This window comes from Anopheles gambiae, chromosome 2, assembly GCF_943734735.2.
Source record: "Anopheles gambiae chromosome 2, idAnoGambNW_F1_1, whole genome shotgun sequence".
Taxonomy (NCBI): Eukaryota; Metazoa; Arthropoda; class Insecta; order Diptera; family Culicidae; genus Anopheles; species Anopheles gambiae.
Window position 1 is genome coordinate 91,257,384 of NC_064601.1, and position 128,905 is coordinate 91,386,288.

Here is a 128,905-nt window from a genome sequence, read left to right on the forward strand (position 1 = left end):
AAAGCGAATAAAAATATCCCGCCACTGTCGATGGCTTACCACACCACACCGGGAGCTACAGTGCTGCGTGTGCTCCTGCTGGCCTGGCCGCTGGTGTCGAGCGGTTGGTAAAAATTTTCCCACACAAATCGAACAACATAACCGACTGGCTGGCTCGAGGGGAGACTGTTCCCTGACGCCGAAGATGGTTGGCACTTTTTGCAGCGACGTCGACGCAGGGGATGCTAACAGGCGGGGTTGTTTGTTTGGGCCAGAGGGGAAGAAGCCTACCTAAAGGACTACCTAGCCCAAGGACTATGATAATTTATTTTTATTTCCAAGGACATAATATCCTGCTGGGTGGCTCGCCTGGTGGGGAGCCATTGCTTCGTGTACGGTTCGAACCAGCAAGGGGTTGCTTACGTCATGAAATCGGCAAACTTCTTAATGAGTTTCGCGTGATTTCGGCACCGGGAGTGTGGGAATTTGGCAGAGCGGTGGAATTGTTTGTTCGCAGTCAGATGTGTTGCTCCTTTCAATTAAATTATTCTTTTCTATGCTTTCTTACATATTCCTGGAAAAATATTTAAATCGGTTTGATTGAATAAGGTTTTAGTTGATTCTATTTTTTGTAAAGATTTGTTAGTAACTTGATTTTAATTCTGAAGTTAATAATATTTTATATATCTGTAGGGAACTCTTTATCATAAAATATCTTGTTTAAACTATACTACAAGGTCCAGCGGTTTCATGCTCATCACACTCCCAAAGCTTGTGTTCAAATCCCCTAACTCTGTAGCTTCTAAATGAATGCTCTACAACACAATTAGTACCAACCACTTGACTTCGACAAACACAACAAACCAATCGCTTTATTTTATTACCCTTCGCTTCCATATGGCGCCAACTTCGGTGCGTTACACACATTCCGCCAAAGCCCCCGGACAAATATCTACCAGGCCCCTTAACGATATAACCCATTATGCTACGAAAATACAACCTCTCGCGAGCAAAGCAAATCATAAAACAACATGCCAGTACGTACGAATTGGAACGTGCGCGCGAAAAACAACCGCCTCGAGTTGCAGCGCCAATGTTAAAGTCTACGGTACCCATATCCATGCCATGGCTTAAGCTGTTGAACATCCTCGTCTATTTATGAGTCTCATAAATCTCGTCATCGGATGGTTACATCCCCTTTTGCCATCGGTTGGGAAATGAACGTTTTGCTCGTCTTTGGAGCTTTCCTTTCTTTTTTTTGCCCGGTTTAGGTCGCATTTCAGGGTTACAAGTGACATGTTTTTGCTCATTTTTTTTTTTGGGTGGGCAAAACAAATCCGTGCGATTTGAAATTCAATCAAAAATATCTCCCGTTGGCGGTGTACGTGTTTGCGTACCGGTGGGTAGATTGAAAACTTTAGAGCTTTGAAGACGATCAATACTGTTCCGTTGAGTTCCGTTCACAAAATTCCTCAAAAGTCTGGCGAGATGTGTATTTGTATTACATTAAACGTAACATTACCCCACTGAAGCTTTTAAGTTTTCAATCTACTATCAGCAAAACAACAAACAGCTCGATCCTTTTTTTCTATTTTTAGATCAACGTACTCAACACCCGTTCGGAGCCCTTGACTCCCTTCTCGCCCTTTTTGTTATTACACGTTTCTCAGTTTGTGTTAAATTTGTAGCCCGTTGTCAGCCTCCCTCATCATCCGCTACAAGCGAAAGCTTTGTTCTCTCCCCCATATGAAACTGTTTACACACGTGCATGAGGCAGACCCCCAACAAATACACACGCACACACTCGGAGCTGCTAATCAAGGTCTTACAGCGCTATATAGTGTATTTTCTCTCGTTCAACATCGCTACCAGGAGCGCATAGTGCGCGTAATCACAACGCCGGCGTGCGATAAGCGCAGAGCTACGCCACAAAACAACCACGTGACCACTGCCAATTACGCGCGCCTGAACGGACTTCGGAGCGGAGCGCAGTGAGATGAGATGAGCTGAGCCTGACGCTCCGTACTCACTCGTGCCAATCGGAACGGCAGCGGAGCAGCAAAAGAGAGTGAAACTTTGCGCCACGGTTACCATGGTGATGGCGGCGCTATCCATGCGGGGCTTGTGTTTGACACACAGCTGAATGATGGGCGAATTACAAGACGTAAACATTACTTCACACCTTCTGCTTAATTTATACGAAAATGAAAAAGGTAGGTGGGTATGTTTTATACCGAGTTTTAAAGAAGCGATCGGTTACTGTTTGGCGCCTAGTTTTAGGCAATATTTATGACCCTTTTTGGTATTTTAAAAGTCTAAAGCGATCGAAATAAATTATAAATTTTAAATCATACGGCACTCATACAATAAATTCCTCGTGTGTCTTACGTGAGATTGAATTCCGTGTTCGGGGAAGTCCATCACGGTCGGTTGAGTGTGAATGTATGTGCCAGCTTTGCGTAAGCGTGATGTGTCCCATCACTGTTTAAAATCACCTTCGCCCAGTAAGTGACGTTGAGTGGAATTTGTGAAAACGCGCCAAAAACAAAGCTATGCTTTTTTCCTTCTCTCGCTCTATTAGCTTGAAAGAAAAGCGACCCCAGCAAAAAGGGGTGGTAAGATGAAAGAAAAATCGCCACTACACCGCTACTTCGCCACACACACATAGCCAATTAGGGTACGTTTCATTGCACGATGCCATAACCCTGCCACCCACTTTAGGTGCTTCAGTTTCAGCGGGCATTGCACATCGATTGTGGACTTCAAATTGGATGCTAAGCTCAGCTAAGGGAGAGCTTTTTATGCCCAACAACCCGCCTCACGGTGGACGAGAGCGAAAACGGATACGAAAAACTAACGCTCCATTTTGCCTCATAATCAACGGCACCGATTGATTAGTAGCGCGAGATTAAACCCTACGTACAGGACGCACAACCTTTTGCTAAGTAAAGGGCTACAACGCACACAAAAACTCGCCGACAACTCACAGGCTGTTGCTATCGTGTGCTCTTATCAGAATCTTTGCGCTTCTCCCTGCTGCGTCAACTCAGTCAGCACACGCATCGCGTAAGGCTAATTTGCGTTCGACCGTCGTTCCGTTCGTGCTTTTTTTTGTTGTGTTTGTTCCACCCATTGTAATTGATTCTCCCACCTTCGGGGGTGCCTTGGGCAATTTACTTTCCCACGTCTCATCTACGGACGTTCTCCGGGGGAGACACAATACACAATCTGTCGCCCGGTGTGCTGGAGCAGTCGTTAAGCTTACAAGCCAGCTTGCATCCGTCCTCGCCCGACAGTAACCCTGAAAAGCTGCGCGCAAAGGGAAAGGGTCGCCGTCATGCTGATAATGATGATGTATCCCGCTTTTGATTTAATTTTCCGCGCCGGCCTTTAATGTGCCGGCTGTAAACTTAATAGTTTATGATGTAGGAATTCATCATTGCGTGCTTTTGTGTGGGTGTGTGAGTGTGTTTGTGGCGATTTTCTTGTTGTTGCTCGTTGTACCCAGTTATGGGTTATGTTTAATTGTTTTGGAATTTTTAATTGAAGCTCAAGAATCGACCTTTCGCCCGACGGGGAGGTTTCAAAGAATTGTGTAAGCTATTCTTCTTAATCGCTGTTACGGCACAGTTATTGAGGAAACATTTAGGCCGAGTGTTACTGCTCAATTCTGTTTAAGTGACATAGTTTTCAGGGTAGTTTATTGCGTACTTTATTTTTATCATTTAACAGATGTTGAGTGGTTTGATGTTTCAATAAAATGTCAATACATAATGAACTATTGCTTAATTTATCAAAAGTTACTTTCATTATAAAAGGCTTCTTATTTAGCACGTTTCTATCCCATAGTTCAATGCTCACTGGAATTATTCAAGATTTTTGTAATTTTCCCAAGGCTCTCAACTATGTTCCAAATATATTTGAACCGGTTGAATAGATTCAACCCAGGCAAGTAATTAATTTTCCTAATGTATTGTTGCAGATAGTTGCATTTTGATAAATTTGAGCTACTTTGAACTCAAATAATTCCATTTTACCCTTTATTCATTTATCAAAGGTAATAAATAACATCAATCATCCTACGATACACTAAAAGAGAGTATCGAGTTACCAAAAACTTGGAAACATTTGATTAAATCGCGTCTAGTTGTACCTACTGTTTGTGATCTTTAGTTTCCCTCGTAAAACCTCTGACAAAAATCATTATCAAACCCCGAAAAGTAAGTGTTATCGGCATTCCTTTACACCCAATATTGTCATCCATCCAAAGGGTACAGCTTCAAACCATCGAAATCCACCTGATGTAACGTAAAAATTAAACCAACCAACCAACCCTCCTCCCCATCCACCCCAAAAAAGTGATTTACAATTCACTTTCACGGATCGTTTCGTGCTGCGTTTTGCACGCTTCTCTTCCCCAAAACAACAACAACCATACGATCACGTCATCGTTAGAGCTTGGAAAAGTCGGTTAAGTGTCAGTGGTGCACGTGAGCGAAGGATAGGGGTGCAAAGGGATAGAGAGTGTGGAAGTGCTGTGTACAGCTAATCCAATAACACGCAGATACTATTAACCTAATACTACCTGACACACACGCACACACACCCGCTCACAGGCATTTAACTACATCTTCACGCTGAGAAGATGTAAAGCATCATCTTATTTGCACAGCACGCGGAGAGAGAGAGAGAGAATGTGCGCGTGTGTGGAAGGGCTGCGATACACAGCGGTACATGATTAACTACATGCTGTACACAGGCCGTCGAGTGGCCGTGACCATGTTGAAACAATGCGGTTGACGGGGGAAAGGGAGCGAAGCAAGCAAGAGAGAGAGAGAGAGAGAGGAGACCTAGCAATCGGGCCAAATGCCTTTACCTTTGCCTAATTGCTCGGGAATGTACTAATGGTTGTTGCTGGCCTGACCGTGTCTGTGGTGGATTTCTCATTTCTCCCATTCTATCAGGTGCCGCTTAACGGACTAGCTTTGCTTACCAACGGCGTCACCTCCAGGCAAAGCGGAACGGTTCATTTCTCTTGTTTGCATTCGCACTCTTAGAGCGAGGCACATGTAGAACAAAACGCTTCGTCGCCCGCTACTAGTAAGGTTGTGCTGCTGTGTTATCTTCCCCCAAAAAACTTGGTACCCTTCACCAATACAGCGCTATCTGCTCTACATACGGCAAACACACGGCAGTACTAACAGTGCCATATCATCTTTTTCGCATCCAGGCTCGGTAATAAACCGTCTTGCCCTGCCCAAAACACTGACACCAGACCAGCAGCCGCAAGCTCACATCCCTACCCTATCGCCAATCGTACCGCGCGATCGTACCGCGGCGCGAGCGAGCGAGGGAAAAACGGCAACCCGGTCCCCGGGTTGGAAGGTTTTTGGAAAAGTGCGCGCGCCCCAGAAGCTGCTCGGTTGTTCGCCGGCACTGACGCGTGTTTCGAGTGTGCGGGCGGTGTTAGTTTATTTTACCTATTTTTTTTTACTTCTCTTTTCGTCACAAGTGTTTCGGCAACACGTGAAACACGAACTAAGGTACGAAAAGCTCGAGCCTTTTTTTTGTTGATAACAGTTCGCCCGAGCGTGAAAGTGTTGAAGGAAAAGGTAAACAAAACCAAGCAGGGAAGGTTTAGTGTGGCGTTGTGAGTGCGGTACTGGTGGCTCTGCCGAAAGGGATCAAGTGGATCAAGTGAGGATCGCAAATGCGAAAGTGTGCGTCAAGTGACGTCAAGCTTAACGAATGAGTGTCAAGTGTGTGCAAAACCAAACGTCACTTGGACGTAATTTCTAATGTTTTTAGTGTGAATTTGGCCAAACCAGTGTAGACATATTTCAGCTCACTTGTACATAAAAACAGCTTATCTTAACGTCAGCATTGAGCGATCGCTGCATTATCGATCAATTAGCAATGCTCCGTGTTGATCAGTGTTGATGTGTGATCAATCTCTCTCGCACACCGTAACCTTCAACTTGGATCGAGTGACAGGGAGACTTCCGCAACACACCGTTGTGTATGTGAGCATTCTTCTACATGATAAGGTTCGAGAACATGACAACCCCGTTGCATTCCCGGGGACTTGCGAGTGTATGCGATCGCGACAACCGCAAGATAAAGACGGACGTGCAGACAGCCTGTCAAAGATAAACGTGTCACGCAAAAGCGAAGCTTCGCACGGGGCGGTTGTTGTTGCGTGAAGCATCTTCCGTGTACTGAATTCTGTGCGTTTGTGTTCGCTTGTTAACCTTTCTGTCTTGGAAACATCTGACAGCGGTAGTGATCAAACACATGCGCACGTGAACCGGTGAAATAGTGCGGAAGTTAATCTCTCGTTAAGAAATAGCTTTTTGGGGTTGATGAAGCTCTTCGTCTTGCTGTGATGTGATGATGCGACGCTGACAGTGCAATTGGCTGATACGATCGTACCTCGGCGTTACTCCAGTTCCCAAGTGAGTTCTCCCGGCCTTACCGGCCTTAACGGTAACGTTCGATGTCAGCGGGGAGGCACCGTGGCCCGAAATGCTGGACACCGGGCGCGTCTCGAAAACGAAACGAAGCTGTGAAGGTTGTGACCCTCCGCGAGTGATCTCAATCATTTACCACCGCACCGTTCTGGTTTTTGGAGTGATGAATGAAGGCACCAAAAGGCCCCTTGCGGGCTTGGAAAATTCATCTCCCAGGCCTCTCTCTTTTTTGCCGCCCATTCTTCTGCTTCCTTCGCTCAAAAGGCCACCGCCTTGGGTGCAATTTGTTCGCCGCGTCGCGGTGGCGGTCACCTCTTTTACTACGGCTCATTATTGCAATTTAGAGGTGGTTTCTTTGCCCGGCCGCTTTGGCCCCGTCGTTGCACCACTCAGTGTCGTGTGCGAGTGAGCCAAATGAGAGAAGAAAAAAAAACGAGTGAAATAAAATCAGATAGATTTTTCATTGCGATTTCTTTTATAGTTTTGTTAGAGCTCGGGTTTTTACTTCGCAACTACTGCTGCATGATAGCGTCTGCATTTAGTCTCTTCTTGTCTCAAAGTGGCTTAAGCCCCTCGTTGAATGAAGGCGGCAATGTGGTTGTGTGTGTGTGTATGTTGGATGGTTAGCAGCTCCCATTTTTTTTTATTCACTTGCTCGTGACGAAAACGTGAGAAAACTGCTAATCGTCGTCCCTGGGTGCGCGATTTGTGCGATTCGCAAATGAAAGGCGACGCTCGAGAATAATAAGGGTTGAAAAATCGTATCGCTCACAAAGTGGCACACAAGGCTGCCCCCACTCAAAGGGGTGAGTGACGGTGATGGACAGTGAAATGTACGTGAAATTGAGGATGAGAGCTGCCATGTACCAGCGCGTCTACGTGCGCTACCTCCCACGCACAGTAATTCGGTGTTAATAGCCAACGGGTGCCCGGGTGGGTATGATCGGCGCGGTTCTTTAATTTCGGCACAGTAAGGTTCATGTACACCCGCGTTTTCGAAGTGTACGTTCCACCCCGGGCGGGTGGTTGCTGGTGGTTATTGCACCTACATTATGCGGTCATTTACATGCCCCGGGTGCCCTGCGTGGAGGAATGTACAATGCAGTGATGACAGCAGGGGGAGTCGCTTCCTTGGTAGATAGTGGTGTTAGCAGTGGTTAAATAGAACGTATCGTATTGTGTGGGCTACTTCCAGAGCATGTGTTACGTTTCGATAGCAATAGGTGAAACAATGTATTGAAGGTGTGCGAGTGGTTAACAGCACGTGCCGTGCGATTGTGTGGAAAATGTAATATGCAGTGCAGTGATGACAAAAAGTGAAGAGTGCATAAGAAGGGAATGGTATTGAAAGGGATTTAATACAAGTAAAATAAAAAAATCTATATTAAAAAGTGATACACAAATGGCGACAAATAATTTTATCTCTGTGGCTCTACGTGGTTTGTGTCCCGGGAGAATAGCGCCTAAAGTTATGCAGTGTTATGTATCCAGGGATTCTTACATGGGATTGTGGGAAATCAAACTAACCAGTAAAACACATGAATTGCTTAACGCAAATATAACTTATTCCTTACATTTTGATAGGATACAGTACAAAATTGTATATCTATGGGTGATTTTGAAAGTTTAATTATGATCAGGTTGTTCTTAGAATCCTTTTTTAACAAGGTTTTCAACAAAGGTTACTTGAGTAAAAAAAATAAAACAACAATTATTTATAGAGAAGAATATACTACAATTATTTAAAACATTTATCCATGCCACCTTTCTACACCAAAAACAATGTGCACGTTCAACATGGAAAAAACTAAATCTGTAACATGCACATAGCATAACTTTAGGCGCTGTGCCATGAAACTGCATTCTAGAAGAAGTTGCGCGCGCGAAATTAAAACGATTCTGTTTTTCTTCACCTAATAAGTCGTGTGAATCTGTCTCACTCACACAAACATGCATGTTCCCCTCCTTTCAGTTAGCAAACGAAAAATGAGTTTCCCGTGCAAGCGCGTAGTGAAAAGTGAAGTCGCACGTTCGCAATCCACAGTTCACAGTTCTGACAGCGGTTTTTGTGCTTTAAGCAACGCAACGGACCGCATCATCTCGTAGGCCCGTTGGGGTTTGACCCGTATCATTCGCACCCAAAACCACCGAAAGCAAAGCAGCAACGACAAAAAAATGCTAATCGAACTGTCCAACTTTAGTGATAAACTGCGCCAGTACCGGCTGATACTGGAGAAGCTGACCGCCAACCAGCCGGACTATGAGCGGCGCCGGGAAAAGCTAAGGTAGGTAGCAGCAAGCAAAACATTTATTTCCCCTTTTATGAAGCTGGAGGTTAGAGATGCACACACACACACACACAAAAGATCCATCGTTTCCAAACTTTGCACACCACCGGGGTCGTTTGAACATTCACACGGTCGTCTCCTCGGGCTGGCTCGGTTTTCGATCACCATCATCATCCAAGGCTTTTTTTATACAGCTTGTACGCCAGTGCCACCATTCTTCGTTAAACCCGTGAACATTCAGAGCCCACCCAGCCTCTCGTTTGCATATCGCCAGTTGCACTTATCGATTTATGCGATGCGAAGTCAAGTGACAGCGCAGTCGGTAGAGGAAGATTTATGAGCTTCTGGTCAAATCGTGACTTCCGTCGCAACGGTTGATGGAGTTCCGGTGTTGAAGATGATGCCAAAGCACTCGGGACCGCTTAATGCATCACCACGGTTGCGAGTGCGTTGCAATATCTCGATGGAAGTGGCTAGTTTGGTGGTTGGCTTTTTTTTAGCGAAAATGGCGGTGGCGATGAGATTGGCTTATTTAATAGCGCTATTAAATCGATTGCGAAAAGATAGAAGGATTTGTGTGCAGAGCACTTGCTTTAACAGGCTGGCTATTAAGCTTGGCTTGCACAAAAACAGCTATTATTAAAGTGATTTGTTGAGTGATCTTGAATGCATTTCTATTTAATTTCAATATTTGTTCATTTTAATGGCACCGTTTTGGAGTCACAAGAGTCCACAACATAATGAGCTCGAGATTTAAGTTCTAATTCCAATGGCAAACGAAGCTAGCACCATTAATTCAATATTTAACCTAAAAACAATTAGAGTTAAACTCAAGTGGATTAAAACCCTAAATCATAAAGATAAAGCAATTTAACTTACAAGATGTCTCATTAAAAAACCCAACTATTGAAGAAAGTCATTGATTGTCCATTAAAGTGGTTCGAAATATACAATATCCTCATGAAGCTCATGAATTGAAAACTAAACCTGTACAAACATTGTTGTAACATTTCCAAACATAACTTCATTATCACGTCTCACCCTAAAACCTTCATCACTTTATCGTCCATCCACATGATGTTTTCTCCACCAAATCAATCAACACCCCAAGGTAGGGCTTTTAATTACACCCTGGCACGTTGTATCAACTCCAATATCTCAATGATACAAACTAAACGTATCGTGGGCCAAGCCTAAAACCTCCCCCCTCCCCGACAATCGTAGCATAACGCTTACAAGCAAAAACAATCGAATCGTTTCCCTCTGCCTCTGGACACACACACACACTCGATGCCCAGCGTTTGTGCCAAACCAAATGGAACCCATTTCTCTGCCCGTGGTGCGTTATGTAGTGAACGAGATCAAAAGTTATGTTTGCTGTTACCTTTTACACCGCTCATCCTCCTTTCTCTCGCACGTGCTCTTGCACCCTTTCTTCTGCTTCTCCACGGGACCAGTTATCAATTGTTCGGACAAGCTCCATTTACTCTTTGGTTGGTATGTTTGATCCTTTTTTTTTCGTTTCGGAATGGCCCAACTGCACGCAAAACTGTTGCCTTCCACCGTCCATGCCGGGACATGCTACACACTTTCGCTCATTTCCAAACCCAATTAAAAGCGAAAATTGGAACTGCTGCGTGTATGTCCGTATGTCTCTGTGTGTGTGTCCATGTTTCTTTTCGGAAGCATTCACTTGTCGCAGTTAGATGCGATTTTTGGTGCTTTAAAAAAAAGGAAAAGGGGTACCTTGAGATCAACTGAATGGGGGTCCATTTATGTGCCGGCAGTGGACACTTATGACAGCACATAAACAGTTCAATCAACAACGCCCAAAAACCAGTCCCCACCAAGTGGGCCAAGCAGGCTGTGAGTTAGGAGGAAGCATTAATGCAAAAGAAATGGTCAAAGCCACAATCGAAAACGGACACCTTTGTTCGAGAGGGTTGCGTTGTGTTTGTTTTTCCTTTTGTTTTAGGGAGAGCGCGATTACGTCTGGTTCGATCCGAATGCATATAAATCGTAGCACGTGAGAAAGAGCCAGATGTCGGAGCCGGTGTCAACTGAGGGAAGAAAAAGCCACCCCGAAGCCACATATCATGCTCGATCTGCTCTGCGATCCGGCTTGACCATCGGCCTTTCTCCCTGGCCAGCCCCAAACGCGCTCCCGCCCCGGGTGACTTAAATCATGCCACTCGCTCGGTATTCGGCAGCCCCGGTCAACCTCAGTCTGTGTGGTTCGATCGACGGGGCAAGGTTGTGGTTGTTACGCCCGTCTGTACAAACAAAACGTTGCAAAAATAAATCTTTAAAATCGGGAAGATACGGCTTCTATCCACTCTGGACAACCTACATCTGCTGCTGCTGCTGCTGCAGTGACGTACCGTGCTCGAAGTGATAATTTGTATGCGAAGCCAATTAGTAACGGTGCGCTTCAATGACAACGTACCCTGCGTTGGGCTGTGCGTTTGTGTTGGAGGTTGCGACGGTTGAGAGCATGTGTGTGTGTTTGGTTGGAGGGAAAGGTTGTTGGTGATAATGTGCAATCACGTACGGGGAGGAAATAGATAAGCGCAGGTACGAGTGCGAGATACTTTGGGCCGTTTGGGCCGGAGACTAGTGGCGACCGTTCCACACGAGGACACTGAACGACTTCCGATGCACGGTGCTGGGGCGGCTGCCTTAGGAAACAGTCCCCAATCCGGTGTGTACCGTAAGCAACAGCGCTTGCATTGTTGGTAGTGAAACGTACTGAAATGTGTTAAAGGTGATCTGTGAGAAAAGTGTGAGAGTGACATGAAGTCTTAAGAATGCATCTCTAAATGTGTCTTAATCTTTCGGTGATAATAACAAGAAATTGCTGAACTTCTTACACTGCTTAACTTCGTCAAGTGATCTACATATTAGCAAGACGTCATCAACCATGTGATCTTCCGATTGTGTGAAGTAACATCAGGTGTAGTTTGGGGGAACAGAGCCCAAGTTATCGCCCAAGGTTTGCGTTGGCGTTTGCGACTGCCATAGTAGGCTGCGCTAAAATGGACAAATATCACGTGTTGTGCTGTCTGAGTATGTGGCTGGATTGGTGTTATCAGCACAATATGAGAGCACAAGATGAAACTGAAGCGCGGATGCGTGAAGAGGGTTGATAAAGTCTAGTGTCATACATGAGCGACCTGACACATGCTGGAAGAATTTATTAGCTGAAGGAGTTTAGTGTGCAAGTGACATTGAAATCACGTTGTTTAAACAATGTACCTTGAGAATTATTCAACCCAAAACTGAAAAAACAATAAGAGAAAAGGCTTTGTTTTTATTTAAATCTATGACTTAAGTTCGTTAAAAATTTCACTGGAATATTCTACACTCAGCAAGATAAACAAACCCGACCTTTTTTTTGTTCGCCTTGCATTGATACAACATGAAATCATTCAAAAGATAACAATTCTTTTTTTGTTTGTCGAATGCATTATTTATGGAGTGAGCGCAATTATGACATCACGAGGGCGCGATTGGCTTCTAAGCCTTATCGGCTTGATAAGAGGATTTGTATATTTCTAATCGAGTATAATCGTTTGGCTAATCAGTTTTCTTTCTTTTACTAGCACTTGAGTTGCACTTAAATTGAGCTGCAATTTGAAATGGGACTGGAAAATCCACCCTAATGCTCATATAAAACAAAACGTTAAAATTTTGATGAAAAATATATCCAATTAACTGTATTAATGTGGTAAACTGACCTGGCATATATCTTTTTCCCTGATTTATGATGGGAATGCTTCGCAACAGATATCTTGATCAGCAAGCTAAAAACTTAATAGAATAAAGCAAGTAAACTGAAACAAACACACCCAAAAACAACACCCTTTAACGAAATCCATTGTAGTTTGTCGAGGGACGAAATCGTTTTTTAATTAAAGCGTGTGAGCGTTAACTTTTTCATTTATGAAACCCCAAGTTCGATGGCAATCATTCGCCTTCCCCCGAAAAAAAAGATGCAAGTCAGTGTGAAATGTAATTTATCCAAGCTCCCGCGCACAGTGACAACTTCTATTTGGCAACTCACTTTTCACTTTCAACAGCTTCCCCTGCTCGGTTGTGTAGTTCTTGTAGTGTGGTGAAACAGTGCCCCAACGTAAATCAAACCGATTAAACGCGATCGCACAATCCGATCTGATGGTGCGGAAAATGGACAATTAATGTGAAAGTGATGATACGTCCTGTGCTGGTTGGGAATCTTCCCATACCCCATACTGAAGGAACGCCTGAGGAGAAGGTGGTGTAGTTGCTCGTTGTGCGATACAGCATAACAGCATAGGCGGGTAGCGTTCCGGTGAGATTGTCTCCTGCAAATACAAAAAAAACCAAGACGACAAAGTGTAGACGAAACTAAGCCCAACCTGTCGCAGTCATCGAAAGAGCGCACGAGGGAGAGGCGAACGCTTCAACGAACGCTTCACACACAACACCGGTTGGAATGTTGCCGGCGGATCGGTTTCTCAGCAGTCCGTGGCTGCCAGGGTCAACGATGAAGTTGACACCGGGCGCGGGCATCACGTTGCTGATCGGCATCGCCGGTAGCATCTTTCTCGTCGCCCAAAGCCATCGACTGTTGCGCAGGTGAGAGACGGAGGGGGAGGGGGGGGGAGATCATCGCATTGCATGGGATCGGTGCACTCTGTGCAATGTTATGAATGGGCGTTCGGGTGCAGTAGTTATGAAATGGTCCGCTGCAAATTGTAATGGCTTGAACGGGGCTGGGCCGCGAGTGACTATTTTTCTTTCATCATTATTATTATTATTATTGCGCCATTGCAATTGTGCAGCTTTTGAGGCTGTGATGATTATTGGTATTATTACTTTTTGTTTTTCATTGTTTGGGATATGAAATATAGGTTAGTGGTTGAGAATGGCTCAAGACATAATGTACAAATATAAAGATAATGAAATAATTTTTAAATAATAGTTGTTTTTATTGTCGATCGTTTCTTATTGACTCATCTTTGGTTTGTCTTTGGGATTGATTGCTAATTACAGTTACGAGCAAAGGGTTGTCTAAAGAGTAACATGCATAAACATTTATAGATGACTTAATCAGTCTAGTACAAAACAAGCTTAGTAAAAGTAACGTATCGTAACGCGTAACGTTTTGGTTTCGAACACAAGTCTCGAACACTATGTAAAGAAAAATACATTATTTTATATTGATCATGTATCTTTTTACATTCAAATGCAACATTTCAGCCTTAAAAGGCATAACATTTCACAGCTTCTTTCATATTACCTTTCCCCGTAAACAATTCTACATCACGTGCCATCACGCTGTTTGCTTATGGCACAGCTTCCTACCAAACATTACACAAAGGGGTTCTCTGTTCCGCAATGTAGCAGCATATAGCCAGCACTCACCAAAATAAAAACACTACCAACCATGACCTTCACCGACTGCCAGCGCAATGCCTTCTTTCTATCGCTGTTTGCATGATTGTTTCTGTTCTGTTCAGCTTTTGGATGGTAAAAAAACTACGCATAAAAAATCAAACAAAAAAGCAATAAAGCACACTTGACCCTCTCGACATCGCCATGTAGTGGTGAGCACCATAATTTGAGCAAAACAATCACCAACACCAAATGTTCCCAAAAAAAAAAACGGAAGTAAATGTAACGGCCGTACACAGTTTGCAGTCATAGCGTTGGGTGTGTATGTCGCTGTATGGGTCCCTGTAAAAAAACACAGCGTATTAAGGTGTATAAGTGTGTGCGTATTCGTCACACTTGAAAGAAGCTGACCGTTTTGTGTGAAGTGGAGGGTTGTGAACCGTATTTTCACCCCCTTTCTCTTTGTTTTCTGGCTTCAGCCATCGTTCAGCTCTCTTCCTGCGGCCTCAAATGATCAAACGTTTATTAACGATCACTCGATCGCTCGCTCGCTCGCTCAAGGGAAAGGGTGTACGTGGAAAGTATTGTAACACGATACGCTTCGCATTCTTCGCCCGCGAAAGGGGTGTTCACGTGCACTTTTTTGTGCAATTATGACCTATTTTTCCATTTTTGTATGTTTCATATTTGCATCCACATTAGTCAAATTTTATTCCAAAATAATATTGTGACAAACGGTTTAAGGTGATCGCAAAACCAATAACAAACAGCAAACTAGAGCAAATGATCGTTGCGACTACGCTTTCCGCTTTGTGACCGTTCTGTTCCGGCTGCGCAAGATAGACGACCACATGTGAAACCGGCACACAGGAAGCACAGGCACCGATCGCACGCGTCCGAACGTGGATCGAGCTGCGCACCGCCCCAGACGAACGATGCATGTTAACAAAAGCAAGAAGCAACCCTCGCACCCTCACCAACCCTCCCGACCATTTGTTCTAACAGCACAAAAAGGGATGGAATCAACACGCATGACGCCGCGTTGTGCATGTGCGTCGTGTTGGTGGTTCCCTGCTTCCGATCCACCGGAACCACAACCTACACAACCATAGCGTACAATGTGCGGGTGACGAAAAGAGAAAATGTGGAGGAAAAGCCGAACGAACGAATTGAGGGAACGAGAAGCACCACCTGGCGTGGCAGGGGAAAAGCCCGGCCGAACAAGCGGGAAAGGTAGCATACAGGATGGACGAGATGCAGGTTCGTCGCTTATACTTCCGAGCACCGGCGGCAGTCTCTGGTTAGTGGTCGTTAAGCGACGTAACTATCGCCGTTGCGTGTGGTGTAGGGAGCAGTTACCAAACTTGCATCGGCGCGATCCCTTCCGGTATGGGTCGAGTTGTGTGAGAGAATATGTGTGTGTGAGTGTATTCTGTCACAAGGTTCAATGTTATGTTCGTGTAATTAAAGTCCAATCTATCGAATGAGGAGAAATATAAGCGTGCGAATTGTTCTGTTAAATTTGTGCTAATTGTGATTGTGGAAGATTTTAGTTTCTATAATATACAAGAGCTCCAGTGAATGCAATAATGCATTAAGCAATGTGCTCCAAAGGTGTTCTCAACTTTGGCCTGCTGATGTAAGAGCAGTCTGATGAAAAGCTTGTTGTTTGATAGTCTATAGTAGCCAGTGGAACGAAATGTATATTTAATCAAGTGTTACGGTTACTGATGGTTGATAAAGTGTTTATTTTTAGTTTAATGCCGGTGAAGTAGTATTGCTTTTGTGTTGTTGACGTTAACCTGAAATTATTCGCTTGTAGCGTGTGTTAGTTGGCGTATCGATTTGTAGGCTTTACCGCTGTAGATCATTGATCGCCTTTATTTGTGGTAGCGTACAAATACAATGTAGGTAGTGTTTGAAATAGTAATGAAATAAGTAATTCAAGTAACCATACCCACACTAACTCTTGTTAGATCCTATGAACCTAACTCAGGTGTATCTCAGGTATAACAAATTACAATTAAATACATTTCAAGTTACAGAGTTTTTTTTAGTGATTCTGATACTTTTAGCACACTTTCTGGACAGTTTGAATTGTTGTAACTATGGCATTCATGTATAACTTAATGTCATATCGAATCCAGGAAATATGTTACCGTAATCAGATCACATGGAAAACTCTGTAATGTATTAATCAATAGCTAAGTCATTATTACTTTTAGTTTAAGTTTATTATCTCTCTAATATTCACCGAAGTTTGAACGTGTTTTTTTAATGTACTTTTACTGTTTACTACGTTAAAAAAATACAGAACTTTAAAGCTCTGATAGTTTCTCAAACATGCTATAAAAACGAAACTTTACTCACAACAATAAACCGTTACAGAACTTTCCTTCACACCCAATACCCCGGCTAATGTACGATCTTATTCCTCCCTCACCGCCTAGCCTAGTGAAACGGAAGCATCTATCAATTACTCCACTTCATTAGCATTTTCAAGCCGAGACGGCTACATCCGTCCCGAACGGTGTACGCCACAGTACAGTCAATGCCATCGGTGTATCTATTTAACGCGTACCATAAGGCACCAGCTTTGAACCAGGCTGTGTTTGACGGGCAGACCACCCCCCCTTGCACGGTTGCTTCGGAAAGGGGTTTGGAGGGTTTGAAGATGGAATATTGCAGCAGGAAATGGACTTTTACCAATTTCGATTTGTCCAGTTGGTTGACCCGAGTTCGTGTGTTCATGGTTCCCGTTTGGGTGAGTGGGGATCATTTGTGCAATGACGAAGGGGAAAGCGAAGAAAACGGTCAGAATATGGTGATGGTTCTTTACCAAACAACCATTTCGGGTAGAAAGCGTTACAAATTAAGAACTATTATCCACCGAGCCGAGGGGAAATAGAGAGCCGATGTGATCAAGCGATTCCACATAGAACTATACATAACGGACTATTCTTCACTGTACATGGAAATGGGCAATTTGTCACCAGTTTATTTTTTGCAATACCAGCGATCCATATCAATTCATTCGTACTTCAGCCTATGATGTATTGGATGGACTAACATTACTTACCTTCCCGGGCAATCATTCTTCTCTTTACACCAATAACCAACTACAGAAATGACTGTTTTATTAACCTTTATTTGCAATTAAACAACACGTACTTAATAGCAAAACTCTCGCTAACCACGTATCACCATTGCACAAAAGCTTCAATGTTTCGTGACCGTGAGCCCGACAACTGTTGAAATCGATTTTTTCCCTCTGTCAGTTGCTCGTTTGCCCTGTTCAACTTTTCAACAGCCTGAAAGCCTTAACACTACTGGTACGATTCAGTTTCCATGGTATTCCAATACACTGCCAATTTCGTATACGCTCACAGCACATTTTGCTTCAGCAATCAAAACCCCACCATTCTTATCACGCCACATTTGCAAACGTCCAATTAATGTATGATTTATATCACTACAACATTGTAACGTCCATCCATCCAGTTTTACTACTGCTTCTCTCTTCGCAACAAGTAGAAACTCCATGCGAGAATATTTGCATAATGTTTTAATGCGAATTTACGTATCCGTTTCATTGCATAACTTGCTTTGTACATGGCATTACGCTGGCAAAGGACGCGCTGCATCAAGCCGATCCATTGTATCGAAGATGATGATGATAATGATGATGACGATGATGATGATGATGGTGGTGGTAGTGGTGTGGAGGGCAGACAATATTCTTAAACGGGACTACTACAACAGTGACGCTGCCAATTGCTGCTTTCTCCAACGCAGCTTGGACGTGCAATAGCAGTCGCTTGATGTCTGGTATGATAACATACTCACAGTGTGTGCAATATGAATAGGATTTTTTTATTTGTTTTTCACGTCTTTTTTAAATGCTTTTTTTTGTATTTCACATTGTTTTAAGCCACACCCAGACACTTCTGAGACAAGCTTTGAATTGCCGAATTTTATAAATTATCACGAGTGTTTACTTTATTGAAGAATTGGCAAATAAATATCCTAAATAATCATCACACAATTTTCGTTTTTTCGAAACAACTTTTCTCCTCTGAATAATTGTTTCATAACACGTCCTTCGCTTCATCACATTTCGCTATGCTTCGTCACACTCACAGCACCGCCGTCAGCATAACGGCGAACAGCGTAAAAGTTGAAACCGCTGCATCCAATTTCACCCCCCAATACACGCTCACACGTGTCAAGGATGGCTACACCTCAAGGTGATCACTGCACTTTTGGCAAGTGCTTGGGCTTTTGGAGGACTCTTCACTCTTCAGCGGCCTCATCTGATTGATCGGTTGAGGATGAAGATCTCGCCATGTCCGTTGGTTGCTCACCGGCACTACTACTACTACTGCTACTGCTACTGCTACTACTACTCGTCTGAGTGGCGGCAGTGCTGGTGCTGCCGGTGGCAGTGCCGAATATATCACCACTTCCGAGCGACGTCAGCGCGAGCAGCTTGATAAACACAACCTCCGCCGCGCACAGCATGAACAGAAACATAAACACCGCTATGTTGGCCTGCGGCTGATGCGGCTGCCCGGGCGACGATAGGCCCTTGGTGCCGCCGATCGCAGGTGGCGGCTCTAGCAGCGTTGTCAGCGTCTGTACCATCAGCATCGAGAGTACCATGTTGCTTCGCTGTGAGCTTTCACCTAGCTCCTACAGTACGCTTGCTGGATAGAACCGGGTGTGTTGATCGTGGCCGGGGTTTTGATCGTTGCCGACGGTTGCCGGGGCCTTCTTCTTGATTGGGGAACGTCAATTGCACGCTTCCGCTAGACGTCACTGTATGCCCGCTGCTCCACTTCGAATTCACTGCGCTGGTCTGGGGATGTGCGCTCGACAACGACTTATCACTCGCACGTACCGAACCGAATGAACGAAATCACAAACGTCCCCGGGGGAAAATAAGACAGTCCGAACGGCATTTGCATACGAAATTATACGAACACGCGCGCGAACGGTTGTCTTTGAAGAAGGTTTTAAAGTAGGTGTCCCCTTAACACAGACACTATGGTTGACTTTCTTTTATTCTTCACAACGGTGGGATCCACGACATTTTGTTTAAAAATAATCTTGTCCAGTTTATGTTTTCTTCTTCGCTCTTTTCGGTTGTGCTCGCACGATCGATGAGGTAAGGTTGAAGACTTGTTGCTCCTGCTGCTACTCCTCCTATGGCTATGATCACCGCCAGGAACGGTAACGTCAACGTCAGCGATGTTTCGTGGCGCTGAAGCAACTGAAACTGGTCAACGCGATCGTCGCGATCGCCGCGATCGGTCGCTCCGTCTGTCTGTCTGTCTGTATGTCTGGCTGCCCACCCGCCCCACGGCGTCGGGTCTCTGAACCACCTAGCACGGTGTGGCGATACCGTTGGAGCGGTGACTTTTGGAGTCTGTGACTGTAACTGTAACCTAAAGGCGTTCAGACAGCCTCCCCTTCTTTCTCCGAATCTCTTTCTCTTCGCAGCTTCGCTGCTTCGGGGTTGCGCGAGACGAGCAGCGATCGAAAGTAAAAGCAACTTATCAGCTGGGCCAAAATGGCAACCCGGTGCCGGTACCAGTGCATGAGGAAGGCATTGGGGATAGGGTCTTTTAAATTGTCCCTGCCTCTTTTTTGCGCGCTCGCTCTTGCTCTCTCTCTCCCTCCTATCTCTGTGCAATGCGGCTACGTAATCGTGACGGTGTGTAGCATAAGAGTTGGAAGAATTATGCTGCAGATTGCACCATTATCCTGCCGTGCCGTAGTTTTGCCCGGTTGCTGCACTTTTCTGCACTAATGGAAGGAATTACCTGATGCGGCTTGCATTACTTGTCAGGTTCATATAAAGACTGAGACGATTGTGCAGGGTTGCATGGCGTGGCGCAACGTCAATACGAATTAAATTTATATGAAGTTAAGCATATTGTATCACAACAGATGCAATAGGTTTGATTTACCCTAATTAATGGTTAGTCTTATTTTAATTTTTAATTTCCCATTCTCCAGTGTACAGTCAATCATCGCTCATTTGAAAATGCGAAAATTAATTGCATTTTAACACGACGCACTCGGCTGTGATGCGTTCAGTGCAAATGGGTCGTCACTTATCATGGGATGCGGGCTGTAGCTGATAATCCATGCTCATCAACCATCCAGTCATGGGAGGGGAGAGCCACTTGTTGCGGCGAACAATTAATCTTTCACGCTACGCAAGAAACCGGTCAGGAAGAGCGCATCTACTGACCACTGGGAGAGAGTGTTTCTTTGCATCGTTTCGGTAGTATTTCCAATTACATGCTGGATTTGATTGCAGAAGATTTTAGGCGTACGCAGCCAGTTTAGTCATTCTACTGTAAAATATGAATATTAAAAGTAGCTTTTGAAGCAGTTTGCAATATCTTTCAAGCGACATTGGTTGGAAGAATGTTAACCTGCTGATTTATTGTATTCAGTGACTGAACTATCATATTTATTCTTTTTTGTGAAATGTAAACCACGATTCCTTACATTATCTTCTAGTTCTATTAATGATTTTATGATTTTTAATGATTCCTTAAATTTAAAATAACATTTATAGCTTAAGATTTAATAAAACATTGCCAACATTGTTCAAAAAATGAAACGATATATATATTAAATGAAATACTCAGCTCTCACCGAATCACAAACCCTGCATTCCACTTTGGCAAACTAATTTTCGACACCTTCGATCGGGTTTATCGGAGTGAAAATTGGAAACCTTTTTGGTTTGTTTGTGTCCCTCTCCATACACTAGTCCACACGCCTTCAAGCGCGACTTGCGCCAATTCGTCGGCTCTCTAATGCACTGCCGCAACCCGTGCCATACGCCGATTGCCACATCGGTTCCGACCGCGTTAACCATAACGCGGTGGACACTTACCAACTCGATGATATAACCCCCCAACCCGCCCCACCTGTGCGCTCGTCTTAATGGCATTCGTGATTCTTACAGCCACGTTACATGCCGTTTGTTGCCATTTTGCCACCACGCTCGACAGTGGAAAGGTTTTCCAATGCCTGCCCACGCATGCACGAACGCGAGGAGGCAGTGTGACGCACTTTCCGATTGCCCATCGAACGCTTGCGCTGGCGGTGAATTAATGCATCCAGGAATTAATGAACCGGTCGGTGGCGCGCTGTAAACACTGCCCCAGCGATGCATGGCTAATTAATTGACCCGGGTGCTGGCGTGTCCGCGTGGTTGATAAAAGTGAAATATCACCACTTTCTTGGAAGGCAGTGGGGAGGGTATTGGTGACGTTGATGGGGAGCGAAATGCAACAGCGGGAACGGATTCGTTGTATCTAAGGCAGAAATGTTGTTCTATAATTTAAAGTGGATTGAAGGGGAATGGAATCATGACATTGAATTTAAATATTTCATATCGCATTCATTTCCTAGTCCTTACTTATTGCGTTTTCTATTACACTTGATCAAATACTGATAGGCTGTTTTTGCTTTATCTTCTCAATCTCCTAGTAAACTCAGCCAACGACGGCGCTCTTCCCGGAAGCCCGATGCGGCAGAGTGTTACATGTGTAACGCAAACGTCGAGCTCGAAAATCCAGACAGGTATGTTCCCTCTTCCTTTTCCTGTTCCCTTTCCACAAAAAATCAAATACCATTCTAACAACTTGCCCCGATTTTTTGCCCTCCATCCTTCAACCTGCTAGCTTCGCAACATGCCGCGGTTGCGAAAAACTGGTCTGCCGGGGCGAAAACTGCTGCCAGTGGGTGGAATCGATCGGCATCTGGGAATGTACCGGCTGCCAGTCGAATCGCGTAATCCAGCAGAAGGCGGGCGAATGGCTGCTGAACCAGTTGACCGTCCGGCTGAAGCACCCGGGCCCGGTAGAGCTGAAGGACGGCAATCTGCTCGGTCTCGGTTTGGGTAAGCCTGCCATAGTCCCTTTTGTTTTTTTTTGTGGTGTAACTCATTCTTCTTCCCCATTCCGTCCCAGACACGGACGATACTCGCAGCACCACTTCCAGCACAACGACGACCGTTTCGGCCAACCAGCGTGTGAAGGTGCGAGAATTTATCGAGGAGCTGCTGTCCGCTATGCTGCACGGTCCGCTGGACGATGTATCCGTTGGGCAGCTAATGAAACATGAAAGCTGTAAGTAGACACCCGTTCGCACACTCACACACACGCACAAATGTCTCCCCCACCCCGTCAGCTGTTTGTTCACTTCACCATTCACACACACATCGCACTACTCGGGCTGCTCGAATCAAACGCGCGCGCGAGAGAGCTGCTCGAGCAGTGTGATGCCGATTGCATACCCACCAGGCGCATACATTCAAAAAATCCACAGCAGCAACGGAAAAAAACGTCGGCGACACGACAGTGAGCGTGACTGTTCCCGCGCACACTTGGCAAGGACACTCATGATTTTCTTACCCTCACCCTTCTACAGATTTAAGACTTTTTCGCAAGTTCCACACACGTTTGAGCAGGTGTCTGTACAATCTAGAACGCTCGATCCATCACTCACTAATGTCGGGTAAGAAAGAAGAACCGAACTGGCGTCAAGTTCGAGCGCCGCTCGGGACACCACATTTCTGCACCGTGTGAACACTCTTCCCTCTTTAGTGCACCAGTATCTGTGTGTTTGTGTTAAACACAATATAGCAATCTCTCCTTTGATTAAATTGCATGTAGCGTTGGATGCAATTGCAGTAGCTTCACCTTTGTGTTTCCTCGTTTCCCTTCAATTCGCACACAAGCTCGTCGTTCTAGGCTGTTCTGTTTCATCTTTAATCTTTTACCACAGCACGTACAATTTAAATGCATACTCTTCTCCCTCTCTATCTCTCCATCTCTCCGTATCTTCCAATACTTACTTCCGTTTGCCTGCTTATTGAACCGCCAAGCCTTGAGCTTTTTTTATTCGATCCTTATCGCGGTGCTATTATATCTCCCAGCCGGGGCCCACTCGTGATACTCATCAGTTCGCCCCACGCGCAAACGGTGCGTACGTCTCGGCAACAATGTGCATGTGGCCTGAACTTGAGTGCAACGAGTTTACGACGGTCCGGAAGCACGGCCGGTCTGTTATAATTGATTACTTTACTGCGCCCTACAACTAGCGCCTGTCGGCTAGTACTACTACTTCCACCACTACTATTTCTGCTCTCCTTGGCCGAAAGTGAGGCCAGCCATTCAACGTAACCCTGCTAGAGGGGAGGAACTTTTCCCATCACCCAGTGACCTTCGACATCGCCTCAGTGGTGTGTGCACGCGACCGGCTCGCGGTGGAAAGCGAAACCAAGCAAGCGGGCGGCTTTTTTTCTCTCACTCTAATTCTTTTTTTTCTGTACTACACCGTTCACTTCCGCCCGTCGAACCGGGTGATCATAAATTACGGTTTTGCAAAAATGTGTCACACCTTCTCTGACATGCGAAAAAAAACAACAAGTGGAAGCAAGCACCGAAAAAGCTCGAACGGAGTCGCAAGGACGGTCAGTAAGCTTGCGGTGGACGGTCGACAGTGCGTGACAAAAATGTGCTATCATTTTTGTATCATATTTTTTGTATTTACTTTTCCATCTAATGATTGTTTTTTCGAATGTCGATGAGTTTGTACTTTCATAGGTAACAACACACGCTAGACATTAAATATTAAAAAAAAATATTTTTTTCAATTAACGTGAATCACAGATTTTATAGTTTTATTGTTGTAAGCGGAATATTACACGGAACTCGTAAGAATGATATTGCACTTGTTTGGAAATAGCTCATAGGTAATCAATAACTGCCATTTCAATTATCTGGAATTACTTCCCCTGTTAATCTCCCTGACCTACCGACCTGCTTGATTGTGGCTAGCCAAGTCTCAACTAGCTCATTATCTGTGAGTCATTGATTGATCTCTGTTCTTCTACTCATCTGAATCTCTGTTCGTAGAATAAATATATTTATAGATGGAAATTTAAAACATTTCGCAGTTTTAAACATTAATTTTAAGCTACTTTGTCAAATAGACATGAGTTAAACCATATTGTAGCATGAACATCAAAATTATACACTTAAATTGTCGCCACACACTGTACTGCTGTCAGAAGGTCCAGCGCTTCGAAAAAGGTCCATCTAAAAAATATCACTGTTAGAAAACAAAACCTCCCCATCGCCATTCCATGCAGCAACAAAGTGGAACACACGGCCTGTACAGACCACAGCGTCGTCTTTGGGCATAGCGCTGGTCACGACCTACGCTACAACTGCAATGTTTTGACGCCCGGGTGAGCGCGAAAGATGAAAACAATCCATCATTACGGTCCAAGCATGTGTCACATCGTGTCACGTTAGCACGTACCGAGGCACTGGCGTACGATTCGGGCCAGCATCCGCCATAAAACAGCAGTCTCATTTTATCAACGTCGACTGCTGACTTCACAGCGTTGAACACTCTAACCAAAAAAAACTGTTATACACTACGTCTAGTGGTAGATGAACTGCTGGAGAACGTTAAGCTTTCGCCGAACGTAAACCTGAATCATCCATGCTTACCGGTTTTTCAGATTGGTTCAAATTTAAACCATCCCGGACCAACAAAAATTGGAACCAGGATTCGCATTAAATTCGTGCTCACATCTCATGACGAGAATGACTCATGTCGGCATTATTTACACGACTTCAGCAAACACACCGTGGCGATGTCGGTGACTTGGATCGTCTTCCCAATGCCAATCAAGTTCTACATTGTTTGTTTGAACGAAGACGTTTAGCATCGAAACCTGTTTCTTTAAGCAAATGTACTGGCAACTCCCGTCGTGGTCGTGGTTCCAATTTCTGTTGATGTTTTTTCCGACCTGCCAATTGTTAGCCACAAACAAAGAAAAGGAAATCGATTCCACTATCTTCCCCGCTCAGTAAAAAAGGGGGGAACTTTACCGATGGGATTTGTCATCGAAATTCCAATCTCACCCTGCCGGAATAACTCTACTAGCGCACCGCAGGCCAACCCTTTGCGCCAGCCAACCCAATGTTGACAGAAGCATGCAAGCATCGGCCCCCACGGCACGAAAGCCAGTTTATCAATCGATTGATAAACGCAAACGGGACGGCTTGATAGGGAGCCTCTTCCCAGCGGAATGCCATGAAATAGTATTACGCGCTGTCATTACCCTCCCAAACACGCGCGTTTAGGCGCACTTTGTTTGTGGTGGGTGAGCGCTCAAAGGGGCTGTGATTGATAAATGTCACACACTGGACCCACTGGTGGCGCTGATAGAAACAAATAATGATGATAACGATGATAGGCACAATTTCGCAGCGGCTGGATGGCAAAATTATGGGCCTATAGGTGCATCTCTGTTGTTCAAGCGACTTATTGTCATCACGTGGAAGTTTAAAGTACCAAAAGACCAGTGTTTGGAAAGCTAATTATGAGCTTTGAGGGACTGCTTTGTCCGAAAAAACAAACAAACCAACCAAATCGATAAGATAAAAACAATTCATTGACATTTAACAAGTCTGTTTACGTTGTTCAGCATCCCAAAATCCTCTAAACAATCAGTAACTTTAATACCCTCCCCATTAGCAAACACCTTAGGGCATAACTCAGCCCCAGGCCCCAGTGTCAACCAATCTCCTTTAATTGCATAATTCCCGTTCACTCGTTCCCGCTTCCGTTCGCGCACCGCGTCGTGTCGATCAAACCGACTCTCCGATAAGTGTCAAACGATCTCCGGGAGAGCTTCTTTCACCTTGCTTTGCGGAGATTGTTTACTTACCTATGCCCGCGCGCGCACGCTTTGCATAATCAAAAACCCCTCGCACGACCGCGAAGACCGGCCATCTAGTTGGACAGCCGGTTGAAATGTGTTAACACAATCGGGCCCCTTCGCAGGCTCTTCCCTTGGCTCTTCCCTTTGAGAAATCGCACCGAACATCAGTTGGCCTTCTTAAGGTCGTGGAAGTTTGGAAGCAAAAAAGCAAAGCCTCACCGAAGAGAAATGACAACGTGTTGGCTATAAATGGACATGCATGTTTGCAAGTAAATAAATGTGTGGCACGTGAGGCTGCAGCCTAGCTCTCCCGTCTCTCTCACACTCACTCACACACAATCACTCAAAGTCGAGAGGGTCGTCCTATAGCTGTACCTTTAATAAAACCGCGCAAAGTAAGCGCTTAAAGTTGCGCCTGCTTCCACCACCAAGGACTAATCCATTTGAGCTTCTACACACTCACACATACAAACAAATGCTATCTCTCTCTCTCTGTCTCCCTTTCACTCACTGTGTCTGTGTTTTGGTGGGAAACAAACCCTTCCGATGAACACGCAATGACAGGTGCTTGCGGTGCTGCGGTGCGGTTCCGATACAGCAACCCTCTTCTGCGAATGGGGTGAGAAGCGAACGTTACGCAGCATTTAGGACCCACTGACAAAGCGGGAGTGAATGAGAAAGAGATGTTCCATTTGCACTGTGGAGCTTCGAGTGGACAAATGATGCAAGATTTTTTTTTTGCTTTTTTTAAAAAGACGTCCTAAAAAGCGATATTACTTTTACCTTCAAGCTCATTGTATTTCATATTTAGAGTTTTTTTTAAATTATTTTAAACAAAAATTTCAATATTTGAATTTTTAATTACATGCAATTACAATTACATTTTAATGCTTCGGCGTCTGACAGAAGCATTTTGCCAAGCAATGTGGAGCCGCTTGAGAAAATATGTTATTTTTCTATATTTTCTAATTAAACTGAACTGGCTTTGTAGTTTTGTAATTGATAGATAAAATGTTGTGGAAGTATTTCAGCCATTTTCGCATTAAAAAAAGGTGGAAAAACTACTTAAATTTGAGCTCCAGCACAACCATTCCCTCTATGACCAAAAAAAGCTTCCACCAGCCGCCGCCAGCTACGCTAGTAAAAATCGAAATTACACTAGCGAGTACGGATAATGTACCGCTGCCTTAACAAGCATTTTTAAAAAGCGTTTAATCATTGCTTAAATGGCTTAAAATTTGATGTTAATACTAAATTATTAAAACAAAAATATAAAATATTTATCAAGCATAATCTTTAATATTATGAAGATGCGATAAGACTAATTAAAAAGGCTTAAATATTGTAAAATATTGTATCGGATTGTTATATACCTTTATTCAATTATTACAAAATCAACTTGATGTTACTGATTTTTAAAAATATTAACTGTTAACTGTGGGCAATTTCATAAGAAGCTCCCCACTCGCGGAACCATTTTCATTCCACCACTTGCACCACAGTGCAGTCGGGTGCGGTACCTGTTGCTGCGGGTTCACCGCTGGTCGGCTACCGTGGGTCGGTTCAGTTTTTGAACGGGGCGCGCACGATAACGAGTGTGTGGCGGTGCCGACGCGGACTCGCGACTCGCAACGAAACGGCCGTAACGAAAGGCAAACAGTGCAAGGTAGTGGCCACGCGGGGTTTTTGGAGCGATAATAAACCGCGAGAACGAGTGTGTGTGTGTGTTTTGTATTATTTTTTTGTCATCTCCCAGTGCTAGAATTACATCCCGCGAAATAGTGCCCATTAATCGCCTGGCCAGAGTAGTGGAGCGGGCCAAAGTGTTTAGCAATCTGTGACGCAGGGGGGCAAATGCTTCTGATAAGCAAGTGGAGCACCAGTGACCGGCTAAAGCCAGTGAGTGGGTGCCAGGAAATGCCGTGCCGGAACATAGACGAAGCACCTCGAAGTCGCGAACGCGCTTCACAGTGATTGGTTGCGAGTGATAAGAGACCAGTGTATGCCGAGTGAGCAGCACCTGTAACGATCTCGTTCAAAGCGTTGGTTCCGATTGCTACGCCACTGCCTTCCCAGCGCGTGTACTATTACGGAAATGTCCTACCCAGCGTTCAGCGAATCCCTTCACTTCCCAAATTCATTTCCCAAAGTGCAAGCGTTCTAATCAGCTGTCGCTGGCATTGCTTGCTCACGTACGTGCTTCATTCTTCATTGCGAAGGATTTATGTCCACCCGTATGAGCGACAAGCTGCGAAATCGAATTTGCCACCGAATATGCACCTCCTAGACGAGCCGCTCCGCTTCACACCGCTTGTGATGGATCTGTACTCGCCATTGCACAGCAGTTGCGTACTGCGCGGCGAGATTGCACCCGGGCGACCATAAATCCTTCCCCATTTCGCGATTCGCTTTGCCACCTGTTTTCGCCCCATTCGATATCGATAGCGACGAAACGCGTCGGTGGCAAATCGCAAAATTGCATCCAAATAGACGGGGCTTGGTGAGGGTGGAAATTGTGGTGGCCGTAAATTGAAATGATTGCCGTGTTTTGATTGATTGTGCGGTGCGGCGGTATCGCGTTGATATAACGCCAAGTATCAGGGGGGGGCGCCTTACCCACTAGACGTGGGTTTTAGTTTTGGGAAGTGTGTAGCGGTCGGAATATTGCAATGATTTTGCTGATTTTGTGAGGCGCAATTGCAACTTTTGGATAACTGTTTCCTTGGTGTGATGCACTTTTGATGTTGAAGTGTGCCTTGAACAGTGACGCAAGACAACGGTAACTCAGTATTTGGGATTGATTTGAAGGATAATAGGAGTTGTTTTTAGGTAATTTACACGATTCTTTTGACATGACATGTTAAAGGCGAAGAAGTCGGTGGAACAGATGACAGTATTCTCATTTTGTTCGTGCCACTGGATGGTTTAATGAAGAAATTATTCGATCTTGTGAGCACATTGATTTGACAAGAACGCTTTTATAAGGGATTTGGTTTGTATTCTGATCATTTCCCTTCAAGCTGATTCATTAAGAATGATGCATTTTATCAAACATATTTATACTTGGGGCGATTTAGAGGATATTATTTCTAATTCATTCTTTTATTTAATTTTATACGATTCTACAATATTTACCATTAAAAGTACAAAAAAAAACAAATTCTCTCTAAAAGGCTCAATGTCTCTATAATTTAAAAATAAACAACAAAATATTGAAAATGCGTTTTAGAAGCTTTTTCTTTATAATGTTTGTTACTGAAATTATAAAAATGATCATTTTTTTATACTTTTTGAACATTGTTTACACAAAAGACTACCAATCTTCTTTATTTGTAAAAGTGCTCGTTCATTGCACAAAAAAAGCCTATATGTCTCCATCCATCGTCTGTGTCAATCGTAACACATTATCAATCGACTGTTGAATCATTGCAACCCTCCGAAAAGCTCCGGCAACGACGAAAGCCCAGCCTCCACCATCACCGCCTACTACTACTACTACTACTACAACTAGCCCAGCTAGACGTGGTGTCTTTTATTATTCCCCCCCCCCGGCAATTAGTGACCGGTCAGTGGGCTTTCCAACCATGTGGAAAGTCTGTGCGGTGAAAAGTTACAACCGACTGCAACCGAAATCGAAGACCCGTCCCGGAAAAATCGAAGAACCGCAGACACCCACAATGAATAAGTCATAACACGGATCATGCGTTGGAAGTGTGTAGTAAGCAAGAGAGAATCGTCAGCGGGTATTCCGCCTTGCGCTACACGCTTATCAGTCAGTCAGTTCACATTTCGAGGCATTTATTTACCTTTTTTTTTGGTTGCTTGAGTGAAACACTACCATTAAACTTATCAAGCTTAAACAACTTATCACACACACCCACACACGGCATTGTGGTGGGGAGATTCTCGGGCACATGTGCTCCATTAATATTGGTATTAGCGTTCACCTTTCCCTTTTTGGGAGGGAGGCAGAGTGTTGTGCGTGCTTTTCCCAACCTTGTTGTTGCAGTGTTTTTCTCCGCCCCCCCCCCCCCCCCCTGTGATGGAAAACTGACCCATTCACTTCCATGAATTTTCCGCTTATCCGCGTTTTGGGCAGGTGTTTCAGGTGCGCGATGTTTGAGTTTTCGCACAAAGCCATCGCGCTTTTCGTGCCACCGTTGGAAGGTTGCCCAGGAAGGAAGTGCACTGTGTGCCAGTGTGTTTGCAGGCGATTCGTACGAAACCGTACGTTACGTTATGCGTTCGGGAGTTGTTGTGGTTGGTGTATGTGTTCTTCCTCTTTGTGCAAAATTAAGGCACTTTAAGCGCAAGAACAGAAAATCATGAAATATGCACACAAACAGGAATGTATGAGGAGGAATAAGGAAGAGTCAGCTCAATTCATACAGTTTGTCTGCTGTCAGACGTGAGAGAGTTGATGGGAAAGTTTGATTCATTGCAGGCTGCAAATTAAGCGGCCGGTTTTATGAACGGATTAACTGGAACCATTTTTCCAACTGTAGGTTTTGAAATTCTGATCTTTGGATTAATATTTATTGCGGCGAGTATTGCGTCTAAAAGATTTGATAATTTTGAATTCATTTATTTTAATAATTTTCTTTAATTCATCTGCTGCTTTGAACCAACATTAAAGACAAGCAGCAACTAAACCCCTGGCAACCCAGCCTTGCAGTTGGGCCGATGTAAAGCAGCAACAATCTTTTAATCCATTTCTAATACTTGTGAAGCGGCTTAATCTGGTTGCGGCTTTTTTTATCGTTCTTTCTCGACTTTGCAAGACCCAACGAGACGTCATAGAAACGAGTGTAAATAAGCGAAATTTTATCTTATCAGCCCTCCGGTGCGTGTCGTACCGTGTGGGACGAAAATCGGCGCTTATCTTGCTTCGCACGGGCGGCCGATCAAGGGCAACCTTTGGAAGGGAGAAACGGTGTGTACGTAATCGCTTCCACCAAAGCTTACAGTGTGAGCGCTTTTTTGTCACCCACAAACAGGGAAATGGATTTCTTAGCCTGCTTTGATTCGATTGCAATCGAAGTCGCACGCCCCAGGCCTTCATTGCCGTGCTGATGAGAGCATTCCCAAGCAATGTTAAATGACAATGAAACTTTTCCAATAATCTCGCGCTCACCGCACTGCTTCGCTCACCGCTACACTCACCTCCTCCAAGGGCAAACCCAAAAATACAAAAGCCGAACTAAAAAAAAGGCCGGAGAAAACTATTCTAAATCGCGGGCATGAAGGGCTTGGTACGGGCATTGCGCCACCGAGACCAGAAAGGTGACAACAGTGGGTAGAAAATTTAATTAAGTTGTGCTCCGTCTTCGAACCTACTCCCCCCCGAGGGAAAACAATTTTCACGCCAAACGCACCAATCACAGCAGCAAAACAGCGGCAAAAATCGAGCGGACAAAAGTTTTGCATCAGCCTCAACACAGTGATAGTAGTATGGGGGGGAAGCATGCTTCAAGCTGGCGAAAGAAAATTGGAACCGACACGTTTTTGGATGGAGATTGATACAGATACAGCTTGATTTACGCGAACGCACCCCGTGAATGTGTGGGAAAAGTTGTGGATGGAATATGAATAATGTTCGGTGACGGTAGTGCACGTGTTTAATAAGTTTTGGAATGGTTCTTTTGAATTTTCCACCCATTACCAGAAGCGTCAGCAACGGGTCAAAGCTTGGCGTCTTGTGATACAGTGTACAAGTGTTGGTGTATTTTATTTTTGATTAAGTGAAACACATTGAAAGTGAAATCGCTTCAAAATGGTGTTCTGCAGCTGTTCGTTCCTTGCCTATTATCTGCTGACCGCCGTCGTGTCGTACGTGGCCGTTTACGTCCTCCAAGTTGTGCTAGGTAAGCTTCAACGAGTAGGAGAAGAAATGCTTAATTTCCAAATCCAATTTGCAGAAAAGATGTCTCAATGCTAAACATTTTAAATCAATCCGCATGAAGAAATGGCCCCATGAATGTCATCACGGCATGCTTCACTGCTCCGTTGCGACATGGAACTCTTCATGTTTCACCGCGTCAATAAGCGTCCTCTGCGTTTGAAATGAATGCAATAATGCAAATAATACACACCCAACAAAGCGAAACTGGAACCACCTAATTGGAAGCCGTGAAAGGTGTGATTTCATTTGCTATCTTTGTGACATTGGAAGCAACCTAAAACGGGGAATTGGTTTGGTTTGTTGCACATACTAATTTTGGTGGAAAGTGACATTGATACATCTTACTTTAATAAGTTATTTTAATTAATTAATCTTTAATTTGTTAAACTGCGCCACAAGTGCCGATAAATGTTGAATAACGAAGCTTCCGCCACTTTGCGTTGGCATCGGTTTGGCGAGCCATCCTTTCGCTGAAATTAGCAATGAATGTATTGCATTCGTCGCAGACCTTTCTCCGTGTGAGCACACGTAGGAAACACACGAAAAAGGAAAGTAACACACTCTGCCAAAGTGTTTTGCTTAAGAAACCGTATCAAACTGTATTGGACGCATCTTTGCGCCGCTTCGCTTCCCGATATCCTTATCGAATTGTGGATTGCACAGCGTTTGAGCGCTCATGGTGAGGCGTACGTTCAATTGATTCCTTTTGCTGTTTGCTATTGTAAAATGGCAAAACTATTTAATTAAAATAAATCATTAAAATAAATTATGTGCAGTTATTAGACACACCTACATGTGTCATGATCAGTGTCATAATCATTCGGTTTCCGGGTGAACGATGCTTTAACCGCGTGACACATTATGTAAGAAATGTGAAAGCTATTCTTCTTCTTCTTCTTCTTCTTCTTCTTCTTCTTCTTGTTCTTGTTCTTGTTCTTCTTCTTCTTCTTCTTCTTCTTCTTCTTCTTCTTCTTCTTCTTCTTCTTCTTCTTCTTCTTCTTCTTCTTCTTCTTCTTCTTCTTGTTCTTCTTCTTCTTCTTCTTCTTTTTCTTCTTCTTCTTCTTCTTCTTCTTCTTCTTCTTATTCTTCTTCTTCTTCTTCTTCTTCTTATTCGCCTTCTTTTTCTTCTTATTATTCTTTTTCTTCTTATTATTATTTTTTATCTCCTTCTTATTCCCTTTTTTCTCCTCTCTTCTTCTTCTTCTCCGTATCTACTTCTTTTGCTACTTCTTTCTATCATTCTTCTTCTTCTTTCATGGATTCATTCTCTTATCCTTCTTTTACTTCTACACCCACTTTTTCCCCCTTCTTCTATTTTCTTCTCATTGTTTATATTGATTTGTTTCCTCTTTTTACTCTTCGTCTTCGTATGCCTTTTCTTTTTCTTATTAATTTAACGATCGATCTAGTTATTTAAAAACTCCTACGTACTTACAAAGTTTCTTTTATCTCTCAATTCTTGTGACATGTAGATTAACAATGTGACATGTCTAGTTTAACAATTACAGTACAGGTGTTACAGTACAACATTAATGTCAATTTAAATGAAATATGTTACTTAACTTAGAAAACCCTTCTTATGTATTGTACAATAAGAGATACAGCAAAGCCGTGGTAAAGATAAACAATGCTAAGGAAAAACATGATATAATAAGAAAAGCATAAGCTTCAAGCCAAACCCCGCCATAAACATTCCTATCTTTTGTCAAGGAAATTACGATAAAACCTTGATCTTTCCACAAAACTTTGCCGCATCGAAAAACTTTTCCATTGGATGTACAGATAAAACAATTATGACGCTGCTTTGAAGACACTTAGTCCATAAAACTATCGTAAACTTACAACACTTGATAAGGAAGTCGCAAGGAATGCAGTGTTCTTAACATTAACACCACACAGCAAACTTACTCCGTGTACTTTGTTATCAATATTTATCCACCCTCCTGATAACTTTTCGCTAATCGCACCACATCGAGCATCCCGGTCAAAATACAGCCCTGCCCAAGATTAACCCTGCCAAGCGCCGGTCTTACTAGCGAAAATTAAATCCCAATCGTCCCAAACAAAACCGCCCAGAGACTGCGCTATGCTTTATCGCCTTGCGAACCATCGGCACCATATGGTATGTAAGCCACACCAGAGATTACACACACGTTGCGCCAGATTTTGCGTTGCAGCCTGAACTTGACACCGCGATTACGCGCACCTTCGCCGCGACCTTCGCGCCCTTCACGCGCCACCTGCCACCTACCGGGCGGAGAGAAGGGGATTTGCATCTCGATGTCAGGCTGCAGTTTTGCGCTCGGCGATGAAAAACAGTCGCCCCTTGAAGGCATTTGCTCTTTCGGAGTGAAATAATAATTTTTCAACACATCATTCACAGAAACCGGTTCCGAAGGACGAATACCGCCGAAGGCCGTCGTGCCCTGGCTGGCTGCATTGCATAAAAGCTAGCATAATCGATTCTCTCATTACGTGCCAGTAATGGAGTAATGGAGGAGACAAAAATATGAGATTATTTACCTGTTTCCCTCTATCCACACTGGGGAGGAAATAGAAGGGGCAAACCAAACCGCAAGTTCAATTGGAAAAGATTAAAACGCGATCAGTTAAGGGAGGATCTCACCTTTCGTTCGGAGCTTGCTCGATCGACCGACAGTGCGTAAATCATGCATGAAACTGACTGTGTGGTATGCGATTGATTTCCTCTATGCAAATAGAGCTCCTCTGTAGTAGCAACGGATCGGGACAAAAAAGATCACCGCCGATTCGTCAGTCAGGTGGAAAACACGCGAATGGAACTTGCCGGCAAATTGCCACCGAAACGGTAATTTGCGTGATCAATCGAAGCTCGACGATCGATAGCCCCTTGCGCTCTGTGTACGTTGAGTGCACCAAGTGACCATCATGACGATGGCAAAACAAAAATAGAAGACGGTATGTGTGTGTATGTGTGTGTTTTGGTACAAAGTTTCACGACCCACGGCCCGAGTCGCTGGCTTGTGCCGGAACGTGCCCCTTAAGGTTGTTGTTTTCTTATTGCGTGTTGCTTCTGTTTTCATTTTTTGTTCTGCTGTTTTTGTGCATTTGCTCAATTAAATTCAGCATTTGTTTTTTGTGGCATTTGTTTGCGATGAGCGTTTTTTTGTGGGTCCGGGCCTTAAAGATGGGTTTCGCTCCTACAATTTTGCGCGTTTCAAAACATAAGCTTAGAGACAAGTTAGACGTTGCCATTTGCTATCAAACACGACAAAAAAGTCAATGTCAGCCCCGAAAACAAAGCAAATGAAAACAAACTCATCGCAACGAGCACTCCCGAAAAAGCTTCCACACAAACAGTACGTGACAGAATGGATGCTTTCTTCAGCAAGGAAAGGCGTTTTTAATGAAAGTAGGCGCGTGGTTAAACAATAATATACTGTCTTTCTTTTCCAAAATTTGAAACTTAAACAGAGCTCAAATAAACCGTTTTTTGTGGGCGAGTTTTTTGTATGTGGACTCCCTTTGCCCTAATGATGCGTCACGTTGCGCTGTTGATTTTGGCATTGACGTAATTGGATGGCAATAGGTAATGATCGCAATGTGTTGCATCGCAAAAGATGTACCTTGTCCGGTGAACAATAATACTTGTCTGTTACTACACACTGCTCACAAGAAGAAGTAAAAGAAGAAGAAGAGAAAAATCTCGACTCAAACACATCCAGACTAAAGAACTTAATCGAATCGTGCAGTGTAGAATGTTAATTAAAAAGGAATGGGGGTGAACCCTCATTACGCGGCATCATACGCGAGATGAGTGCCTGCGTAGACTTCAGACTTTTTGTAAGGGAGGCGAGTAGGACATAAGGATTGCCCGCAATGATAATTACCTCACTCGCGGGCTCGCTCGCTCGCTCGCAACTAAACGAGCTTAAAATAACCTTTAAGCCATTTGTGCCCTGCATGTCACTTGGGCTGACCTCTCCGGCGTTAGCCGCAAACTAGCATTAACATTACATTAGTGTTAGGGAGGTGAAGAGTGCAAAAAAGAGAAAAAGTCGAGCTTACGAGCTGAGTGGATCAGTGATCTTGAATGTGGCGGTCTGTTGGCCGCGCGGGTTAAGTGTGAAATTATTAATAGCATTCTTCATGTTTTTTTTTTATGATTGCAAACGGCAGGTGTTCTTTTGACAACTACTCGTACACGAAAACACACACACATACTTTATCACAACACTTTGACGCACTTGTTTCATTTTTTTTCTTATCGAACTTTTTTGTGTTTCTTTTTGCATCTCTTTTTTGCATGATATTTGAGTGTCTTTTTTCCTTTCAAGTATTTTCTTTTTTATAAAGTTTATTCCTTGTCTTATAATTTCTTCGCTATTTCTATGTTTTTACTAAAACTCTTTTCTTTATTTCCTTATTTATTTTCCTCTCTTTTTCCCAATCATCTACCCAAAAAAAAACAGATCTACCACTATGGGAAGGTCAACAGCAGCATCACAGCCCGAGCGATCAGCACTTCGAGCTGAAGCGACTGATACAGAAGATACTGGAAGAGATCGCCAAGCTGCCGGAGCTGCTGAACCACAGTGGCCTTCCGCTACGGCCGGAAGAGCATCTGCCGTACTTCGATCCGAAGAAGTACGAGCAGCTGTTGGCCACTGCGGTGCTGAACAAGGTAAGTGCGGTTGCTGGTTCCGTTCTCCGTTCGCACCTTCAAGCGCCAGCTATTCCCAACCCGCGCGTGTTACGCGGTCAAGTGTTACCTCCGATAGATTATCCCCTGCGTATGTGTACCGATTAAGGACAGGGACAGGCGGCGATGGGCTTTAATTCTGCTCGATCGATCAATCCATCGAGGAGTAGCAACTACTTAAGAAAGTTCCTGCCTTTTTTTTTTGCTCTAGAAAGAGGTTATTTTTCTCCATGTTCTATCGAATTGCTGCCTAGCGTTTGAGACATAACACACACAGCAGGTACTCGATTTAGCATGTGTCATGGTTGCAAGAGACAGGGAAAGGAGGCACCGAATGACGGCTACACTTGTAAGGATTCCAACGCAACCCAACCCGCCTATTGTGCTCTCTCTCTCTCTTTCTCCCAGTACGAGGGCGAAAGTAAACGTACATGGCAGTTGACTTTCTTGGCCAATTTTCCGTACAATCAGTACGTGTCTGACCAGAAGAAACAACGCATCCGTCGCGTGGTGTATCGGTCTTGTCAAGAAAGAGTGTATCTTTAGTGTCTTTTTATATAAACGTGCGGGGCATGGAAAGGTTGATTGGTTGTACAAAAGTGACCTCAACCAGTTGTGTTTCGGGCGGGAGATATTATCATCTTCATTAGTTCCAGAAAGTGTGTGTCTTTGATTGGACGAAATCATACCGATCGATTGTGCGTTATCTTTTGCGAGTCGGAACTTGGAAGTGTATTCCCATTCCGACGTGGTTACGTTGTCAGGTTTCTTAGAACATTTCACCGTGACAGTGAAGTGATTCGGCCGTCTTATTATTGCCCTTTTTTGTGTGACTTAGAATAGTGCTAGAATAGTGATAGAACGTAGTGTATCAGAGTGGCGCGTAAATAAAAAACAAAAAGAACACACGGTGTGGGAAAAAGCGTGATGCTGAGCGTGTTGACGATCATCCTCGGTGCCATTTATCTGTACTTTGTGATCGAATACTTTCTTCTCGCCCCAGGTGGTGGACGACTATCGGAATCCGAAAAACTTCACCGACGGCGGTGACGTGGCAGGCAAGGGGCAGACCGGCGCTGGTGCCACCCCGTACACCGGTACCACGGTGGACATTAACCACAATCAGCTGTCCGAGACGGGTAAGTGCATTGGACTTATTGGTGATTTGGAGATATTTAGAGCAGCAAACATGTGTCACTTTCTGGTGAAATGTGATGTCGTGTGTCCGTATTGTATTTCCAAAAAGATTTTCGCAAGTAGATTTAAGACTTCTATCTCTTTCCGGGCATATGAGCAAGCCTACGTTATCGTGATGATAATTATTTCCTTATCTTAGACACTCAGAAATTGATAACTATTCAAATGGGAAAAAAGTTGAAACACAAGGCTATGTCCAGAGTTAAACTTCCAAGGCCTCAATGTAAAGTACAGTGAACCGTATCTAAATCTGAAATATCTTCAATATTTTGGAACATGATTATTATACCCATCCCGTCATATTTGGTCTTCTAAAAACTCCAAACTTTTTGAAACCAATTTTTGAAGATCAGTTCACACATTTTTGTTATTCTTCTCAAAGATAGCCTTATACTAATACTGAAATTCTTAGACACTCCCTAACATCAATGACTTTCTAGTGCTGTAGGTCCCCCTGTCTTTGTAGGTTAGCTTCTTCAACTTCATTGTAATATGATTTTAAATGCAACCTTTTGAGGTCGAGCCAAGAACGCGTGGAGTGTTTTCAAAATATGATCCAATTATGCAACATTCCTTTTCACTTTCAACAAACCTCCACTGCGGCACTCCTTACCCCCCCTGATGTCTTCAACAGAGCAATCGATTGGAGTTTAAACTTTACAAAGATGGCCCTAGAGCCATCCTTCCGTAACGCGCTTCAGCAAAGATTATCATAGCACGAGGTAGATACTGTCATAACATCAACCCAGAATTGGTCCCGGATGGCGCCAATCGCACAATCCATACAAACATTCGTTTTAAAATGTGTTGCGTTTTAAAACAAAACCTTGCCCACTCACACTGAGCCGGTGCCGTCCCTCGAAGAAGCGCAAAAATAATTGCATTAATGTGACTTCTCCGTTTTCTTCGCATCGATATTTTGTGTTGCGAAATGTTGTCGCCCGCATCCTGTAAGAAAGTGTCGTTTGGCTTTTGAGAGGGTAATACAATTAGGTCCATTGTAGTGTCTGTGCGTAGTGCAGTCGGGCAAGTCCGTAAGTGTTCTGTGGTTTTGTTGTGATTTACGCCGTCTCGAGAAACTGAGAAGGCAGGCTTGTGTGTCTGCACGTGAGTGGCAGAGCTACCCCTATCTATCCGAATATAGAAACCGAGTCCGTTCTGGCCTTGAATTTTGATTGACCAGGAAGTAGGAACTTCCTAGGAAGGACGACCTGAAAGGTCATACTTGTTGTAAAATTCCAGGAAAAGTATTTGATATTCTGCCTCCCAACCTTGGTCGTAAAACCCTTTTACTGCTTTATGTCTGTTCCTGTAGCCTTTGCAAGCCCGCTTTCTGCCATTGTTTGTCCGTTTGGTTAGTGCTTTAGTGGGTCCCTGACTGAAAGCTCCCGTGTTATATTACCTGTTTTGTTTCTATTCTTCCAATTCTTTTCACCTACATCCCCACCATTAGGTAGCAGCCGAAGTTTGCTGAGTAAAGAAAGCCTCAGACAGATGTCCGTAACGGTAAGTAGCGTGCGTCGTTCTACGCGTTCGCGTCGGAGTTTCACACTTTCCCGTTCAACTCATCCTTTAACCCTAGGCTGACGATCAAGCACCACAACCACACGAAGGCGTCAGCTACAGTGCGATCGGCACGGAAAGGCGACTCTCCGACACGGACGAATCCTACCTGAGCGACTACATCCAGCGGCATAAAGTCCCGCTGCCCGATCTGTCCGACACGACCGGATCCGGGTCCGGTGCCGAGGACGACGATCTGCAATCGCTCAAGTCGAACGCGACCGATGGTACGTGGGAGGAAAATTGGCTGTTCCGCAAGCGGCAACTGAAGACGACCGAATCCTCGATCGCCATGCTCGTACCGTCGCCCACCGAAGAGGTGAAAGCACTGATCGGGGACAAGAATGCGGATGAGATCAGTGATCTGTCTGAGGCAGGATCGGACTGTGAAGGGTACGAGTCGGATGGGAATGTGAACGGTGGCACTGTACCAGCGGTAGCGCCTGTGGTTGTGGCATCAAGCAGCAAAGACACAACGAGTGAGGGAATTTCGTCCTCCTCCAAGACACAATCACTGGACGAGATCCTGCCGCCCGACAGTCTCGTGTCGATCAACTCGTTGCCGGTCAATGAGGAGGCACTGTCGGAAGCTACCAACAGTCAGCTGCTGGCCGATCAGGTCGCACAGAACGGAGCCAGTGAACGTCTGCAGGTGGACGATCTGATCAGTATCGAACCGGTGGCGGACAGGGTGGAAACGACCAATCCAACCCTGACCAACCCATTCCTGGACGATGTGTTTGAGGCAAACAACAATGTTATAACGGACGACGTGAAGATGCTGCAGCGTACCGAGACAGGGGACAATCGGTAAGTGGGAACAGGGCAATGGGGAAACCACTACACCTGCTGGGTTGTTGTGATCGACGATCTGATGATCTTTGCTTTCGTTTGCTGATTGCTTCTACTGCATTGTTGTGTTGTCTTTTTAGAATGTATTTCCCTACTTGTGTTAGGTCTCTTCACTCTTCTTTTTTCTTGTAATTGTGGAGTAACTACAAGTCTTTGCTATTTTCTTTGCTTTCCTTTCCAGCAGTTCCGCCACCGAATCCAACGGTTACGGTGACCGAAAAGAAATCCCAATAGATCGAGGTAAGTCAGTCCGACCGTCCCAGGTCCTACAGTTTACCATAACCCTGCGCTCAAATAACAACCCCAGTGCCCGTAACAGACCAACCTCCGTGTAGTAGAGAAGCCGCAACCAAATCTCCCCTTCCTTCTAATAAGCGGTGCTTCTCAATCCCCAATTATGTGTACAGTAACTCTTGCACGTCTGTCCAAAAAGTAGCACCAAAAACAAAACCTTCCCAAATTCGGCACACAAACGGTACGGACATGCACACGCACACTAACAATGCTCTCACCAAACCAATTCACCTTAACCATCTCTCTCGTGCAGCACACCCTTCTCCATCAAATCCCGTAGCAGTAGACAGTGTAGTAGTGGTAGCGGTTGCGCCTCTAGCGGACAGTAGCCCAACTAATGGTAATGGTAGTAGCGTGGATAGTAGTGTAGAAACAGATAGTATCATCGATAGTAGTAGCGTGAAGACTAACAAACTGGAGTTCTTAAAACAACCGGAAGTGCTGCTCGATTCCCGTTCACCACCGGACTCGCCAGTGCAGCAGGTACTGTCACCGCATCCGATCATGATGACGATCACGGACGTTTTCGATCGGTTGGCGAACAGTTCCCCACTGACAGCCATCTCGGAGGAGCAACCGCCGGCAGTGCTGGATGAAATGGTTGACAGCGAACCGCCAACGCTGGAAGCGATCACGGAAGAATGTTCCGGGCTGGTGGAAGAAAAACATCCCGTCCTATCCCCATCAGACAGCGTACAGGTCGAGCAGGATGAGAGCGAGTATCGAACAATTTCCGAAGCAACTAACAACAGTCTCCTGCTGGCGGATTCGTTCGAAGGACTTGAATCGTTCGATACGTACGAGCCAGGGAACGATGAGTTTTGCTCGCTTATGGAACCGAATGACTCCGATCGAACGCCGGAACCCGGGCCATCGCCTGATCTGCTACAAATACGGGAAACACCACCAGCTGCATTGTATGTGTGCAATCAAGATCAGCTTGAGTTTGCAGAGCAGTTGAGATCACTGGAAGAGGATGCTACCAAGCAGCAAGACCCTTTCGAACGTACACCAGACGATCAACCGACTCGGGTATCGCTTCAGCCCGATCTGGTAACGTTCGACAACAATGCCCCGAGTCCGGATTCGGGTCCACCAGGGATAGTGGCCGTCACGGAGCAGATGCGTGCGTACTGTGAAGAATTAAAAGCCATACTAAATCTTCCTGAAGATGAAGAACCCTCTCAGGAACTGTCCGTCCCCTTAGAGCCGGAACCGGAACAGTGGGAAATTGTGGACACACCGGAAGCACTGGAAGCGCTAGAACAGTTCCAAAATGAGCTGCTGATTGCTGTTAGCGATCCAACGCAAACCGATGTTCGACCGTGCAGTAATCATGCGATTCGGGAAGAACCACTGCTGGAGCTTGAGGACAGATTCCCCGGCCCAATTGAGGTGGCCGGGCTGCAGATGGCACAGTACAGTGACAGTTTGAAAAGCCTGGAGTACGTCGAGGAAGGAACTGTGATGGATGAGGAAACGTTACCCCTTCCAGACGCTTACATCGAACGCGGGGAGTCACCGCAAGCGTTGCTTGTATCTTCAGAAGATTCTTCACAGCCCATAGTAACGATCAGCCATACACCTTCTACCGAGCCGGAACCATCCATCACGACAGTGAGCCTGCCAGGGGAGGAACACCCACCGACCAGCACGGAAGAAACGATGCTCACGTCGATGGAGTCCCGGGACGAGTCGAAGATCGAGGACACGAGCATGCCCGCGTTCAGTGATACCGAGCTTCCCTCCCTCTCATCGCCATTCACTTCCTTCTCACTTACCAATTCTACCATTAACAACAACAACAACAACAATTGCATGCCAACTAACATCAGCCTCACGGAACAGGGTCCTAACCATCTTGTCACTAACCACACCTCGAATAACACGAATCCAAGTATTGAAGTAGGCGAGTCTGCGCTGGAAGTTGATCCAGAGCAACCGCAAGCAGTGGAATCGGTCGCTGACGTATGTTCGCTCGTTCCAGCACAAATAGCAACCAATGGAGGCGATGTACCGGAGGTACAGGGTGATTCTGGAGAGCAGGACGCGTCCGTGGATGCACCGGACACGCTCATACCAGGTAAGTGCTCTTATAGATCTACTCCCCCTTAAGATCTTGCGGTAGTAATGTGTCTATGTGTCCCTTCCAAAGGATCCATTGCCGAACGGGAGCATCTGAAGTGGCGCAATGCCAAACCGATCGCCAATAACCCGTACTCGCCCGATGTGCTCCAGCGTCGGCTGTCGGAAAAGACACGCCCGTCCAGCATGATCGAGATCGATCGGTTGGTGCGGAAGGAGGCGGCCCCAGCCACCGGAAGAGCTGCCGGCGGTGTGCTGATCGACGATGAGGAAACTCCAAAGGAACCGACGGATTCGGGGACAGAAAACGATCGCTCGTTACAGTCGGTGACGGGTGGCGTACTGACAGAAACGAAGAAGTAAGTTGGCAGTTATGAGCTAAATCACGATCTTTTCGGAATTTATGTTTCTTTTGATTCATTTCTGTAGGATCGGTCGCGAGTACTACATCAACGATCCAGAGCGTCTGCGTGCGGGCGGTGCCCCCTTAAAGTCCACCCTAGGTCCCCAGACGCAAACCCAGCAGCCATCGCACAGTACCGACGACGAGAAAGTGAGTCACCAAACCTATTACACGCTACCGGCCGATTCCTACCTAATGGATCGGTTCCTGAACAATGCGACCGCACCGGCTACGGTCGGTCGGTCCGCCTCGATACGTTCGATACGCAGCCTGCCCCAGCACGAGCTGGCCAACGGGTCCGGGTCCGTGCATCGGGCGGCGTCGGTCGATTTGGGCTACCAAACGAAAACACCGTCGGCGGCCGGTAGTGATACCGCGCCGGCCGTTGACATTCCCGCCCACATACTGGCCCAGTTTGAGCAGGAAACGCTGCACAGTGACTACAAGCGGGACAGCTTTCGGGCCCGGCACGCCACCACGCGCCAGTTCGTGCTGAATCCGATCTTCGACGAGCAGTCTTCGCCCGGTCCGGATCAGACGGACGGGGTCGAAAGGGCTGCGCATACGTTGCCACGGAAGGCGCGGGTGGCGGCAGCGGCGGGAGGTCGTGGAATTGTGCCCGAACCGGTTAAGCCTGGTCGCGGACAGGTGGTGGAGACGGTTTTTACCGATTTGGGCACGTTGCGCCGTAGCGCGAGTGTGAAAAGCCGGATAGAACAGTTTTCCAACTTTCCGGTCGTCCGGCGGACGGATAGTTATCGATCGACGTTAAGCAAATGATCGAGTGGAATTTGGAAAAAAAACAGGAAATCTGGGGGATGTGCCAACGCAATCATTATTTTTATAAAAAAAAACCAACACAGTCAATTGGTTGGTTCATGCTATCGTGATACGGGATGGCATTTATGTATTTAATGAACGTTACTATGTTACTATTTTAAAAGATAGATAAAAGTATGATAATTTAAGTAAAGAACAGGGTGTCAACAGAGAATATCCCCATTTTAAGCAAAATGTTACGTAGAGTAATGAAGACACTATTTGATTTTAGAGATTACAAAACCACCAAAAACGAACGTAGATCGTTAGCTAAGCTCACATCGATACAAGCAATCACATACAAATACACGAAAACCATTGATCGATCGTTACGAGAAAGCTGAATATCCCTGAGGTCCCAACCATCCGGGTTTTGTATGTGTGTATGTGTGTGTGTGTGTCTGTATGTATGTCATGTCCTTTGTCGCTGTACCTGTTCCATTTTGACCTTCCATTGTCCTGTGTGTTTTCGTGTCGCTCTTGTCGGTTGGATTGTTGAAGCTGGAATGACAGGACTGTCTCGCCTTCCGAGGACATCGTCTCTGTCTTGTCGTGTGTGTTTTGTGTTGTGTTGAAGTATTTTCTAATTTCAGTACCCAGTCAAAAAAAACGAAGTACAGAAACCCTCTCCCCCATGTAGCAGAAGCAAGACACTTACAGGCAAACACTTACACACCCATATCAAGAGAGATCAGGAAGCGTGAAGGGAGATCAGGAGCTGATCGATCAGAAGTTTTCAGACCCCTCCCCTTACCACACGCTCCCATATTTAGTTGAATGTCCCACGTGGGGTAAGTGAAGTCCTCAAGACACTTCCTTGACGTTGCCAAGTAAGCTCAATGTTGGGTTGAAGGGTTTGGTGTAAGATCGAACGAGCGCTTGTACGCTTAACCATTATAAAACCATCATTATCAATAGTAGAGCAGGTTGGGTTTAGATAAAGCAATGGGATCTTAACATCCGGATCGTAGCAACAGTAGCAACTTCATCCACAAAAACCTTCATTCTCATCGGTACAAAGTACATGTACAGACACTAATGTTTCTTTTTGGGGCGGACAGACAGACAGTTCATTCCTGCATCCTTCATCCAGCAACCTCATTAAAATGGGGCAAATCCATCGGTATCCATCCTTGGGACAGGGAAACAGTGACATTGGCGATAATTGGTCTCTCATACAAACACACACACACATACCCCGATTCATCCTCAGTAAGGTTTTAGAAAAGCGCTTCTATCGGATGGCGCATTGTGGCTTACTACAGTGACTAACGAAATGTTGTACCCAGGAGAAGTCAGATCGAGGAATCAATGTGGATTGAAATTTTGTAGAAACTGGTTTTCTGAAGATGGTGATTCCTCGATACTACCTCTAACGATCGTATCTGGATGCTTCGTCCTAAACAGCGCCGTAACAAATCCTAACCAGCTAACCCCAACGATCATTGGAACTCTTTTAAGACTTTGAGGTGGAACTCGTGCCAAAACAGACAACAACAAAACTAATCAATTCTAATCGAAAACATATTTAGAGCCTAAAACAATTCTTTCCGTTTTGTGCTACAATAAACTAATCCCTTCTTTTTCTCCACTCCCCCTTAAAAACTCAGTCCCTTCTGCTTGGCCGTGCTGTGGATGAGAGTGAAGCTGCAGCCCCTCAAAAACTCACCCCCGAACCGGTCAGCTCCCTGTACCGCTCGAGCAGCGTCGGTAAGCAGCGAGACCCCAGGGCGGAAGACATCTTCGCTGCCCGCCCGGTACAGGTGACGGCAGACGATCCGATCCTGCAGCAGGGCACGAAGGTGAGCTACCTCAGTACGGCGGCGGGCGAGATCTATCTCGTACCTGTGGAGTCAGAACCGAACGGAGGCTCACTGATGAGCTCTTCCTCTGAGCTAAGCTCCGTTCACTCACCGACGAACGCTCATCAGCGCCCGGAGCTGGATAGCCTTACGTACAGCGAAGACTCGGATGTGACGCGTATCTACGACCTAACGACCGGGGAGGCAAAGGTCGTCCGTACGTGTCACTCGGAAACGGAGCCACCGCACGATACGATCCTGCAAATACTACCTCAACCCTCACCGACCAAACAGCAGCCAGCGATAATGGCGACTGCCCCTAGTCATGAACAGTCGTCGTCGTCGTCCAACGTATCGGCCCTTAAAAGTCAACTTTCTACCGGCGAACGGGCGGATGCTGGAAGCTATCATCGCCGTTCGCCATTTCCCGTGAAACCACTCTCGCCCGAAACGATCAAATTCTTTGCGCCGAAGCGAAAGCTTAGCTTTACCGGCAGCACGAACAGTTTGGTGGGGGAGTCGGGGAGCAAGGGAGCTGGTAGTGAGCAGGGTACTACACACGTGCTGCCCTCGATGCACTCGTCGCTGCACATTGACTATCCCGCGAGCCGGAGCGCGACGGGCAGCGAGTTTGCGATCATCGAGAAGGATGTGATCGATGTGCTGCCGTCGGTGAAGGAGCTGGCCAAGTGTTACAGTGGTAGCACGAGCGATGTGTCCACGTTGCCACCGAAACCACTGTACAAACCGAGGGTAAGTAGTTGTGTTGGAGGAAGAAGGGAAGCTTAAAGGAGAGAAAAAGGGATTATTATGGGTCCTTTTTATAAGGGGATGAAATGGTGCTTTAGTGTGTGATGGTTACTTCGGCAAAGAAAGCACATGCCTTCAGTATATGATTTGAGGCCTCTATTCCTTCTTCTTTTGGGATCGTTTTGTGTTTTCTTATGCTTTACCTTATTTATGGTTTTTATTTTATTTATGGTGATGATGACCATGATGATGATGATGATGATGATGGTGGAATAAAAGGTCAAGCTTAGAAAGGTAATGTACAGTACAGTGTGTGACGATCACTAGTTTGATCCTTCACCATGTTCCTTTTGTGCATGTTTGTATGTGTTTGAGTGTGTGTGCGATCGTATAACACAAAACCGGATCATTTGATACACAAAAACAAGATCATTTGTATCTCACGCATGTATACCCAATACTGATCCTTACCCTTCAACGAGCATTATTCACAGGATCACACAATACACACACGCAACAATTACTTGATCGTATAAACGTACAGGACACGGAACCAAACACACACACACCACATTGTAGAGATCACGTTACCGTAGATCACTTTCTAATTCACAGAGATTCATTTAGTCCGTTTTCCATCCTTTTTACCAACTTACTGAATTCCAACAAAGCAAAAACACATCGGTGTGCTGTTAAATGTTTTTGTTCACTTAATCGAAAGCTCATTTGTACTTCTAACCTCACAAAAAACTCTCTAAGTAGATCAAACCAATTAATATGCCTTTGCTCCTTGCAGGACTTTATCCGCCAGTCGTCCGATGTGCTGAACGAGGAAGGCATGCCCAACACGAAGGGCCAGCGGCAGTACAGCAGCACGAGCAGCATAGCGGTGCGGGACGAGATACGGGAGATCCGAAAGCTCAACCTGGAAGCGTACCGACAGTCGACGTACTACCCGATGGCTCCCGGGCACAGCATAACGGCGCGCAGCCTGTCGAAGCAGATCCGTGAGCATAAGTACGTGGTCGATCGGATGGGCTGCTCCGGTGGGGCATACTTTCGGCAGTAGTGGGTAGACTTAGTTATTAGTAGTAGCTGTAGTGCTGTAGACTCAGTAGTCAGTATGTGTCAGTGATAGTATGTCGTTGTGGTACTTTAGTGCTTATAGTGGTAGTTTAGTAGTCCAATACGTTACGAGCGATCGATCGATGTACTGATCTGGAGACGAATTATTCTTTTCTTACACGCACACATGAACACACACTCAAACACACACGCAAACTACAGGAGCAACGTTACAGACGACCATAAGGTGGGCCACCACCAGCAGGAGGAGCAAACGGCACCAGCACCGTTGGTGCCGGGTGGTGCCGACGGTGAGCTCAACGGAACCGATGCAGACGACGAACCCGGCCATGCATCTCCGGAGCGTCCCGCCAGCCCCGTACTACTGCCCGGCCATCTGAAGAGTAGCATACAGTTTTTCGAAAGCCTCAAGAACAAACCGTAATAGCCAACCGGACACGAGAGCAGCAAAACACTCGTCTGGATGGGGATCACACTGCAAACTCACGTTGAAAGTGTACGACCTTTTTTTGTGCCATTTGTGTAGTCGCCCCAGCTGGAAGCGTCATTTAGTCATCCTTCACATACTTCACACACACACACACACATACACACTTACATACTCACCTGTCGCATCGTTGTCCTTCGTCATCGCTCACTCATACGTGGTAGGATTTCCGTTACACCCCTTCGTGTTAAGGCTGTGTTTTAGGTTCGCGCGCGCGTGTGTGTTTTTGTTTCTGTGTGGTAGGCCATCTTGTTTCCTCTCGCACCAGTGGCGACATTTTTCAAGAGTCCCAGTCATTCTTCTCTCCATCGTACATTGTGCAAGCATGGATAGCCCCGTTTTTTTGTTTTTAAATGATAACAGAACTGGCAATACACCCGAAAGGGAAAACGGATTAATTTATTATATTGGCAATCGCTTTCAAATGCTCTCCCAGTACAGGTTCGCCCAGTTCGCCCAGTATCATTGTTTTTTTTTTTTTGTTATTACGATGCATATTTTAATCAATTTTGTTTTAATTTTCACCTTTTTCCTAAATTCTTGTTGAGTTTTGAAACATTTTTCTTTTTATGCATTCATTCTTGTTTTTTTTTTGTCTTTCCCTCATTTTTCTCACCTGCATTTACCTATGAGCTTTCTGTTTCACAAGTAGTAGTTCATTCTCATCTTACCCGAATAAAGATGAACTTATGGATTTGATGGAAAAATAAAGCATTGAAAAATACAGCTTTTGCAGGTTTATATAAAGAACAAAAAAGTCCGAAAAGCATGTTTAATTATACTATTTATTACCAAAAATTGATTGATTCATGTTGGGTCCGCTTTTGACGGAAGGAATTGGTAAGTAAAGACGCTGAAAAGTGTCCTACTACTACATTGGCTACTACTACAACTACTAACAAATACTGAACAGTGATCAGGCCAAGAGTGTCGATCGAATACTGTGCTTTCCAAATGAGCACAAATGCGATTTGCTTGATTTCTAGCCACGGTTGCGATTGAGTCGTTGCATAAAACAGGCACGGAATGAGTTCAGTCGTACATCGATTTCGCCTTCCTCGAGCTAAAAATACGCTCCCAAAGAATAACAAATTAATATCCTTTTTCGTTCAGCTTAGAAAATGCTGCTTACGTACCTCATCGAACTTGTATATTTCCTGGTAGCAGGATGGCGAAATGCATTCCCGCACGCACCGTGTCCTTTCGATGCCATCAAACTCCGCACATCGATTGCTTTGGTCGCAGGCTGATTCGTACTCGCGGAATGTGAGCTCCTGTAAGAAGCAAAAGAAGAAGAAAAAGCTATAATTACTCCTGCCGGCCTTTTCTCGCACAATCGATCGGATACTTACATTTTTGCTCGTCTCCTTAAAATCATACTCGGGAAACTGAAACACTACTTTGTCGGCATCGGCTGCCCATACTGTGGTGGCGATTGTGACGGTTAGCAGGAGGCAAATTTCCACCCAGGCAGAGCGTGGCATTTTGATTGAGATGCTTTCGTTTGCGTGAGGTGCAGTGCCTACAAAAAAACTGACAATCTCTGCGGGTCAATAACTTCTGCTCGGGGTGGAAATTTGTTTACCAATGTGCCGTCTGCAACCAGCAACAAATAACACGATTTGCTGCACATGCGCACGACAGCCCGTGGATTGCTTCAATGTGTCACTTAATAGAACCGTTATTTATTCTATTGGTTTAATTAGCAATCATTTAAAACAGGAAATTATTGAAGAAACATGAAAAATGGTGGAGGCGCCAAGCATTTCGTTCTGGGGGAATGAACAATTTAGATATTAAGCTTTAGAAGCAGCCCTGACCAACTCCCCTCAACCTGGAAAAGTGTTGAATGTTGTTTTAGGATGTGCTTTTGTATATTCTTCAATTGTAGACTAATGAAAAAATAAAGCACATGAAAGAAGAGCATTTTTCATAAACAAAATTATTGTGTTTTTGAATTTTTCTATAAAATAATACGATTACGTTCAAATTTCCTCTGCTCAGCACACATTCAGCAGTTCAGCAAACGTGCGTCTGTGCTGACAGTTTGACAGCTGCCGGTGTAAAATCAAAACATTGTATAATCGTGTGTGCTTTTCGCAGCGGAGGGATTTGTTGATGGTCGCTAAAAAATGTTCCATCACAGGCATTTAAATGGTAAATAGGACTTTCTTTGAGTATTTTCTTGTTAATTGTTTACATTTCCTCCGTACTTTGTATCTTCCCGTAGGAGTTGCGTCACTGGCGCGCAGTTTCAGCCGCATCGCACTCAGAGAACCAACATCAGCTGCGGTGTTTCCGGTGCTCGCAGTGAAAACCCCAACCCTAAGCAGGCCACAAATACCCCTCAAAGCACATGAATCCTCAATACTGCTTCCGGTACGTCCACTAGAGCTTCGTTCCTCGGTTGGAAATGTGGAGATTGGCAATAGCATCCGGCGGAATCCACTGATCCCGCTGAAAGAAATCATCGACATTCCGGCCGTATCACGCATTATCGAAAATCCGGTACAACCGCCCACCGGGCCGATCGGTGATAACCTCACACTGATACCGTCGCTCGACCTTCCGACCGATACCGGGTCGAAGGATGAGCACGGTAAACAGGCGGCCCGGCTCATCGTCATCCGGAGGCGCAAAATGCGCAAGCACAAGCTGAAGAAGCTTCGCAAGCGCATGAAGTTTGAGTGGTTAAAGGTAGGATGGTAATGGGAAAATTTGAATGTAACAAAAAGTAAACCTTTTCCCCCGTTCTTTCACCCATTGTAGGTCCGACAAAGGCGCGAGCTAAAGAAGGAAAAGCTCTTCCAGGCGGAACTGTTGGGACAGATCAAGGAGGCGGAAAAGTTTTCCGCGGAAGCGTACGTGGCGAGCAAGCTGCGACAGGCCACCGACGTGCCGCTGCCACGCTTCTGGAAGGGCAAACGGTTGCCCGAGTTTATTATTAAGCAAAAGTTAGGCATGGAGTAGTAATTCGCTGGTGTGTGTGTGTGCCCGCCGTTCAGTGAATAAAGTATTTGATTTGTGGCTAAATCGTGCGTGAAGATTTAAAATTAATGAGAGAAATATTTCGAAAAAGAAGCAATTTTCTTAAGCACATTTTATCTATACTATATCCCATTTTATCTACACAACATATCCAAATCCGATCTAATATCTCCAAAAACGAAAATCTAATAAACCGAAACGATCTAATATCTAATGTCAAACATATCGATTTTCGGGGTTTGGAAAACATAAACAATCTCTGGATGCTGCGCAGCGCGCGCTTTTTACTCTCAGTCACCCGGCAACTTGTACCTCGTGCGGTAGTACACCAGCCCCTCGCACGTGCACACTACTGTGGCGTAAAACTACCCGCTTCAAACAACCATTCGAAATCCAGCATGGCTCCTCAACTCCTGCCGGCCGCATCCGGCGAGCTGATCGTGAAAAATGCTCGCCATCTCACCGTCCACGAGGAGGCGATCGAAAAGCTAGCGGACCGTGTCATCCGCGGCATCAAGGAGAAGGAAATTAACATTGAAAACTTCTCCCAGCACGAGCACCACCCGACGGCGAAGGATGCACACGCGCCCAACTGGATCTTTCTGATCGATACGCTTAACTTTTGCTTCTGGACGCCGGGAAGCGACGCCACCAAGTGGAAGGTGGACGGCCAAACCGGATACTTTGCGCTGTGTGCCGCTATCAATCGGGCCATGCGCGAAGGCATCGACATCACCAACCCGGCGTACTATGCAAAGATAACGCTCGAGCAGCTCGAATCGATTCTACGATCGGACACGGAAGGCACGAAGGCACCGCTGCTGGAAGAGCGGGTGCAATGTCTGCACGAAGTAGGCCGCGTACTGCTCGACCGGTACGAGGGACGGTTCGAAAACTGTGTCCGCGCGTGTGAAGGTTCCGCGGTGAAGCTACTCCAGCGCGTCGTGGAAGATTTCCCCTGCTTCCGGGACGAGGCCATCCTCGAGCATGAAGCCGATGGTGCAACGATCGAGACACGTGTTTCGTTCTACAAGCGTGCGCAGATCTTGGTGGGAGATCTGTGGTCCTGCTACCGGGGGGAGGGATTGGGCCGGTTCGAGGACATCGATGCGATTACAATGTTTGCCGACTACCGGGTGCCGCAGGTGTTGGTCCACTTCGGCACGCTCGCGTACGGGGACGAGCTGATGGCAGTGCTGAAGGAGGATAAACTGCTCGCGAATGGATGCCGCGAGGAGTTGGAAATTCGTGGCGCATCCATCTACGTGGTGGAGCGGTTGAAGGTGCTGGTGCGGGCGAAGCTGCTCACCGACCATCCGGACATTAAGCCGAGCTGCGTCAATGCGATCCTGCTCGACCATTTCCTGTGGGACTATCGGCGGAAGCACGCGGCCGAGCTGGAGTACATTCCGTTCCACAAGACGATCAGCGTTTACTATTGAGCGAGCCACGATCAAGTGATCGAGTGTGGAATTTGGTAAAGATCTGCATCTTCATTTGTGTGTGTAAGGGAGTTATGAAGATCAATAAAATTGGCAGCATGCTCATATCTTAACAAAGCAAATATTTTTAATTATTTTTGATTAATAAGTAAATGAATAATATTCGCTTACCTGTTCAATCCAGTCCATTTCCAATTTGCAAGTTTTCAAGAATCAATTTTCTCATTTTCTTCAATGCTTTTCTGGGTGTTTTTGATACACTTTAATAAACTATAATCCGTTTCGCTTCGCTTGGAATGTTCCTATTATCATCATCATCATCATCATCGTTATTATTGGTTTGTAACTGTTCCATTACTATGCGCGATTTTTGTTATCTTTTACCATCGGACTGTTTGTGTGTTTATGTTGTGTTCCGGGGTTCGGTTTTCACAGTCTACACATTTGCCAAACCCGGGAACTACGGTTTATTTACACGAAATATATAATATACGATAACAAAGGACTACTACCTTCGGGCGGCGGCGCTGTACCTTCTTTCAGCAATGCTTTTTTGCCTTTACTGCATGCCAGAGAAAGCCGCTCTGGCTGTGGTTTAATTTCCTCCGCACAGATAAAAACAGGTAGATTAACGTATCAACTACTTATGCCAGCATGCACACTCGGCCTGTTTTTCAATAATGGATACTACGCTCTTGTATGGAATAAGGGGGATGTTCGGGTGCCGAGCTGCTTCACCTTATGGAATACAGTATTAGAATTTTGCACATACAAGTATAACAGAGACGGGATACTTCTTTTTTGATTTTGATTTTTCATTTTACGCCTTCCGATAACTTCTATTCGATCAGCATCGAACGACAGGAGGGGCGGCTTTTAGGGATGTTTCTTTTGTTTTCTGCCGAAAGTTCTTACACTATACGATCGACTGTAATTATTGTTTTACCACCACGGCAACACAAGTAAGAGGGTGGGTGTTTCTACGCAAGCATCATGAGGGTGTTCAATATGTGTTCTTTCGATGCACAAACCACAAGCGCTCGCTTCTGTACACATTCACAGCAGGGGCCATTAACAACAGCAATATACGTTCAAAAAAGAGAAACGATTTGATAGAGTTTGCATGTAACAACAACGGTACGATCATATTGTTCGGTTTTGCTTTGCTCGATGACGGTTTTGCCAAAACCCGACAGTGACACGAGATAATACTTTGATCCTAACACACGTATGCAAAAGGGATGATGTTTGCCGAGTCGCTCGAGGAAGCTTGCGCTCGATTTTATCCTCGTATCTTGGGCATCAGGGGACTTGGAAACTCGGAGGGAAGGGAATACGGAGGGATGGAAAGTTGTTGATTTTCCTTTTTCCCCTCCGTTGCAACGCCAAACCAGCCAACGTTTGGGATTATGTTTTTGTGTGTGTTTTTTCTCCTTTTCTCTCTGTTTCATATGTCGCCTATTAGTTGTTAAGCCCAAGCACGCGCGATTTGCTTCAACTTCAAGTCGAAGCACCTAAATACGAAATGTGCTTTCGTAAAGGGATCTTATTAAAAGTCTAGACGTGTGACATCCTACGAAAACTGTACTAAATACGGATACCGAAAAACGAGTGAAAAAGAAAGATAAGTATCGGATCGAAACAAAACAGGATTCATTAACCTTAACACGTTCGCTCTCTGCCCACACATTACGCAATAATCAATAAAACTCATCAATAAAATAATCAACATAATAACATCGGGATCGATTTTGAATTACACAATTAGCCGGTGAGTGAGGAGGCGGAGATGTTATTGGATAGGGGAAGAGGGAAACATTGTTTTTTGCTTGTGTTGCATCTCCTCGGGGAAGCGAAATTGCAGCAGGAAATTGATTTGTGCGAGAGAAAAATAGGAAATAGAAAGGGATGCCTATTAACGATTGCTTAACGCTTGCATAACCATCGTACAAATCAACGAAACCAACGAGCCCGTCGGTGAAAATGGAAAAGGAAAACAGAACGAAATACAATGGAACGACGATTAAAGACGCACTGGTTCCGTTCGGCATTGAACCACGAAAAAAGGGCAAAAATAAGTGACGGAAAAAGGGTAAGAAAATGAATGAAAGCCCTTTCCACCATGTTTGGGGCACGTTTGACGCGGCGTCGCCTGGATGCGTTCTGAATGCTGCTCTGTCCCGCGTGTCTATTTAAACCTTCGTTTCGACCATGTCGATGTTTAGCTTATAGTACACGTACGGGAAGTATTCCGACTGTCCGAAGCCGAGCCCAGGAATATCGACGTTCTGTAAAAAAAAAAAGAAAAAAAGGATTGTAGAAAGCTGTTTTGGACCACTTTGCACCGCATTGCAAGACACTCACATCCGCATTACCACCGGACGAGGCTGCCGAGCCGTCCAGATGGCCGTACAGCTGCTGCAGCACGTCACGCAGACGCTTTGTGCTCTTCTTGTTCGGGTGGATGAGGATGGCTTGGAAATTGACTGGCAGTCCGTATCTGCAATTAAACCACACATTGTAATACAATGCCCGAGGAGGATCAGAAGGTACGAAAATGAAGGCGCCATACCTCAGTACCGATTCGACAAACACGCGCAGTGCCTTCACGTGCACCCAGGCGCAGAAGCACTCGCTAAAGTTGACCTTCAACCATCTGACCAGCGGTCCCTAATGTACACAGAGAAATTGCCATCGGTTAGCGACACTTCTCTTTAATGCTATCGTCACTACTTACAAACTGCTTCTTCTTGTCCGTCACCAGCTTCGTGATTTCGTTCTTGCCCGCGGCCAGCTCCTCCTCATTGTACACGAACTCGCGCACGACAAACTTGCGCTCGCGGGCGTGCAGCTTGAACTCGTCCACCACCTTCTTGAACAGCGTCACCGTGCACAGCACGTAGTCCTGGTCCTGTGTGATCGTCTGCGACGAGCGGGGCACGATCATGTCCGTGATCTTTTCGTAGTGTGCATTCCAGTCGCCCATGTTGGCCCTACGGGTACGGAGATTTAGGATAAGTGCTTGTGTTTAAGGTATTGCTCTATACTACTATACTGTACGTACTTCGGCACAATCACAAGCAGCGTGGTCAAGTACTCCGAGTCGAGAATGAAATGTTCCTTCTTGACAAGATCGGCCAAATTACGGGTCAGCAAACTGCCACTGTAAATTTACAAACAAACCGTTTAAACCATAATGTCGTAAAACCAAACACATCGCATTTGGGTCACACTTACGATTGCTTCTTCTCCAGGTTCTGCAGGTTGCCCTTCAGATTGTTGTACGCGGCCGATTTCGTCTTCAGATCCGCGTCGATCTGTCCGACTTGCTTGGAAATGATGTCGGCAATGTTGCGCAGCGACTGCTTCGTCGGATACTTGGCCAAATCCCACTGGAAGCGGGTGATGTACGAGGTCAGGTCATCTAGAGTTTTCAAGTTGCAAAAAAAGACAAAATATTAACAATATTGTGCTTAAAAAGCTTCTAAACTGAACAAAAATATTCCAAAATAAAAAAAAATAAACAGAAAAACAAAACGGTGTTCAAGTGCGTCGGAAAAATCGATCGATGATAAACAAAACAGTCCTGCAAAAATAATAATAAAAAAACGGAAAATACACAAGGACTAAACTCGTCACATGTACACAAAGTTGTAAGCAAACAATGGGTAGGGTACAGTACATGAGATACATATGACACGCGTGTCCATTAAAAATACTATATGCACCATACAGATTCTTTATTTATAGATTTTTTCATTCTTGTTTTAATACTCTACGAAACTGTGTACACAGTAATAAACAAAGCGGCAAATGTTGAAACGGGAATAAAACACATTATCAAAGCAAGGGACAACAGAGTAGCTCATACACGGTCGAGTTTCTGGTTGCGTTGTTTTGTAAATTATAATACTTTTATGTTTGTTAATTGTACACATTGCTAGTTCTGCATTTCTAATACAACAGACTACACTGTACCGTGCTGGCGCAAACGGGAAAGATGGAGCTTACGGCACAGTTCAAATTTAATCCAAAAAACCTTCAATTGTGTTCAATTCGCTACGCTAGAAAATTAAAAACGGGACGCTTGTTTTGGCATTTCCAATAAAAAAAAACAATCACTAACTAAAGGCGGAGCGGAAAAAGTATACACGGAACGGTAAAACGAAGATCATAATGATCGTTACTTCCACAAAGGGGGAAAAATGTGGCTCAACGTTACACGAGGGAGAGGAGAAAGCAAATGCAAAAGAGCAAGAGAGAGAGAGAGAGAGAGAGAGAGAAAGAGCGTGCTGAAATTAAATGCAACAAAAGTTGACAATTGTAGCTAAAAGGAAGGCACAGAAACGTACGCCAAGGTGTGCAAATTCAAACAATACACGGGTGATTTTTAGCTCTGTAAAAATTTGTTTAAAACATTCCAGAACAATGGTATAAAACCAGACAACAGCTCAAGGAATTAGGTTTGAAAGGGATGATAAGGACGAAAGGGAAGATAAGGATCGTGTAAGGGACGGGAAGTAGTGTATGTGTGTGTGTGTTTGGACCCGCAATATAGACACATACAAAGAGGCAATAATAACACAGCTTGCAGCAAACATGTGGCGACGATATCCTGAAACGAGCAATTGGACTGGAGAGAAAGATAGATTAAATAACAAAGCAATAGAAAGTGAATACAGATACAGCAAGAAGGTAGAAGGCAACAAACGAGTAAAACATTGCTACATTTCAAGAAACAGACATAGAGAAGGAATAAAACACAAGGAGGACACATATCACCAAGAAGAGACAGTAATATAGCAGCATTCGGAATCGCGAAGGGGGCACACGAGCACGCAGGCACGAAGAGCAGGTGCTGAAGAAGAGTGCAGGTGAGTGTGGAAATTACACAGTTCAGCTCCGTTGGAGGCGTGCCAGCAATGTGGGCAGCAACGCCCAACAAACAAACTAAACACACTAACGACTATTTGAAAACAACCCTCACGGGTGGACACATTAACAAAACTTCCTCAATTATGCAGGTCTGCAACAGAAAGTCAATGCGCGCGTGTGTGTGTATGAATGCGTGAAACGGAAGAGCAGCTAGTAGTAGAAAGATAGAAGTAGAAAGAGATCATAGAGTGAATTGTTTGTGTGTTTTAGAGCTTCGAAAATAAAACATAAAAAAAGAAAAACAATACCAAATGATTGCAACAATATGAAAAAAAGAAAAGGAGGACCAGGTGAGCCTGACCTGGATTGATGACCGCCGACACCGTCGTTGGTAGCGGTGGTGGGCGCTTTCTAGCGGCCGGTTGCTTCCTCCCCACGCGCAACCCATTCCGTGCCAACGGGCGCCAGGTTGTCCCGGACGGTGCGTCACCCGATGGTGGTGAGTAGTCCAGCGCCTCACCGTACACGGCCGACTCAGCTTCCTGCTGGTCGGGCGGACTGGTGACGGACCCATGGCTGCCGGTGGTCGCCACCCTTCTACTACCACCGCAGCAACTGCTGACCGGCGAGAGGCGCAAACCCGCAATCCCAACCGGTCGGCCGGGGCTGTGGCCACCAAACAGATGACTAGACGAGCGACTCCTGCGGTGGTCCCGGTGGGAGAGCCGAGAGAACGGAATTGTTTTGGAAGAGGAAATTGTACACACACAGACCAACGACTCACACGTAAACTTTATACAGAGCATGTGCTTAATCCCGATAATACAATCATCATCAGCATCAAAAACCATCCTTCTCACGTCAAACAGGACACCGAACAGTTACTACTATGTGTGTGTGTTCCATATGGATGACGTGTATGAGACGACCTTACGATGGAAGAATGGTGGTGATGGAGCGCAACATCAAACGACGGAAACATTCAATGGTAGAAGGTAGTATATGCTCAATGTAACATTTACATAGGAAAAAAAAATCCAAACATACACAAAACACAGCACACATTCATCAAGGGGTATCGGCCAATTCGATTGATGATCATCAACTTTTGACTTGGTTCGGGACAACATACAACAAATGAGTGACGCGACAAGACATTAATTATGAAACATTGCTCGAACACTGCCGAGAGCGAGACAAAACGATTCACCTTGGACTAATGATGATACATCAAGATGATCGAGTGATAGCAGCGTGAAAGATGAAATTGCCTTTTGAGAACAGTTGCCGAATATTGCCAATCAAATGTGATCAAATGTCCAGGACAGAGAGCATTCGAATGATGGCCAACACGTGTGACACCAATGGACAGAACACAACACACGTGGTTGCATGATATGCGTGATAAATGTTTCAAATGCACAACGACCCTTCTTCTTCTTCCCCCCCATGATCAACAACATCCAAACACATACACACACACACACCCACACGGGCAGCAGTGTGGCGAATGAATGTGGCGAATCAAGCGCGCCAGCTGTACCTGGACTTGGCCTCGGAGTGCTTGCGGCGCCTATGAAACCAGCGCCACTCGAACCCGTGCTCCTCCTCCGCCTGCTCCTCTTCCCGTTCCGTTTCCGGCGCGCTGTGGCCCCCTTCGTCCGGCGGACGGCCCCCGGCATCTGCCACCGTTAGATGACCGTAGCTGCCGGCGCAGCTACCGCAACTACCCTTACGGCTTTTGCCGCTCGCTTTCTTCGGGCTCTTCGGTGAGCGCGGTGGCTTCCGGTGCCCTACTCGGTGGCCAAGCTTGTCCCGCCAGCTGCTGCTACCGCCACTGTCGCAGGCCGGCACCGCACAGTTGGCCACGCGATCCGCACCGTAATCGTACACCTGACAGACAACAGTTGGCGGTGTGGTCGGTGTGGTCGGTGTGGACGGTAGCGGACAGGTACAGACGAGCCGGCCGTCGCCGCCACCACCACCGGAGCCCGGTGCCGTCCGTCGCTCCATCGACGAGCAGACCGATGAGGAAGAATTCGTTACGCTGCCATGGCGCGAGGAACTGGTCGTCGTCGTTTTGCCACCCTCGCTGTGGCTGTGGCTGTAGGAACGGTTTCGTTGCCGATCATCAGCAACCTCCTCATCGCGATCGTCACCATTATTTTCATGATCGCCCGGTTGCTCATGCGCTATTACTTCGCCCGACAGGGACAGAGCTTTGTCCGGCTCCAGTGTGGGTGTGGCCGGACCGGATTCATCATCCGATGAGTCGGGGCCTTGGTTTAGGAGGTTTCCAGCATAATTGGAATACAAGTGTTTAATTATGTGTGCGGGAGGGGAGAGTGTTGATCATTTGTTTAGATAAAGGTTTGTATAAGGAAAGGGGCTTAGAGGCGAGGTCGATAGGAGCTAGAGGGATATGGGTGCAACGGGGGCAAAACAATCGATGAAAAAGGTAAACCAAAAAGAAACCAAAAGTACGCGAACGATCGATCGATCGAATCATTTTCCCAGATGGATCTTAATGAACGCAAAGATAGGCTCTAGACTTCATCAACTATTGGGACCGGAAAAGATGTCCCGGAAAATGAATTAAAAAGGACAGTTAGCTCACACAAAACAAACCGAAAAAATGCACGCAAAACTAAACACTTCCGGAATACAGAGAGAGAGAGCGAGAAAAAACTAGCATCTAGCAGCGCCTTTACTGCGCCACGGTAGCTTCGAACGACAATTGATTGTGTTTTTGGTTAAGTTTTGTTGGCTGCCGTTCGCATTCGCCCCTTAAAACGCGCTTTAATCTTAACTTCCTACAATCGTCACCGTTTTGATAGGGCGGGAAAATGGTAAACCATGGGCATACCGAACCCGTTCCCAGCAAAAGATGTAAAAAATTTACACAACAAATCATAAACACGCACGCACACAGCCTTCGCAGGCTGCTCGCTACTCACTGTTGTTGGCCTGCAAGTTCTCGTACAGCTTGTCGCGCTGGTCCTCCAGCACGTCGCCCAGGTAGGCGGCGATCTTGCGCGTCGTCTGCTCGACGTACCCGTCCAGCTTGCCCAAATCATCGGACAGTCCGACCAGCTGATCGAGCGTACCGACCTAAAACGGTGGTAGAAAAAGTGACGGGGAAATGTTATGCTCTCGTTAGACATGGTGGATGGCTACTAGCAGGCTATTCAACCCGTCTCACTGAACGCCTACCTTCAGGTCCGGGATGTGAAACTTGAAGTTTTCACACAGATTGTTCTGCTTGCTGGTAACGTTGTTCATCGTTTCCCAGGTCTGCTGGCATGTCTTATCGCCCGGTGCGGATATTAACCAGTATTCGGTCATTGTGGACGCTTATCGGTGGATGGGGATCCTAAAATGAGGCAATCGAAAACGGTGGAAGATCGATTAGTGGAGCTGGAGTGACCTTCTATGGTCATTCTGTTTTTTTTTAAACGGCCAGTTAATATTTAATGTTCGTAGAACCAGCCGTAGATGCCTTGAATCCCTTGACATTCGCATGTCTTTGCCCAGCCAGGATTGATTTGTTTTGAAGCGACGGCACTAAAATCGATAGCTGGGCGAGCAGCAATGATGATCAACGTTTCAAATGGCTCTTCCTACGACTCCCAAGGAATTTTGCCGCCACTTATGCAACGATGGTCGGTGGAAGTTGTTCGGCGCCTTCCTTTTCAATTCAGCAGCCACTAGATCACTAGAACTAGTAGAACGGGGTGGGAGACCTATGCAGCCCCACCAGAGAGCGAGACCGCACCATACCGCCCCACCGGGTGGGGAAGCGAGAGCGCGCGAGTACGGAGCGAAAAAATGGTCAGCTGTTTTGAACTGATAAGTCACATGACATCTACCTTTTCCTCTGTCCGCTCAATGGATACGGAATTTTCAACAAACGCTCTGGTGGTGCTTCCTTCCGGGATCAACTGTTCCTGTTGTTTGTTTAGTCCTGCCACTGCCTCTCACCTCCAGCTCCATTTTCCACCACAAGGACAACCCCCGTGCTTGACACGGGGAAGCAAGCATTATCGATTTTCATTGCACCCCCTTTCGGGGTTCGCTCTTCCTTTCGCCCGTCGTCGGGAATCGTCGTCCTAAAACACTTTTGCAATTGTTTCGTTACACACTGCCCCATGGGGACATTCGGGGGGGAAACGGATCGTTCCACTCGTGCGGTCACCCTCCAACCAGACCCACCACCAGCCGCGGATTCGCAGTAGACTCACCCTCTTTTCCAATGGCCAACCAAGAAAAGCGACGACGGATGTGTACGCGCTCGCGAGAGACGGTCCCGGAGATTGCAGCCGAACCAAAATCCGTCTGGTCGAACGTGTAGCGTTGCAGCAAATCCGCGAAACACACACGGCACAGCGGGGAAAATCCTAGATCGAACGGGCACAAGGCACGGGAGCTCTCAGGCAAGAACACCAACAACGGCAGCGGATCTTCTCTTCTCCACCATTACAACGTATTCACGTGATTGCTTTCGGTGCGGTGCGGCTGTGTGGGAGAGTTTTTGCGACGTTTCGCTACACGGTGCCAGGGGTGCGCTTGGTGGTGTGCGTGCTGGCGTGAATCGTTTGCGAGCTGTCAGCAGTGCTTTGTCTCGCTCGTGCACGCGGTACCAAAGCGATGTTTGCCATTTCATTCGGTTGTGTTTTGAAATGAGGAGTTGTCAAACGGATTTGCTTGAGAATGTCTTGAACTGTCAAATTTTCTTGATCAGTTGTTTACATTTCAATTTAACCGCTTCACAGGGTGATTGGGAGCATTTTGGATAAACTATTTTGTGATACGTTTTGCTTGCATAAATTTTGTGCTTTTTGCACAAATGAGAAAATACTTAAAATTTCAATGCTGTTTTCGTTATTAAGGTAAGGACATAAAGGCATAATTTGAGTCAAACATTCACTTACAAGAACAGGAAATGTTTTCCGCAACTGTTTTTTTTTTCAATAAAACATAATGATGGAGCACTTTGTCTCGATTTGTGATGCCATTTTGGCCTGAAATGATAAATGTTAAATTAATTATGATCCCTTAACGCCTCATCAGCGCCTCATTCGATAAAACGGTCTGCTAGTACCCAAAACGCCGAAGTAATTAACAACACAACCTCATGATGGCGCTTTACGATAATCATCTGCGGTACACGCTGTACAGCACACCTCCCGCTTAATTTCGACCCGCACGACCTTGAAACGCTCATCAACGGCACAAAAACGTGCCACCAGAAGAAGTTCAAAATGTAGTACTGTTATGGAGGCGTTTAGGGCGAAATGCGATAAGTGAGCCAACCTGCGCAAACAGTCCGGCTCCGACTGGCTGGTCACTCAGCGAGCCGAGAGGCCACTCAGCACGATCGAAAGGACGATCGTGCTCTCTTGGATTAAGGCGGCCGAGCGGGACGGTCACACACAAAAAGGGCTTAGGATTAATAAATTATATATTACTGTTTTGTTTTTAATAAGTACAACGTCGTTTTAGCAAAGCCCCACAAATATCACAAAAGTGGCGACGAGAAAAGTTAATGTGATCGTTTCGTGTTGTAAAGTGCTGACCAAATTTTAATTCGTTTTTTGTTCGTTTTCTTCCGTGTCCCGCTCACACACATACACCCACACAATTGCGCCACCACGTCCCAAGAAGCGCAAGATGAACCCCGCTGATGCAACGATGGATTTACCGACGGAGGAGGAGCAGCGACGTGCATCCTTAGGCCGGCCGGGATTTTTCAACCCGGCGGTGATGCAGCAACCCGGAGCATCGCAGCCGCACGTTCCCTCCGTGCACGAAGTAGCGTTCCATCATCAGGTGTCCCCAAATGGGCACCTCTATCCGCCATCGCAATTGGGACCCGCATCAGCGCCGCCGGTATCAGCGCCATCGCAATTTGTGCAACCGCCATCGCAAACGGGCTCAGCTGTAGTGGATAACGCCGTACTCCTACAAACGCTGAAAATGATGCAGCAACAAATGACCCAGCAACAGCAGCTTATTAGTAAAATAATGTCCCAGCAAACAAACCAGCCCGCATTTACGCCAAATTTCAATCCAGAGCAAGCAACGGAAGCATTAGCCAATTCGATTATGGAATTTCGGTTCGATCCTGAAGCTGGCATCACCTTTAGAACATGGTTTTCCCGGTACGAGGAGCTGTTCAACGAGGATGCTTGTCGGTTAAGTGATGCAGCAAAAGTGCGACTTCTTTTAAGGAAGCTAGGTGCAGCCGAGCATGATCGGTATTTGTCGTTTATCCTGCCCCTACGTTCAAGTGAATTTTCATTCAAGGAGACGATCGCGAAGCTCGCTGTGCTGTTCGACGTGCAGGAATCCTTGATAAGCAAAAGGTACAAGTGTTTGCAGCTTACAAGGAAACCTGAAGAGGATCTGCTTACCTACGCATGTCGGGTAAATAAATCATGCGTAGAGTTCGAGCTCAGCAAGCTCGACGAGGAACAGCTAAAGTGCCTCTTATTCGTTTGTGGATTAAGAGAAGAACGAGACGTCGAAGTGCGAACCAGATTGTTGGCGAAAATCGAGGATCGAGAGCAGATTACGTTGCAGCAACTGTCAGAGGAATGTAGTCGCATTGCCGCGCTAAAAAGAGACAGCGCAATGATTCAAGAAAATGAACGGCAAGTACTCGCATTGCATAACAATAACAAAAAATTTAACAATCATACTAAAGCTAAAAATTCGAGTTTTCAGCACCGGCAATTCCCCAGAAGAAATAATGTCCAAAGATATGATAAGCAGCGTCCTCCCGCACGGAACACCCATCCCAGTCGACCATGCTGGCTTTGTGGCGACAGACATTGGGTGCAATATTGTGGCTATAAATCGCACAAGTGCCAAGATTGCGGACGAATAGGACATCGGGAAGGCCACTGCAATACCGCGAACCAAAAAGGAAAATTTCGTCAGAGCCCATCGGTGGAGACACGTATCGTCACGGTGAATGCATGTGCCGTCGCGGTAAACCGTAAGTACGTTAACGTACTAATAAATGGGAAAAATGCCAGGTTACAACTCGATACGGGGTCCGATATTACGATCATAAATAGATCTCTGTGGCAAAGCTTAGGCGAACCTCCTCTAAATGCATGCGAGATACGAGCAAAAACAGTTTCAGGGGCTAGCCTTCACTTAGACGGGGAATTCGAAGGAATTGTTACGGTTGGAGAGAAAACAAAAGCAGCTACCATCCGCGTAGCTTGCGTAAATCTCTTATTATTGGGTGCAGATATCATCGACGCATTTGATCTCGGATCGTTACCGATGAATGCATATTGTGGAACGGTTTCGACAGCGACACCAATTGCAAAACAATTAGAAACCAAGTTTCCCAGTGTTTTTAGGGGATCAGGCTTATGCACCAAGGCACGTATAAAAGTGCAAGTAAAAGAGAACACCCAACCAACCTTTTGTCCAAAGCGCCCAGTCGCTTATGCTATGCAAGAAGCTGTGAATAAGGAACTAGACAGATTAGAGCAACTTGGAGTTATTACGCCGGTAGACTATTCGGAATGGGCGGCTCCAATAGTGGTTGTTAGAAAGGCAAATGGAACTATAAGAATATGTGGAGACTACTCCACCGGCCTAAATTCAGCATTACGGACGCATGAATACCCTTTACCATTACCCGAAGACATTTTTGCCAAACTTGCCGGTTGCAAATATTTTAGCACAATCGATCTATCGGATGCATTTCTTCAGGTGGAAGTAGAAGAAAAATACAGATCGTTTTTGGTAATAAATACACACCGTGGTTTGTACACATACAACCGATTACCACCAGGTATAAAGATTGCACCAGCCGCATTCCAGCAAATTATTGATACCATGCTAGCTGGATTGAATGGAGTGTGTGGTTATATGGATGATGTGATAGTAGGGGGTAAAACTGAGGTTGAACATGATGCTAATCTATACAAACTATTGCAACGGATCGAAAGCTACGGGTTTACAATACGCGCCGAGAAATGTTCTTTTAAAATGAACCAAATTCCATACCTAGGCCACATAATTGATCATCAAGGAATTAAACCAAATCCAGAAAAGATAGCGGCAATTCTCAACTTACCAGCACCAACCGATTTAAGTGGCGTAAGATCATTCTTAGGTGCCATTAATTACTATGGCAAGTTTGTGCCCAACATGCGCGAGTTAAGGTATCCTTTAGACATGCTCTTAAAAAAGGACGGAAGATTCGAGTGGACCCTTGATTGTGAAAAAGCTTTTAAAAAGTTTAAAGAAATTTTATCATCAAATTTGCTTCTCACACATTACGATCCCCGAGCCAAAATTGTTGTTTCTGCAGACGCCTCTTCTATAGGGGTCGGAGCAACCATTAGCCATGTTTTCTCTGATGGATCCGTTAAAGTAATACAGCACGCATCTAGAGCGCTAACCAAAGCAGAAACAGGTTACAGCCAAATCGATAGAGAGGGATTGGCCATAGTATACGCTGTAACCAAATTTCATAAAATGCTGTTTGGGAGACACTTTATTTTACAAACAGATCATAGACCGCTGCTTAGAATATTTGGTTCAAAAAAGGGGATTCCGATCTATACAGCAAATCGTCTTCAAAGATTCGCGCTGACGCTACAGCTTTATGATTTTGAAATGGAATACATACAATCAGACAAGTTTGGAAATGCGGATGTCCTGTCTCGTCTTATACAAAATCATGCAAAGCCAGAGCCAGAATATGTGATCGCGAGCGCTAGCCTAGAAGAAGACTTGGAGGCAGTAGTTATCAATGCGATTAGTTCGTTCCCCCTCACGTTCAGAGACGTTGAGATAAAAACCCAGAGCGATCCCGTACTACGACAGGTTTACACACATATAAAAAAGGGCTGGCCAACAAACGTATCGTATGGATCAGAGCTTGCACGTTACCATGATAGAAGAGAGTCCTTGTCAGCAGTAAACAACTGTATCCTATTTGGAGAGAGGGTAGTGATCCCCAAACTGCTACAGAAACAATGCCTGAGTCAGATCCATCATGGTCATCCGGGGATTCAAAGGATGAAGGCCTTAGCTAGAAGCTACATGTACTGGCCATCTATGGATCGTGATATTACTGAATGGGTTAATTCGTGTCATGCCTGCCAGGCAGCCGCCAAATCACCTCCAAGCACCGATAAAACCAGCTGGCCAAAATCTTCAGCTCCTTGGCAACGCCTTCATATCGATTATGCTGGTCCTTTAAAGGGAGAGTGGTATCTTATATTAGTGGATTCTTTTTCAAAATGGCCTGAAATAGTTCAAACTAGCAACACGTCATCAGCGGCTACAATTGCTATTCTTCGTAGTATTTTCGCACGTTTTGGTATGCCGATGACGCTAGTGTCTGATAATGGGACACAATTCTGCAGTATTGAATTTGAACGATTTTGTAAGAAAAGCGGTATTATACACGTTAGAACGGCGCCTTACCATCCACAATCAAACGGCCAGGCAGAGCGATTTGTGGACACTTTTAAGCGAGCTATGAGGAAAATCGAAGTTGATGGTTACACGGTTCGGGAGAGTTTGGACATATTCTTACAAACTTACAGGTCTACCCCAAACGCTTGTCTGGAAGGATCAAAGTCTCCCGCGGAGATCATGTTGAGTAGACGCCCAAGAATACCGCTGGATTTATTAACACCATTACAAAACCCACCACAGATAAGCCCTACTGTAGAAGAAAGAGAATTTTGCCCTAATCAAAACGTTTATGCTAAACATTATTCCCAGAATGGATGGAGATGGATAACCGGTACGGTTCTGAAGCGACAAGGTAGAGTCATGTACGTGGTCAGGACGGCTGATGGAAAGATCATTCGACGGCATATTCATCAGCTACGTCGGCGAACGCAAGAAGAATCTTCAACAGTAGTTCAGCCTCGCTTACCTCTAGATGTTTTGCTTGAAGCTTGGAATTTGGATCGCGTACAAAGTCCACCTGCACCTGCACCGTCACCACCAGCAGACTTACCGTTACCTTCAAGCATCAGCGACCACCAAACGGTACCGGTGCTTCCTCCTGCTACGTCCACACAAACATTTGGAAAAACAACAACTGCACGTCCCAGAAGGCTGTATCAGGTACAGGAACCACGACGCTCTTCTCGCAATAGAAGATTGCCCAGTCGGTTCGATGTGTACCGTCTATTTTAAGAGAGGGAGATGTTATGGAGGCGTTTAGGGCGAAATGCGATAAGTGAGCCAACCTGCGCAAACAGTCCGGCTCCGACTGGCTGGTCACTCAGCGAGCCGAGAGGCCACTCAGCACGATCGAAAGGACGATCGTGCTCTCTTGGATTAAGGCGGCCGAGCGGGACGGTCACACACAAAAAGGGCTTAGGATTAATAAATTATATATTACTGTTTTGTTTTTAATAAGTACAACGTCGTTTTAGCAAAGCCCCACAAATAATCACAAAAAGTACGCAACCATCATCAGAAGATATCGGGGTCTGCACAAAACTAAGCTAATCTTGATCTTTCAGTATATGACACCGCCCGGCGGCTGTATCGGGCTGCTTATCAATGGACCCACCGGGCGCAATGTACAATAAATCTTCAATTTGTTAGGAAATTCGGCTGCGCTAAAATGCCGGACTTGTTGATCAACTAATGCAGAACTATCGATAGGAGGGGGAGGGGGTGCATGCACCTGCGATTGACAAAATTTGGGTCATCCAAATACTACTTCACACCGCACACCGGGGGTCGACGCTCCCGCTGGGCCAGTTTATGGTCTCTCGAGTACCCGCCGGAATACCGTCAACAAACGGATTGATAAAACCGACCAACCGACTATCTTAATGGGTCAGATTAAAGGGTAGGTCAGCGGGTTGTTCTTGGTATAAAATGTGACCACGCCAGAACTGGGAATGCTAGTCGCTGGCTAGGAAAGCATTGGAAAAGCATTGCCTTTTTGATAGAGCAATAATGGTGAACCGCAAAGTCGATATCGTTCTAGTAGGAGCGCTCTTCATCAGTACCGCCCTGGTAGTTCACGCACTGGACAATGGTCTTGCGCACCGGCCACCGATGGGTTGGATGAGCTGGGAGCGATACCGGTGCATAACGGACTGCAGCAAGTATCCGGATGAGTGCATCAGCGAGGCACTGTTCAAGCGCATGGCCGACTTGATGGTTTCCGAGGGCTACCGGGACGCTGGCTACGAGTACGTGAACATCGACGACTGCTGGATGGCGGACGAGCGCGATGAGGATGGGGTGCTGCAACCGAACAAGGAACGGTTCCCCAACGGAATCAAACATTTGGCTGACTATGTAAGTAAGATCGTTTCTAATGATAGTACGCCTTCTCATAGCACTCCTTCTTCTCCTGCTAGATCCACGAGCGTGGCCTTAAGTTTGGCATCTATCAGGACATTGGCACGAAAACGTGCGCCGGCTACCCTGGGATGGTGGGCTACTTCAAGCTGGATGCTGAGACGTTCGCCGATTGGGGTGTGGACTTTATCAAAATCGATGGATGCTACGCGGACGTCGAGCTGATGGTGAATGGTAAGAGAGCGACACCTGCGTGGGCAGAGTGTATCACTTTCACCTTACAATTGCACCTAACCGTGCTCATCACTTCCCCCCCAAAACCCACAGATTACATCAAGTTTGGTGAGTACATGAACCGGACGGGTCGCCCGATACTGTACTCCTGCTCGTGGCCCGCCTACCAGGAGTATGATGGAATCATCGTAAGTGAAGCGATTGATTTTAAAATGACGCCGTCAGTGTTAACGGGTGCAATAAATTGTTCGGTTTTTTGGACGCTCTCTCCGCTTTAGCCCGATTACGATCAGCTGAAGGAAACCTGCAACATGTGGCGCAACTGGGGTGACATCGAGGATTCGCACCAGTCGGTGGTGGAGATTACGAAATACTTTTCCGACCATCAAAACAGAATCGTTCCGCACCACGGACCGGGGCACTGGAATGATCCCGATACGGTAGGAAGTTTAATGTTTGCCCTTTTTCCCTACAAGAATCTGTAGCGATGTTTCTTCTATTTCTTCGTCACTCCCTCGCTTAGCTTATCCTGGGCAATTATGGGCTGAGCTACGATCAGAGCAAATCGCAGCTGGCCGTTTGGACCGTCATGGGCGCACCGCTGCTCATATCGAACGATCTGGCGAAGGTACGGCCGGAGATAAAGGAGCTGCTGCTGAACAAAGCCATCATAAGGGTGAACCAAGATCCGCTCGGCATTCAGGGAAGGCTGGTGAAGACGGTCAACAAGATAGAGGTGAGGATCTTGAAATAATACACACACACAAGCACAGTTTCTGACGCAATTTTGTCACCCTTTTTGAGCAGATCTGGAAACGGCCCATCACGCCCCGGGTGGGTCACGAGCTGACGCAAGCGATCGCGTTCGTTTCACGCCGGGCCGACGGTGCACCGTACCCGCTGCGCGTGAAGCTGCAGGAAGACGTCGGCCTTAGCAATAGCACCAACATCAAGGGCTACAAAGTTTACGTAAGTTGACCACAAAAAACTGCATAATTTTTCGGTGGCATACAATAGATAACGACGCCGTGTGTTGCGTTTTTTTGTAGGATCTGTTCGATGCAAAGGCGGCTCTATTGCTGGTGCGCGCCGGCAGCACGTTCGAGACAAGAATCAACCCGACCGGGGCCAATCTGTACCGCTTTGTGCCGCAGTTTGGGACGAATTTTATCAGCTTCTAAGCGGCTGAAGACGCATTGGAAATGTATTACCCTAACTGTAGATCGTAAGACTGATAATGAAGGAAAGAGAGAGAGTGGATGTTTGTGTCTGAAAGTAAGATGAGCGGCAAGAATCCATTGCAAAGAACGAAAGCGAAGCGTTATTAGGGTAGCAACAGAAGCAGCATGCTAGAAGCGCCCTCCCATCCGGTTTCTTTGTTCGACACGAGGGATGTACACACGGTAAGGTCTTCCAGCAAGTGTCAAGGTCAGTATGCGCGCACTGTTGCATCGATGTATCCCGTATGGACGAACGAAACGAAACGAAATGCTACCCTTGGTTTACCACTCAAAACGATTCCCACGCATCGATACTGCGCCCGCGGACAGGGCATCACTAACCAAACTGCTTACTTGCGTTTTCCTCTCCTCCCTGTTTTTTTCTCGTTCTGTTCTGTCTTCCGCGCTCTGGATGGGAGAGCTGGAAGTTGGTCTTGGTTTCTATCATCATCGTCCACGGGCTGCAACGTACCGGCAAACGTTGTTTGTGTGAATTAGACTGCATAAATTAAGCCATTCGCGCAAACACACAGCACTACCAACTCTCTATCTTTCTCGCGCAAATGCTTGACGCGCACCGGTAGGACGTTCGCGTGCAACCTTTCCCCAGCGTTTCGAACTAGCACCGATTGCTTCCGCTGCTGAGCACACGTTGAGTGATTCCAATTAAATCGCTTTATAAACACACAGCCCCTTACCGAGAGAGAGAGAGAGAAAGAGAGGGACGGAAAGAAGAAAATGGCGAAACGCTCGCGCGCCACGTGGCACTTGCCCGTTTGATTGCGTTTCCCTTTTGTTTTACACCCGTGTGGCGCAGAGAGTGCGGCGAGGAAAGAAATGGACAAACTGTGGTTCATCAGAAGATCTAAACAAACTGGTTGCTGGTACGATTAAAAGTAAAACTCGTAAACTATACGCATTCTTAATACTCATTCATACCACGTGGCCCCGGGAAGCATTTGAATGATCGAGCATGCTGCGTGCGCGGTCAACTCCCATCCAAATGAAGCAAAAAACAGGGTGTGTATGTGTGTGGCGTGTTGATCGCACGCTCGGGGTGACACACTTTTTCTCACCTCACAACCTTATTCGACGGTGTGTGGAGAAGCGGGGAGTTAAATTTCACTGCCTCACTAGAAGTCACACACGCACACGACGGGGAGGCAGTTGGGGCTTCATCAAACCGTAAGGCGCACACAAAAAGGCACCATTTTGATAATGTTTAACCGTTTTTCGAGGGGTTCCTGTGCAATGATAAACAAATTTTCCGTGCTCAAGGTTATTACTTTTTTGGGAGGTGAGTTGCATGCACTCATCCCCCTAAAAGTACGCCTGGCGGTCTGGCAAACACACGCGCGTGCAATACCACTTGAGATAAAAATAAGTTACTTCCGTGCCGTGGGCTGGCTGGTTGTGGTGCATATATGGTGATGGTGCACTACACAACAAGAGAATAATGTACAAATTTGTGTGTGTTTTTTTAAAAGTAATTTTGTTGCGTACAAAAAACAATTCCAATTGGAATCGAGTATGGTAAAAAAGGCGCGCACGACCTCTAGGTGTGACATTCGATCTTCGGACACGTCTTCAGCCTCGCGAAGGGTGATCGTGCGGTGGCGGTGGATGGGAGGAGGAAGATGGCGGTTTGAAATCTTATATAACCGATGGCTAAACAGTCTGCGGGGACAAATGGTTGCTTTCTGAAGAGGATCTGGCAGTGTAAACTTGGCACCGTGGCGGGGAAGGGGAACTTGGAATGATCGTTATCGACCTACTCTCCATCAAGGTTCGGTAAATACCGAGGGGGAAGATCGTTTAAATCAACAGTGGCAAACATCGAAAAAAGGGTTGTCAAGCGATGGACAAAGCAACGAAAGCACACTTCTTGGTGGGTCGGATTGACGCATCTCGCTGATGAAGACGACCGTGAAGGTGATGGATGTGCCTCTATATTAGACTTTTATAGGATAATCGTACCGTGCTTTTGGCCGCTCGAGTACATGCTACCGTTGGTGATAAAAGTCACATGTGCGCTGTTCGTTTGCTCGTACGGCAAGCCACCGAGCACTTCACATACCATTAACGCTGCACCACCACTATCTCTTGTCTAAGGCGCGCGCAGACTCTATCCAGTGCACCTCGGATGACACATTCCATTCCGCGCGGCCCTTGGGTTCAAAGTCCGGCTCCGGCGTAACCCCTTGGAAATGTTTTATCGCACTCGCACTCTTCACGTGGTTGCGTGTTTTATTATTGCTTTTATGAATCGTTAACGCTAGCAGAAGCGAACTCTCTCCCCCTCCCCCCCCCCCCCCCCATGGTAACTCGTGCTCTCGTTAAAGAGAAGATTTTCTTTCAAGGTCAACCCCGTGACGGAACGAGAGAGAGATAGGGAATGATATCCGGCAAGCGGGATTAACACTACTTCCAGCGCGGTAAGGTGTGGCAGCTCGCAAAGTGAGCATGATACTAAAGCGTAAAGTCACTTGGCAGATGTCTTTCCCGTTTCGGATTGGGAAAGCGTTTGAATACCAAAGCAAACCGTTTTTGAAACATTCCAAAAAACATCCCACCAACCGATGAGCCACGTAATACGTTTTCGGTTATTATGTCTCGGTAGGAGGTAAACCTGTTTTGCCCCGCACGCTCGGCACTGCTCAGAGATGCGTCCAACCGTTCCTGGGTCCGCCCAACCCAACTATCAACGCGCCTGGCGCGATCGATCACGCACTGATTGCGTGGCATTGCGTGCGAACGATCGTAGTACGAGCAGACAGGTGGATTTTGATGGACAATCTTTTCTTCTCGATTTTCTTTCAACGTGCCAAACAACAAATGAATCGCAAATCCACCAGGTTATTGTCTTACAGTTCACCATACATTTTAGTCTTGATACTTTGCATTGCGTAAAAAAAAAAAAACGGAACAAACATATACGCTATAATAGGGAACGGGACGCTACAGAGTACAGAGGACACCCTGAGAGATGAGCCGTCGCCACAGTGTGTTGCGTTCTTTGCTTTTGCCTACCTATAGATCCGATTAAAACAAAACGAAAGAAAAAGACCTCTCCGCGCGTACAAAACTGTGGTGGTGGTACTGGCCCAACTGGTTCAAATTCGAATTAACAAAGCTTTAACCGTCTAATATTGTGGATCGCTCGGCGATCGTCCCCCGGGGGAAGAAACAAAATAAACTTAAATAGAACAATGAAATAAAGTACACTCTTTGAAGCAGCAGCAGCAGCAGCAGTCTTCGTATTGCGAATGAAAACGACGAGTGTGGACCGCACGCGCACACACACACACACATATACGTGTGATATCCCGTTCCCAGCATTCCAATCGGGAGGGGGTAAGTCATGGGGTGGTGGTAATGGTTTGACCGCACCCGGATGGTTCGCGCTCACGAGGATGGCTGCTCCGGCGGGACACGCTCGTACGTTCGCCGGTGCATCGAGTCGACCGCCTTCAGGTAGTAGGTGCCCGGGAACAGGACCTCCACCGAGCCGGACGGTTCGTACGGCGCCGCGTGGTTGTTCTTTTCCCGCACCTCCATCAGGCGGGTAAACTCGGCCGGCTCCACCTTGGTGCGGCGGTCCAGCAGCGGCTGCACGTAGTTCAGGTGGCGCTTAAACTCCGCCAACCGCTCCCGATCGGTCGTGACGGCGATCGAGTACATCGACGAGGCCAACCCGGACCCGTACGAAAACACGCCCACCCGCTTGCCGAGCAGCTCGTCCACGTCCGACCCGACGAGCAGCGACACGAGGCAGCTGTACACGGACGGCGTGTACATGTTGCCCACCTGGCTGGCCAGGTGCAGCGAGCGCTTCGTCTTGGCCGCAAACACCGGCGCGTACTGCGCCATGAACGCTTTCTCCACGTCCCGATCGAAGTACGTATCCTCCAGCCGCACGTTCGCGAACTGCTCGAAGCCCGGGAACAGCGCCGGGCGCTGGTCGGCCGGCGTCAGCACGAAATCGTTCAGCCCGATGCGGGCCAGCGACTTCTGCACCAGCTTGCAGTACGGGCTGTGGAAGATGACCGCGTCGAACGTGTCGAGCGTGACGGGCGCCACCAGGTCCGGGTGGCGCTGGGCGAACTTCTTCCGGTACAGCTGGTAGCACGCGTCAAGGGCACTTAGGTAGCACTGGATCGAAAGCTTCCCGTCCACCACGGGATACTCCGAGCTGAGATCGGGTTTGTAGAAATCGTACGCGTGCTTCATGTACGTGGCGCGCAGGCCCCGCTCGAACCGGAGCGGCGCGTTCGGCCCAATCAGCATGGCCACCGCACCGGCCCCACCGGTGGGCCGGGCAGAGCCCTGCGCGTACACGGCAATGTCACCGCACACGACCAGCGCCAGCCGGCCGTCCCAGCTGGACGATTCGATCCAGTTGATTGCGTTCAGCAGCGCCGCCGTCCCACCGTAGCAGGCGTTGGTCGTATCGATGCCCTCCAGATCGGTCACCCCTTCCGGCTCGAACAGCTGCATCAGCACCGACTTGACGCTCTTCGACTTGTCCACGATCGTTTCCGTGCCGACCTCGAGACGGCCGATGCGGTCCAACGGTATGGAGTGCCGTTCGAGCAGGTTGCGTGCGGCGGTAAGGCACAGCGAGTTGATGTCCTCCCGGTCGGAGCAGAAGCCCATGCGCTGCTGACCCAGCCCGATCGTGTACTTGCCCGCCGACACACCATCGAACGCTTCCAGCTCCGTCTGGTCGACGTACTGTGACGGGAAGACGATCTCCAGCCCAAGAATGCCAACATCCTCCGGCCACTGGCCACTGGTGGTGCTGTTGCTGCTACTCATCTTTGCCCCGCACACTGATCGATTCGGTAACTTTCTCTTCAAAGACAACGGGCGCACAAGAAGCGGGACACGCAGCGTCCGAGCTTTCTTTTTCTTCTACACGACCGATTCGATTTCACGTCTTCAAACTCCTCGCGGCGGCGGTTGTGGACTTTCTTCTTGCTCGTTCGCCTCGGTGCTTTCCTTTTCTCGAAAACCTTAATCGATCGCCGCCTGCTGTGGCTTTAAACTGTGTTTCTCGGCTGCTTGCTTGGCACACACTGGTCCGTGGTCTTCAAACCTTGGTCCCAACACCTGTGGCTCTTTCTCTCTGCCTCTCTCTCTTTCTTTCTCTTTCTCTTGCTCCTGTTCCGTCGCTCTCTTTGCGTTGTGTTTTACGAAACAAAAGGAAAACCAGAGACTCCACACACGGGCACACACTACTAACGCTGGCGCTGGCTGGTGTTCCGCACGAAGAAGCCCCGTTATACTGCTCCGCTGTTTTGTAGGTCACTGTCGGAAACCGGAATACGGCCGCAATTTTTCGATGCGCGCCTCGTCTCACCTTTACGCCTTTCCCGAGGGGGGGATAATTTCTTTACCACGGGGAGCTAGCCACGTTATATAATCCACCGCTAAAGGAATCTCGCGGTGTGGCCGAAACGGGATTTAAACACGGATTGAAGGTGCCAAAAACACACAAACACACCGGTATTTCCGGATGCTAAACCCCTTTCAGGATGAATCACGGAGAGTTACAGTTTTGGGGGAGGTCCGGCCGGGGAGCTTTCCAATGATAAATACACACGCGCTGCGGGGGTTATGTCATCCGAACGGGGCGGAAATTCACGACGTTGTAAACTATCGGACCAGCGGCACGATCGAACACTGTCTCTATGGTAACTTCTTAGACGATCCGGCAGTCCGGCTCTCGACAGAACGAACACTAATGGGACACGTATGTAGTTAGCTGCACCGGGAGAAGGCCCTCCAGTTCTGCGTCCGTCCGTGACGGCGTTCCTCTCAAGACTGAACGATCCGATCTCTTCTTGAGCGGCCAAAGCGTATACCACCCCTTCTTCCGGCTAAGAGGCCAAAAGAGGAACAAGTTTTCACGTTCGCTTCTCTCGCGCGATGTTCACGGGCAGCAGACGGATGATGACAATGATGATGATGCGTTCGTTTGGGAGGAGGTTCTATTGTGTCTCTCAGGCCGCTGCTCCACCTTGACTCCACACCAATCCACCCCACTCCTGCTGCCCTGTTTAACCTGACTCCCGCTGCCCTCTCGCTCTCTCTCACGCACACACACTCAGCCACTGCCGGTGTGCGATTCGTCTTTGGCCGCGACGTGTTTTTATGTTGTTGGTGGTGTGTTGAAATTGCACATTCGCTGTCAAAAGAATGCCCTCTGCGCCCTTTCCACACCCGTCCCGTTTATGCTGTTTTATGCAACCGTCGTGCCATCCTTTTCTGTCTCGCACGACCGTACGCTCTGGCGAATGAGACGAGGGGCGGATGAATCAGCATTCTGGCGGGGAGCAGTTTTACGTTCCCTTTCGCAGCTGGATACGGCAAATAGATGTGCAAGTAGATGAAGGAGGGTAAATTACACTTTAATTAGCATTTTTAACACAATTAGAAAACGTTTTTGGTTGCCAACTTTGCACCAAAAAGATTTGTTTACGTTTGCCGGTCTCCCGGACCGAGAACTGTCAAAACCATAGAAGCGCCATCTAGTAGAAAATTATGCTACTATCGCTTCATGGAATTGCACAGTGGGATAGTCACAGACAGAATTTAAATGTTTAAAAGATCGGTTACATATTGATTCTTATTTTGGGGATTGTACTGTATTCGATAAAGTACCGCAAAAGGAGTTTTTGTTTAATAACGTGTTGTGCACGTACAGTTTCAGAGTTAAATGAGTTAATTTAACATAAAACCATTGGAAAAAAGATTAAATTTCAACATTTTCATTCAACATTTAACTTTTAAATACAGCATGTGTCCAAAATCGATTTTTTTTACATAATTTTAGTAATTTATGTAATTTTTATCTCATTTTATCGATCGCACCATCGAGACAAGCAACAAAGATTAAGTATCTCTCTCACACACACACACCAGCAACGATACACCTTAAGCTCGTTCGATAATTTTAACGATGTCACATAAATTTTCCACCACATGGTGTCAAGTGTTTCCTTAGAACCGAAACCCACAGCGCATCGGATCCCACCTCCACTTCCCCTCAACATGCTAATTCGCACGGAACAGCTTTCCGTGCAGCATTGGGTTGCCGCACGGGGTTCTCCCAACCCACCAAACCCTCATCAAATTACGATAAAAAATGACAAAATAGCCCATTTAGGCCATATGATAAGGTGCGTACGTGTCATAAAAGTAAATCACATTACTTCCGGTGCGAAGCTGTCAGAGAGATACGACGGGGCGACCGCTTTTATCGCGCCACTATGGTGTATGTTCAACATAACCCATAATCTTTGCCCATAACGGGCTTTGAGATGGGCTCTGGATGCTTTTTCGTTACCTTTTTTTGTTGTTGTTGGTTGGGGAAAGAGGGAGACACTGTAGGGTCAAAGATAACGAAGCACACCAAGGAACCAAGCTTCAGACATTCGATTGTGGCGTCTCCATATGCGTGTGCGAGTGTGCATGTATTCCAGAGTTCAGGTTCAAAGGACCAGTCAAAACATAAACACGCGCACGCGCTCGACCGTCCCTCCTGCGCCGGCAATACAGCTTTGCATGCACGTGCTTTCCGGTGGCGACATCAGCCACCACTTGTAGGAAGCGCTACGCAAATTGATGAGCTCTATTAAACGCGGAGTTCATCCGAACGCTGCTACGAACGCCACGAGAACCGGAACCAGGAGCGAGAGAGTGATCAAGGCCCCACTCTCTGCTCTGGCGGACGGATGGGTTCATTCAAAGTTCACCGGAAAACTTCCACCGCCATCGGCCATCATGTTTCGCAACATCCGCCATCACACAGCAGAGCGCACGGACGGACACGAACCGCCGTATGGATCCGCGCGACGGTGTCATGCTGTGTGACGCAACCATTCGAGTTTGAGAAATAGCCCAGAACGGATGAGAGACGTGTGCTGCTGTGCTGGGATTGGCGTGCTGTTTTTTTGTTGTTGTTTGTTTGCCTCGCAGCACCAAAATTTTAACCTACACCCCGCGCCCGAACGGAACAGACGTGCCTGCCTGTTGGGTGGTTAAAGTGTGTGTGCGTGTGTGTGATAAACGTGACCTTTAAAAAGCAAGTGCTTCAACATGTGAAGGACATCAACTCCGGTGCGGAGTGTGGAACGATCATGCCGTAGTCAATTCTTACGTTGAAGTGTCCTTCCAGAAGTTGGGTCAAAGTTCAGGACACACAAAAGTTCTTTCTCCCCGTTGGGAGGGCAAACCATCAACGTTATAAGAAGTGTTTGTGTGTGTGTGTGAGGGAGAGAAAAATTAAACACAGTGTCAAATTATCCATCAGACCCGGTTTTGGCTGCGTTTGCTTAAGCGGTGTTTGTTCACACACCCTTCTTGACTCCACTCCCCCCCTCCGACTGGAAGGTAGACGGGACAATGTTTATCTTTCTACTGTTTGCCTCGGACGGTTGCCGAAATGTGTGCCAAATATTCTCCCAACGGTTGGTGGCCCGGCTCCGCAAGCATCGGCGCAAACGGGAGGAGGGCAGCCCTTCCTCAACGTCAGTCCCTCCTTCGTCAGCACCACCACCACCATCACCACGCTGGACTGCCTGCCTAAGGACGTGGATCAAGTGTGTCTGTGCCGGGTCGTGTAGTGTCGCCGCCACCGCAACGACCACCTCGGAAGAGCATACGCGCACAGGCGGCTGGGGCACGGTGGCCAAGCTGCTGTTCCACAAGCTCCTACACCAGGCGTGATAGCAGCGGCGCACAAAACATCCCGACTGGCCCAACCGCACCCTGCAAATGGAGGCAACTTTTCATAAAAGGCAGTAAGTTGACAATAACGTACCGTTAAGCCCCCCACCCCCCGTCTGGTAGGGGGTTGGGGGAAATAATTAAACCAAGAAGATTGGTTCTCGTGCCTCTTACCGAGTGCGCTTCTCTTCGCAGCGTGTTGTGTTTTTCTTGTGTATGCAAAAAAGCACACTCTGTATGTCTTCAAGTTGATTCTTCGGGTGGGTTATCGACACTAAAGTTCGCTTGAATTCAACTCTGATTGGAACGAAAAGCCACACACATCCTTCCATCCGCACGCCAGCCAGACACATGTGTTGTGACGGTTGTGTTCTCGCTCCGTTCTTCCTCCCGTTTGACGTTTCGGTTCGATGGCATGGTACGTGGGTTGCTTCGATTCCTTTTCAGTTGATTTTGAAGGTTATTGGCGATGGAGCCCGGGAGGATCAGCGGACCCGCTTCAATGATACTTCCAACTCACGTTAGATCTTTTCGTACGAAATGCTCAATAAGAATTCCAAGCGTACGAATGTGTGTGTGTGTGTGTGTGTGTGTGTGTTTGAATGTCTGATAGGACTGTCTGGGTAGTGTATGTACGTTATTCAAATTGGGTACTACCAAACAGATCCATACCCTCTGCCCTTCTTTACTCGTCGTTTGACGAGCTTTTCCTCCCTTAGAGCGGCGTGTCGTAAATAAATGAAGGCAGCAGAAGCACCTCTTATTTCTTTCTTCGACTCATTCGTTCGACAACGCGTGACACGTACATATACGTGCGACTCGACGCTTTCGACTTCGTTCTGGTCCAATTTGTACAGAATGGGACGGTGAAGTACCGGTTAAGTTTAGAAATAATATTACTCTTGTGCATACAGCACAAACTCCCACAGACGCCAGTGTAGACACAGGACAGGGTCTGGGGTCTGCGAACATGCAAGATAAACTTTCTGATGACATTTTCCTACAAAGTAAAACACATCCACTCCACGCTCTTTTAGACCATGTATCCTCTGGTCGTATTCCAAACGCGTTGTCGGTGTGGAAAAGATCCCAACGACATTCATTTTCCCGTCAATATTTCACCTTGCTACAACACCTTGAGGGCCACAGTTTGAGCATTTGCCCGGAGATTTTAATCACCAAAACGGCATCATTTTTCTGATTACTGTTATCTAAAATCATTTCCTGTCTTAGCCTTTTCGGCAGCAGCACTAGCAGCACCACCAGCAGCAGCACAAACGGGCTAGTTGCCAAACACTGCTAGGCCAACTTTTTCTCGCAGCGCTCGGAATGAAGTGCTGCAGCAATAACAATTTGCATAAAATCAATTTCGTTCTTCCAGGCCCGTGTCCCCCTTCCACTGGCAGGGATGCAAGTGCTAACGAAGAGCGTCTTATTGGGAAAGGAATGGAACGTCTCGTCGTTGGCTTCTTAGTGCCGTCGATCTGCTGTAGCACTGCACGATCGATCTGCAGCGTGGCGCGATGCGTTTTCTCACCTTTACGTGTGTCATAGGGGGAAGGGGGTTCCTATGCAGATGTTGAAGGAGAAGAACAGTTTTTTGTTTAAAATATGCAAACATGCTCAAGAACAACGACTTTGTATTACGGAGCCAGGAGAGAGAGAGAAAGAGATATGGAAGAAAAAAGAAATGTGATTTATTAGATTTAAATGTAGAGTGAACGTAACGTCTCGAGTATAACGATGATGATGTGGAGGATGATCAGCAATACGCAATCGTGTTTGGAGTGTGCTCGCACGTGTACGCCTTGTCGTCCGTTGTCGGGTGCGGCAGCAGATTGGCCTCATTTGCGAGAGTGCTTCCTCTGAGAGTACTTGTGATCCACACACACACGCATACACACACACTATGGGTAAATCAGTTTAGAGATAACTTAATTTTTAGATTTTAAAAGGGCACGGCGCCACTAAGTCGAAGCTTGGGAAGGCCTTCTAGCCCTAAAGCGGCATCCCATTTGCTTCGATTAAGATTTAATAAGGTTGCTCTCAACTGCTCACGGGTTGAAGCCAACGGGGCAATTCAGGGTTTTTCTGGCGAAGTGGGAGGTTGACCTTTTTATTATAATGCATAAATCCTCTTGAGTGTCTTTGAAGTATAATATACATAAATGTAGTACATTAATTTTTAAGGTTCGATATTATTAGATCTTCTTTTTAAATAAATCAATCATCGTATCCCTGATTTAATTGTTCGGAAGTATGAACATGACATGACGTTATCGCTTCTCGTGGTGGCTCCCTCTATATGCTCTAACGCTTACTAGCTATTCCTTCAACTCAAGGGGATTTTTAACATTCCTAAAAATCAAGCCAACAATCCAGACCATTGCTTTCGCTCTCATTAAACTCCTGTGCGTCCAAAACCAACCAGCACTAAATCAACAGTGAAAAAACGACGGTACAGCAAACATTCGCTTCAATGGCCATCCATTCCCATCCACCAACCTCCGGCAGCTTCATTCGTTATGCACCGCAAGTGATCATTAATGGATTTAATTTCTTACTTCCCTGTCGGACTGCGAGCAACGGAGCCCTGGGGCCAAAGCGTGGCGTGAATGACACCCGAGAGAAACCATGGGGTGGCACAGAAAATAACTCCCTAACAACGACAAAATACGAAAAGAAAAACTGCCAACCGTGTCATTTACCTCCCTCCTGCTGTACCTTTGTGTTTGTGTGGCGTCCTGGTTTTTTTGTTTGCTGGCTTTCCCACCATTACGAATAATTAAACCGTCGGCATTGGGAGGTGTGTTTGTGTGTGTGTGTGTGTGTGTGTCCGGTAAGATGGCACTTGGGAATAATTTTTCCTTCACGGTTCTCGCTTTCGCACTCGGCACATTCCCGTTGCGCCTGGGTCTGGCCGCACCGGACGTTTCGCAATCGTTACTTTCAATTGACATTTTTCTCATCTCATGCTGGTAATATTGTTTTATTTTGTTTGCCTTTTTTCCTGTGCCTCCGGTTGGTACGGTTTGGAAGCGGTCGAAAGCAAGCGGCACACAAAGTCGCTTCGTGCCATGTTTCTTTCACATCAAAAGGTTTGTGTTTTTGCTGGTCCTTTATTTTTTTTTGCACAAGCATCTGGTTGATTTGTTCTCACTTTTTGTCGTTGATGTTGAGGAAAAAACTTACCTTCGAGCTTGCCTTTTTAAATACTCAAGCTCAGACGGCTAACATTCCGATTCGTTGGGTGTTTTTTCCTCTGTTTTAGTAATTATTTGCTGCCCGCATAAAACCATTTCATTCCGTTATGACAAATTTGCACACAACAATCCTGTAGGAGAAATTATGTTTTGTGAAAAGCAAAACTTTTATTAATTTTTTTTTCGGTTTGATTGAATTTCATTCCCATGTGGAGGTTGAAATAACGCACACGAAAACACATAAAAAACACGTATGATTCTTCCAACACTCTCATCCATCATCATAAAGCAGCGAACGTATAAATCTCGCATCGACTTTCCCGACATGCAAAAAGGGAAGCAAAAAAGGGGTTTGAAAAAAAGAGGGAAGAAATCTCATTTTGAACTCCGTTGTTTTCACCTCCAACGGTGGAACCACCATCTACTCGGTACGACCCAGCAGACGAGGAACGCAAGCAATTACTAGCTCTCCTGCAGCGGATCCGTCTTCGAGCTAACCCGCACTAACCGGCACCGGGCACCAGATGATGCAACAGTGATGTGATTTTCTTCATGCAGCGTTCACACACAACTTGCGGTTAGGTTCAGGCACCCCGCGATGGCGCTACAAAATCGAAAGACAACAAAGCGTTCCGCCCAACGCAGCGTTTTGATTTGGTGAAGCCCGACCAACGCCGCTTGAATGGGTTTTGTTTTTCCACCTTCTTCAAAACGAGCATATTTTCTCGTCAGTGCCACTACCCCACTACAAACGGGGAAATGGGTGAAAAACGAACAACCATACCGGCGAGTCTGCTGCGTGCATTTTCTTGAGAGCATCGTGGAAGACTTTGGCGAGCGCGCGTACGCCTGAAAACAAAAGCACACACGTCGCCTTCGTCAGCTGTCGGGCGGGAAGAGACCAACCCGGAGACTCGTCGTCATCGTCCTGTGGCAGTCCGGGACGGGCGATGTTGTTTTGCTACGCCGCGACCAGCGCAGAGTAGGCGAATAGAGCCCGTAATTGAATTTCTCTACGCGACCGACCACGCAGCCAGCACCGGCGTACAACACCCCACGCTGCCGTTCGTTTGGTCTGCCGCCGTTTGCTTCTTTCCGGAGTGCTCGCTTAGCTCTCGGCAGCCGCCGTGCCGTGGAGGTGTAATTATATTATCGATTCATAATTTTAATTTAAAGAAAATAAGAAGCTGTGGCTTATTTTTACAACCATCCCTAGTCTAGTGGTGGTGTTGGGTGGTGTTTCTGTGAGTGGTTTCTGGTTGTTATTAACTGGTGTTCTGAAGTTGCTGCCCGTTGCCCAGATGATGCTCGTTTAAGTTGAGTCTCTGCAAGTCACGATGGTGTTTAAAGAACACCATTTCTTACATTAAATTAAGCAGATTCGTACGTCGTTTTGAGCATATTTTGTGTAACAATGGAATATATTTTCTCTTAATAGGTTCCATTTGGAAGTGCAATGGAGGGCAAATATTTACAGGTTTGAAGTCGGTTTTTTGCGGTCCAGTTCGATAGAAATGGACTTTTGAGGTAGAAATTATTACGTTTTATATTAAAATTATTATTTTTTGGGTGGTATTTTACAACACATTAAAAAAGCCTGTGATTGCATACTTTCAGGCGTCTTAATTTCCTTAACTCAACTAACTGCTGTAATATCGATAACTTACCTTTTCTAATTAAAATATTGTATGCCAGCACGTTCAACATATTAAGTAAATATTACTGAAAATGTTAATACTACAAAAATCGGCTATAAAATTGTACCTTAACCTCAACGGTTGGTGACTTTACCGCCACTAACAGCTTGTGGCACTTAGCGAATGTCGCCCACAGGCACATTTTACTTCGAGTGATCACTTGGCTACTAATGAAGTGGCTTTCTGCTCAATTCCATTTCACCATGGCTACAAAATTGCCATTGAATGGCGGTCGTTCGGCACCATCAACATCGTTCGGTAGCACCATTCTCTCTCTCTCTCTCTCTCTCTCTCTCTCTCTCTCTCTCTCTCTCTCTCTCTCTCTCTCTCTCTCATCTCTCTCTTTCTGTAGCAAATGAAGCTGAACGTTTGGCCAGCTCGGTCGATCGATGGTGTTGGTCGGTTATTAATTTCACTATTTATCAGCTAATTGGTTCCAGCATGTTACGGGAACAGAAGCAGCCATGTGCATGTGCGATAGAAAGGTGCAATTTGATAGAAATGTTATGATGTGAGCATTTACTTTCACTGCATAGTGGTACAGTGGCTCGGCAACCACTCACAACAATCCTTTAGTCATACGCCACTCATCCCTTATCAATGGATGACACTCAAAATGTAATATGTGTGACACATGCCCCGCTTTATTAATATGACAAACTTCGAAGAAATCACTATCTTCCACCAGCGGGCATGATTGTCCCGACGCAATACGACGTTCCACTTTGGGGCTGCCTTTCTCACTCTTTCCGGAAAGAAAGTGGGCCGGAACATTACGTGCCGTGAAGGCGGATGCCATCACTAGGCACGCGGGAGGCGCGGGGAGAGGGTAATTAATTCCTGCACGAATGGATGGAAGCATCGTTTAATGGGCTAATTATATACCACTCATCGGAATGACTTGCAGCCGAATGGTTGATGGAGTTGGAGGAAGCAGCAGCAGCAAAAAAGGCTATAATAGCGAAATCATTTATTTAATGCTCGTGGTGGATTAATGCAATGGCAATGATGACGGGGACGAGGTTGGTTGGGGCGGACTTTCATTCGAGAAAGCGCGCGTAAGGAAACTGTGTACTTAAGGTTGCTATTATTGCTTGTTTTTTCATGGCACATGAACATCCTAATTTGTTTTTAATTCACGATCATGTTGGTTTAGTACGTTCAGTTGATTGATGCAGGAACAAAGGCATGATCACCTTTTCTAACAAGCTTTTTTGCTCTTGATTTGAATTTGAACAAACTACATCTAGAGATCAATTCCAATAGTAAATCAATAATGTAGCAATAATAAAGGTTGAACAAGATTTACCAAAAATCAGTCAAGCTTTTAGTATATTGCCTCATGAGTATTTTTTGAAAACATTCAAACAAAGCTCAATGTCATGTCGATATCAATATCCATAAATTTCACACATACTTTACCACATTTTAGAATATCCACTCAAGCTTGAATGTCATACTGCCGATCCGCCCAACCACGCTCGTTCAAAATGCCACGGCACGGGCCCGGGCGCACATGTGCAAATGAAAGGCAAACAAAATGAACCCAACAATTGTAATTTTCCTCGAACCAAAGCAAATTTAGGATGCCTATTTGCACATCCTCCCCTCCCCTTTGTGAGGGGATGATGATACGCCAGGGCAGAATAAAATGATGCATGCACGTTGGGCGATGTAACATGTAAAACAATCTACCCACAGCACGGCTCAGTCGAGGATGCTACTGCTGCTGCTGCTGCTGCTACTGCAAAGTGGGTAGGCGAGGCCTTATTGTTCTCCGGTTACATTGTGCTCGGTAGCTCGTGCTCGTCTCAACCTGTACAGACAGCAAGAGCACCTCGGTTTTGATACCCCGTGCTCGTGGTGTAGAATAAAAGATCCACAAAACCCCGCTCCCCGCTCAACTTCACCAAAGACGCTCTCCCAGTCCTCTCCCATTGTTGTTGTGAGATTGTTGTGTTTTAATACCCTATACTTACATCCGCGCATAGCCGACGGGCTTATCCGGCATGACAGCGGGCCGAACCCGGGGGCCTTTCCCGTTGTGTGTAAGCTCCGGTAAAGATTAAAGATGTTATGTTTTATTATCCTGGCGTCGTCGTTCCTTATTATTATCCGCCAAAGGAAAAGGTGCACAAGGTGGCAACTGCTCGACCCGCTCGCTGGGTGGTGGTGTCTTATGCATGGGGATCACATATCCTTAAGAAAACTAGCCAAAGGCTATGAAGCTGTGGAAAGTTTCGGTTTTCCGGTCGTTTTCGCACCAGCCGCTCCTAGTTTCTCCGAAGCAGCCCAGGTATTCGAGCGGGTCGTGTTGTGCTGTGCACACCATAAGGCTATAAATTTAACACCAACCATATGTGTAGTCGGTACGGAATAAAATACAAGCATACAGACACACACACAAACACACACATGGAAGCTAGACGGAGAACGTTCTTGGCTGGCACACGTATAGAGCAAAACCCGGTCCGGGTGGAAAAAGCACCTGATGTTGTTATTTATGCCTAAAAGATAGAGGCAGAGGAGAAAATAAATTGTAAAAAACACACACACACACCAGTTGCGAGTTGGCAAATTTTAACGAAACTCTCTAAGAATGGTGAGTGTGAGTTTGTGTGTACGGTAGGGCATGAGGTCTACATAATTTAACATTTCCCCCCCCCCAATCATTTCACATGCGAGTGGCGCTATGATAGGCACTGCAAATAATGGCCAACCAATAGCGGCATATTTCTTTGGAAAAAATATCGAATTTCATACGCACGCACGCAAGTAAGCACGCTCGAACGTAGACACACCAGGCGTCTCCATTGGGAGAAAATGCTAAACCAAGCGAGCTTTCTCCCAGGGTCACAAACGCACAAACGCATTTCACATCGAAACAAACAACCGTCAAAGAGAGAGAGAAAGAGGACAAATAATAATTTTCCTCTACATTAGCATATACATATCTCGACCGACACATACACACATTCGCTCATGCATTTGCGCGTTGAAAAAGCTCAATTTGCTCAGCCCATGGAAGGATGCTAAAATAGAAGGCGATATTGAAATTTTATACCAAACCAAAGTAGGCTTGCTAGAGCAACGAAGTTTGCGCTGTCTTCAGCGCTGCGCTAAAAATACTTTAACTAGGCAACAACGCAAATGGTACCGAAAATAATCCCGCACCCTGGCCCAGACGGGCCACACGGGCTAACACAACCCCGTGAGAGTCTTCGGGTGCGGAAATCGGGTCAACTTTTCTGTCCTCTTTTTTGGTTTTAAAGGAAAGAAGTAACAACATTTCGGGGCCTTGTGATGATGGGATCAATATGGAAATGAAATGATGAGAGGATTCGCAGTAGGGAATATATAGGGGCAGGCACCCCGCAAGGAGGGGAAATGGGTCGGATGGGCAACAAATTTCTTACTCCAGTTGTCTTCCCTTCGGGGTGCGGAGTTTTTTGCTTTTCGTTTGGGTGTAAGTAAGTGGGTCTGGGATGTAGAATGGAAGAAAATGGTGGAGAGCAAAATTTAAACAACAAAATACAAATTGCACTCCCACTGCCCCAGCTCGGAAAACACCCGGGAAAGCGTGGGGAAAGAAACATTTGCTTTAATCCATTCACATCCACTTTGTTTCTTTCCTGTGGTGTTTTTTGTCCCAGTTCGTACAGGGTGTAGAGAAAGTTAGATTTTATTTGGTTTGGATTTTTTTTATTTATTTTTTAATACCTTTAGTAAATGTGCATCAAACTTAAAATAAACTAATAATCTATAGGGTTCAATTTTTAAAAATAAAATTTCGAGTAAATTAGAAAAACAGTCCCAAAACAGATGAAAAATACCACAACAGGATTTTTGTTTATTTAACAGAATCTCCATTAAGATTCTTGTTAGACTATATACATTGATCAACACCGTTTTCCAATGTATCACCCTGTCGCCCTCGGTCTCTGCTCAAACGACGAACGAATGCTCTTAAAACAACGGTCCTAAAAATGCTCTCAGGATGCTGATAAACGCTACGGACCAGGAAGAAAAACTTTATCCCTTTTTCCCAAGCCTATCCTTTGCCGGTAAAACTTTGCAATTAGGTTACGTCCTCGAGAAACGTCCAAGCCGCGCGCTGCTCTGACGCTTGTGATGGACTGGTTAAACGAGAACGTGCATATTAACGCACCAGTAACGCACTGGTACAGCAGAAGACTCCGCAGAACCCAATAAGAATAGGCGTAAGACGCCCTTTGTGTTCTCAATCTCGACCTCGCCGTGCAGTGTAGAAAAAGCGAAGTGGAGACATGTTTGAGAGCGCTGCAGAAAGCGGAAAGTTTATCGGTTTCGATCGAGATAGTGGTGGTTTTGTACTACGATGGGATGTACCCACAACAACCGGGGGTAGTTGTAAAGTTTGACGATGGTGAAACTTTCTCGCCAACTGTCGCTGTTTCGCCGCTAAAATGCGGCACTGGTCTCATTGAAGCAGTGCGGCTCGGCCTACGGGAAATTAGTCATCTTGCTTGGGCCCGAGTCAAGTTTTGCCAATCTCCCATCAATGATTACACCGCACCGCCTAATGCTCGCAGGCGGAGGCGGCCGAAGTCGGAAAAGTCGACCCAAAAGTCGGCCGGATGGAACGGATCTGCACAGCAACAGGCGGTTCGGGCCAGAATGAAGTGTAAAGTGATGTTTAGCAGGCCACCACGATGCCACGCGATGATGATGGTTTTATTTGCCCATTTTCGGGCCACGAGTTTCGGCGTACTGGCCGCGCTGTTTGCTGGAGGGTTTTGGTAATGAACGACCGGGCGCCTCCATGGGTGGACGAAAATCGCTCTTCTTACGCGGGACGCTTTATTGAATGGTTGTGTTAATGCGTTGGTTTGGCAGCGTTTCGCTCGAAAGTTGGCTGATTGATGAGGCTTGTAGTTGAGCTGGCAGCATATTTTATTAGCTATTTAATGCATCGGTTTCGAATGAACTGTGCTTGGAAGCTTCCTAGATTATTATGTGTGAAGGATGTGGATTATGCTGGCGTCAAACGCACCAATGAAGAAGTTATTGCTTTTAGATTGAATTAGAAGATTAAAATTCCGAAAGCTATAAAGCAATTGCGTCGAGACAGACTATTCGGAGAATGAATGTAATATGTTCATAGCAAGAACTCTACCGAGCTCGCTTTCATCACATTCCGTGTGACGATCCAAAGAAAGAGATTTTTCAAGCAATGGAATCTCTTTTCGAATACACAGCCCCAAAACAACAATCAATAAACATTGAAAAAGTGCTGCTTACATTGCTCACAAAACGCATAAAAGAAATGGGAAGATTTTTTGTACAGAACACTTTCGAACCATTTTGCAACAAAACACTTTCCAAATGCAATTCGTAAAGTACGGTGGTCCAGAAGACCATTTCTTCCTGCACCGAGCGCCGAGAACGACACCCGAAGCCGCGCCATTTGCGCCCCGTTTAACCACTCGGCTGCACCGCTCGGCTGTGCTTGGTTGCTCCGGACGAGTTTTCAGGCTCGGTTAACCAAGCTTCGTTCGTTACTGCTATTGGCAGCGCTGCCACCGCCGCTGCTGCTGGTCGTTTGGCCATAAAATTTCGGTATTTTTTCACCATCCACCCGCTTCCCCGCACAATTGCAGGAATAATCAAAATGGTTATTTTATGCTAACAAGCAAAAGTTGAATATTTCAGCTGCAAACGGTTACGGCGGAATTTTCTCGCTACTTGCACTCGCTGCAAACACAGACACACACACACCATCAACACCAAATTGCAACTGCAGCTGGGTCGCGTGAACCGAGAGAGGGAGAGGTGAAGTGAAGAGTGTTTTTCCAAATCGGGCATCGTACCGGCAGCCACCCAATGGTCACCACTTTCCATTTTGGCCATTCAACGAACAAACTCTGCAAGACAGTTTCATACTTGGGGGGAAAAAGCAGGGCAAAATATAGCACAAAACAATCGACACAATCGGGGGCGAGCTTTATGGAAAAATACGCGGTAGGGTGGAAATGATTTGAAAATGGGCCCTTTCGCTCCGCCGAACGATTTAATCAAACTTTTGTACAAACAAGTGTGACTGGTTTTAATTAAAAATACATTTTCAATTACTTTCGTGTACAGGAGCTTTGCGAAGCCATTTGCCATTTGCTACATACACACAATACTTGTCAGCACACATAGCTGATGATTGGATGAGCGAGTGATAGGAATAGATGAAAACAAGGGGAGGACAGGGCAGAGATTGTGTTGATTTTGTTGATTAAGCAAAGTGCTGCTGATGCTGATTATTGATTCATTAAATGGGTTAGTTTTCAATATAAGAGAACAATATCATAGATCATATAAGAAATCAATGAGAATTGCTATTAGTAATTAATTGATGTAGGTATTAGTTCATATGAACTTTTTGAGCCCATACCGGGTGTGTTGTGAAGTCGTTTGCTGGGTAACTGCATAACATGGAAAACATGAAATACATGTTTTTGCATATATGTCAATTTACTCATTGACAACAACATGTAACGGCAACATTTTCCAAAGATACTTCATGGTACAGTTTTCGGGAGCGAAGGAGAAAGACCTCAAAAAAACACACACACACAAATCATTTCATGGTCTAGTCAACCAAATAAATAAAAACTCCATAATGACATCTGCAACGATTCTTTGAAATATTGCTTTTCTTAACTTTCTCGTGCTTCATTTAATTTCCAACGAAAGGCGGCACCCAACCAGAAACAGCGAGGGAAATGAGGAGCAAAATATTATCGAAAACGATGATGAAGACGATGATGATGAGCGTCATCCATCTTGCGCAAACTACCGCCACAGTACCTTGTGGCCGGAGCGCACGGTTGGCGGTTTGGTGGCGGTGGGTTTAACTTTTGTATTGATTTATACTATTTATTAAAGCTATCGCACACAGTGCGCGGGGCACGCCCAACACGATGTGTCGTACTTGATTGAGGTGCACAACCACAGCGTCCAAACTTTGGTGAGCTGTAGGGAATGATTTATTTCACTTGCCAGACGACCCATTGTGTTGTTGGGAGCGCGCGGGAGCGGAAGTTTCGGAGCGATGGGAGTTAAAACGGTGCCTCCCGGTCTTTCCGAAATCACAAATATCTCGGACGGCAGATAATCAGATAATACGAAACACTCGTCAATCAATGGAACATGACTCGACTTCTTTACCCATCGCGGGTTTGATAAATCGGTACCAGTTTTCGGGCGGCATTGTTTCGAATTCGAGCGCGGGAGACTCAATTACTGTCGATCAATGGGCCGCGCGGCTCATATTTCGTGCTCTGGCAAGTAAAATAAGCAATGATTGAGTGGCCATATAGTGTGTCTATGTGTGTGTATATATAGAGAGAGAGGAAATACCTCCAAAAATTGAGCATCAATCAAACCAATGGAATAATGATGATTGAAATTCTCCGTCGGCAATTGGAATACTATTTAATCATTTTTTTTTTGTCACAAAATAAAGTAAAAAAGTTATTAAGTTTGCAATGGAAAAGCGTTCTTATAGGAAAAAGAACCCGGGCCACTTTATTTCATTGCACGCGAGTAACATTATACGATCCCACTGCGACACGCGCAGGTCGTTTGCTACGGTCGTCTTGCACCACGGCTTTGATAACGTCTTACCTTTCCCATAAGCTAGCATAATATGTTCTTCTGTTATTTAATCCTTTTTCATTTTGTCCCTTTTTATCGTTTCTTTGAAAGCAAAAAAAAAGGAAAACCTCCAACGCGCACCTCAAAGCATTGAAAGTTTGAATATTCATTTGCAACAAAAATTGGTTACCTTTTTTCGCGTGCTCTTCGTAGTGTTTCGTTTCATCGTAAGAGTATAGAGGGTAGCAAAATGTATCAGCAATAAAAAAAAAACAAAAATGCAGAAAGGGAACGATGTTAATGGAAAAGAATCGCCAACCAACGCTAAGATGGGATGCCCGTCTTATCAAACGTGCTCAAGAAGAAGTCCATGCAGCACAAACTTACGGGCACCGTTCGCTCACGCTGGGTGGTGAATATTTTACGCTTTGCTCCCGTATTTCATACTTTCTTTTTGCCCCCAGTTCCAGCCATCCAGATCAGTGCAGGACGCGCTGCAGGACGCACAAAGTCCGGCACAAACGAAGTTCCGTTCGGCGTTTATGAGTTGTTAGACAATCCAGTGGGAGGAAGGGGAAGGAGCGAGTGTGATGAGTGAATTGGAAAGTAGCCGGTGTGATGGAATTTGCTGCAAGTGTTTTTCCATCTGTTAATCCATCACGGCAAAGTTTCGTTTGCCAGCCAGACCAATAGGTAATGGGAAAGGATCTTTCTCCCGCGGCGGCGTTGGCGTTGGTAATCAATGTAGATGGTGATGAAAGTATTCATTCACGTGTCCACGTTCGCTCAGTTGAAAGGTAAAAATATGTCCTGCTGAAAGATGGTATGAATTGGAATCGTATAGCTGGACAATCTTAAGGTTTTCAAATTGGGAAATAGTCCTACTGAAAGTCCTCTTGAAATCCTATTGTGCTCAGATGCTCCGAGGGATTTAAATGTGATTCCAATTTGCAATACTGTTCTAGGTCGTTTCATGATTGCTGCTGTCTTTTATTAAAATTTGAGCTTAGATTCCTAGTATAAAACAAATAAAGGTTGAATGTACATTAGTGTTGTAAGGTTTAGAACATTCAAAGAGTTTAATATACTCTACTAATTATCATCTAACTAAATAGTACCTATAAAACAGCAAAAAACAGCTTAAAATACATTGGTACGCTTTCTAATCTGGTTCTTCTATTTCAAATAAAACTAGAAATTGACGGGATGCTCGTCAAACAGCAAACAAAATTAAACGTCCAAACACGCGACGCACTATCGCGTTCAATAAATCACTCCAACGCGTACATCTTCTGCACCGAGTCCACGTCGTTACCTTCACCCAAAGCGCCCCATAACCGTGTAGATTATTAGAGGATTTAATTTTCATTAGAAGCCGTCCGCGGACGTACGGCAGCGGTCGGGTAAATGTTTACAGTACGTGACGCCGCTACCCGGCGTCATCCAGCCGTTTGATTTTGCCCAAAATGCAACGCCCAAAAGAATAAATACTCGAAATACCGGGAATGCATCTACGGTTCAAAATGCCAACCCCGTTCGTCTACTCGAGCCGATAGGAATGTGTGCTGCACGAGCAATTCGAAGCGACGAGGCACATCAAACGACAAAAAAGGTATGGCTAATGTGTGTGTGTGTGTTGCCACATGCTCATAACGCGCAACCGGACGGGCACCGATGGCACTGATGGTGCACGTTGCATTTCGATCACGATGCGACGCAATCCATCCGCAGGCTTGCGGAAAACTGTCCTTGTTACGCGTTGCCGTCCGACGGGACCTTTCCCTCTGCGTAGTGTGAGCGGCAAATTTGGAAAACCCGAGGTCGGCAAATTAGGTCCCGGGCATGATTGATGGTGACCGTTTGCGGTACAGTGTCCAGCCCAGCACCACCTTGCCCACGGGCCAACGCTTGCTGTGCCTGTCTGCAAGCATCGACTGATGAAGATTGATTACTTCAGTCTACCATTCGGACGAGCGGATGAGTTTTGATGTTGCAACATTAGCACTCGGCCCCGGGGGATGGGCAGTTATTGCGCACACACACACACACTTTTTGATGGAATGACTTTGATATTTTGTAGCGTTTTGGTAACAACAGTGTCTTGGTTGGGTAAGGCTAGACACATCCTTAATGGAACCACTCCGTCTACCAATCGTTGTGTTTCCCTTCCAAGCATCAGCTTCATTCAATCAACTCAAAACAGCTTTAACATTATCAACTTACCTCTTTTCTACTGTAATGCCACACCTTCTTACCCTGTCGAAGGTAATTGTATTGACGCAACGTCGTCGCAACCGCAAGTAGAGTGCGCTTCTTTTATTTGCCTGTTTTTTCCCATGTTTCCTTTCGACACGATGACGAAAACCGGCAGACGATGACTGCAAGGCAGCGTCAAATTTGAAAAATGCAATTGAATTTGAGCGGTAAAGTGAATGGGTATGTGTTTGCGTTTGTTGCTTCTTAAGGACGCAGCAGGAGGGGGGGGGGGGGGGGGTAGGGAGGTGTGCTAGGTGACAGATAGATCGATCTGAACCGCATATTGACGGGGTTAGGGTAAAGGGCCCGGCGTGATACAGGGACGGAAGGAAATTGGCAAATTGATTGAAGAAGGTGAATCGCTAACATGATTGAGAAAGGTTGTGTGAGTGAATTTTTTATTGTTATTATTGTTATTTTGGGAAAGGTGTTGAGGTATTTATAGGAATTCTGTTCTTTATTTATTGTTTTAAAATGAGGTTATTTTCACTATTTTACTTGTTCACTCTTGTTTTGGATATTGTATTGTTTTTTCAACATTTATTTAAATCGTTCGAAAATTATTTTGTCGTTATATTTTTTCCTCTTTTTTCTTTTCATTTTTAACATATTAATCCGTCTTTACAAACTTGTTTGTCTATTTTATATTTTATACTTGCAATGTTTTTTTCTCCTTTTTCGTTCGTTGTTTGTTTCTTTTTTACCTTAACCAAGACAAATTATCGAGCAAATATTTTAATTAATGTATGTGAAACACTACTAAGGCATCATCTTTGTCGAGTATTTCCTAAAAAAAGCCTTACAATTCGGTTTTGCACACCAAAACCTTCCAGCCACAGCAAAATGCGCCACATGACGCTGGTTGCAAAACGCACATCCCACATAGCACTTGATCACACAAAAAGAAACCATCCCACACACCTTCCCATAAGAAAGCAGACAAACAACGAAATCTCCCCCCAGTAAGGCTATGAAAACTTTTGCTTTCTTTATTTCCGTGTACGGCTCCACCACCACCGAAACGGATTTAAGTTTCGAAGGCGTGCGCTTTATTGGATGAAAAAACTTTTCCACTCTGGGCCTCCGTCCACCTTGGCCACGAGTGTCGGTGGTACCGAGGTGATTAATTTTTGTTTGTTTGATTTCCTATCCAACAGGCTACCAACCAGGCTAGAGCTTTACGCAACGCTTGGAATGAGCGTTCCTCTGGTTGCTAGTTTGTTGTTGGGTTTTCGTCTCACACGAAGAAAATAAACAGCATACTGTACGATCATCTACCATGAAATGGTGAAATGGGCGATGGCGCAAAGCCTTAAAATGCCTTCTTGGAAGGTGTATCGAGCAGGTTGCTTTGCTCCGCACCAGAAATGAGATAAATTCGCAGGACAGACACACACACATAAATGCGCCCAAAGTAAGGTTTGATTATCCGTAACGAAAGCTGACGTGCGAAGGCCAAACAATATTCCAAGACAATAAAAAAGGGCATCCAAAGTGTGCTACAACAATTCGCCGTCAGAGACAGTGAGCAAAACAAGAAAGCGAAAAAATGGTTCTACTCTGCCCCTGAGAGATAGTGACACAGACCCTTATTAGCTGCCATAAAATCGTTTTATATATGTATTTGGAGAAAAAAATACATACACACAAAGCTTCGGTTACTGTCTGTTGCGATACTGTTCCATGCCAAGCGTTGCGTCGTGGTTCTTGTTTGTTTACGATGCTGTAATGCTCCGGTCTGGGTGTTTTGTTACTTTCGTTTTTTTTTTTCTATCCCACCTGGGGGCGTTATTACGCTGATAAAGAGATCCTGCCTAATTGATATGTTGACAGTGAAATAAGCCCAGCCTGCACCGGGGGCCCGCCTTTGATGATATGCAATTAAGAGCGTTCGACGAAGTAGGTGAGTGTTTCATTAATAAATTGCTACGTTGTGATAGTGTTCGTGCGGTGTAACTCTTGCATTACACCACCATTAATTGGCAGTGGTGTAGGATCGTTGAAACAATCCCGTTCATTTTGTAGATACTATCTTTAAGAGTAAAATGCTGATTTGCTATTAAAATTAATTTGCGTTTACAGTTTTTCTCACGATTTACTGGTCAGTTCCCATGTTTTTTGATCGTACCCAATAGATTTTTGGTTCGTTCCCATAATTTATTGGTATTTTCCCATTGGATATCAAAACAATTAGATTAACAAAATCGTTCCCATAATGAATTGGTATTTTCCCATTGGATATCAATACAATTGGACTAGACAAATCTGGGAAACGGCCAAAAAATCGTGGGAACACACCAAAAAAATATGGGAACCCACCAAAAATTGATGGGAACCAACCAATCGTGGGAAACCCTGTATAACAGAGCTTGGCACATCGGATTGTACAATTATTAAATCACAAAAGCTTTCCTCCCGCTCATGTATCCCAATTGAACAGCAATTAAATACTGCAGAGGGCTACACAATGAAGGGTTGAGGCTGTATTAGGGTATGATGGGAAAGAATGAAAACAAATATTCCTCTATCGTAACTTTCGCATCGATCAAAGGCAGAAAATCATGAAATTCAGTGTAAAACAATACACACAATCAACAAAAAAACATTTAAATATACGTTTCTGACATCAACAATTGATTGAAATTCAATCTTTTTGTGTTATAAACATCTATAGTAAAAGCAACACATAAATTATTGCCAGAATTGTTTGCTATTTTAATCTACGGGAACGTGAAAAGATATCTTTATTTGCACCCGATACCAACAGAATAACCCAACAACGTTGACGTAATTCTCGGAAAATCAATCTGAAAATATTGTTAACATTAAAAAAGTTTCATGAAATTATAGCCCCATCCAACTCGCAATAAAAACTTTTTGTGCTAGTATTTACAATTACCACGAAAACCCAACGGCCTGCCATCGGTCTCGCGTATTATATTACATTGTTCCATCATAAATCGTAGCGCATTTTTATACTCCTCCTGGTAATTTCATTCCTTTTGCACATCTCACCCATTCGTATTATTTCCGATTCTGCGCTGAGGTGAAATTTACACTGAATTATACCATCCATTCTCCAACCGCTTTCGGGATATGCTGCAAATAAAGCTGTTCATTATGGTCGCGCGGGTGCGCGCTTAAAAACGTGGTGCCTACGTTCTGTGGTTATGATGCGAAACAGTTCCACGCACCACTGGTACAATTTTGCGCTACCACTAGTTGGCCTCATTTGGCGATGTTAAAATCAGATACGATGCCCCCCCACCCCCCCCCCCCCCCCTTTTTGGTGGCATACAGGATCCGGTACGTTAAGCGTTAAGCCACTTGCCCCAACCAACCCGTGCGGCATTCCCAAAAACCCAGGCTTTCCACTTCAAGTAACGCACCGCACCAAGTTGTCGGACGTTGTCGATTTTGCTGCGGGCATTTGGAAAAGCCTACCCACGGGAATGGGGCCAGCGAGAGAAAGGGTTGTTAAAATGTAGATACAATTATCGTGGCAGATTATTATGGAACCTTTCGCTTCACGGCGCACCGGATTTCATGGGGTTTATCCGAATGGAAGCTCTTTGCTCTTTGTGTGTGTCTCTCTTTCTCTTGCTCAGGGGAAATGAATTTCAATGATGATGGTGATCTGCTGGCACAGGTAAGCTGGCAAAGAGTGGCTCACCAAGCTGAAGTGAAAAACAAAAACCTCCTCCATAGCGCCATCAACCGTTTGCCCCCCCAACAGTGGCATCCAATTGTAGCACGCTCGGTTAATATGCACACACTGGTTGCGAGTTTCCTGCTGCGGCCGGGAATTACCCAGGACAGACGTTTCGTTTCCCTACTTTCCTACTCCAGCTCCAGCTCATTCCTTCCTACTGGGAGGGGAAATAAATGCTAATGGCAGTGAAAATAGCCAACAGGCAGCCAAAAGTCTATAGGGAATGGGATAATTCCCCCTTGGAAAGCCTAGGCCCGCGCGGACTGAACGAATGGATGGAACGTACCTGCTAATGAACGGTATTCGGAGAAAACATCACCCGGAAAGCCTTGAACGGGGACGTTTTGATGGTCTGACTAAAACCGAGGCTAACACAATATGCAACATTAAGCAATGCCTGCGTTAAACGAAAGTATCCGTTGAGCGTTGTGATTTACTGGGATGCGATTTGTTGTTGAAATGTTGTCGTTTTGAAATAGACAGGTTTTGATTAAGGATGTTTTCCCTCTCTCTCTCTATCTTTCTACAGGTGATGAGGCTATGTACGATGGGGATTGTTACCCCCACAGGAAGAGTAAATTTGATGCAGTTTGGCGCCCACAGCATTATAGGTATGTTTAAAATGACGGTTTTAATTCGTTTATTATTTTCTTTCCCCTTAATACTACGAGCTTTCCAATATGACTTCTTTTCTTTCACATTCTTTCTTCTTGTCATGCGGCTGCACGTTTTGGATAGTGGAAAGGTGGACAATTTGAAACTAGACACAACTCGTTACGCTACTTTTCCGCTTTTCTTTCCATCATCGTAGTATGTACTACTGTGCTCAACTTCCTTGACTACTTCTATGGCCAAACAAGCGAGGTGGATTTAAAAAAAACCCCTGTGGTTGAAGTTTTAAAGTATTGTAAGAACGCATAAACGTTTTGTTCTTCGCTAGTAGCAAACAAAAACACACAAGTTAAATAGAATGTATAAAATGTATGGCAGAGAGAAAGTGATGAATAAAGCGATGCAAAAATAATGTTTCCATTAGCATAGTTAAAGGTGAGGGATGGATTTACTGAACTTAGAGAATATCCGAAAAGGAGTATGCTGATATCTAATTGGTATAAATATTTTTATATGAAATGTTTTCAAAGTCGTTAAAGTCATACAATCAATCTGTTCTAAACCGAAACAAAAATGCCCTCTACAAGTAGAATTGTTATGCTTTAAATCAACCACATTCTTTGATTGAAAGAACCAAGAAAAGAAACAGTGAAAAACATATCGCAACAGCATCCATGCATCCGTCACAGCTGTTACAACGGAGCACAAGTAGAACAAGGCTGTTTGTACCAAGTACCCTTTTAGCTCCATGCAATGTGTATGACCGGCAGCAATGAAGAGCTCCTACTCTCCCATCAATCCATGCTCGCTTCTTTTCAACTACAACTTGGGCCCTCGCTTCTCTCATCAACCGTGATAATGTTTTTCCGTGGTATAAGCGTTTTCTAGAAAGAAAAAAAACAACAACTCTGCCACACTGCAGTACAACCACTCGTGCCCTCTCGTGCCACCGGGGCAGCTAAGCCACGTTGCGGAAGCAACCGCGTGGCAAACATTCTTTTGATGTTTGCATGAGGAAAGAGAACAAAAAATGTCGGTGTGGTCGCGTGCGGCTTTGGAAGAGGGCGGAAGATTAAAGCTTTCACCGGGGTGCGGCTGAGCAGTGTGTGTGAGGTTGTACGTTGGTTTGGGAGTAAATGTAGTACGCGTTTACACCACACAGGAATCAACAGGTAAGCAGGGCACTGTCGGGTGGATTTTGCACTTTCAATTATGCTACCATTTAGGGGGGGTAGGAGGTGAGGATGCGCATGGACCATGCCGGGAAGAGAGGCGAATGCTTCCAGAAGCATTTTACGCAAACATGGGCATAAGGATTTTAAACTTTGCCCCATTGTTGTTGGTAAGTGGTTTTGGTAAGTGTTTTGGGGTAGGCGTTACAAGGTGTAGGTTTGTTTATTTTAGACGTTTTAAGTAGTTATGTCCGTTATGGAAGGAACGATCGTTTCCAGGAAGTGATCCACAGATTCATTACTATTTTTGGGATTTTCAAGGTCATAAAATACTAATAAGTAAGTTAATAGAAATACATCAAAATTGCTCGTAGGCAACGGCAATGTCCGGCCTGTATAGAGCGCTAATAAGTACTACTAACCATTAGTAATTGTGACTCATGATGTACGTAATTTGTAGCGACATTTTCCAAGTCAACCCATCATTCAAGCCATTTTCCCCAAAGTACAGACTACAGCTACAACCTATTTCCCACACAGCCTTGTTGCTTGTCTTGTCTTTTACCGCCATTGCTCATGCTAGCCGTCAAATATGCCAGACCAATTTTTCCAACTTCTTTGTTCCGTTCCGTAGAACAAAGGCCAAAACCCGCCGCTAGCCGGAGGCAATCGTTAGGGGTCCCCCGACGCAAAACCGTAGCGAAACAGATCCAATATCTCAGCTAGGACTGGCCCGTCCGCCTTTTGCAGGCCACCGTTCACCGCCCGTAGTTCCATCACCATTTAGGCCTTGAAGCAGCACCATTTGCACTTCGTAACCATCAGCATTGGACCATATTCATCTTGCTTATCGTACGGTGGCGGACGGCGGCTTTCTAGCAGCAACTGGCGTCGTGCAGCGGTCGTGGGGTGTCGCAACCGACGTTTTGGCGTCTCGCAGCCATTTATATAAGCTGTCGGAAAGAGCCTTAACTGGGACTAATCATGGCGCGCCACCCGACGACGACGATGACGACGACGGTTGATCCTGACCATGAAAAGATTTCGCCTGTCCGTTCGTTTCGCTGCGTTTCGTTCGCTTTGCCGTTTACCGGGCGGAACAGTGTGCTGTCGGTCGCTCGGCATGTCTAGTGCCAATTTTGCATGATTATCATGAGCGTGCTTTCGCACTACGGGTTAGTTGCATTGGGGTTGGGTGGCGCTAGACCTTTTGGAAAGGCTACCTGGAACTAGCATAGTGCGGGATAGTTTGCAAAAGATGACTTTGAAGCTGAACGAAGACACACTGTACAGTGAAGGCGTATGGACAAGGTCAAGAGAATCTAGTTGAGCTGGTCGCTTGCTTGACTGACGATTACTCATTTTCCTAAATGATCTCGTAGCTTGTTGCCGTTGGCTGCTGCCTGCCGTAGTGTTTGCTGGACGACAGCACGAACAAGCATGGGTTGGTTAGATGACAGGTGGAAATGCAAATGATAGGCTCCATCGGTTCCATCGGCTCCATCGGGGTGTAAGATGACAAATGATGTCGTTACGCATCAAGTGGCATTAAGGACGAGAGAGAGCGATCCCAGTTTCGGATAAATCTTTGCACATTGAGTTAAAGAAGATTGTACTCAAATGTGGTTCAGCGTGTTTACACTACCAGGAACAGCTTAAGAAGTATGTAGCAATCAAGCATTGTTGAGATTGTAACAAGATACAGTAACTTCCTGTCAGTAACTTATCGTCGGATTAAACAAAGCAAATTATTAAGAGGAAAGAGCGAAATTAAGTAGTTGCCAGGAATTGGTAATAGTATCTAGTAAGAGTAACTAATTTAATGTCACTAATCATCGGAATAAAAATGACGAAACAAGGTTGCAAGGTACTATTTGAAAGAAAATAGTTTAAAATAACTAATAACAAACAATTGGATGGCGAAACAACGTGTTAATAATTAAAAAGATCGACATTAGTTACTAATCATTCTGATTTTATTATTAAACGATACTTATTTATCAGCAAAGTAGCTGATTACTTTTCAACAATCCCATCCCTGGTTTGGATCATGTGTTGAAAAGAGGTTAAAACAAGTAATTTATATACAATATGATGTAAATCAATACTGATACCTTCGTTCCAATAATAGAAACAAAATCAAAACCAACTCAATAAGCAAGATTGCAGTGAATTTGCACTGTGAACACCACTTTCCTGTTCCACTTCCAACAGGACCTGTACCACCAACACATCTTATTATATTTTTCCAACCCACAGCTTGCAGGTATGTATCTGCTTCAATTGCGAACACGCGTCTGCTCCCCTTCTCTCTCAGCATTCCTCCTTTCCGATCGGATCCTTCGATGCACCACAATGTGTCGATCATAATTGAGTTATTTTTCAATCATCAGCACCCGTCGACATTCCATGCTACTGTTGATGGCTGTTTGAACTACCGCCAGCTCCTGGTAGCACCGATAGCGGGGCCAGCTGCAACCAAAGTGTCAGACTGTACTTCTAAGCATCTTCGTCAGATAAGAATGTGTCTGCGTGCGTGAGTGTGTGTGTGTGTGTACATATCTGTATATTAATGAAGAAAATTCAATTAAACATTCCCATACACACACCGGTCGGGTTGGTAGTACGGCACAAAGGCACAAACCCAGTGTTGTGTGAGTTTAATTAAATTTATACCCTATTGCAATCTCACAAACGTGGCCCCTTGCCAGTGGTGTCGTGCCTCCGGGCCCTAGATGGCTACTGTAGTTGGAGCGCCATTCAACTGGAACTGGTTGGTAGGTGCGATCGTGCGGGGTGCCGTCGAACAATGTAGCAATCGAGAGCATGTCGAGTTGTCGCCTGGGAAATATATATATATCGGAACAGTAATTCGGATTTGGAGCGGGGATTGTGCTTCGATTAACCCTCCCCGAGTCGTCCCTGTACCTTTATCTGCTCTATCCACTGCTTCAGAAGTGTAGCACTGCAGGTGAGATATTGAAGGATATTGGAGCAAGTAATATAGTTCTTCAGGGAGTTGCTTTTGACTTTCGACGAAGGTTCTCTAAAATCCCAACGCTTTTTTTCTCTTTCAAGTACCAGAACGCTCTGTCGGAAGATGTGTGCAAGGGAAAACGTTATAAGCTCCTATAAACTCAGCTGTACCTAGAGCTTGAGATTGGAAATGAAGCCCTGCGACCGCCGTCCCTCCCTAAATATCCCAAAACCCGTGAAGACAAACTTTCACAATCAGGAATAAATTTGAAGTTAATTCAGTTTACGTTTCGGAAAGGGGGGCGAACGCCTCTCCTCATCTTTCGTCGCTTTCTAATTCAGGCCACATCCAACTCCAAAATGTAGTGAGGAGTCCCAAATGCGGAACTCACCCTTCAGGGACAATGTTCGATTTGTTGTCATTTTTCCGCAAGATCCACAAAGTTCCCCCTAACGAACTGTGTGTTGCTGGCTCCATCTCGAACACGTGATCGAATGCGTGTTTGACTGTATCGTTGTCGGCTGTGAAGTTCAAGCAATCCACGCACCCCAAAAGAGAGCTCCCTAAATTGAATTCCCCAAAGCGTCCCCTCCTGCTGGGTAGGAAGTGTTAAAAGCGGGTCTCGGGATGGGATTCACTTTACTCACCACCACTATAAAACTGTCCTACCGTGTCCCTGAGTTATTGGTTGAGGTTTTTATTTGCATTTTCGGTGAGCTAACGACGACGGAGCGGTGCGACGGGAATCAATCGACAAGCTGGCGGTTTGAGAAGTGTTTCACACCTTCCGGAACATGGTGAGGGTACCCCGGAAAACAGGAGCAATCTTTGGGTTGTTGAGTTGTTCTACGCAGCACAGCAAATAACACTTCCTTGTTTGGGCTTTCGGCAGCAACATATAAACACACACCAGTGCAGCAGTTACCCATTTTAACCATTCATGATGGGGGAAGAAGGGACCATGAGAATGACGCCCAACGAACAGTGTGTTTGTGCTTGCTTTTTTTCATACGTTTGCTGATTTTCTCCCTCGACAAGAGGGTTGCGTTTAATGGTGCCTTCTGTCAGAGGTGCTTGCATGCAGAGACAGACATTGAAAGCGACGGTAATGGGGAGTACAATGGAGGGAGCAACATTCAAAACCATTCCGACAAGTGCTTCCGGGACGAGTTGAATAGCAGAACGCTTTTCTTTCGATCGAAGAAGTATCAAGTGGAACGATTACTACTACTTTGACTTGATTTTGAACGACACAAGCGGAGAGGAAATCGACATTGTCGAGCACGATGGGTTGCTGGTGCTGCTGCTGCTACGTCCCAATGGGCTGCAATAGTGCGTGTAATGGTAAAGATGGTACCAAAAAACATAATGAAAAAAAAAACTATGTGTGTCGTTCGTCTCGTTTGGCATCTTTTTTGTGGTACGTTCATTGAGAAGAGTGAGATGTAGGGCGAGCTTTATTGGAGACCGTTTTAGAATAGAGCGCTGTTGATTTTTATGTTGCTTAATGAATTGCACTAGCACAAGAGAGCTCAACAATGGACTATATCATTACATATCCTACTTCATGAAGAATCTATCTCGTTTTCCAAATTGTTGTACTTCTGTTCGAACTTCCCAGGGCTATTCAAGTTGGTTGATTGAATATTGGCGAGAAAGGAAAATGGAATTGAGAAAGCTCAGTTTAGCCCACAAGTTCTTCGTATATGTTAAAGAAATACCCCTTGAAAATGTACACACATGATTGTTAGATTATTTAACAATATGTGACGACACAAACATCAATTTGTGATTGGGCATACCTTTAAACTTATTTATTTATTTGGTGCTATAACCGTTTTGCGGTCTTGGTCTACTGTAGGAGTTTCTCAGGCCGAAATCAGGCGCCTTCGTCTATCTATCCGTTATTCTGATCTTAATCCTGAATGCCTCTACGCTCTCTTGCTACCTTATATTGGACCCATAACGCCCCGCAGACCTTGTGGATGGCATAAAAGGACTTCTTCTGAGCATCTTCCACAGGTATGAAGGTTTCGTCGTCTGTGAGAGCATGTGAGAGGCGTATGCGCTACAATGAAGGTTCGATATCAGTCACTGCTTGGTCCGTCGTGACTGATGTCTTGAGGTGAACTGCTTTCTCAGGCTATAGAAACTCCCATTGGCCGTCAGCATCCATGCACTCTACTCAGCATCCATGGTGTTGTCGGTACTGACCTTTGACCCGAGATATATGAAATCTTGGACGACTTCAAATATGTGTTCACCTATCCGTACTTCACCTTTGACTCGGGAGGGGAACTGCTCTGGCCAATTCCAGTATCAGCCGACTCCGAACGGTTTCAACTTGATACTGGAAGACTCTGGAAAACATGATCCGACCCCGGATGGCTACAGCTGGAACAGATGGTTCCGCGAACGCTCAAGTCGGAGCGCTCCAGAGAGCCTATCATTACTGTGGGTAAACTATAGGATGGAAAGTATAAAAGAATGTCAATAGAGCAAGCATGCACGATTAATTCCAAGCTGCAAATGATTTATACGAACCATAAAAAGAATAAAAACGCTGTTAATAAACAGCAAAAATCAGCCAATCAAAAAGTCATCCGCCAATGATGCATTGCTTTATCGCACAGCAGTTAAGCATCAGTCATTAAAATGGTTTTAATGATGGCATTAGCTCCCTGACACAGTGCTTTCGAAATGAAGCGCAAAAAAAACATACAAAAATCATAAATCAAATATAAACTCATTTACCTGCGAGGCGGAAACAATTTCTCCACCCGGGGGAATGCGAATCATTAAACGTTTAACTGTGTTCCCCCGTGTATACCAGAGTGTATCACCTTCCGAAACACTGTAGCAATCCAAAAAATGCCGAGCTATTATTTACGAGGAAAGTTGCGAGCCAGTGTCAGGCTTGGGCTGAGGTTTGGGGTGCATACTTTTCTCGCTTCGTGCAGCGAGCTGGTACTAACTGTTCTCGCTCATCCATTTGATATGGAAAGCTGTCTGAATTCAAAGTTGATGTAATTTCTTCCTCCATGTACCTTCACGCTCCCCTTGCTTCAGCCTTTGGAATCGAAACGCCCGTTTCCCTCCAAAATTGCCCGCCTCCCATTCCCGGTTCCCCGTGTCGATGGCACGCAACGAGCCATGGTTTATTATTACTTTTCCACTTGGCATCATGCACCCGGCCCGGCGTCGTTACCGTCCCGTTTGCAAATCGACCACACCGACCGAAGATAAAATATGCTAATTCACCTTCCACGGGTGGGTATGTGTATGGGGGAGGCTTGGGATGGGGTGAGAAAATTTAAAAGAACGTCACCGGGTGCCCGCGTGATGAAGTGAACGCACCACACCCACCGGTCGGTATTAGGGGCTGCCGAAATTGCTGAAGGATATTTATTGTAACAATTTCCTCTGTTTTTGCTCGTTGGTGCTTCCCTTCCAACGATGCGCGAGATGAGATATAAGCTTGCCAGAAGAAAGAAAAAGAAGGTGCGTTTATACTTAGGGGGGGTAGGGAGTGTGGATGTTGTGACCACCCGGAGTAAATGGGAGGTGTGGGTTATGAAATTTTCCATTTCCATACACGCGCACTGTTCGTTCGCCTTGCTTGTGGAGCAGGGCGCGAACTGTGGTTCAAACAATCTGCACAGCCTCATTGCTTTCAACGCTACAAGAAGAAGACAAAAAAAATGCAAAAAGATATCGCGAGAAGGAGAGCATGAAAAACAACCCCCGCAGGCCGAGCAAGGCTTCCCGCCGGCCTGTTTTATTTTCCGCTAAGCTTCATCGCTAACGTGAGATCGCTAAAACCATTCACGCGTGAGCCACTGATAAAATCGAGCCGCGTTACCGCTTCTCCGGAAGCGTAAATTGTCCGCTCCTGCCACTTGCTTGCAGACCGGAAGCAACCGCGAGAGGTTATACAGGCAGCACGCGAATTATGCCCCCAAAAAAAAAGAAAGAAAAGAAATACAGTACCTCAATGAAAAAGATAAACGAGTTCGTCGAGAATGACACACTGGAACGGCGGAGGCGAAGGGAAGAAAAAACAATCTGCCAAAATCTCGTAGCAAGCGTAGCAGGCCGGGACTGGTCCGATGAGAGCAAATGTGCGTCCCCGCGATTTAGTTCACCTCGCTGTACCTAGTAAGCCTTGTTGATGTAGTTGCTGGTGCAAACACATATCGTTCGGAAGCTATCTCACGCTTCATAAAGAAGAAGCGCCCTGCACAGCGTGGGGGTTTTAGACACCGCGAGTGAGCGAGGAAGCGAAGGGCGAACGTAACGGTCCCATCCGGTAAGTAAATGAAGCACATCACACCGGTAGTTGAGTTTCTCATCCTTTCATTGTGCTTTCGTCAGCCCATCTTCTTTGTGCTCTGTGTGTGCTGCACGATATGAAATTGAACTAAATAAAAGTGCTCCCCCGTGTGTGACGCGCAGTGTCTGGGTGGAAGGTACCAGGTTTATTGCGGGCCGGGGAAGGGGGGTTGAGCGCATCCTTTCATTACACACCGGGGCGTATTAGGTTGACCGGAAAGTGATGGTGTTTTCGCGGTAGAACTGATTTGGGTCTGTTTATCGTCGTCGCTATATAAAATCTGATAAGAAGTTACACATACTACTTTAGATATTGCCTGACTACTTGGATGGCTAAATTTGTAATCTTAGTTTTTGAAGGAACTGCTGCTGGGAGTAGCTCCTTCACCATTAAAGGATGAAGGTGTGGAGAAGGTTCAGATCAGTTCCTGGACCAAGACATGTTAGCGATACGTTTCCTAGCTGAAGTGCAGGTACAGGCACAGTTCTTGACTACAATTAAAGAAGTATCAGGTCTAAGAGTGGCATGGTTTCACAATCAATTTCAAGGTCGTTTTAGCTTATGGGCCAGTTCCATGATCAGTATAGGTTCATTATAACGGCTAGACCCGGTGTAGGTTCATAATCCTATAACCTACATCTAGAGTAGTTCAAGTATCTGGATGGCATCAGGAGCATTTCGAACGCCAATATGAGATCAGGAGTAGTGCTAGAAGAGGTATGGATTCAGAATCTATCACAGGACTGATATAGGTTGAAGATCAATTTCAGGATTGGTATAGGTTTGTGATTATTTCATGGATCTATTTCGCTTCAGTATCAGTTCCAAAACCGATATAAATTCAGTATCAGTTCGACGATCCAAATAGGTACGGAATAAGTTCTTGTATCGCTAAGGGTATAGGAACAGTTCCAGGATCGGCTTGTAACTTCAGGATTTGTTCAAAAATCGGAGTAGTTTGAAGAATTGTGATTTGTTCCAGAATCAGTATTAGTTTAGGATTAGTTTCACCACGGTAAAGGTTCTGATAAAGTGTCTCTTAATGTGCTATTTGCTGTATGTCAAAACAAAAAAATCTACTGTGATGCGCTCCAAAACTTTTCGTAAAACCTACTCCAAACTACTTTTACACCTCCCCAGACACACACACATTCTTATGCTCATTCACCAAGAATGAAAATCTCACTTTTTCACGTCTTACCAGCAACCTTTCTTGCCGACAAACAATAAAGGGCGAAAAGGTGCCTTGACGTCAAATTAATCCAGTTATGTCTCAAAAGCGAACAAGTTTGCTGCAAATGAACAGCCCGCCTTCGAACACCCATTCCCTGTCTGTTGTCGGTCTGTCGGTTTTTGTACCACCAGCATCAGCAGAAACAGCATAGCAGACAATGCTCCCAACACCCAACCGAAAGGTTCAAACACCTCGTGCCACCGGGGTTCGTCTGCACTTTCGGGTGCATTAAGATTTAGATGAAAATTAATTGCATTTGTTTCTGCTGACAAACTACTTCGAGGAAAGCAGAAGGAAAGGAGTAAGAAGAATATTTAAAAAAAAATATCAAAAGCTCAAAGGCTGAGCTACCCCAACACTAGTTCTACCGAAAGGGTTGAAAATGGGGGAAGGGACAAAACTGGGTTGCAAAGTCACTACGACAGCTTTTTTGGAGGGAATACCATTCAACTCCTACTGTACTACCGTGAAAGGATGGTATTTATTTGGGGAAAAGTTTTTTCCACTCCCTAAAGGGGTCTAAAGGAAGCGAAACATAATGGGCTCTCGGTTCGATTTGTCACCCCACTTTATTTTTTGTTTATAAATTGTTCTCGCTCTTCAGCAAACGAACTGCTGTACGATTTTACCACAACAGCGCTACCGAACCGCTGGCAGAAAGATCGAGTTTTGTTGGAAAAGTTTGCGAACTGTGCAGTTATCTGTCGAAATTTATAAAACATTCACAGCGACATAACCCGCCGGTCTGTTTTTTGTTCTTTCCACTTTCTTCCACTTTTCCGCCAGCTGTCGATTGGGTGTGTGTTTTGGTGTGTACTGAGGTGCAAAAATGGAACCAGCGAAAAAAGGGGGACTACTTTTACGAAGTGCTTATTATTTTACAACATTACCATTCGCTTCAACGCGTTTTTCTGCTGCCAGCTGAGCTCGCATTAACAAGATTGGATAAACCTGCTGAAACTGTGACCTTGGAAGCGCACCAAATTTCATGAACGCACTTTTATAATTCTTCTCCTCTTTCCATCCTTTCCTCTTTTGGACTGTTTGTGTGTGTGTTTATATTTGCATGAATATTAATCATACCTGCGAAACGGCAGCCAAGTTTCCAAGCTTCCCCAAAATACCCCGCTCGAAGGAACACGCCGGCAACTCGTTAGTCATTCCGGCTCCGAATGTTCGCCGGTTGATTGTACAACCGGAAGCAAAGTTTGCATCAAAGAGCAGCACCTTCCCCTTCTCCATCGAGGGAGCGCACCCACTATCGGAGGCTCTCGGAAGGATAATGATTATTATAATAATGCTACTAACGCAACGTCGCTGATGATGACAAATTGGTGAGCTTGTGCGCCAGTCGCATGGCAGAAGGCAGCAATAAATGCTGGCGCTGCTGTAAAGGCGTTGATAACACGACTTTCGGGCGAGTTTCTTTACCATTTTGTGCGCACCATTGCGACGGATTGTACCGTGCGTACCGGTGGACCCATTGGCACCGGTGCTAATAAGCTAGCTGCCACGGGAACGGTCGGTACGGTTAGGTTTTAATTAGTGTACTCGCGTCACGACCAATCCGGTATTGCACAGTGTTCTATTTACACGCAACGGTGCCAACATGCTGCTTTCAGAGTGACTTTTGGGAAAGCAATTACAAAATGAAAGCGTTGAGCCAGCGATTTTGTTGATGAATCTGCCTGTTAGTGCCTAGTTAGTAGTATTTGTGAAAGTTACAATTTAATTCAGAGGAAAATCTTTGTACTATCAGTTGCAAAGCTTCACACCAACTTTTACATGTAAGATCTGAGATATGACTTGCTGGCAAACGATGGAAATTATTCGTAAATATTCGTAATAAACTAACTACAGCAAAGTCTCTCTAATGTGCATCTTTCAGGGACCGTCAGCTTACCATACGGTCAGACGAGGTGAACTATACAGCAAAATGAACTATTTGACAGGCGAAATATCTGACAGTTAAAGCTAAAGGGTTGGGGTTAGAGAATATTAGCCTTAGAGAGATATTCATCTTGAAGAGACATACAATGTATGGACTATGCTGGGACCGTCAAAATGTACATGTTAACGAAACAATTCAAATGTTAAAGAGACTACAACTTGGAGAGACTTCACTGTATTATTCGAAACAGAATGCTTTGAACAAAATGATACTCATACACATTGATAAAGTGGTGTGAAGTAGCAGCCAAACTGAAAGCTTATAAAATACTATCACCACGGACACTTTTAAATTGATTAATCGTCTAAACAAATCAACTGTTCTTGACACGTCAATCGAGCGGTTTTTCAAGCGCATCACTCACAGCTTCCGAACCGCATTTTGTGATTTAATCGCCTTTCATAATCAGCTGTCAATCACTCACTTTAGGACGCATCTAATCAGTTCCTTTTGTGGGTTCGCCTGTGGGAGATTGGATTGGGAGAGGAGTTGCCTTTTTTCCTTTTTAACTCTTTTATAAAAGCATAAATTAATTTATTTTTAGCATTTATGTTTATTGAATAAAAAGCTTGAATAGATTTAATATTTTATCCAAACCCGTTCAAAACACCAATCATAAATCCTTAGCAGTATAACAAATGTATCCAGTGTAAAAAGGACCCACCCTAAATGTAAACCATTTAAAAACGAACCCCAAAAGTAATCGGACATCTCATTAACAAGCCAAAACTGCTTTGCCAGAGAACAAAGAAGGGCAGCATATTTTTCTGTCCATTCTGTGAAAAGGAAATAAAATTCTTCCGTTTTGTTTTACACCGGCTGAAAAAGATAAGTCGAGGAGGGGAGTGGGTTGCAACAAAAACACATCCGTTTTGAAAAGTTTCCCAAAGCAAGGGGACCTAACGCGAAAAGATAATTTTGACCTTCTGTGGTTCAAATCGGACGTGAAACCCCGAAGCACACGCGTCCCCTGCGCGTCCTTTCGCGGTAAGCTACAGTGTAATTCCCCCAGTCTTTGCAGTGAAAAGAAAGCGCGTTGAAAGCGGTCGCCGCTTTGCAGTATTTTCATAAATCATACTCACAATTGCGCTCCCCGCGGCTGTCTTGCGCGCTTCCGCGTGGGAACGGCTTTCGATTCGTTTCCGAATGGCCGACGCCACACCACCGATCGCCGGGAGGATTTTAACTTTTATATTGCCTGGAGTCTGTCTGGAGGATTTTGCTTTATCAGCAGCTCGGTATCGTGAAACCGGCACAATTTGCTGGGCTTAACTTTTATCGGCATATCGTAAAGTGCGTGATTTCTGGCACGATACAGCACGGTACAGCACCGTGGTTTGCATAAGCTTTCCCGGGTGTGATCTTGTGGGTGGGCAAAAATCTTGCTGCGTTCGTTTCGCTCCCAGATGGTGGGAGTATTCATTTAGCAGCTTAAAGCTATCGCAGCATCTTTAAAACAAACGATCCGTAATTTGGCCAACGGCAATCACTAGACAAGTGAGTGGACTAACTTTTCGTCCTGCAAATGTTGGACAGGGCTGTGCAAACCTGTGCAAAGCTCGTGAAGGTGTTTACCTATGCAAACACCTTCACCGTCCGCTGGGTTGGAAAAGCTACCGTAAATAAATATTGACCGAGGATAAATAAACATTCAACAGTGTCTGTGTGTGTGTTTGCGGGAGGACCATATCGGCCACCTCAATTTTATTGCCGGACGTGGGTGTGAGTGTGTGCCATATCGATGAATCAATCATAAATACAGTTAGCTCAACGTTGAACGCTCGGACCAAATAACACACCACCTCCACCCGGTGACCCATTTTTTTCGTGTTGGCTTGTGATGTGCCTGCGATCAACTTTCTGACCGGCGGTGATATCGATTACCACTTTTAACTTTTTCATCCCCGCACCAATGTGATGTATAAACATTCCCGTCCTTTCCTGGCTTTACGCTCCCGTTCGGTCAAGCGAACAAGATCGATTGCACCTTGTTCCTTGCACCTTAGTTACAGGGTGTGGTGTGCTGTACAAAAGGATGGAAGAGAGAGAGAGAAAACAACTAACCCTTTCCCGGAACTGGGGGTGTAAGAATGACTGTCGGTTTGGCCGATTTACGGTTGGAAAAGTTTCCGGACGTCTTTCTATCCACCAACACACAGTGGGCAGCATTTTCTGTTTCCATGCCATTTCTTGCCGTTGCCTTTTGTGCGGTAAAATAGTTTGCAGGATTGGAAGAAGTAGTTCTTCTCACTACTTTCGAACAAGTTGGTAGGGAATAAAAGTTTGAATTTCAATTTAGTTAGCTATAATCTGGGATAAATAATTTCTGCTTCTTCGCGTCAGCCATAGTCAGGGTAGGAAGTGAATAGGAAAGATTGAATCAGTGAAATTAAAAGTCACTTAAACGCATTTGAGGAAAGCTTTAGAAGGTTTTTCAAGTACTGTTTTTCATGTTTTTATTAACAAGTTAATTTACTAACTATTGTACACAAAAGCATCCCGAGAAATTTAAACTGTTTTTTCTGATACTGTTACTTTATGATACGCTTTGCAAGAACCGGTTATTAGAATAACCATAACAATCGAGTTGCACTTTTGTTTTCAAAACATTAAATTTTAATTTCACAAAAGCTACACTTTTTGTTGTTGCAGCGATTTTACTCGATTTTTACCGATAAAAACAAATAGCGGCATGAATGGCCCGTTTTTATTAGAACAATGTCCACTACACACTCACGCGTAGCAAGTGTTTTGGGATGCGCAATTGTTATTGTTATACTTTCTCTCTCTCTATCTCTCTCTCTCTCTCTATCTCTCTCTCTCTCTCTATCTCTCTCTCTATATCTCTCTTTCTCTCTCTCTTTCTTTCTCTCTCTCTCTCTCTCTCTCTCAAACCATGTTGCCAATGACCCGATAACTACCGTTAAGTGTATAGGACGTTTTGTGCTTGGCAACATTTGTGTATTTCGCACCGTATGCAGGAAATGTACGGGGCAGGGGAAATAAAAAGAAAGATAAAATGAAATTAAATAAATTTCTGACAGCACAAATTGGCCCTGGCCGCCCCGGTCGCTACGCTGCCAGCTGCCAGTGAAAGCTGCTGTCTTTCCGCTCTAAAACCAGGCTCTAAAAAAGCCACCGCGGGCGAGGGGGTTTCTAGTGTCGCTATTTCGCTTACTGCTGCAATTGGTACCAACCGGTTGGTGGGGGTTTGGGAAAGCGGCGGTGCGTAAGTACATAGCAAACGCGAACAAGCACAACATAAACACCTACTGCAGCACCGGCTGGGCGAAAGGGAACTGTACTGCCGGCGGAGGTGACAGGTGCTTTTTGTTTCAATTTCAGTTTTATATTAATTAACGTTTATCAGGGCTATTCTGTGCCATGTTTTTTGTGTTTGTTTGCCGTTCGCAAAAGGGGAAAGCTGGTATGAAATTTAAATGGAGAGAGGATGCTGTTAGCTGCCATTGGGGTGATAGTTTATTTATGTTATATTTCGTAGATGGATCTTGGTTCTTTCTGTTAGCAAATGAGAATAGATGCTAGAAAATTGAAATTTCGCTTCAGTATAAAAAACAAAAACAATCAACACAACATGAAAGTATTCAGCCAACCACACCGTTGAACGTTTTCAAACAAATGCATCATCCGTCAACTTCCATTCCAAGCGATACGCATCACCTTCGCGGTGTTGACTGCAGTGCAATTTCAACAATTCTCAACAATCCTTCAAACAAAAGCAACAAAAAAACCCACGACTGCATAAATTGCTCCCTCAAAGTTGCTTGCGAACAACTTTTAACCGACTTTTGCTGTGTGAAACCCGAAATCAAAATCCATAACCGAGCTCAAGCCGGAGCTGTGGCTGGGGATGGTGAATAAGAAAAAGCACGAAGCATTATTGTGGGTGGCTTAAGCACAACTTTTTCTACTCTTTGTGCACAGCAAAAAGGAATGGTGAAAGAGTAAGTGGATCTAGATTTTTTCTTCTACCTCTCGGCATGTTAAAATGTTTGCAGCGATGGAATTTGAGCTGTGGAAAAACTTCCTGCCAAGGGAGCATGTAGCGGGATTTAATGATGCTGTATGCGTCACAACCACATGATATGCATGACTTGGTTAAGGTTGTGACATAGTTTGCTGCACTTTATTAAACTGAGAGGAGAAGTAGAAACCGTGCATCGATTTTCTAGTTATTGTTGTGTGGAGTGATCTTTGTACTAAATGTACACTTTGTACTAAAAGCGTGCACAATGGATAATATGTGTGCTATATTAATGTAAAACTAATTACAGTAATCACCATTTCTCATCATTATTAATTAGTTTCACAAGAGCGCACTGCATAAAACATACTACAAAATACAGAACAACATGTGCACACGGGCCACTGAAATGCAATCCCCGTTCTCACTCAACTGCGCAAAGGACGTTTAACGTTGTAAAATTCAACAGCATCCGTTCGCGTACTGGCACAATAACTACATCTTGCCAGCATTGGCTTTGCTTCTGTTGGTTATGTGTTTTTTTTTCTTTTCTTTCTTGCCCGTTTTGTGGTTCCACCTCGCAAACGATAACACCATTAACCTTTCTTGCCATTTCCCGTGTGGGTTTTCCCATCTATTTATATTCCCATGCCATGGTAGAATAACGCTTAAAAGGGAAGGATAGGAAAATAAAACTTAACGACGAGACGCGTGTAGCTTGCAAACAGCAAGACGAGTAAACAGTGCAAAAGGAAAAGAAGAATGTCGAGTACCATGTAACCAAACACTTTTCATTCCTTGCTACCAGAGAGCCCCCGCGGCCGGCGCTGCTGTATCGTAATCTTAAACCTTTTGCTTTGCTGGTTGTTTTAAAAAGTCATTTTAGTCATTTGTACAAGTGGGGCGGAAAGAGAAAAAATAGAAAGCAATAGACATAAAGGTGGCAAACAAACAAAAAATCCCACCGGATAGATATCGCTTCGAAAAAAAAAATGGTTTCAAACGCCACCAAACGGGCAGAGCAGGAGGAAAAATTGGTCCCACGTTCGTGCCGGCAGCACAATTTAGCTGCTGTGGTAATATTCGCTTCATCAAGTGCGAATTGGAAGGGAAGGGAAAACTCCAAGAAGGGCAGTGCAGTGTGGTGCAAATTAATAACAAAAAAGTGTGGGGAATGCATCAAAAAAGCTCGTCCTGCTGCACACCTTTTCGATATGGGTGCCGTTGTGGGAGGAAGGTGAGTACCGCCATGCATTTAATTTCGTTATCACATCTTTCATAGGTGTCCTTTCAACTTGTGCACCGCCCGGGCGCGCCCCGATGGTGCACGCGCGCCGCCGGTGGTGGTGTTGTCCTGGCTTGAGATAATAATACTCCATCAACCTGTGGGGAAATTAATTGCCAGTTCGCGTAACTGGCAGGTAGGAAGCACAAATGGTAGACAAAGAAAGCGAGTAGCAAAAAAATATATTTTTCGCTCCATTGCTGCCAGTGTCTCCGTGCTGGGTTGTGCTACTATTAAATAATGGATCGTAAACATTGTAGCACAAGTGTTATGTTTTTTTTTTCAATGTTGCTGAAGCTATATGACCAATTTTCCGCATATCAGTGTGGAGGTAGAATGAGGATTTTTGTTCTGCTGAAAAGAGTTTTAATTATATTTCTAGACACTTTTTTTAATCTTATTTTTCAATACGATCAACTCTTGGAACACATTTTTGAGACAACCTGTAATAAAGTTCTGGGATGAAAGAGGTTTTGTTTATGAAAAATGTGAATGTATAGGTTTTATTTTTAATTATGTAAATCCTTCGATTGATTTATGGAAAATGCGGTTTTATTTAAATTTTCTAATATCTTTCTCTGTGGGATATGTACACTGTTTTCCGGGTTTTCCGCATCTCACTTAACAAAATAGCCCACAACTGCTCCACATCAAAGCATTTCCCTCGTTCAGGCACGCTTCTTGCGCGACAACAAATCTGACCCCACGGTCATTACGTTTGCACGATCGCGCTACCATTACACACCGCACTACAAAAGGAGATAAAGCAAACGGTGACGGGAAGGAAAGCCGTAGAGCCAGGCCGGCAGGAGGGCAACTAGAACATTTTACGCTCTATTATTCTTGCCTTTGTCGGTCGCCATTGTTACGTGACGTTTCACAGCAAGTGACTTCACATCATTACACCGACAAGACAACGCGGGCTTGCCACTGTGCATCGTACACCCCACACACACATGAATACAGCATACATGGAATTTTTCATATTAGGAAGTAGTGCAGACAAAATGAAGAGCAGCAGTAGCAACAGCAATAACAAAAATTGAAGCGGGAAGCACAACAAACAAAGTAAACGAACCTCCACTCTCAGCTTTGTTGCTAGGGTAACTACTAAGGTTTGCATCGCCACAATAGAGATCCATCCTCACAGCATGGCCCAACCCACGTTTCACGTTTCAAAGGGATTATGCTTTCGGATTTTGTGCTTCTTTTCTTTCTCCTTCTTTTTTTTGTTTTGCTTTGTTGTTATTTGATTCAAATGCGACCTCGTTCGTGATGAAGTATTTTACCACACCGGATGATTGAAGTGAAAACGCAAAACCAAAAAGTGGAACAGGAAGCGAGAGAGCGAGCAAGCAGAACCATGTGCACCAACTTCACCATCATGGTAGGTGACTTTGTTATGCGAATCACTCATCCCCTTATTTCGTGGAACTGTACATGGGTGTGTGTGTGATGGGTGATGGGTGATGTGTGATGGGAAAAAAATGGCGGCCCACTTCTGACCAACGCTTTGTTGGGCGAAGCTATCTCTGTGGACAGCTTCGCATGAGTGTGGGAGCGGGTTGAAGTGTGGGAATCATGTTTTATATGGTTTATTTTTGGATTTTCTCCTACACCGGAACGAATATTTGGTTGGAGAGTTGTTTTTTTAATCTCTCTTTTGCATGCAAACCACATACCGCATGAGGGATTGATGGCCGGGAAGCTGACCATAATTACAATGCTCCATACGGTGAGTGAGGTAATCAATATGGTAGCGATCTTGTTATTTTGCTGGGTAAAAACTATCATCATCCATCCAGCAATAAACGTGACTGAAGTGGAGTCTGTTTGTTTCTTTTTTCCCCCTTTCTGCAACATGTTGACAGTTCATTGTCCTAAGATTTTAATCCCATATTGCTAATATTCAGGCACCCACTTTGCATGACCGGTCCGAGATCCCCGGGAGGCTTGAAACGGATAAGCAAGGTATTAATCTTCATTTCCATCATTCTGGCACATCGCTCTCAGCAGCGGTGTCATTTGCAGCCTTGCGTTAAACTTTTCTACTCGCAGAAAGTGCAGCACAACTGCCCTGATGTGTCGCTCGCTGAAAACTGTCGCCACTTGCTAATGGTACTGCTTTGCCGCCCATGCATGCAAAGTTTTGGAATGGGGAAGAGTGGAAGAAAATTAATTAAAAACTTTTGACTTATTCAATTACCGTGCTCGTTTGCTAGTGTGAGAGTGTCTTTTTTAGACAGGCGGTGGGGTTTTTTTTAAAGAACTTGAACATGACTTCTATTTGTTACTATTTTCTCATGCTCAAAATATTGTTTTGGTCAGCTTTGGAGATGTTCAGAGCATACTGAAGAGTTTATTTTTTGTTCGATAGCAGAGCGATTTAGAGATAATAATTTTAAGCTGATACATATGAAGCGACATTAGTCGTGGAGTCTCAGGCCTCGAAAGCCGCTTCAACCGTAAATCGGTTTGCTAATGACTGGAAGGAATACCACTTTTGATAATCTCTAGTTATGTTTCATGGAAGCATTTAAAACAAAACGTTAAATAAACAAACACGTTGCATACTTTAGAACAAAACAAAACCATTCAATATAAGCTTCCTACGTGTATATTACACATTTCCTCGACATCATCACTCTTCACTACAAACAGGCAACTGAGTCCTCTTAGGGTCAAAGTAGTAGCAGCCAGCACATATTCATTCTCCACACTATCGCTTTATCGGTCGTATCATCATCTTTGTTGATTTGAGTGAATATTTGTCCCCACGGAAATCCATCCACATCAGCCCCTGGGAGTCCTGGGCCTCGGTCAACTTTCCCTTCAGATACTCTCCGTTCAGATTGCTGAAAGTATACAAAATTCACACAAAACTGTACACCAGGTGAATTGCAACACTCCTTCCCACACTCCTCACATACCATCGATGGCAGCGATAGAACCACCAGCCGCCCTTAAACACCGCAGCACAGTTAAACGCCGCCTTGCTTCGATCGCGATCGTACGTCGAGAAGCTTTCGTTCAGATGGATCCGCATCGAGTCCCCCGCACCGCAAGGATTACAGCTGCCCAGCTCCATCACACCGTAGTTTAACGTTTCCGCTCCGATGCGGAACTTTTGATATCGTGCCGCCACGCTTACACCGTCAAAATCCTCCATCACCACAGCCAGCTCGTGCGGGGCCACATTCGTTAGACGGTAGATCTGCTCCAATCCTAGCCAAAACTCACCGTGCAGTGTGCCGAACCCACGCTTGTAGTCCTGCCAGTCGCGGAAGAAGTTTACCGACCCATCGAACCGTCGTTGAATGACGGTCCAACCGCCACCTTCGTACTGCTGATCGCACAGTACCGTCATTGGCTCGTTGAACGGATGGTCCGGATCGATACGATAGATGCCGGACACGCGGGAGGGAACATCACGGCAGGACGCTCCCACGGGCACTGCCAGGCCCGGTACTGCTGCAGGATTGCCCGACCCGTTCAACTGCATTCGCGTGAGCAGCTGTACCATCTTGGACAGCTGCTGTACCGTGTCGTTGGTGTAGGTGAGCAGATCCGACTCCAGACCCTGCAGCGAGTCGAGTCGGGCCGTGATCATCTCGTACCCATAGCCGGAACCTTGTGATTCAGTCTCGAAACAGATGATAAACACTATTAACAAGCTGCCAAGAATGGAACGCATCTCCAGGCGTGTTTTGCGCACTAAACTAACATCAACTGCACGATTCGGATTGTACACCAACACTGATTTGTTGAAGGAAGTCGATTCGATTAGACTCTTCTCGACTGTAATCACACTATCGCCGGCTCATGGATGTTGGACTGGGAACCCCAGGGAATCACAGAGCTGGCCATAATTGAGCTGACCCCTCCTATCGGTTGCCCATTTCTGTACTGTTTGAAGGCGTACACACACACATACATTCTTATACTACGATGAGATGCAAAATAAGTGGCAGTGATAAGACGCTATGCGGTGGTAGATCGATCGGTGTTATGAATTGTTATGACTTGACTGACTGATTGCTATTTAATTTAGAGTAATGCAGCAGAAGTAGAACGTGTAAGAGGAGCGTTGTTACTTTTTGATTAACGAAATTAATACACGAATAAAGGACATAGAGGGTTTTCCAACTCAGTTTCGAATGTAAACATTGTTATTCATCGCGTGCAAAATGTTATTCCTCATCGATCTGACTGGAAAAACCCTGTAAGGCAAGGTCAATTCAATTAAATAATATGTCCTAAGCTTGCTGTTTTGTCTGAGGTGCTGTTTTGAATGCTGTGTTTTGTAATCATGGAATGTTTACAAAGAACCTAGAGGAAAGCAAGCAAAGCTTCCTCACGTCAAGATATGCTTGTAGCATATCTGCTATACATTATAATACACACTATCAGCTATAGACACATTGTAACACACTTCGGAAAGCCAAATCACACCATTGCAATACATTCATTATAACACATCAGCAAATCAATCCACACCATAGCAACACACCCAGACCATACCGTTTATAGAAAAAAAAACAATTGAGACACATTTATCGAAAACAACCGAAACGCGCAACATAAGCAATTCAAGCGTTACTGTAGCAAAATAGACAAACTGAGAACGCATAGCAACTTATCGCTAAAAGCGCTGCGTAGGCAAATATCGACCAACGCACCCGTTCTTTGGCTAGAACAGTTGAAACTTTCCAGAACCTTTGTAAAAGCACTAAAAGCGCAGCATAGGCACAAATTGACAGACACCTCACTCCAATACAACGTATGAATTGCACCTCATATCAATCACCTTTAATTAGGACAAAAACACATTCCAAAACCAAATGTACGAAACCCATCGAGTATAAATAAAACCAATTCCGACCGTGGCAGGTCAGAATCGTTCGGACTGTTAGGATAGGACTATGCCCATCCAACATCTATTGACTTCTCATTTAAAGAGTTTAGTTATGTCCCCCTACCCAAGGCCTCTAAACTCCAACGTTTCCAGTAAGGGAAACCTCCTAAAGGTTTATATGATCGCCTGGACGATCAAGTGTCGAAATGTCCGCTCGAACGAAGTTTTATTCCACCTCGGCTCATGTCAATAAAAACTGACCTACCACGACGGTACTTGAGGTACAGTTCTACGCTCATCACATTACATGGCGATCGTAGCTATCCCATTACATACTGTTGGAACCTATTGACAATGTTTAAACATTAATAGCAATACATACACTGATTTGGAGATTAGCTTGCATTGGTTTTTGAGGTATTCCTGACATCTTTGCCTCGGAGATTTCCTCTTCTTTGGCACAACAACCGTTGTCGGTCAAGGCCTGCTTGCACCACTAATGGGCTTGACTTTCAGTGACTTATTGTATGGGGATACGGTCCATTTGGGGCTTGAGCCCATGACGGGCATGTTGTTAAGTCGTACGAGTTGATGACTGTACCACAAAACCGGCCCAGACCACCCTGAACGAAACTTAATTGATTTTGCTGTACACTCTTCTGAAGTCTGAAGTTTCTCATAAACGTCGATGCAATTGAAAGCAAAATCAATATTGATAAACTTGCACCAAGCTGCACCACAATTCATACAATCAACCACAAAACCTTCCAAACCTTGTATGGCCACTGCTGTAAACTTACGCTTACAAACCAACCCCGATACGGTGTTGGTGCTGTCCCCTTTGTCGAGCTCATCATTGTCCCGAGTTTCTCTTTCGTACGTGCAACCCCCAGTGTAAGCACGCCCGAAAACCCCAACCCCAACGCTCAGCAATGGCCATTCGATAATTCGAGTTTAATGAGAAAACTTTCACGAAAAACTAACTTATCTACCCGTCCCACCCGCTGGGCAAGCGGTCCCACTTCCGGGTCCCTTTGATGGTGCCAGTGTAGTAGAATAGCACTTAAGAAAGAATCACACAAGCGACGACGATGATGGGGACAGAGCAAAAATGGTGCCCGAGGGTAGGGAAAGAAAAATGGAAATAAGATGATCCCCAAAAAACCAAACAGTATGAAACTGACTTTTACTGCATAAATTTTTATCAATTTTCTCAACTTTAATTAAAACCCAAACCTCCTTCCACCCCGCACACCTCCTCATGCCACAAAGTAAATGTAAAACCGCAACAGGGGCTCTGGAGTGTGTGTGTGTGTGTGTGTGTGTGTGTTGGTGAAACTTGATCAAACAATGCCCAAATTTGAATCCCCGCGGTGTGTTGGGTCGGATGGGTTCCCTGGAAAAAGGCAGCCACAAAACAAAAAAAAACTCCCCCGACCATGCAAATAACGATGGCGGGCGGTGATGCAAACACATTAAAGTAATTACACGAGGAGCTTGAACTATTCATGCCTTATTCATCACCCGATTACCATGCTTAATGCAAATGAAATATTTATCACCGTGAGAATGGGGCAGTGGAATGCTGGAGTGTTAGTGGAATGTGCACAGATTATGCACTATTATCCGGCTGACTGGCGATTGGGGTATTATGCAGGAGTGGCAAATGGAGGAGATGGTGCTCTCCGGCCAATCCTTTGACCACGATTTCATCAAGCTGAGCTGCTCATGCAAATTGTTATTAAGCCTTTTTCCCGCCCCCCTCCCCCTCCCCCGATTTCTGCTCTATCCTCCACCGCAAGCACACCAAACACGTGCTTGCACTAATTGAAAGCTGATTGAATGTTGCCAGTCCCCGCAAACTAATTTGCAATGTTCTTTGCAACCCGCCCGGACGCATTCATCTTCCCGCGATTGCGTTTGTCCGCGCGCGCCCGCTTGCGTTATTTATTTGTCAGTGAATGCGCTTATGCTGCTGCTGTTGCTAATAAATGTCACGTCGCTGCACAAATGGGACCTCCAAAGCTGAGTTTTAACTTTATTCGATTCATTGGAATGAAATGTTGCATTCTTGTGTGCGGGGAGGGTTAGTCACAATTGGATTTGCTCTAATTTCCGCGTCTAAATTGGATATTTAACCGGCATGGTAGGATTGCTTACAAATGCCGACAAACAATAAGCTGACACCGGCCGGGAGGGTAGGTGTGTGTTTGATAATAACGTTGCATAATAATGGATGATACGAAGCGATTAAAAGCATTAGAACGACACGCGTATTGTGTGTTAGTTGTAAAATACAATAAAAACGGTTTAAACGTTATTACACTGAACCAAACAATTATCATTTATCATCACAATATTTATTCTATGTTAATTAACGATGCTCGATGTTTTCAACCTGTGCACTAACATGATTTCGCAATAGCATGAATAAATGCTTTGAAAAGACAACTTAAAATATAAAATCAATATTTAAAACAAATCAATACCAAATATCCAAAAAATGTTGGGAAACAATCATATAATTGTGGGAACGAACCAAAAAGCTATGGGAAGCATCCACAAATTTTGGGAAACAATCTAATCCCCTTGAGAAATCCTGTAAAAGTAATGAGATAATTTAAAGAAAGATAATTGGGAACAGAGAAGCACGAATTGTACCATAACAAAACAAATAAATCAAACATGCCAACGAAGTAGCGCATTAAGAGTTCTCGTAAAAGTAAACTCAATTATTCGAATGATCAGGATGAAATCTTTAGATTTTTTCAATTATTTAAAATTTGTCCTCGCTGGTAGAAACCACTCATCAGCGTAAGATATTTCCTCAACCGAAATATCTACTGCTTCCTCCGAGAAACGTTTCATAATTTCATTGAAAACGCTTCATAGAAACACCATCATCAATACGATGAAATCTCCACCGGTGACCGGATGCTATCATTCATTCACATTACCAAAACCACCACGTGGCATAATTTTCGTTTCGAACGCTACCGACTTGAAACCCGGAACCCCGCAGCAGCAAACCACCGCGTCCACGTCCCATCGGTGAGGCTGTGCTGATGTTTTGATGAATTTCTAAAACGGACGAAAACTATCTACTTGAGTGCTTTGCCATTGAGGAATGGCCCTGCCCTGCCCCGTTCGCTCGCGTTCTCAATGCCATTGCTTTATCGTAGCTTTGTATCGTACCCTTTCGACCTTCGGCTGTGAGTGGGTCTTCTCGCTCGCTGGCGATGCAAGCGATATCGCTTTGATGTTACATCGACTGGAAGACACATAGCGTCGAAATCGTTATCATTCCGAAAAATGATTCATAATGCATCCGGGCGAACCGGGCGTAGCCGTGGCAACTGTAACTCGGTAGCAATATGGTGTACGGTGCACATTTTGGTACGGTTAGCCTCGGTATTGCGTTCCACTTTGCGCAAGGAATAATAATTTCAGTAATTTTATTCTAGTTCTTTAGAATCGGTTGTCGAGCTGACGCGATGAGCAACATCAAACGGAGACAGTGTTAACTGATGTTGCTGTCCCGAGTAACGCTTTCATAATTACACGATGGACGCTCAAAGCATGCTATTCTACTGAGCTTTCGCTAGCTGTCAAGCAGCGCTTAGTTCACGCATCAGTCATTTTTAAAACGCGTGCTAGTTCTTATGACAAAAACCAATGTTTGAAGATAGTATTAATTAATTTCATTTCTCGCTTCAGTCAGTCACGATACGAATAGCATAAAATGTCTCATCATTATAATTTATCTGTTTAAACAAAGCGAATGAGGCTCCCTATCACGTTTGTCATTTTTTCCTGCTCCATTTCACAATTTCAAACGACAAAGGGATTCAAAGAGAAAAAGCAATGTCATTATTAATGTTCTAAATTCATCTTCACGTCAGTCGAAAAAAAAAGGTGCTACATTGTCTGGATGAAACTTTTCTCGTTGTCTCGGCATCGTCGTCGTTGTTCGTCGTATCGTTTACTTGCACCGACTCCTTTTTCGTTTTTACACCCCTCACGCCAGCATTGTGTTACTTCATGTCTACATTCTATCGCCCTGGTTACCCTGTTTCCGCTTGCAATGCCTCCCTCCCCTTCCTTCGATTCGGGTTTTTGCACTCTCAATTAAGGTAAAGTTTCAGCCGTGCATTAATTATGACTTGTTTCTCACTCAATAAATTACCTGAGTCGTGGAGGAGGGAGCTGTGTGTCTTTCAAAATGGAGAAAGTTTTTTTTTTGTTGGCTGCTTTAACTAATACCGCTTCCAGAGAGCAGTAAAAGTATGTCGTAAATGGAAGATGGTGGGTAGAGCAGGATAATGATGATAAATATTAAAGCTAGGTATAGCTTGGTTTATGAATGACCGTCATCGGGACGATCGATTAAATGCATAGTTTCTTTCTAAACCATCATAAGCAACTGATAGGACATACAAAATTTAATGATCCAAAATAGCATGAAACGTTGTCATTTTTGTTTAAAAGTCATACTTACTTAAAATAGTTACAAATAGTTTAACCATCTCCCACATAACCACAAAAACTATACAATACTCCAACACCCGACCAACCCTACTTTGAGAAAACCACCAACGAACGGCTATTTTCGATTGCCGATAACCTCCAAAACCCTACTCCAGCACTGATAGCTCTCTTCCTTTCGCCCGACCAACGGCCTCCCCTCCCCTCAGTGGTACAGTAGCAACTGCACACTTTAAACTTTAAATTGCCAATCAACGGTGGATTATTTGCAAACCTATCCCAAACCGCAGCGGCTTATCAAACCGATACGATTCGATCAATTGAAAATACACAGTCCTGTTCCGCTGTTCCCCTGTTCCCATGCAAAAGCAGAACACAATGCTATACTACGGTGGCGTACGTACATTCCCCCGCGTACACATATACGCTCTCTGAAGCGTTTGAGCCATTCTTCACATCCATTTCACTTGAGCGATGATGAAAGTGTTCGTCAAATGGCGATACTTATCAGACTAACCCGTACCAATCGGTAGTAGAATCGGTAGGAAAAGTTGTTTCACAACCGCAAAATCGATTTAAACCCGACAAGAGTCAATCGGTAATATGACTCTGTGGCACGGTTCATACCCGATGGTGGATTTCAAATCTTCAACAAAAATGAAGGACAAATTTTAGCGGAGTGAATGAAAATTAGCAAATGTTGTTCCTTGCAATTCTGGACTGCACTTTTCATCCGAATTTCAATCAAACAAAGTTGTGTATTCAGTTTCAATTTTTCTTCGTATTTGAGCAATGAAACTGTGAGCAAAGTGAGCTCCCCCCCCCCCCTCTCTCTCTCTCTCTCTCTCTCTCTCTCTCTCTCTCTCTCTCTCTCTCTCTCTGTAAACTGTTGAAAGGACATTCTAAGTTTTGAACAAACTGTTTCGCACGAAAAATGTTACTTTCTTGTTTGAAGCATAGTTTTTAACGAACTACAAACAGTTGCTGGGAACAGAGTTTGTCGTGGTCGTTAAAATCTCGGAACATTATATTTCACTTTTCACGCTAACTACACCAACTGCTCTGGCCGTTTCCATGTATCACCCATCCATTCACAGTGCAATAAATTTTTGTACAAAACACAGCACAAAAAAAGGACATCACACACCACCAGCCGTGGCTCAGCATGTGGCAAAGATCACGTTCTGACAATATGTAACCATCCTCCATGTATCCATGGGGGAGGGGAATGGTGCTCACACAAAAAAAAGACGTGCACATTAGAGCATTTTCACCAGAATCAATCTTTCGCCCATTTAGCCCTCTTTCGCTCTTCGCTGTGGCGTGAGTAATATGGCACCTGCTGTGTGACGTGAGTGTACGGAATCTACGTTGCACGTTTTTTCCCTGTAATTGTAGCAGCGAAATTCCACATCTTCCAGCGGATGTTTAGCGCGAACAAGCTTCCTTCCCTTTCCTTGTCAAGCGTACAGTTAATTATTGCACGTGAGCTTCGTACAAATAAGCAGCGGGAATTAATGAGCCGTTTCCGATCACAACCTAGATTTCCTAATCACACCGGATCGGATGTGCGTCTTTTCGCTTAACAAAACAGCGCACCGTAGTAGGCATTGCTTTGGCGATTGGCGCAAGGGAAACAGGGAGAAGAAAGCCTAACACAACATACCGCTCGAACTGTACCTTATTAGCTTACGCTCCTAATAAACAGCGAGTCATGGTTGGGGCTAGCAAAGGGGCACAGAACTTTCAGATGGACCGGACTGTCAACAGGCAAAATTCTGCTCTCAGGGGGAGTTACCCCGAAATCCAAGCCCTCCAATATTCGATTCATTCATTCCCTTGCCGGGGAGCTTTTGGCTACGGGGGTGAGCTAGCTAGTCGGAGCTGGTCAAGAATACGAAATTGCTTGCGATTTTGAATATTCATGGCATTCGCAAGTCCAAATCGATTGCATAATCTATGGCCTGGGTGGACGGATTGGTAGGTTTAGAATTAAGTTAGGGGTTTTGATGAAGTTTTGCAATAACATCAACTAAGCCGACGCTAAAGGTTAAAGGTCGTGGTAGACAACTTTATTCGTGTGATTCCAGCTGCCCGAAGTTCTGAGACGATGAGCGAGCAGATAAATCATCAGTAGAATTAATTTGTTTGGAGATGAACCATTACTGATTTATAGCTTGGTGGTATGATTTATGCTCAGCTTTACTTTCGTTAATTGTTTTGAGTTGTTTCGTGAATGTTGATGGAATATTATTAAATATCGTATTTCAGATGGTAACAAGATTATTCAGCTATAGAATTGAAATATTGTTTGCTATTTATCGACATCACAGTGATGTATTTATTGTTCAACAAAGAGATATAGTAATATTCCTCCCAAAGTATCCTTTTTCGTTGAGATGATAAGGAAAACAAGCAATAACTCTTGTTTGAGTTGAACGAAATAGTATGATTTAAACCAAACTTTAAAACACACGACCACATCAAAATAGAAAGCTCGTCTTATACACTCACTTATCATGAGCGGCATCAACACTTTGTGCCATGTAGAGTAAATTAAACAACCTTGTTTTTCTGTCTTTGCCAGCACACAATCATTCCGTACACGACCAACCACTAAAGCATCACACAAGTGCACACAATTTGAGCTGCAGAACAGTAGTGAGACGTTTCGTTTCCCACCATCACCACAAAATGGTTTATTATCTCGGCTCATCGCATCACCCGAACCTATCGTCTTTGCCTCCTTACCTTACCACACCCAGATCTCATGCACCATTTTAGTTTCTGTTCATCTTTTATAAGACAAAGAGCAGCAAGATTTAGCCTCTTACAGAACAACACATGTTCCCCGGGCAATATCATTTGAAGCCACACACACACACACTTATAGTTCGCTTGCCAAGTTCTTCTATTTGTTCGTTTGGCAACAAAAACAAACGTATGAAAAAGGTATAACATATGAACCAGCAAAGCGAACCGGATCTGTTTCCGGCAAATGGCAATGAAAAATAACCAAACTCTGAACTGGGTGCAACATCCTCCTTCCCTCAGCGAGCAGCCGCTCGAACACAATTATGTTAGCGAAATAGGAAAGAATAAACACAATGATGCGCACAGACACACACACACACACTCCGAGAGGCGCTCGTTTTCGTTTTCGAGACCTTTATCCATTCTCCGGCGATTGTTGCTTCTTGCTTGCGTCTGCTAAACTCTCACCCGGGAAGATGATGAGAATGATGATGATCATCATCAGTGATTGTAAGTAATGCTGTTGTAGTACAAGGGCCGCACAGCACCACACAAAGCGATGAAATGTACTAGAAACGAATGACTTTTTCCCCAAGCACAATCATAGAAGTTACTCCAGCTGCGGATGGTTAGAAAAAGAAGTACTCGTTAAGAGCAGCTTAGCCGGAGAGTAGGGGATGGGATCACACTTTAAAAGGCTCGATTTATCATGCCGTGCACTATCTTGCGTGCTGTAAACAACTTGAACCGGCGAAAATTTGTTCTTTGCTTGATAGTTTTGTGCTTTCCTCGTGCTTTTCTTTCCTTTAGTAGCTTGTTGGGGGTTGCACTTCAAACTTACTGCCACAGCAAACCGGGTCGTCATCGTCACATGTCACATTGCACACGCTGTGCCGCTGAACCAGTGTCGCTAGCAATAAAAATGGCATCCATTACTGTCAACGCTTGAAGTGAGACGGATTGCAGTTGCTTTTCAACGCGAAAGCAGTAGAGCAGCATGCGATGAAAAAACTAAACAATATGATGATAAATTGTAAAGCATCTTGAATAGTTTTGCCGCGCAACATCTGCAGCCTGTTCGATAATGGTTTGCTGAAGCTTTTGGCGTGAAGCGCTTCTTACCTTCAACTTGTTCTTGGCAAGCACTCTCGCAACAGCACTCAACCCAAGGGAGAGATAGAGTGACCGGAGGGCAAATATTTAACTCTTAAAGTCGCCTCTTTCTCTAGCGCCTTGCCCACCTCTCCACCCGACCCAACAAGAATCCAATCGTGTCCCGTGGCACAGGGTTATTTATCAATCTGTCAATAAGGGCTCTTCGAAGACTCGTGCCAAAAATGCTTCCCAGTAAGTGAGCGCGAGCGGGCCGTTACTGTGCGCTTGAAACAAGCGACTGTGAGGATGCTGCTACTCATCCCACCACCGCACCAAAGGCATCAAGTATCAAGCCCATCAATTAATCTTTCCCCATGGGCTGCGGGGTGATGAGAGCGCTGAAGGTTAAAGCTTAGCAGCCGGAACAGATTGCCGAAATCCGAAGGCGTTAAGTCAATAATAGCATATTCGCCCGCATTGGCTCTTGGCGCTCAGTAAAGGCAAAGTGTTAAAGCCAACAACAACAACAGCAATCGTTCCCCCGAAACAGGCCCGATGAACCTTAAGTCAACTGAAAGTGAATCAATGCCCCGCCGGATCCGCAAGTCGTGAATCTCTTCACTGAATCTCTGCCCCAACGATGATAATGATTTGGGGGAGAATGATTTAAAAACTCATTATGGTTTCCCAGCGACCATAGCCACGCCACGGGGCTGGTGGACGCCTGTACAATTGACGAGGAAGTTAAATTGATTGGTTTGCGAAATTAATTACAAACATAATTGATTGCAGCGCAACGCACCCGGGCAGGTTCATGGGGTTCCGAGTGAGCTTTTGCAAAACAAGAAGCGTTTCTTTCCTTTAAAAAATGGTTGGACATTTGGTTGCCATCCAGATCACAAGTGAAAGCTCCACGCGAAAAAGCTTTTTAATCAAAGTCGGCTATCCTGTGCGGTAATGTTCCTTCGCGAGTCCATCAATTTACATAGGATTTAGAAAAGCACTATGACTAATGTTTCGGACGCAAAAAGAGCAAACCCAATAAGCGTAATAATAGACAA

General features: G+C 45.2%; 10 protein-coding genes and 1 long non-coding RNA gene across 42 annotated transcripts; 6 read left to right on the plus strand and 5 right to left on the minus strand.

Moving 5' to 3' along the window:
- The first annotated feature begins 5,373 nt into the window (after positions 1 to 5,373).
- On the plus strand, positions 5,374 to 48,528 carry LOC1276506 (uncharacterized). 32 transcript variants are annotated; one of them, XM_061648956.1, is made up of 18 exons: positions 5,374 to 5,591; positions 8,422 to 8,734; positions 21,629 to 21,721; positions 21,823 to 22,040; positions 22,111 to 22,269; positions 22,571 to 22,657; positions 36,237 to 36,448; positions 37,470 to 37,605; positions 39,117 to 39,169; positions 39,246 to 40,036; positions 40,260 to 40,318; positions 40,626 to 42,455; positions 42,528 to 42,816; positions 42,887 to 43,010; positions 45,290 to 46,234; positions 46,511 to 46,525; positions 47,028 to 47,248; positions 47,519 to 48,528. In XM_061648956.1, the coding sequence occupies exons 2-18, from the start codon at positions 8,625 to 8,627 to the stop codon at positions 47,739 to 47,741; spliced, it is 5,565 nt and encodes a 1,854-aa protein (XP_061504940.1). In that variant the 5' UTR covers positions 5,374 to 5,591; positions 8,422 to 8,624; the 3' UTR covers positions 47,742 to 48,528. The 32 variants fall into 32 exon arrangements, with proteins under 32 accessions (XP_061504940.1, XP_061504941.1, XP_061504946.1 ...); XM_061648957.1 differs by having other exon boundaries at positions 5,375 to 5,522; XM_061648955.1 differs by lacking the exons at positions 5,374 to 5,591; positions 8,422 to 8,734 and adding exons at positions 11,309 to 11,438; positions 12,817 to 13,354.
- A 43-nt stretch (positions 48,529 to 48,571) lies between these two features.
- On the minus strand, positions 48,572 to 49,404 carry LOC1276509 (uncharacterized). The gene is made up of 3 exons (XM_315867.4): positions 49,157 to 49,404; positions 48,941 to 49,078; positions 48,572 to 48,867 (listed from the first exon to the last, which is right to left on the minus strand). Exons 1-3 carry the CDS (start codon positions 49,286 to 49,288, stop codon positions 48,787 to 48,789), a joined length of 351 nt encoding a protein of 116 aa, XP_315867.4. The 5' UTR covers positions 49,289 to 49,404; the 3' UTR covers positions 48,572 to 48,786.
- Positions 49,405 to 49,842: 438 nt separating this feature from the next.
- LOC1276510 (uncharacterized) lies at positions 49,843 to 50,837 on the plus strand. Its single transcript, XM_315868.4, has 3 exons — positions 49,843 to 49,961; positions 50,035 to 50,501; positions 50,574 to 50,837. Exons 1-3 carry the CDS (start codon positions 49,937 to 49,939, stop codon positions 50,772 to 50,774), a joined length of 693 nt encoding a protein of 230 aa, XP_315868.3. The 5' UTR covers positions 49,843 to 49,936; the 3' UTR covers positions 50,775 to 50,837.
- Positions 50,838 to 51,017: 180 nt separating this feature from the next.
- On the plus strand, positions 51,018 to 53,853 carry LOC1276511 (queuosine 5'-phosphate N-glycosylase/hydrolase). Its single transcript, XM_315869.4, has one exon. The coding sequence runs from the start codon at positions 51,056 to 51,058 to the stop codon at positions 52,232 to 52,234; it is 1,179 nt and encodes a 392-aa protein (XP_315869.3). The 5' UTR covers positions 51,018 to 51,055; the 3' UTR covers positions 52,235 to 53,853.
- LOC1276512 (V-type proton ATPase subunit C) lies at positions 52,521 to 61,750 on the minus strand. The gene is made up of 9 exons (XM_315870.5): positions 61,351 to 61,750; positions 60,323 to 60,482; positions 60,067 to 60,220; positions 55,472 to 55,658; positions 55,299 to 55,397; positions 54,972 to 55,227; positions 54,807 to 54,904; positions 54,599 to 54,734; positions 52,521 to 54,522 (listed from the first exon to the last, which is right to left on the minus strand). The coding sequence occupies exons 2-9, from the start codon at positions 60,452 to 60,454 to the stop codon at positions 54,427 to 54,429; spliced, it is 1,158 nt and encodes a 385-aa protein (XP_315870.4). The 5' UTR covers positions 60,455 to 60,482; positions 61,351 to 61,750; the 3' UTR covers positions 52,521 to 54,426.
- LOC133391947 (uncharacterized) lies at positions 55,577 to 60,060 on the minus strand. The gene has a single exon (XM_061648981.1). The coding sequence runs from the start codon at positions 59,120 to 59,122 to the stop codon at positions 58,634 to 58,636; it is 489 nt and encodes a 162-aa protein (XP_061504965.1). The 5' UTR covers positions 59,123 to 60,060; the 3' UTR covers positions 55,577 to 58,633.
- A 632-nt stretch (positions 61,751 to 62,382) lies between the features above and the next one.
- LOC133391199 (uncharacterized) lies at positions 62,383 to 67,524 on the plus strand. The gene is made up of 2 exons (XM_061643028.1): positions 62,383 to 64,109; positions 66,875 to 67,524. The coding sequence occupies exons 1-2, from the start codon at positions 62,780 to 62,782 to the stop codon at positions 66,919 to 66,921; spliced, it is 1,377 nt and encodes a 458-aa protein (XP_061499012.1). The 5' UTR covers positions 62,383 to 62,779; the 3' UTR covers positions 66,922 to 67,524.
- Positions 67,525 to 68,074: 550 nt separating this feature from the next.
- On the plus strand, positions 68,075 to 70,794 carry LOC1276513 (alpha-N-acetylgalactosaminidase). The gene is made up of 7 exons (XM_315871.4): positions 68,075 to 68,422; positions 68,485 to 68,659; positions 68,753 to 68,847; positions 68,938 to 69,099; positions 69,183 to 69,395; positions 69,467 to 69,628; positions 69,709 to 70,794. The coding sequence occupies exons 1-7, from the start codon at positions 68,075 to 68,077 to the stop codon at positions 69,838 to 69,840; spliced, it is 1,287 nt and encodes a 428-aa protein (XP_315871.4). The 3' UTR covers positions 69,841 to 70,794.
- A 1,941-nt stretch (positions 70,795 to 72,735) lies between these two features.
- Positions 72,736 to 76,387, minus strand: LOC1276514 (hydroxymethylglutaryl-CoA synthase 1). The gene has a single exon (XM_315872.4). It carries the CDS (start codon positions 74,695 to 74,697, stop codon positions 73,285 to 73,287), a length of 1,413 nt encoding a protein of 470 aa, XP_315872.3. The 5' UTR covers positions 74,698 to 76,387; the 3' UTR covers positions 72,736 to 73,284.
- A 1,118-nt stretch (positions 76,388 to 77,505) lies between these two features.
- Positions 77,506 to 98,152, plus strand: LOC133391778 (uncharacterized). Its single transcript, XR_009765247.1, has 2 exons — positions 77,506 to 78,686; positions 97,636 to 98,152. It is a non-coding gene; the product is annotated as an uncharacterized LOC133391778 (long non-coding RNA).
- Positions 98,153 to 116,984: 18,832 nt separating this feature from the next.
- Positions 116,985 to 118,547, minus strand: LOC1276516 (angiopoietin-related protein 1). Its single transcript, XM_315874.5, has 2 exons — positions 117,586 to 118,547; positions 116,985 to 117,510 (listed from the first exon to the last, which is right to left on the minus strand). Exons 1-2 carry the CDS (start codon positions 118,347 to 118,349, stop codon positions 117,375 to 117,377), a joined length of 900 nt encoding a protein of 299 aa, XP_315874.5. The 5' UTR covers positions 118,350 to 118,547; the 3' UTR covers positions 116,985 to 117,374.
- Between the last annotated feature and the right edge of the window lie 10,358 nt (positions 118,548 to 128,905).

Excerpts from the sequence above, each read along its gene's own strand:
- LOC1276506 (XM_061648946.1), top strand. The coding sequence starts at position 15,256 with ATGTGGAGGAAAAGCCGAACGAACGAATTGAGGGAACGAGAAGCACCA. Across the intron at positions 36,449-37,469 it reads CCACTGCGGTGCTGAACAAG|GTGGTGGACGACTATCGGAA; the intron begins GTAAGTGCGGTT and ends TTCTCGCCCCAG. Across the intron at positions 40,319-40,625 it reads AGAAATCCCAATAGATCGAG|CACACCCTTCTCCATCAAAT; the intron begins GTAAGTCAGTCC and ends TCTCTCGTGCAG.
- LOC1276509 (XM_315867.4), bottom strand. The coding sequence starts at position 49,288 with ATGCCACGCTCTGCCTGGGTGGAAATTTGCCTCCTGCTAACCGTCACA. Across the intron at positions 49,079-49,156 it reads TTAAGGAGACGAGCAAAAAT|GAGCTCACATTCCGCGAGTA; the intron begins GTAAGTATCCGA and ends TGCTTCTTACAG. Across the intron at positions 48,868-48,940 it reads AAATATACAAGTTCGATGAG|CTCGAGGAAGGCGAAATCGA; the intron begins GTACGTAAGCAG and ends GCGTATTTTTAG.
- LOC1276510 (XM_315868.4), top strand. The coding sequence starts at position 49,937 with ATGTTCCATCACAGGCATTTAAATG. Across the intron at positions 49,962-50,034 it reads CCATCACAGGCATTTAAATG|GAGTTGCGTCACTGGCGCGC; the intron begins GTAAATAGGACT and ends ATCTTCCCGTAG. Across the intron at positions 50,502-50,573 it reads TGAAGTTTGAGTGGTTAAAG|GTCCGACAAAGGCGCGAGCT; the intron begins GTAGGATGGTAA and ends CACCCATTGTAG.
- LOC1276511 (XM_315869.4), top strand. The coding sequence starts at position 51,056 with ATGCTGCGCAGCGCGCGCTTTTTACTCTCAGTCACCCGGCAACTTGTA.
- LOC133391947 (XM_061648981.1), bottom strand. The coding sequence starts at position 59,122 with ATGGAGCGACGGACGGCACCGGGCTCCGGTGGTGGTGGCGGCGACGGC.
- LOC1276512 (XM_315870.5), bottom strand. The coding sequence starts at position 60,454 with ATGACCGAATACTGGTTAATATCCGCACCGGGCGATAAGACATGCCAG. Across the intron at positions 60,221-60,322 it reads TTCACATCCCGGACCTGAAG|GTCGGTACGCTCGATCAGCT; the intron begins GTAGGCGTTCAG and ends CCACCGTTTTAG. Across the intron at positions 55,659-60,066 it reads GAACTTGCAGGCCAACAACA|ATGACCTGACCTCGTACATC; the intron begins GTGAGTAGCGAG and ends TGAAAACTCTAG.
- LOC133391199 (XM_061643028.1), top strand. The coding sequence starts at position 62,780 with ATGAACCCCGCTGATGCAACGATGGATTTACCGACGGAGGAGGAGCAG. Across the intron at positions 64,110-66,874 it reads ATGTGCCGTCGCGGTAAACC|AATGGATGGAGATGGATAAC; the intron begins GTAAGTACGTTA and ends CATTATTCCCAG.
- LOC1276513 (XM_315871.4), top strand. The coding sequence starts at position 68,075 with ATGGTGAACCGCAAAGTCGATATCGTTCTAGTAGGAGCGCTCTTCATC. Across the intron at positions 68,423-68,484 it reads TCAAACATTTGGCTGACTAT|ATCCACGAGCGTGGCCTTAA; the intron begins GTAAGTAAGATC and ends TTCTCCTGCTAG. Across the intron at positions 68,848-68,937 it reads AGGAGTATGATGGAATCATC|CCCGATTACGATCAGCTGAA; the intron begins GTAAGTGAAGCG and ends TCTCCGCTTTAG.
- LOC1276514 (XM_315872.4), bottom strand. The coding sequence starts at position 74,697 with ATGAGTAGCAGCAACAGCACCACCAGTGGCCAGTGGCCGGAGGATGTT.
- LOC1276516 (XM_315874.5), bottom strand. The coding sequence starts at position 118,349 with ATGCGTTCCATTCTTGGCAGCTTGTTAATAGTGTTTATCATCTGTTTC. Across the intron at positions 117,511-117,585 it reads TTCTATCGCTGCCATCGATG|CAATCTGAACGGAGAGTATC; the intron begins GTATGTGAGGAG and ends GTATACTTTCAG.